The sequence below is a fragment of the Myxocyprinus asiaticus genome, chromosome 14 (genome assembly GCF_019703515.2).
Source record: "Myxocyprinus asiaticus isolate MX2 ecotype Aquarium Trade chromosome 14, UBuf_Myxa_2, whole genome shotgun sequence".
NCBI classification, from domain to species: domain Eukaryota; kingdom Metazoa; phylum Chordata; class Actinopteri; order Cypriniformes; family Catostomidae; genus Myxocyprinus; species Myxocyprinus asiaticus.
In genome coordinates, this window is record NC_059357.1 from 40,297,294 (window position 1) to 40,441,472 (window position 144,179).

Below are 144,179 nucleotides of genomic sequence, written 5' to 3' on the forward strand. Positions count from 1 at the left end.
TAGACTGTAAGGTGCGTGAGAAGTGCCCGACAAGACAGCCATATCTATGGCAAGTGCTACAGGAAGCGTGGGGTGAAATGTCACCTGAGTATCTGGACAAACTGACAGCTAGAATGTCAAGGATCTGCAAAGCTGTCATTGCTGCACGTGGAGGATTTTTTGATGAGAACACTTTGAAGTAGTTAAAGATTAGATATTTGTTTTTTTTTTTCAAATTGTAGTAGTAATTTTTCATGTTATTAATGTCCTGACTATACATTGTGATCAGTTGAATGCCACTTTGGTGAATAAAAGTACCAATTTCTTTCTATAAGAGCATAATCTGTACATTATTCCAAACTTTTGGCAGCCAGTGTATGTATATATATATATATATATATATATATATATATATATATATATATATATATATATATAGACAGACAGACAGATAGAGAGACATACAGTACATGATAAATAGATAGACAGACAGACAGACAGATATATACAGATATATATATATATATATATATATATATATATATATATATATATATATATATATATATATATATATATATATATATATACACAGACAGAAAGGCAGATAGATTTATTTTGTTTAGATTTTTTTACATTTTACATGTTTATATTTTTATGCATTATGCAGATAGATAGATAGATAGACAGACAGGCAGACAGATAGAGACAGATAGAGCATTATGCAGATAGATAGACAAATAGATACACTGCTGTTCAAAAGTTTGGGGTCACTTGACTGAAATGTTTCTCATGATCTTAAAAATCTTTTGATCTGAAGGCGTATGCTTAAATGTTTGAAATTAGTTTTGTAGACAAAAATATAATTGTGCCAATTACAAAACAAAAATTTTATATATATATATATATATATATATATATATATATATATATATATATATATATATAAAATGCAGTCAGCTGAGCTTTCAGAATCAGAATCAGCTTTATTGCTTACACATACAAGGAATTTGTCTTGGTGACAGGAGCTTCCAGTGTACAACAATACAAAAACAATACAAAAACAGCAGCAAGACATAGATGATAATAAAAAATAAAAAATTAAACTTATTATACACATACGTACAGACACACACATACATACACACATACACATGTGTAGTGCAAATCTAATACAATCTGTTATGTACAGTGCAAATACAAATCTGTTATGTACAGTGCAAATGTTTTGTTGTTTTTTTTCACCAGAGGAATGAAATGGCAGAAGAGGTTGAATGTGTTGGATAAATATAAAAAAGACTAAACTGTGTATTGCACATAGTTATTGCTCAATGGGGCAATTTAACTGTTCATGAGATGGATAGCCTGATGGAAAAAACTGTTCCTGTGACTGATGGTTCTGGTGCTCAGAGCTCTGAAGCTCTGACGGTTCTTGAAGGGGGGGCAGGAACAGAACTGTAGTGCCCAGGAACCTGAATGACTCCATTGCTGCCACAGTGCTGTTTAGAATGGTGAGGGGATCAGTGTTGGGGTGTTTCTCCTAAAGTCCGCAATGATCTCCACCGTTTTGAGTGTGTTCAGCTCAAGGTTGTTTTGACTGCACCAGACAGCCAGCTGTTCAACCTCCCTTCTGTATGCAGACTCATCGTCATCTCGGATGAGGTCGATGACAGTGGTATCGTCTGCAAACTTCAGGAGCTTGACAGAGGGGTCCTTGGCGATGCAGTCATTGGTGTAGAGGGAGAAGAGTAGTGGGGAGAGCACACATCCCTGGGGGGCACCAGTGCTGATTGTACAGGTGCTAGAAGCGAGTTCCCTATCTGTCACTCACTCGACGTTGTGTCGATGTAATGACACTAGGACACTAGGGGTCACTCTTGGGAGCCCGAGACACCTCTGGTCTTTGATAAAAGGCCAGTGAAAATTGGCGAGTGGTATTTGCATGCCACTCCCCCGGACATACGGGTATAAAAGGAGCTGGTATGCAACTACTCATTCAGATTTTCTCTTTGGAGCCGAACGGTCATGCTCATTGAGCTGAATTCCCATGACTGTTCATTCACCTCTGCTGGATCTGACGGCGCATTTCAGCGGCTTCACCCTCCTCTGCACTGGTGCACTGCAGAGAATGCCCCTGGGTGCTTCGGCAGAAATAAGAGTATATTTCTCTAAAAGAGCGGCACACACGGAACGTCTTTTTAAAGACAGTTCTTTTTAAAGATGCCTTTCCTTTGTGTGTTATTCCTGGTTGCGCTCGTTATCTCTCGCCTTCTGACGGTCACGATCACTGTCTTTCGTGTCTGGGCACTGCTCACGCGGAGACAATGTTCGTGTATGGGTCATGTACTCATTGCGAGAACATGTCCATGGCAACGATACGGTCATGGCTTACCTTCGTAAGAAAGCAAGCCACCCCAGAGGCTCCCCGCCTCAGTCCTTCTACCCACGGGTATGAGGCCAGCGCGGCTAGCACTGGGGGAGATTTGGGGACCCCAATCGGACCGCCTCCGCCGGGTATCCCCCTGCGGACCTCCCGTTCCCCAGCATGCTCACCTGCCCCGATCGGGCTTCCGGATGAGTCTGCCGGCTCGTCTCACGGCGAGTTCGACCTCTTATTTGGAGGCCGCGAAAGTGATGAGCTCTCGAGCGCAGCATCGGAGAGCGGGCTCATCCAGTCGGACGCGGAAGCCTCAGCTGGGCTTCTCCCTTCGGGTGCGGTCGCCCAGTCACATTACTAAAACTGTCACTTTACTAAAAATGTTGTGTGCACACAGGGACTTGGTGCTCTCGTACCTCAGCCGATTAGGGCTTCGGGTCAACTGGGAAAAGATCAAGATCCTCCCGGTTCAGAGCATCCCTTTTCTCGGTTTGGAATTGGACTCATTGACAGCGCACCTCACGAACGAGCGCGCACATTCGGTACTGACCTGTTTGAAGGCGTTCAAACAGAAAACAGCAGTTACACTGAAACTCTTTCAGAGGCTCCTGGGGCATATGGCATCCTCAGCGGTGGCCACCCCGCTCGGGTTGATGCATATGAGACCGCTTCAGCACTGGCTTCAGACTCGAGTCCCGAGACGGGCATGGCGCCGCGGGACACATCACGTGGCCATCACGCCGGTCTGTCACCGTCTCTTCAGCCCTTGGACCGACCTCTCATTTTTATGGGCAGGTGTTCCCCTAGAGCAGGTCTCCAGGTGTGTTGTGGTCATGACAGACGCCTCCAAAATGGGCTGGGGTGCTGTTTGCAATGGGCACGCAGCCGCCGGCTTAAGGATGGGCCTGCGGCTGCATTGGCACATCAACTGCCTCGAGTTGTTGGCAATTCTGCTCGCCCTGTGGAGGTTCCAGCCGTTGATCCAGGGCAAGCACGTGTTTGTTCGGACAGACAACATGGCAATGGTAGCATATGTCAACCACCAAGGCGGTCTGCACTCTCGTGGTATGTCATAACTCGCCCGCTGTCTCCTCCTCTGGAGTCAGCAGCATTTCAAGTCGCTTCGAGCCACTCACATCCCGGGTGACCTCAACACTGCAGCGGATGCGCTGTCACGGCAGGTTACCCTTAGGTGAGAGTGGAGACTCCACCCTCAGGTGGTCCAGCTGATCTCGGACAGGCACAGGTGCACCTGTTCACCTCCCAAGAATCCTCCCACTGCCCGCTCTGGTATGCCCTGACCGAGGCACCTCTCGGCATAGACGCACTGACACACAGCTTGCCTCCTGTCCTACACAAATATGCATTTCCCCCAGTGAGCCTACTTGCACGGACTCTGTGCAAGGCCAGGGAGGACGAGGAGCAGGTCGTCCTGGTAGCACCCTACTGGCCCACCCAGATATGGTTCTCGGACCTCACGCTCCTCGCGACAGCCCCCGCCGGCGAATTCCCCTGAGGAAGGACCTTCTTCCTCAGGGATGGGGCACCATCTGGCACCCGTGACCAGACCTCTGGAATCTCCATGTCTGGCCCCTGGATGGAATGCGGAAGACCTAAGCGGTCTACCACCCGCAGTGGTAGACATGATCACTCAGGCTAGGGCCTCCTCTACGAGGCGCCTGTATGCCTTTAAGTGGTGTCTGTTTGCTAAGTAGTGTTCTTCCCGACGGGAAGACCCCCAGAGATGTGCAGTCGGTGCTTTCCTTCCTGCAGGAGAGGTTGGAAGGGCGGCTGTCCCCTTCCACCATGAAGGTGTATGTTGCTGCTATAGCAGCACACCACGACACAGTGGACGGTAAGTCCTTAGGGAAGCACAACCTGATCATCAGGTTCCTGAGAGGAGCCAGGAGGCTGAATCCCTCCAGACTGCACCTCGTTTCCTCATGGGACCTCTCTGTAGTTCTTCAGGTTCTAAAGAGAGCCCCCTTTGAGCATTTGCAGTCAGCTGAGCTTAAGGCACTCTCCTTGAAGACTGCCCTCCTGACTGCGCTCACCTCCATCAAGAGGGTAGGAGACGTTCAAGCATTCTCTGTCGGTGAAATATGCCTGGAGTTCGGTCCAGGCTACTCTCACGTGATCCTGAGACCCCGACCGGGCTATGTGCCCAAGGTTCCCATGACCCCTTTTATGGACCAGGTGGTGATCCTGCGAGCGCTGCCCCAGGAGGAGGCAGACCCAGCCCTGTCGTTGCTGTGTCCGGTGCGTGCTTTACGCATATATTTGGATCGCACGCAGAGCTTTAGGATCTCTGAGCAGCTCTTTGTCTGCTTTGGTGCACAGCGGAAAGGAAGCGCTGTCTCCAAGCAGAGGATTGCCCACTGGCTCATTGATGCCATAGCAATGGCATATAACGCCCAGGACGTGCCGCCCCCGGTAGGGCTACGAGCCCATTCTACCAGGGGTGTAGCGGCCTCCTGGGCCCTGGCCAGGGGTGCCTCTCTAACAGACATTTGCAGAGCAGCGGGCTGGGCAACACCCAACATCTTTGCAAGGTTCTACAACCTCCGGGTGGAACCGGTTTCGTCCCAGGTAGTGGCAGGCAATACAAGCGGATAAGCCCAGGATAGCCGGCTGGGTGTATCGCTTGCACATAGTGCCTTTCACCTCCTCTGAGCTGAAGACGTGCGCCATTAATTCCCAGTAGTGTTCACAAACTATGTTCCCTGGTTGACTTCCTCCGAGCCCTGTGGCAGTCGTGTTTTCGGAGAGACTCGCTGCCGGTCCAGTACACGTGCTAACTAAGAGCCCTGTTCTGGGGTAGGTGCTCTGCATGTGGCGGTTCCCTGTAAGGTAACCCCATGCGATGTATATCTTCCGCTAATTTGTTTCCCTGTTGGCAAACTGCGTCTTCCTTGGGCAGAGCCCCCTCTGCCACAGTCTCCATGTTTGTAGTAACTCCTCCCCCGTTGGGTAGGATCTATCATGAGACTTCTCCACATGGTCGGCAAGACCATGTGATGTATTTTCTACTTAAATATCCCCCCCCTCTTTGGGCGAGGTGTGGTCTCTGTGGTGTCCTCTCCTTGAGACCTGGCGGCCCAGTTGGATAATCCACCTTGTTTTTTAGGGTGTGGAAAAAAAGAAGGGGAAAAGAGGCTATGACTGGGTTAGCCCGTCTCTATCTTTTGGGTAGTCGACTTGTCCCCAAAGACACTCATTACTATGTTGGGGGAGGTTACATGTCAGCCTGGTGCGCTGGCTACGAGGCACACAGTTGTCTGCCCATCACACGCCGCCAGTTCACGTAACACAGTTCAGCCAGTTGTGGCGTTTTGTATAGGGTCCCCTAGTGTCACTACATCAACACAACGTCGAGTGAGTGACAGATAGGGAACATCATGGTTACTTGCGTAACCTCCGTTCCCTGATGGAGGGTATGAGATGTTGTGTCCCTCCTGCCACAACGCTGAACTACCTGCTGAAATGGCCGGACCTTGTCTTGGCTCCTCAACATAAAACCTGAATGAGTGGTTGCATACCAGCTCCTTTTATACCTGTATGTCCTGGGGAGTGGCATGCAAATACCACTCGCCAATTTTCCTTGGCCTTTTATCAAAGATCAAAGGTGTCTTTGGCTCCCAAGAGTGACCCCTAGTGTCCTAGTGTCACTACATCGACACAACGTCTCATTCCCTCCATCAGGGAACGGAGGTTACGCAAGTAACCATGACGTTTCCCCTGTCTCACAAGCTGCTGCCTGTCCGTCAGAAAGCTGGTAATCCACTTACAGATAGACATGGGAACAGAGAGTTGGTGTAATTTATTCTGGAGTATAGCTGGGATGATGGTGTTGAAAGCTGAACTGAAGTCCACAAAAAGGATCCTTGCATATGTCCCTGGTCTGTCCAGATGTTGCAGAATATGATGCAATCCTATGTTGACTGCATCATCCACAGACCTGTTTGCTCGATAAGCAAATTGAAGGGGATCTAGAAAGGGTCCAATGATGTTCTTCAGGTGGGCCAACACCAGTCTCTCAAATGATTTCATGACCACAGAGGTCAGAGCGACAGGTCTGTAGTCATTAAGTCCTGTGATTTTTGGTTTCTTTGGGACAGGAATAATGATTGATCGTTTGAAGCAGCATGGGACTTCACACTGCTCCAGTGATCTATTGAAGATCTGTGTGAAGATGGGGGCCAGCTGGTTAGCACAGGATCGAAGACACGCTGGTGAGATGCCATCTGGGCCTGAAGCCTTCCTCATCTTTTGTTTCTGAAAGACGCGGCTCACATCATCTTCACAGATCTTAAGTGCAGGTTGAGTAGCAGGAGGGGGGAGGAGGGAGGTTGCAGGAGGTGTTGGTGTTTATGTGAAGTGAAGGTCAGAGTGGGTGTGGGGTGTGAGATTGGGCCTTTCAAATCTGCAGTAGAACACATTCAGGTTGCCAGCCAGTTGTTGGTTCCCTACAGGGTTGGGGGTAGGAGTCCTGTATTTTGTGAGTTGTTTCATGCCACTCCACACTGATGCAAGGTCATTAGCTGAAAACTTGTTTTTCAGCTTCTCAGAGTATCTCCTTTTAGCCACTCTGATTTCCCTGTTCAGTGTGTTCCTGGCCTGATTATACAAGACTTTATCCCCACCCCTGTAAGCATCCTCTTTGGCCTGATGAAGCTGCCTGAGCTCTGCTGTAAACCATGGTTTGTCATTGTTGAACTTTAAATAAGTCCTAGTAGAAATGAACATATCCTCACAGAAACTGATATATGATGTAAAAGTATCTGTGAGCTCGTCCAGGTCTGTGGCTGCAGCCTCAAAAACACTCCAATCCATGCAATCGAAGCAGGCTTATAGTTCCCGCTCTGCTTCATTGGTCCATCTCTTTACAGTCCTTACTACTGGCTTGGTTGATTTTAATTTCTGCCTGTAGGTTGGAAGAAGATGAACCAGACAGTGATCAGAGAGTCCCAAAGCTGCTCTAGGGACAGAGTGATATGCATCCTTTATTGTTGTGTAGCAGTGATCCAGTATGTTCCTGTCTCTGGTGGGGCATGTGATGTGCTGTTTGTATTTGGGCATTTCACGTGTGAGATTTGCTTTGTTAAAATCCCCAAGAATAATAATAACTGAGTCCGGGTATTGTTGTTCCATGTCTGTGATCTGATCAGCCAGCTGTTGCAGCGCTGTGTTTAAACACGCGTTTGGTGCGATATACACACTCACCAGAATAAACGAGGAAAACTCCCGCGGCGAGTAGAAAGGCTTACAGTTAATAAAGAGCGCTTCCAAATTAGGACAGCACATCCTCTTTAACATTGTTACATCTGTACACCAACATTCATTGATATAAAAGCATGTTCCACCACCTCTTATTTTCCCCATTAACTCCGCAATGCGATCTGCTCTGAACAGCTGGAAGCCTGGCAGATGTAATGCACTGTCCGGAATGGCTTCACTCAGCCAGGTTTCTGTGAAGCACAAGGCAGCAGAGGTTGAAAAGTCCTTGTTTGTGCAGGTGAGGAGATGTAGTTCGTCCGTTTTGTTAAGAAGAGAGCAGAGATTCGCTAAGTGAATACTCGGCAGCGCTGTTCGAAATCCGTGCCAACGGAGTTCGACCAGCGCACCGGCTCGTCTCCCTCGCCTGCGTCTCTTGAACAGCAGAGCTGCGCCTCCAACTTAAATGTCTAGCAAATGTCTGAATATTCAAAAACCGGGAAAAGATTGTCTGGTACATGCTGTCGAATGTTCAGCAGTTTGTCTCTGTTAAAACTGACTGGAAAAAGATTACTAAACACAGGACAAACAAACAAAAACAACAAAAGCACTGAGGAGCTCCACACCGAGGCAGCCATCCGCGGCGCCATCATGATGACTTGGACCGAATAATAAAGAAAAGCAGCCATTAAGTGCCCAACATAGATGGAAACTCATTTAATCCTGTTTTAAAAGCATCCCAGGGTGATACCTCAAGAAGTTGGTTGAGAAAATATCAAGAGTACATGTCTGCAAATTCTAGGTAAAGGGTGACTACTTTGAAGATGCTAAAATATAACACAGTTTTGATTTATTTTGGATTTTGTTTAGTCACAACATAATTCCATTTCTGTTATTTCATAGTTTTGATGACTTCACTATTATTCTAAAATGTGAAGAAAAAATTATAAAGAAGAATGAGTAAGTGACCCCAAACTTTTGAACGGCAGCGTAGATAGACAGACAGACGGATGGACAGACAGACAGACAGAAATATAGACAGACAAACAGACAGACAGACAGACAGACAGATAGATAGATAGACAGACAGATAGATAGATGATAGATAGATAGATGGATGGATGGACAGACTGATGGATGGATAGATAGATAGATAGATAGATAGATAGATAGATAGATAGACAGACAGACAGACAGACAAACAGACAGACAGGCAGGCTGACATACAGATAGACAAGCAGAAAGACAGACAGATAGATAATGTATGGATGGATGGACAGACTGACAGATGGACAGATGATAGATAGATAGATAGATAGATAGATAGACAAACATAAAGAAAGACAGACAGACAAACAGACATATAGAAAGACAGACAGACATATACAGTAGATAGATAGATAGACAGACAGACAGACAGACAGATAGATAGATAGATAGATAGACAGACAGATGGACAGACAGACAGACAGATAGATAGATAGATAGATAGATAGATAGATAGATAGATAGATAGATAGATAGACAGACAGACAGACAGACAGACAGACAGACAGGTAGATAGATAGACAGACAGATAGATAGACAGATAGACGGACAGTTCCCCTCTGGCTAGACAGCATGAATATAATGCCAATATTAGTTATTTATGTGAACTACAAGTCAAGATTTAAAATGAGTAAATTAAGTAAGTGTTAGGGGCCAATGTTTAAACAAAAAGATATTTTATTAACTGTAAGAGTAATGACTAATATCTTAGAATTTACATTCTTAACTGCGGAAGTGCAAACAGATGCATTGTCTATTGTTATTTAGCTGATGGAGGCTGCAATTAATTTATCATCTATGTATTCCATTTTCAGAGTGTAGTCCATCCTTTGACCAAGGTGATGCAGGCAGAGGTCAGTAAGGTGCACTGCAGTTCAACGGTAAGATTGTGGCGGACCATCTTAAGTCCAAGTTTCAGGCACTGTCCAGTGAAGTATCCCATGTGTGATGGTTGGTGCTGGCATCAGTTCATCCTCTGTGAAGTCCATCGTAGTAGACTGAAGTGATATCTGGCTGGCACAGGCTGCAGTTAGTCGTCATCACTCAGCAACACGTAGTAGTGGGAGTCGGACATCAGGCAGGACCGGAGTTGGACATCATGCAGGACCTCATGCTCTGGTAACCTCAGGACAGTAGTGAAGTCTAGGGCATACGCAGGCATACACCGTATGCCCACCTAAAATTAGTTATGATATGTAATGGCCACCAGAACAGCGAGGAGGCTTTTGATCCATAATTTTTAATTATACTGAGGTGATGCCGCAGCACCATTGAGTGAATTGTGATTATTATTATATTATATTATATTATTATGTTTTTAATAAGTGTACAGAGATTCTCTGAGCAGCAGGAGGCGGGACTGCAACTGAAAGCACAGACGTAATAAGACAGTTCGACTTAGCTGAGCTACCAATCAGAATGTGCGTTTTAGACACGAATGGATATTTTCTAACCAATCATATTTTCTGTTTCAGTAAAGGGCGGGAAATTTCTAGCATCTACAGTGAGATGCAGCTGCAGTGCTGGAGTCACCATAATTATTTTGCTCTGTATATTTACCTTGCGGTTAAAAGTGAAAATATTAATGCATTTAAATAAAAACTTATGCTATTCAACTTTGGGAAAATACTGTCACTGCACCCATGCTAGTTTTTTATGCTCTTCGTAGATGACGAGTTGTTCCGTATTTGTATCAAATATCATTTTTTTCTAACTTTTACTGCTGTCAGTGGTGCCTTTTTTTCCTTCTGATATCAAATCATCTTAATTTATATTTCTTAATAGGAAAGCTATTTCACTATAAACAGAAAAGAAAATTTTTGTACACAAATAAAACAAATAGCCTGATCATTAACTCTTATGTACTATATATCGTAAAATAAGATAACGTGTTAACGTGAACATTACTACACTCAGTCATACATATACAACAGTTTATTATGTATAAGGTTATGTATGTATTAGTTTATTAATTAGAGTATGTACAAAGCCCGTTTTACTGTTACTTAAAAGAAAATTTAATCAAACTTATATATTTAAATAGATATTTTATATCAAGCTTTAGTAGTGTACTGTACACCTTGCCAGCAAGAAAATCAAGGGGGGTCCTTGATAAAATCACAATATGCCCACCTCTTCAGTCACTACTACACCACTGCCTCAGAATATGTATCCCGAGGTTAAGACAGGGAAACAAATAGAATAATATTAGCAGAGGTGCTATTCACTTTAAAGCAGGATTATAGAATATGAGAAGTGTTTCCAGTTCAGCAGACCTAACTAATGCAGCATAACTATTAGTTGATAGATAAATTAGGTGTATGTCTGACTGAAAAGATGAGTCTTTAGTATAGACTTAAATTGAGAGAGTGTGTCTGAGTCCTGAACAATCTTCGGAAGACTATTCCATAGATTAGGAGCCAAATAGGAAAAGGATTTACTTCCTTTTGTGGATTTTGAAATTCTAGGTATTATTAACAGGCCCGGATTTTGAGCAGTTAATGGGTGCCTGACACAGAGGAATGCGAAGGAGACAGAGAGCTTTGGGGTCAGATGCTCTCATGAGTATGCCACTCATGATCAGTGGAAAGGAAAGGTGTGTGTATGTTGGGGGGATGTCCCACTGTTACCATAGAGACGAGAGGACAGTGGTCTTGAACATCACCATTGGGCAGGAGGGATGCTCATACGAGCTATGGGAAATGTTATAGAGACTGGTTTACATAAAAGTAAGATTTGAGTTTAAACAAACAAACAAATGAATTTTTGTATTACGTAATTGTGAAATTTAAGTTAAAGCGGACCTGTCACTAGTGCAATAAGTACTGTGAACAAGGTCACTGTTTTTGTTACTAATTTTACTTCAGCAAGATGAAGAGTCAAATTAATATTGTTTTCAGGCATTCTTTAAAGAGAAGGACATGGTTATTCATTCGACACGTGTGGAGGAATAGGCTTCGTTTATATTTACTAGACAGACAGTCAGGCTTCACTGCAGCAATGATCGACAACTCAACTAAACCTCAACTAAACAATACAAGCGCTGCCACCCAGCGGTGAGTCAATAATATAGCTATTCCAATACAATATTGACTGGGAAGAGAACAGCAGCACACTGACCACATATCTGAATAACGTGTTATAACGTAATATTCACCTCGCAAACGATATGATTATATATTATTTAAATATTCATTTTAAACAAATATGTTTTCATTATTGACGAAAGAAGACAGTTGATATTTCATACATATTATTCTGTTCTATTTTATCATGCTGTACAGTTCTGAACCTGTTCAGTTTCATTATTGATTTCTACTGCCATCAAGTGGACATGCAGGACAAGTGACACAGATCACATGAGAACTACTAAGGCTAATTTGGACTTCATTGAGATGCAGGGCTGTAAAAAGTATGGAGAAATTAAAATTGTTCTATATATATATATATATATATATATATATATATATATATATATATATATATATATATATATATACACACACACACACACACACACACACACACTACTAGTCAAAAGTTTTGAAACACTTATTCTTTATTATAATTTTTCTTCACATTTTAGAAAAATAGTGAAGTCATTAAAACTATGGAATAACATAAATGGAACTATGGGAATTATGTTGCGACTAAACAAAATAAATCAAACTGTGTTATATTTTAGCATCTTCAGAGTAGTCACCCTTTGCCTAGAATTTGCAGACATGTACTCTTGACATTTTCTCAACCAACTTCTTGAGGTATCACCCTGGGATGCTTTTAAAACAGTATTGAAGGAGTTCCCATCTATATGCTGGGCACTTATTGGCTGCTTTTCTTTATTATTTGGTCCAAGTCATCAATTTCAAAACCTTTTTTTTTTAATTAAATTTTAGTTTTATAATGAAATAAATTAATATGATGGCACAATTATATTTTTGTCTACAAAACTAATTTCGAACATTTAAGCATACGCCTTCAGATCAAAATATTTTTAAGATCATGAGAAACATTTCAGTCAACTAAATATTTGTATTTTAAAGACCCCATTAAATCAAAATGAAAGTTTTGAGGCCAGTAAAATGTCAGTGTACAAAAGAAACTTTTAACAGACATTTAAAATACAGTCTTTTTCTTTCAGGAAAATAAATATTGATGACTCATCTTGTCTGCATTTTTTTTCCCTCAATAAAATTCTCCCAAGAATGAGAATGTCTCTAATTAGAGACTTATTAGGCATAACCAACTTTCGTTTGTGTTGCAATACTGATGGCAGTCTTCACAAACATGCGCTTATAAGCCGCAATTGATTTCAAATAACAAGGCACTGATTTGATTTCTTCATCTGGTATAATGATTAAATGGTACTTTAATTAGTTAGGATTCTTTTATAAGCATCTGAGTCATGCTGGCGCAATAAGTCTAATAATTTGGCCAGTGTTTTATGCAGTGTGTTGGTGTCCAGCTAAAATACAGCAATAGTGCAGTATATGCATATATTCTTGAATGCTCAGGAATTATGCTGGCATTATAAATCCTCTCAGAATGTTTTATAAAGTCCTGACCCGAAGTGTGAATTTTGCCAAAGCAATAACTACAGCTTTTCAGAGATAAATTAAACCTTAAATAAGTATTTTTTCTACTTTTCACCTTGTACCCTTGGTTGGGGCTGTTGACAAATGTAAATGTTCCTCATGAGTAATATTAATAAAAAACTACACAATCAGGCCACCTGTCTGTCTGATGAATATGCATTGTTTACATGATTTGTATATTAATTTTTCACTGTCACAGTATATCGCCTCCAAATCACATCCCTAAAACTCTTGAAAATGAAATGCCTTGTTTGGTTTCCAAATTTATGCAATATTAGAGTTTCACTTCACTCCACTCGATTTAAAATTACTTTCGATGCAAAAATTAATCTGTACTAGACATGAAAATCCACTCCTCTGCATAGTAATCTAGATCTCATTTTGGAAAATGTAATTAGGTGGAGCACGGCTACATATTGGTAATGACCTTTATGAATGATATGTACAGTAGATAGAGATATTTCAGTTTCATTCCTAAAGGGCTAAATCAGAAGTCTCTTTAGAGTACATGTGAAACTTCAGCTTTCTAGCAACTTTCCAAGGTCAGACATTGCTGAAAGGGCCTTATAATTTTAGAAGAAATATGAAAAGGCTTTTTCCCTTTGAAATGCAACCTGCTGTTAAGCAACAGGAGATGAAAACGACATCAACTCAGTTTTGTTTACATGTGAGCTGTTGCCTGGAGACAGCAGTTGGCCCTTCCGTCATATTGCCTTTTTAATCTGTTTGGTGGGGAGCAGGTTTAGAGAGGTTCATTTCAGCAAATAAATACTTACTGCACTCCTCACTTGAAAGTCTTGTCAAGATTTGGCTCCATCTTCTCAGAACAAGAACAGATCTATTACATACCATTTTCATTTTCTGAGAGTTCAATTGAATTGTCATTGAAATTCTACTCTATATCTATTCTATTCTATTCTATTTTAATTTATTCTGTTCTATTGTTATATATTTTTGTTGTTCTGTTCTGAACCTGTTCAGTTCTATTCTGTTGTATCAGTCTGAACCTATTCTATTCTGTTATTCCATTCTAATTTATTGTGTTGTTCTGAACCTCTTCAGTTCTATTATTTTTGTTCTATTCTGTTGTTTTGTTCTGACCCTGTTCTATTCTAGTCTATTTTATACTATTCTATTATTTTAGTTATATTTTGTTCTATTTTATCATGCTGTTACATTCTGAACCTATTCCATTCTGTTGTTCTATATTTTTATGTTGCTTTGTTCTGAACCTGTTCAATTCTATTCTGTTGTTTTGTTCTGAACCTATTATATTCTATTGTTCCATTCTAATTTGTTATGTTGTTCTGAACCTCTTCATTCTATTATTTGTTTTGTACTATTCTGTTGTTTTGTTCTGATCCTGTCTATTCTATTCTATTCTATTCTTCTGTTAAATCATGCTGTACTGTTCTGAACCTGTTCAGTTCTATTCTGTTGTATCAATCTGAACCTATTCTATTCTGTTATTCCACTCTAATTTACTGTGTTGTTCTGAACCTCTTCAATTCTATTATTTTTGTTATTTCTGTTGTTTTGTTCTGAGCCTGTTCTATTCTATTTAATTCTATTATTTTTAGTTATATAATGTTCTGTTTTATCATGCTGTTCTATTCTGAACCTATTCTATTCTATTTTAATCTATTCTATTCTATTGTCCTATATTTTTATGTTGTTTTTTCCTGAACCTATTATATTCTATTGTTCCATTCTAATTTATGTTGTTCTGAACCTCTTTAATTCTATTATTTTTGTTCTGTTCTGTTGTTTTGTTCTGAGCCTGTTCTTTTCTATTCTATTCTATTCTATTCTATTCTATTGTTCTGTTTAATCATGCTGTACTGTTCTGAACCGGTTCAATTCCATTATTGTTTGTTGTATTCGATTCTTTTTAGTTCTGTTCAGTTCTACATATACATATCAGGCTGTTCTCCTCTGAACCTGTTCAGTTCTATTTTGTTCTGTTCTAATCTGTTGTTTTGTATGGAACATATTCAGTTATATTCTATACTGTTCTGAACCAATTGTTTTCTATTCTATTCTATTCTATTCTATTCTATTCTATTCTATTCTATACTTCTGTGCTATTTCATCATATTGTTCTATTCTGAACCCGTTCTATTCTATCTGATTAAATTGTTTTGTTCTGAAACTGTTCAATTTTGTTTAGTTCTGTTCTATTCTGTTGAATTGTTCAGAAACAAATTCTATTCTATTCTATTCTATTCTAATGTACTGTGTGCATGAAGATCTATCTTTATAATTTGTCGATTTGTCAAGCCATTGTTTTGGAAGATGTTACATTGCTGTTGAAACGCCACCCAATGGTCAAAAAACAGATTGCATGTCCAGCTGTTTATTATACTGGAGACGGTTTCAGGCTGTTCTTTGGAAATGACCAATACTGTATATAAAAAAAATCATGGAGCGAGAAAAATATGTCAGTTTTGCCCCTTTTATAAAAAGGGTGGCGGACACCAGTGTGTGAAGAATAGATGCAATTGCAGATTAGCACTTCATCTCTGGCACCGACAGGAGGGCTTTCTCTCTTTAAGGTCACTGTGACATTCCTGTGGCCTGTAATTGCCTCAGCATGTGAAGGAATATAATGAAATAAATGAAAATATAGAAGGATATGTGTGTGAGAGATAGAGGGTTTAGGGATTAGAGCGGTATTATGTATCACAGCTCTAAATGTATGTCTGTGTATGACCCAACAGTCTCTAAGAGAGCAGCCTCACATATCTTTTTATAAGCACAGAGGTGAAGAATCTGCCTGATTTAAAATGCAGCCAAATAGTTTCTATTTCATAGACTTGACACTTTATTTTGTATATAGATTTGACTTGCATTATACAGTTTATAAGTCATAAAGGAATGTACTAGGTTCAATAAAAGTTAAACCACAGATGCTGTAAGAAAATTATTTTGTTACTCAGTTTGTGAAAACAAACCAAAATCATGTGTAAAAATTACATGTGTTGGCAAAACCACATTTATGCAAAGTAATGTCCAATCTTTCAACTCCTGTCATCATGACTATGTAATCTCATTAACTTTTGCATAATATGCGCATGGTACATAATGTAACTATCCACAAAGTATTGTTTATATGGTGCAAACTCCACCCATAGGAATTTGTTAACACATAATTAAAAGCTTCCTGCATGTTCATGTGAGAACTTGCATTTTTTTTATAGCACTAAACAAATGTGAAATTCAAGCCATTGTGAACATGCTTCTCTCATAACGCTCATGAATGCGCAACAGATATCTAGATATAAAGATTTTTACTGAAAAATTACTTTCAAGTAAAGATTTCCAGTTGTTTGTCACCAAACCTATCGTATGCCTTCAGAAGACTTGGAATATGACGCACGAGTTGCATGGACAACTTTTGTAACACTTTTGGGTCTTTTTTTAAGCTTTAAAATGAGGCTCTGTCTAGTACTAAACAGAGGGAACGTGATATTCATTAAAACATTCCCTTTTTGTGGTTCTTATATGAAAAAAAGTAATTTGGGTTTAAAACCACATGAGGGTGAAAAAAGTGGTGACAGAATTGTAATTTTTACTGTAGATGAACTACTGTATCCCTTTAACTTGGATTGAACCTGAAATATTCTGAAACAAATTGATATTTTCTTTGCATTTCACACATAAACAGTTCTACAACATAGCTTCATTTATTGCACACATGTATCCTTTTGCAAACAGGTCTTCACAGTAACAATGCCTAAGAGAAAAAAGAAAACATTTGTAGTTTTGCTCCAAAAACAGCCTCCAGGATCAACACACCGTATTTATAGATATTTACACAGACACACTGAGAGAATGGGAAAAGTTTTGAATCTGTTTGTCTAATAGAAGCCTTGACGATCCCATAATTCCTTATTGGCCACAGGAAAAAAAAAAAAAAAACCCTGAAGTCCAGGCCATGGGGTATGGAAAGGTCAGTTTGTGAATAATCCCAAAACATTCAAGTTTCTCGAGCATTGCACAGGCACTGGGGTTAAACACAGAACACACATGTGGCCCCTTTCAGAGATTCAGCCATATATTCACACTTTACACAGAGCAGTCAGACTATCAAATCATCTATACGATGTCTGCGAGGAACTGGGACTTCATCTAAAGCTAAAAAAAAAAAAAAAAAAAAAAAAAAAAAAAGTCAATTAAAAAAATTAAGATCTAAAACCCCAAAATATCAAATGAACTCTTTCTTAATAAATAGCAATGTAAGCTTTAAAAACAGACTGATGACTATTTTGAAGATTTTATTTTAATTTAGAAGTTTAATTTAGGACAAAAAACGACTTAAAATATTATAGATGGCTTTGATTGAATGGACGATTAGTGCTTTTAGTGAAAGGTATAAAGGCACTCCATTGCCTTTTTGGCCTTGGTTTACACAATACAGAATAGGTGAGAGTTCAAAACATTTTTATATGGTGCAATGTGACAGTAACTACAGCAGCCGATCTTTCATGTTTAAAGGAACAGTTCATTTAAAAAAAAAAATAATAATTCTGTCATCATGTTGTTCCAAACCAAAACCCATATGGATTTTTTATTTTTTTTTGTCCTCTATAGAATGTTCACCTCAGAAAAAAAGAGTCTATGAATGTAAATGGTGACTAGTTATTGGAACAGTTCAATTAATGATTATTTTATACACTGCTACACTTCATGCTGTATGTTCGCACTGTAGTTTCAAATGAACCCGGCTCAATAGATTCATTCGTTCAGGAATCAGACTAGATTGGTCACTCTGTATGTTTTGCACTGTAGATTTAAATTAACCAGCTCAAAAGAGTCATTTGTTCAGGAATTGGACTACACTGGTCGCGTTGTATGTTTTGCGCTGTAGATTCAAATGAACCAGCTCAAAAGAATCATTCGTTCAGAAATCAGGCTACACTGGTTGCGCTGAATGTTTCGTGCTGTAGATTCAAATGAACCGGTTCATAAGAGTCATTCATTCGGTAACTGGACAACATTGGTCGCGCTGTATGTTTCGCACTGTAGATTTAAATGAAGCGGTTCTTGAAGAGCACCTATTATGGTTTTTCAAATATTACCTTTCATGTAGTGTGTTATATAGCTGTTTGTGAATGTAAAAAAGTCTGCAAAGTTTCAAAAATCAAAGTGCACGACAAATGGAGTTATTGACTCCCAAAAGAAAGAACCGATTCTGAACACCTGAAACGAGTCCTTAGTAATTCCAGACTTACTTCCTGTACTAACCAGTGTAATTTGGTAACAAAAAACCCGCCTCTGGTCTTCATTGGCTGCTCGCGAACAGCTTTGACCCGCCCTCAAACACTACACTAAGCGGTAGACCAATCACAACAGACTGGGACATCTGACCAATCAGAGCAGAGTAGGCTTTCTGAAAGGATGAGTTTAGAATGAATCCTTTAGAACGGATCATTGAACGAGTCGTTTTTTTAAAACACTGGGGAAAAAAAGGTAATGCTGCAATTTAAATTATGAGCAAATTAAAGTGTTTTTTGACCTTGGATGCATGTAAATCTATTGTATGAGACCTTTAAAACAAAATTAGGCACATTTAAAAACCATAACAGGTGCTCTTTAAAAGTCATTTGTTCAAGAATTGGACTACACTGTTTGCGCTGAATGTTTCGTGCTGCAGATTAAAATGAACCAGTTAATAAGAGTCATACGTTCAGGAATTGGACTACACTGGTCGCGCTGTATGTTTTGCGCTGTAGATTCAAATGAGCTCATAAGAGTCATTTGTTTGGGAAAGGGACTACACTGGTCGCGCTATATGTTTCGCACTGTAGATTCAAAAGTACCGGTTCATAAGAGTCATTCATTCAGGAATAGCACTACACTGGTCGCACTGTATGTTTTGTGCTCTAGATTAAAATGAACCGGTTCATAAGAGTCATTTGTTCGTAAATCAGACTACACTGGTCACACTGTATGTTTTGCGCTGTAGATTAAAATGAACCAGCTCATAATATTCATTCGTTTGGGTACCACACTACACTGGTTGCTCTGTGTGTTAGTGCTGTAGATTCAAAAGAACCGTCTCATTAGAGTCACTTGCTTGGGAACCGTAACATACTGGCGCACTGAAGATTAAAAAGAACTGGCTCAAAAGAGTCATTTGTGTGGGAATTGGACTACACTAGTTACGTTGTGTGTTATGCTCTGTAGATTCAAATGAACCGGTTCATAAGAGTCATTCATTCAGGAATTGGACTACAAGAAACCGAAAGTCATGAAAATAATTTGGTTCCGGTATTTTTTTTTAAAACTGGAACCGGTTCTGAATAAGAACCGGTTCTCGGTACCCATCCCTGATAGTGAATGAAGCTAACATTTTATCTACTGTATCATTTATTTTTGTGTTCCACAGAAGAAGGAAGGAAAAGGAAAGTTTGGAACAACATGAGGGTGAGTGATGACAGAATTATGACAGAATTAAAATTATTGGGTGAACTGTTCCTCTAATGCTGCATTCAACTCAGAAATTCAAAATTCCAAACACTTGGGAGAGATTTATTATTTGTTGTTTTGCATAACACCTACTGTTAGTTCCACTAAAAGTCCAATTCATTGTTTAATTCCCTGAAGCCTGTGCTCAATCACAAAATCTCTTTGAATGATGAGACTGAAGACACGTGCATTGTCAAATACCACTAACAACATTATTAACTTGCACTAGCAGTGCATCAGATCATCCTTTAGATTCTTATTAAGAGAGAGCAGGTGTATTCACCATGGGGCCTGAGATGGGAAACCCTGCAGGCACGGTATGCCCGAACAACCAATCAGCTTTATTCTCTCATTCTCCACAGAGTCCATATTACACGGGTGCTTCACTACTGAATAACCTTAAATGAAAGGTGCACCTCTGAATTACCCTAAATAAAACAAATGTGCAGGATCTGACACAATGATTGAAGGATTGATTGCACAATATGCATTTTAGACGATGGCTCTTAAATGTGGTTAGTTTAGATGGTAGGAAGTGCCATTAAACTGCGAATGTGTTTAACTGTCCTCACACATAAGCACAGTACTGCAGTACTGTGATTAAAGCTTATATGTACCTTTATATCAAAGACCTAATTGAGCACAGTAAATAAAAGTTGTGTAGTAAACTGTAGATAAACAGATTATTGACTTTATTCTATTTCTCTGTTCCAATTTCCTTCTAACTTTGGTGCCTCTATAAAGATACTTTCTGTTCACTCGCTGACTCTTAGGGATAAATATGCAAAAATGTAATAAATTATTTCAGCAAACCTGTCAAACAAATCAGGGTGCAACTAAAAAGTATGTACTGCAGCTCAGAGCTCAAACACAAGCTTTGGCAAACACTGCAAAAAATTATTCGGATTTATGCCTTGTTTTCCAGGAAAAAATATCCTTAAGATTTACTTAAGAAGCAAAATTGCATATTAAAAATATATCTTGAAATCTGTTTATTTTTCTTACCCCATTGTCAAATAGGTTCTATGTGTTTTGAGCATAAATCTAACAAAATTGACTATAAAAACAGAAAACAAAAAACAAAAAAAAAACAGACCGATCACACTGAATTTGGCAACAGGAGGTTGAAAGTTCGGTCTGTACTTACCGAAATTTGAAATCACTGCCTCCAGTGGCAGAAGCTGGAAGTGTTGTTGATGTGAAAATCCACAGGGTGGCGCCTAAAGTGAGTTGCATTTTTAGTTGAAAATCTAATACAGTCAACAAAAATGCATATTTTATTAACCACACTCCCACATTCATTATTTCCATGGCACCGGGACTAGAACCTGTGTCTAAGAGATTAATTGTGCGACACGCACCACAGGGCAAGGTGAACATATTTGTACTCATGTGAAAATGTCTGATGGGGGATGTGCTTGTCAGTAATTCTGCAGTATGGGGTTGATTCCAGAGTACATGAACATTCAGAAGCAGCAAAAACTATTTGCAAACGGAGTAAGACTAGTTACAGTTGAACAACAATTTAATTAATTCAAGAGTTATTCTCTAAAAACAGGTCATTTTTATCTTACTTAATTTTGCTTCTCATGTAAATTTAAGGATGTTTAAGGCCTATTTAGCCTTCTTTATCGGTCTTTATTTGCATCTTAATGTTTCATTGATCGGATTGCTATCCATCTCTAATGCATCTTGGAGGGCATTTACACTTGGTCTTTTCATAATCAGATAGCTATCCGATCAGTATAGCTATCTATAATTTAGTGGAAAAGAAAACAAAATATTTGCAGTGCATCAAAAGACAATCAAACAAAAGAAAACAAAATTTTTGCAGTGCATCAAAAGACAATCAAACAAAATAAACAGCTTCATTGTCCCAGCTGTCCTCTGATGTCACACATCAAGATGTGTCTCTACACGTCCATATAGCACATCTACAGGAAGGGAGGCTCCTCAGAGGCATTGGTGGCTAGTCTTGGAATTCACTGAATTCAATGCGTGTCTCAAACACAAGCCTCGGTAGGGTTGGAGGCTCATGGTGAGGGTTTGACCAGCGAGGGCCGAGGTTCAGGCCTCACTACCTCCCTCCGTGTGCCTGGTGGCGGTGTGAGGAGGGCTGTGAATCCAGGTCATTCTCCACTACTGATGAGAAGCCTTCTTTCTCCACACAGTCGGCCAGCACATTGAGCACCAGACGCAGGCGGCGGTCCATGGCCTGTAGGTGGGGCTGGATGAGGATGGGGGTCAGCTGGTCCTGCAGCAGAGATTCCTCCATCAGAGAGCTCAGCTGGTACTCTTCTTTAGCCAACAGCTGCAGCCGCAGGTACGTCGACCTCTTCACTCTGAGACAGAGAGAAAGAAAGTATGGTAATTGGCAAAACACTGACAAACTGGTAGAATCCTAATTCGCAAACTATCTCTACCATATACTATACAAGATTAGCATTAAAGACCCCATGAAATAGTTTTATGAGCGCCGTTTTCTGTCTGGTTGTGATGTATTTCCTATTTAAACACAAAGTTGGGGTGGGACATATTGAAAGGCTCATACCTTTTGTTTAAATAGCCAGTAGCCTGTAGTTACTTTACAGCTGTGAACCTCCTCGCTAGTTGGTTGCAGGTAGTAATCAGGGGAGGGACATTCTAGTACATTACATTTTCATTCTAGTAAGCATTTGATTGGACAAAAATCTGTGTAGTGCATTTTTTTTTTTTTTTTTGTCAGTATTCCCAGAAGAGAACTTTACATTAAAAAACTTTAAATGCGTATATATCTGCTAAAAGTGAATTTTGTAAACTTTTAGGGAGTACACATGCAAAAAAAAAAAAAAAAAAAAAAAAAAAAAAAAAAAAAAAAAAAAAAGACAGACTAAAAGCAACAAACTCTTTTGATGTATCTTGTGAATTTTTTTTTTCCACAAATCTTTAATGTGTACCAAACATTAGTATGTTGAAAAAAAGTTTGGATTAGATGGATTTTTTAAAATGTGCATTTGTGCTTGCTTTTTGAACTAATATGGTACAAATATGGAACATAATTCATGCCACATTGAAATGCAGTCATATAAGAGAAACAATGTTATATGCAATAAAATCATGACATTGATTTTAATAAACAACCTGTAATCACTATCCAATCAAAGCCCTGAACTACGGAAGCCCTGATCCACAAGATGAAGAAAAAAAAAAATCACTAGGTAAAATTTTTTTTTTTTTTTAAGTGTCTTAATGCCTTCCTGAGCCGATGTCCAACAATTAATTTTTTTTTCGCTATTGATATTGTGCTTTTTGTTAATTTTTGGCCTATGTAAACACGCGCTAGATGGACGTCTTTGACTGTTGTGACGCCACTCAGTGTGTTATTATAGTTAAGTGCTATGATGAACTCTTTGATTGATTTGAAGACAAATGTCATATGAAACATATGTAACCAGAGGTTCATTAAAGGGTGGGATTTCATGTATTATAAGACTGTGTAACATTATGTTTTAATTTCTTGATTAAGTTTTGAAAAACTTTCTTGTTATTGTTTTATACAGTACTATAACTATAAATCTATAAATCAACAGATAACGAATCACAGACATTCTGTCACTATGTAAGCATAAGATTTCATACTTACTAATAGTGGCACCTGGTGGCCTAGGTTGGTACCACATGCTAATTGTTAGCTAAAAATGTTTTTTTTTTCTCATGTGTTGCCTCTAGAAGAGAAAAAAAAAATTAAGAGAGACAAAAAATAAATAAATAAATAAATAATAATAAAAAAAAAAAAATCCAGAGAGAGACAAAAAAAATTGCTCGAGAAACAAAAAATACAATTGTAGGACAAATGCTCAGGAAGGCACTAAGACACCTAAAACAAAATATTTTCACCTAGTCATTTTTTTTCACCTTGTGGTTCAGGGCTTCCGTACTGGACAGTGATGTGGGTGTGGCCAAGGAAACAAGCTTTGCACAGAGACTGCTAATCAATCACTGATTACAGTGATGTATATTTAGCTTATTATTTTTGTCTGCTATATAAGTGGCATTATTAAAATGCAGCAACGTGTTTAACATGTAACTTGCCAAGTGTAAAGCATCACACAGTTGAATGCAATATAGCAGTGCAGATTACACTTCAAGGTGTGAATATAAAAATTCACATACATCGTTTTTCAATGGACAGATAAACATCATACAATATAAGTAATGATGGTATTGCTTTTCATTGTGGCACAAATTCCACAAGTTGATCATGAAAAGCAATGTCATGAGTTTATTGTTTTTAACCTTGTTCCTCTGTTTTACTGCAACTGCATTTAATTTAATAATTTCCATTCATAATTCCATGTAACCATTCTCCTTTTTATTTTTGTAGCAAAAATGCTGGACAAAACATTGCTAAAGAAGCTTCACCCCAACAATTCATCATAGTATGCCCTAATACTGGTTTAGTGCTTTATGTTTTTTGGACATGGTACCATTTTAATACCATGTATTTTTGGGCATGTACCATAGTAATACCATAGCGTTCTATGAAATACTTTGGAGAAGTAGGCAAATACTATGGTACATGAATAAGATAATCATTTAGATCCATGGATAAAAAAATCTACATATACAAATAAGTACATGCACAATCAAAGAAACAAAGATTAACTATCACTCTGCATTTGGGTACAGCAGAAAGCAGGATGTGGCTGTGCCAATGCTTTACTGAATTACTGCACTGCGGTGACTCTCTCAGTTGGAAGGTTATTGCCTCGATTCAAGAGACATTTCAGTGTGTGAAGAAACACAGTCTTACCTGCAGCACTGAGTCAAAGGAACCAAGATGGACATTTCATCATGAGAATGTTTTCCAAATCTGAGGGGTTAGAAAGAAACAGAGATTAAATATCTGATTCTCTTAGTTCATATGAGCACGTGATTGTAAGGAAATGAAATGTGGACATGATGTTAAAACCCTCAAATAAGCCATCCATCTGTCTGTCTGTCTGTCTGTCTGTCTATCTATCTATCTATCTATCTATCTATCTATCTATCTATCTATCTGTCTGTCTGTCTGTCTAATCTGTCTGTCTGTCTAATCTGTCTATCTGTCTGTCTGTCTAATCTGTCTGTCTGTCTGTCTAATCTGTCTGTCTGTCTAATCTGTCTGTCTGTCTGTCTAATCTGTCTGTCTGTCTAATCTGTCTATCTGTCTGTCTGTCTAATCTGTCTGTCTGTCTGTCTAATCTGTCTGTCTGTCTGTCTGTCTGTCTGTCTGTCTATCTATCTATCTATCTATCTATCTGTCTGTCTGTCTAATCTGTCTGTCTGTCTGTCTGTCTGATCTATCTATCTATACAGAGTTTTTTTTATGATCAGGGATGAGGGGAATAAAACTCTGGCTACTAAATTATTTTTTAAATCGACTGATACTCATGCTTTATTGGAGAAATCCAATTGCCATCCCAGGCACACTTTTAGAGGTGTAATTAAATCACAATTAATTCCATTTAAAAGAATATGCTCAAAGGAGGAACATATGTTAGAAGCAATTGGAATTTTGTTTTGGGCACTTTGACCGAGAGGTTATAGTAAGAGGTTTTTGAGAACAATAAAATCAGAGGTGATGCATATGGCTCCCTTAGACCTAAATAGGAAAAAAGAAACTAATAAGAATTTAATTCCATTTGTGGCTACTTATTCTTAAAACTTATATAGATTACAAAAAAATATAAAAGACAATTTTACAAGTTACAACAGAAAAATGAAAATTCTAAATAATTTAGAGTAATATCAGCTTTTAGGAGAAATAGAAATCTCAAAGATTTTCTGGTCCATTCGATGTTTAAGAGTATCAATTGAGAAATATTTTAGGACATTTGATTATATTTTTAATCGATATTCTAAAATAGGTTATCCAAATAGACAATATTTTACAGTTGAGAACAGGAATATAGTGTATGTTCTTAAATGTATGGAATGTGGTAGGTTGCATGTGGGCGAAACAGGGAAGCAACTTCAAGATAGGATCAAACAGCATATCTATAATATAAGGAAGAAAAGCCATTCTATGATTCTTTATGAACATTTTATTGAACCAGGGGAACAGGCCTTATACGTTGCAGGTCTTCAATCTAGTTTTAGGTGGACGACGTTACAACGTCTGTTGAGAGGTGGTGGATAGAACACCTTTTAACTAAATTTCCTGAGGGTTTAAATGAAAAATAGGTGGGGGTGTTGGAAAATGGGGGAAGTAGTGAGTTGGAGTTGTTTTAACAATAATTTAAGAGATACATTTTTGACTATAACCTTCAACCCATCACACTTATCATAAACAAGAGTCGTAAAGGGATCCTTTGGAGATTGGTGGAGGTATTGTTATATGGGGTGAGTTTTGATGATGGACTCTAATCCCCTGTCCTACCCTTAGTGTCAATTTTGAGATGGCTGTAGATCCTTGAACAGAGTGTTTTTTTTTCTTGCGCTAAGGGAAAGGGTTAGGAAAATGTAAGAAAATTCATGTTGACAGTGCTAATCCCAATTTAGAAATTGGAGGATTGTTTAACCTATCTATCTATCTATCTATCTATCTATCTATCTATCTATCTATCTATCTGTCTATCTATCTATCTATCTATCTATCAAACATCCTCCTATCCATCTGTCCATCCATCCATCCATCCATCCATCCACACATTTGTCTGTCTGTCCATCCATCCGTCCGTCCGTCCATCCATCCATCCATCCATCCATCCATCCATTTGTCTGTCTGTCCATCCATCCGTCCGTCCGTCCATCCATCCAGTCATCGATAGATCTATCCGTCCATTCATTTGTCTGTCTATCATCCATCCAACCATTAAACCATCCATCCTCCTATCCATCCATTTGTCTGTCCGTCCATTCATCCATCTGTCTGTCCATCCGTCCATCGATACATCTACCCGTCCATCCATTTGTCCATCTATCATCCATCCATCCACTCATCCATCACACCATCCATCCATCCATCGATAGATCTATCCATCCATCCATTTGTCCATCTATCATCCATCCATCCATCCATCCATCCATCAAACCATCCATCTATCCTCCTATATGTCTGTCCATCCAATCTATCCATCCATCCTCCTATCCATCCATTTGTCTGTCCATCCATCCATCCATCCATCCATCTGGACAATATATTTCAAAATTTTGGTTTCAAATTACCATGATTAATTACAATTGTATCATATATTACACAGGTAATGACAGAACAGTAATTGTAACCATATTTCTGAAAAATAAAAAGTAGTCCCTCATTTCTTCATTACAGGATCTATGTAATGTCTTACATCCAAGACTGCAATATAGAGAAGAGTATGCATTGAAACTCCACCGGAAATTCAATTCTATATAAAATCCACAAAAATGTAAGAAAATAATTATAAATTTTAGTCAGGGTTTCAATTAATCTGACTTTGAGAATCTCTGCTCTGAATTTCTACAGGACTACGCAGTAGCCTACTTCAGCAATGACTGAACAGAATTAAATAACTGCCACTTCAGTCAGGAGAATTTCAGTTTAATCAAAATCCTTTATCTGTACAAATTTTACTTCTACCCACCCTGAAACTGCACACATATTAAACTCTGAAACATGAATACTATGAATCTGAACGTCATCTCCCCATCTACATATTCATGCCTGTTAAGATAGAAACATTCAGTTTCCATGGTTTCTGTTTAAAAATGAAGTGCCCGTGGAGTCATATGGAGCTTTGAGGAGCAAGATGTGAAGGGCAGAGAGAAATATTCAGTATGTTAATGACAATGGTTTACCCTCTGCCATTGTCCAAATGAATAATGAAAGTCTCATTTCCAAACTTCTCAAAAGTCTCGTAATGGTGACGATCCATATTTCCTGTTAAAGTAAAAAAAAGAAAGAGATGAAAAGAGTGAATAGAGCTTTTTTACTGCTTATTAAGGTCTTAATATAACGTTAATAAAGTGAATACATTCATAATGTCTTTAAAAGTGCACTAAGTAAGTTTTGTTTTTGTTTTGCAGACCAGGAAGACTGTGGTCTTGGAGTTAGTGCTGAAACCTATCGGCATGGGTGCAAAGCAAACATTTTTAGTTACTGATGTCATTGTAGAAATACCCAAGACACAGCATACTGTACACTGTAAAAATTTCTGTAATTTTGATGGTAAAAGACTGTAAAAATGCTACATTTACAAAACGTAAATTGGTTAACAAATAGTTACCATAAAATATACACGTAATTTTTTTTAAATATATTTAAAAAGGTATTTTTTTTTTACGGTAACGATTTTTTTAGATGTAAAAAGTCTGTTTTTCCCGTATAATTAATGGTTAAAATTTATATTATGTTGAACAAGACAGTACATGTACTTTTTACGGTAAATTATTGTTAAAATTACAGTAAAAAACAGCAATCGGGCGTTCCCAGATTTCCCTGCGAGACCCATCATATTTTATTATATTTTATGGGAATTTATAGGAATGTTTCTTCTTATTTTTAATATCAGTTATGTACTTTGGGGTGTTCTGTTTTAAATTTAATGTAGTTTAGTTAATGTTTACTGCTTTATTTAAATTTCACATGTATTACCCTGATGGTGTTTAGTGTTTGTGTGAGTGACACTGAGCGCTGTCTCTATATGTTTATTGGTCATTGCTCCTAGATGAGCCACTATTGATGAACTTCATGTCATCATGTGCTCTTCTGTAATTACTACAGTGATTAACAATACCTTATAAAGTAAAAAGCAGATTTTTACAGTTTCAGAAGTTCAATATATTAAGTTTATAATTTAATAATATAAATCAGAATCACAATCAGAATGAGCTTTATTGCCAAGTATGCTCACACACACAAGGAATTTGTCATGATGACAGAAGCTTCCAGTGCAAAGAGAATGCAACCATATGTACATACATATATACATTTAGTGACATAAAAATAAAAAATAAGATATAACAGATAAATAAAAAGATACAATAGAGCAATAATGTTGTTCGAATATTTTATATACAGATATACAGTTATGTGCAGGTGATGTATTGAAGAAGAGGTAGGATATGTTAAAGAATATAAATGAAAAATGGATATAAGTTAGAATGGATGGATTGAATATTGTACCTGGTTGTGTTGATAAAAAGGAAAGTATTTGGGGGCAGCTAATATTAGCAGTTTTAGTATTTGGGGGCAGTTTAAACAATGGTACTGCACCATAAAATATACAGTAAAAACAACAGTTTTAAACTGTAATATTTACAGGTTGTTCTGAAAAGTTGTTTACATTTTTACGGTATTTTTTACATAATTATTCTGGCAACCACAGCTGCCAGTTTTCTTTTTTTTTTTTTTAAAACAACAAACTTTTTTTTTTACAGTATATCTGCAATCTAATTAATTTATTTAGCAACCTAAAGTGTCATATAACAATGGATTTGCCAAGATAAAGTGAGTACTTGATTCATGTAATCTCAACATGGCGGCCCCTATGAGGCGTAAACCCGCCAGCATGATCACACAGGAAATTGACACGCTGCTTCCGAATGTTCATGTACCCTGAAATAAACCCCATTCAGCTTAATATCTGACAAGCATCATCCCCCATCAGACATTTTTGCATTAATTCAAAGGTGTTCAACTTTCCAGGTCATGCAACTGATAGTGAGTTTGTGAGCAATCTCTGAGACAATGGTTCTAGTCCCATGGAAACCCGGAAGTAACCGTGTTTAAATAAACAATGGTGAGCACAAATCGAGGGTTGCATTTTCTCTCTGAAATTACAATTTTACGGACAGACGGTTAGGTTTAGGATTGGAGTTTGGGTTAGGCTGTAGGATTAATAAAATATGCATTGACTACACTGTGTTACGTCATTTACAACTAAAAATACAACTCGCTTTTGTTGCCCCCTGTGGACAATTCATTCAGCCACAGACTGATTTCAGCATCAGAGGATTCAACCTCCTGTATCCGAATTCACAGTGTAATCACTCTGGACCTGCCCCATGTAAAATACAAAACCTTTTTCTAGACCACTGATATAATTGACTTCATCTAATGTGAGTGTGCATAATTTTAAACATATTCATCAAAAGTACTATTCATCTCTTTAGGCATAAAACTTTTTAACATTGGAAAAAGTTACTTAATGGTTAACAATACTTCAGGGGACTTCTTTTCAATAATTTTTGTTGTCAGTGTGCAAAGGGTGACTACTTTTAAGAAGCTAAAATATGAAAATGCATGTGTGTTTCGCCAAACATGCGTGGGTGTTTTGACAAAAATATCATTTGTGGAAATGCAAACATGTATTGTAACACTATTTCATACCTCGGAGCACTAATGACCCTATATACTTTGGTAATTAAGCAATTGTTTTTTTTTTTTATTGTTATGCTACAGTACTCATAAGACAAAAGTTGAGGAATCCTAGAAAGGTGAGTGTATAACTCCAACAAATGGATGAGGTAAAGGGGGTGAACTGAGGTTCTGGGTCACCAAAGACCCACGGTATGCTTTTAAAGATTAAATTTTTTTGGTCAATACATAATTCCCATACTTAATACTACTTTATTATTATGGCAGATCATATAATCAAAAGAAAAGTTTTAGAAATGTATTTTAAACTATGTCAACACTTACCCATTAGAAAGTCAAAAATAGTCATGTCCATGATGTCCAGAAGGCGTGTGCCCCGGTCATATGGTGGAGTCTGTTTGACTTCATCACAATAATCTGGATCCACTTCCCACCTTAACACACCAAAGAGAAACACCAAAACACTTGTTTTACCTTTAAATATAGCTGTATTTTGCCCCCTTTTTCTATATAACCCTTCTGGGGACGACTGGAGTACAATTGCCATCTGAAACAGGACGGCACATTGTTTTACTGCACAGATAGGATTTCTTTGGGAGTAAGTGAGAACTGCAGTGGTGTTTTTTTGCTGATAAAGGCAGACTGTAGTTTAATGAAGATATGGGGTGGTGCGTGGAGACCTGAGATAAAGCGGAGAAAAATAGCTTACTCAGCTTTCTTGCGTTTGTGGTAGGAACGGCGCCAGGGGTTCCTCCAGGTCTTGCGCTTTGCTAGTGCCAAGTCAGGGAGAAATGCAGCCAGGGAGCCTTCGATCTGGTCAGGTTTTCCACAAAGGGCATGTTCTGTGGAGCAGTAGTACGAGCACTCACCATAGAAGCAAATGTTGTTGGCTGCAGGGGGAAAATGTGGTATTAACATCCCTTTTGGGTAATCTCAAGTGGTCAGTGCTAAATAAAGGTGTAAAGGGGCTCCAAAAGGGTTTATGATCGAATCACTTAAACCACAATTGGAGGAAGCTGAAAACGCATGTGACCATCACATCTGTAGTGTAAAAACTACAACCGATGTAATGGGTTGTAAACTAATCGATCCTGATGCTTTTCTCACAGCAGACGATTTGAAGTCTTGAAATGTAGCATTAAATGTAGTGAATATGTGAAAAAAAGATGTGGTGCTTTAAAGGGGATGAATTTAGAGACACTACTTATGGGAGAGGAAGCACAACAAGTTAGCTGCATCCGAATTTGTATACTTTCAGAGTTTACTGCATTTGATAACACCAACCCTAACCTAAATTCTCAACTGTTAAAAAAGTATGTTCTTTAAGGTTATGCAGGTGAGTAGTACAGTCCCAGACATACTTCATCTTGAAATATGGGCATTGATTCTTGATCCGGAAGCATGACGTTGGAACAACAACTGCAAAAAATAATCTTCTCTGGTTTTGTTAAACAAGTACAATTTAAGCACAAGGAACAACTTTCTTGGTATATCTAGCACTTACGGCTGTTTCACATATGATGCGTATGCAGTGCGTATGCAGTATGTATTTTTTTCAGTGCCCATGACAACAGGTTAGAGCATTCAGACCGCACACGGGTGCAGTCTATTTTTGCTGTGCTGCACGCGCTGAATTAAAGTGATAGCGCATTGTTCATGGTCAAAATGAACATGGATTGACACGAAAATGTAGCATTACATTTTTACCAGGAGTTGCAATTACCAGGAGTTGCAAAAATAACAAATGCGATCAGAAGTATATCTAAAGACTTTTTTCATGTGAAATACACTACACAGCATTTTATATAGTGTGTGGGGTAGGGGGACACTTGCATCTCAGCAGAAAGCGGCAATCACGTGACAGGCAGGTGGTCGGAGAACTACACCTTACCTCACATTTGGAAAAACAAGGCGACATAATAGATGACACTCGTCTCATCGTGGAGGTGGAAAAACACAAAGTTCTTTATGGCCCGCAGGATTTCTTGTACAAAGATTTGAGTGCAAAAGAAAAGGCATGGGAGGCAGTTTCCTCGGCTGATGGTGTGGATATTAAGTTTTAATTAAAAAAGTAACATGTTTAAATTTATTGCCACTTGCTTGAGCAACTTAATATATAAATCTCTATATAAGTAATGAATGGAATATTACGTTGTTTATATTTATTGTATTTATTACTGTACTGTGTTGCTCTAAACTTCATTCAAAGTCCTGTCACCCTCCACCTTCATATCCTTTTCTGAACAAAATTGTTGTTGGCTGTTGCTACATTAAACAATTTTGATTTTTCAATGTTTTAATTCAATTTTTAAAAAATGTGACAACAAGTGATTCAATATTGGCATTTATATGTTTATTCACTTTGTGAAAAAAAACAAAACAAAAAAACAGTTGTAAAGTTTACAAAGAAGCAAAGCTATTTACTATTTACAAAGTCCTGTAGATTCAACACTGTATTATTAACACAGCCTTTTCAGTAACTTTAACGACGTTTGCAATTAAAATCAAAATAATGACATACTAACCCTTTGTTGTATTTGTGATATACAGAAGCCACAGGTTCAGTTGCACACTGCAAACTCGTCTTGTGTGAAAGCACAATCAAGCGCGTCCTGCTTCCGCTCCGCTTACACACCGCATCTGCACTGCTTACACACTGCTATGCATCTAGTGTAAAACGGCTGTTACACTTGAAACGAGCCGCCCAACTTTTTTAATTCAGCATTTTGAATCTGACGGCTTGAATCTACAATTGATGTACACTTCAGGATTTCATTGGATGCAGCAGGTCATTTTGGTATTACTACTAGTTAACCACAGGGTTTTTAACCATCCAGGATTTCTGTCCTTCAATCCTGGAAAAATTTAGTTCCATTCTGGCATGCAACTAGTCTCGGAAATTTGAACATTTTCCTGACAAGTACACACATGCAAGCACTTGTTTAAATGCATAATTCGAAGCCTGATGCCACATAAGAAGAAGCTGATCAAACATTCTCTCCTAAACTGCTCTCATATGACACATCAGAAAGTTTGATTCATTTTAGTGAATCGTTTCGTTTGGATGATTCATGTATACATTAAACGGTTTGCATATATGAAGCTATATTATTTCATTATTTTAACTAGACAAAAAAGTTTGTGGACAAACTTTAGGTTGGCTTTAAAAAGCCTGGTCTGAAAGCTAGCTAGACAGACAGACATACAGACAGACAGACAGACAGATAGATAGATAGATAGATAGATTAGAGTAAACGGTCATGCAAGTATGTTTTATTGCTTGTATGATGACTAGCAGTACTTTTTTTGGTCATTGATTGCGTGTCCAGGAATTTCAAAGGGCCAAGGTGGTAACCCTAGTTGACCATCCTGACCCATCTGTAATTGGATGACACATTTCTACCATTGCACAGTATATACACTCACACTACCACAATCATTGATGGTAAACACACATGAAAGCAACTTCATGCTAGTATTGACAAATTTTTTATAGTGTTAATACTGTTTGTGAAGCATGTTTTTATATTAAGTGACTTCTCCAGATGTGCCTTTTTGTGATGATGGATGTCAGTGAACGCTGCTGTTTAGCCAATGATGAATCATTGTGTATAACGCATTTTTCAAATGTTTCCTGACACGACTCCCCAGGGGAAGAGGAGCCTTTTCACTCAGAAAAAAACATGTTTGTAATGAAAAGTGGAGGCAGAAGGCTAATGGTAGCCCTGCAGAGAAAGAATATTGCCAATCTGTGTGCTTTATCCCAACACTTACATCATCTAAATGTGGGTAATTTAGTTGCCAAACTTTCTGCACGTGTGTTATTGCATGCTTGCTACTCCCCAGTTAAAGACTCCAATTAACTTAGCAGCTTCCTTGGGTGTTGTGCGTTAGTCAATGGCTGCATTCCAGTTTGCATACTATTTATGCAATCCATCTAAAATAGTATGCAAAATTAGGATTAGTGTGTCCAAAATAAGAGTATTTTCAAAGTGCATCCATGCCTGCTTTTGGCTAATACTGCCCAGCCCACAATTGTTATAGTGTTTGTGATGATTCTCTATATTGTTTTGTTTTTTTCAGTTGTCAAAATTTTTTAAGGAATGCAGAGCGGAAGCTGCCAGAGCAGTTTTTAAATGTATGAATGTAAAAGTTAAAGATAAAGTTTGTAATTTCCACACCACTAGCGTTACCAAAGGGAATTGCAAAAATAATCACACTCTCCAACTTGTTCCATTGTTAAAAAAAAAAAACAAAAACAAAAAAACAGACAGTTACGTCCAAACTCATGCCATTGGTTCAGTGTTGCTATGCCAGGCTGGTCTGTTCTTATAGTGCTAAAGTCTTTACACTTTTCAAATAAACCTAGGAATGGCTTACTTATAGTTGACTCAGTATATTAAGCTGGGATACGAGAAAGTATTTTAATATAAAAAATACACACTTCACTTTTAATAATAAAGAAATTTGTGTTTAAGCTAGATGCTAATGCTGGCACTGCAACGAATTTTGCTAGATGCTAACTTGTAAACATAAATGCAAATAGTATGCAACAATAAATGCAAATAGTATGCAACAAGGGGGTTGCATACTATTTGCATTTATGTTTATGCATTAGCATCTAGCTAAATTCATTGCAGTGCCAGCGTTAGCATCTCCATTATGAAAATCGAGAGTTCATGGCAAATTTGCCACAAACTTGCCGCAAATTCGCCACTGATTATTTTCACATGCAAATGAACTTTGCAGCAAACTTATGGCAAATTGTCCATTGTTGCCAAAGGTTTGCCAGAGGTTTGCTAGAGGTTCACCACTACCGGCGAAGAGCTGCAAACTACTGGCAAACATTTGCATGAATCAAAAGCTCATTTGCTTGTGAAAAAAAATTTGCGACACATTTGTGGCTAGTATAGATTTTTTTGTAAGGGCTAACTTAACCTCCTGAGACCTCTACGTGACTGCCGTGTGCATTTGTACATTGCCAAACATGTTGAGTGGTCCAAACCTAATTGGATTTTAGGAGTTAATGCACTTAGCTGCATAGAAAGCTACAGGATTCACCCTTGCTCCCTTGCTCCCTATTTAGTGAATGACAACCTCCAGTGTGCTGTCTGTCTTCACTGGTCTCAGAACAGTTTGAAATGCACCTTATTTTCATCCTAACTCAATATAAAGCCTCTGAAAGCAACATTTTCCAGTTTTTGGATGCATCCATTGATGATCAATGTGATAATGCACAGTAAATACAGGATATTTTAACGGAAACTGAGCATACAGTCCACGAATGTGGTCATTGTGTTTAACAGTGTGCCGTTTCAAAAAATGGCATATTGAATAAAACTAGAGATTCTAATCTTTTGACTCAAATAGGTTTCAATGTAAAAACTTAATTAGGTTTCTTACCAGATGTAGTTTTGTTGGCATTTCAACCAAACACAAACTCTTCTGCACTCGCCACTATGTTATTTGGTCACACGGCTCCGTACGTCGAAAGTTTAACCCTTTACTGACAGCACAGAGTCTCCTATGAAATGTAATTATGCGCTGCATATAGCGAAGCCAAAATACAATGTCCACGCATGGTGACGTGAGTACGCACAAGTTTAAACCTACATTTTTTTATTACTTAAAGGTGAAGTGTATTTTTATGTATAGAATCAATTTGTGTGTGTGTGTGTGTGGAATTAATGTGGAATATGGAATCACATTTTTGACATATTAGTATGGCACAATTTTGCCACACTGTCATAATTCATGCTCAAATGTAAGCATTTTTCCTTCAGAAGTGAAGTAGCCTACATAGCCAATTGGAATGCAGCCTATACCTGAACTCTATATGCATGAGAAACCGCTAGCTAGCAGGAGGGGGAAGCAAGGCCTGATGGGATAGAAGAAAAGGGCACGCAGAAGGGACTCATACCTGGGGATATGAAGAATGTCCGCCAGAGCTTTTTGTCACGGGTCATGTCCCTGATCTCCCGTGTCATGTTCACCAACCTGCCGGCCACTGGGGGAACTCTCCGGAAATCCAAGATTCTGTGCGCAATAAACAAACAACAGTGTCAATTTTTTATCTGACTGTAATGCATTATCAGACACGATCAGGTGCTATTTGTGTCCCATATACACATGTGTAAAACATTCACAATGAACAGCTGATGCCAAACTCACCTTTTATCACTTTATCACTAGGCTATCACTTTTATCTTGTGCTTTATACGTTTGTCAGTAGAGGACGATCTTAAAATGTGAACCCTGTAACCATGATATAGTAAATAAGTGGATATATTGTATCCACAGTTATCCTGAGCAACCACTGGGCGGTGCCTTGATGATTCTAATTGCTTGTTTTGTATTTCTGGTCTCGAAACACCAAGTAAAAACTGCCAAAATGAGCGATCCAGAGGAGAACAACAACTATTTAAGTGTTACTTGGAGTAAAAATGTATTTCAGGCTCAACCTGTGCAGTTGCTGGCTGTCATAACAGCTCAGAATAATTAATGATATCAACGTAACTCATCATCGCTTTATGTCATCTACACACTCAGGTGAAGCACTGTCTATAAAAAAAACGGTCATCTCGACACTGTGAAGTATCTATATGTTTTTTGACCATTTTTACAAATGTAATACCTTAAACCTTACATTACCAGCTAAGAATATATGCAGATGCGAATGAAAACACTGGAGACCGGAAATTGAATACAGTCGAATTCTTCCACATTCAGGAAAAAGGTGGATAACAGCATTATTCTTTTTTTTCCTAAGAAACATCTTGAGCTCAAGGCTTCTAATGGTAAACTGTAAAACCGTCAACCTAGTTACCATTCTGACATAATTAAGGGGGTCGCACACTAGATACGTCAGGCGGATGACACGGCATATTAAAACACAACCGCCACTCAGCGTCTGTCGGCGGCACCCAGATACGACTCCCGAAGCTGCTCAAAATTTTGTAATGTAACGGAGTGTCACTCACATAGTCTTCCATTAAATTCGGCCTAAATCGTTATCAAGTGACATAGATCATTTACTTTAGCTAAGGCTAGAAGATACATCCATATCTATCTGTCATAAAGCCTGCACAATTTATTTTCAGTTACAAGTATTTTTTAAAGTTGTTTTTATGGTTTGACAGCTTGAATGAAGCCCATTCAAGGCTACTTATAGAGACACTGCATAATAAACACTGTCATTTCTACTCATTCAGGTGCGCAGTTACACCAGTTTCTTACACTATCCTGCAAACTCATCAACATCACTTTGTTCATTCTTGAAGAAGTGCAAAAACCTTCACAATTTCTGTCTGTACGGAGAGGAACGGTTTGGACTGCCACATGCACTGCATTAGCGCATCCTATGTGCGATACCTGTGCCTTGTCCTACCCGCGACGTGAAGCTTCTTGTCTGGTGTGTGACCGGCTTTATAGTCGATAATATAATATGTATTAATTTAGCCTGATATGGCATAATGCAATTGATTAATGTTTAAAATCTTTAAAATATACATTGAAAACTTATATTTTCATTTAATCTATTTATATCAAACAGGAAAAGACAAGTTTAATAGAACAATTCTGATTTTGTCTTCACAGTTCACTGGTTGCTTTATGAGAACAGTGTCACCAAACATTCAATCATCTGCTGCATTCAATAAAGAGGAAGCCAACAATAAAGTGTGCTGGAAATCTATCAAATAAAGCAATTTTTTTTTAAAGCATCCAGATAATGATTTTTTCCTTTGAGGTGCTCCTGCAAAGCACCTGAGCCCACACTTTACTCGTTGGCTTTATGACACCTCCATTATATGGAAGCCCAGGAGTGCCATTTAAAAAAGAATGAAGGAATAAATTGTCAATCTATTAATCTGAAAATAAAAATGTGAATAAACAGATTTATAAATGGACAAATGAATAGACACATTTAAATGTGAATAAATAAACCAATTTATAATGGACAAAAAAATAGACACATTTAAATGTGTTTATTCATGTTTTAAAATGTACTTATATTTAGCAATAAAACAGCACATTACTAAGTCATTTTTAAATGCACCTTTTAAATTGAGTTTTAAAAAGCATTTGGCAATTGCTTTTCTTCATCCATTTGCCAATTGCTTTTCTTTTTACATTTGTCAGTCCATACCTGCTGAAGCCCAGGAGTGGCAATAAAACAATCTATTATCAATCTATTAATTTGAAAATAAAACTTGAATAAGTCAATTTATAAATGGACAAATAAAAAGACACATTTAAATGTGTTTATTTAATTAATATTTAAAAATGTCATTATATTTAACAATAAAATTGTGCATTAATAAATCACATTTATTTCATGTTTAAAATGTCATTAAATATAGCAATAAATGAGTATTATAATGAGTCTTTTAAATGCACTTTTTGGGCTTCCATACCATTAGTGTTCTTTGTTGGCTTTTTAAATACTATTACTGACATTTTATCATCTGGCCACACACCACAGGATATAAATGCCCTCTCCTCCACCCTCACTTTCTTGTGTACTTCCTCTCAGTAATGTTCATGTCTTTGTCTATGTGTGTAGTGTGCTGTCTCGGTGAAAAGCCCACGTCGTGTGGTGCAAGCTCTTTCAACATTAAACCTCCAGAGACGTGTCGGCTCCTCGCCCCTGAGAGACAGAAACCCAAGCCTTTCAGATGAAACCACTCAGGGGCCACAAGCTGCACAGTCACTTTGGACGCAGGTGACAAAGAGTCCAGTGTGGAAACTGTGCATTCTAGGAACATTCTGTCAGCTGCGTGTGGAAATAAGCTATAAAACAGTTACAACATAGTTATAAATTATTTTAATGTTATTTTCAACATTGTTTTTTTTTTACATTTTAGTTTAGTATTAGTTAGTATTAGCAATGGACCTTATTCACAGGAGCTCCATCTTTAATTGTTGACCAGAATGCCAACAAGTACTGTTGTTTAAAATGTCTTTTTCAGTACTTTCAGGAACACAGCAAGGAATTGGGTGGTGGAAGTGGTTTGCAGGTATTGAGCGTAAATGTAGTAGCACAATGTTTCTTGTAAAATTAAATAGTTTCCACATGTTCTCTTACAATACTAATAGAATATCAATGTAATATTTCACTCGCAAACATCCTGTCTTTAACGATATCTCTCAGCCAACAATAATTTCATATCATACTGTACTTTTTCTTGTCCTTAAAATACCTCATGGACATGACAGGTGCCTTGGAGGAAATCTGGTGGGTCTCACAAGCTCAATTAGCACTCTGACTCCACAAAGTGTCTCTCCTTGGGGCTTCTATTTAAAGTCAGCAGGGAGTTTCTCCTGACTTCTGAATGTTCTCACATGCACCTTGTTACTCACTGAGCAACTGTAATCATATCGACTCAATAACACTAAGTGCTTTTCAGGCCGTTGTCCAAAAGTCTTGAGTGACATTTGCAGAGCAGCGAGAATACAATCAGAGTTGCTTTGGCTTTCTGACATCGCAGTGGCGTGAGTGCTCTCGTGCGTAAACGTGTGTGTGGAAGGCTATGATTTCTTTTCCCAATGTCTGGGCTCGACAGGTGTTCTCAGTCAAATAACTGGGAGAAAGCCAAGAAGGTCTCTGTAGGATGAATTTCTTCTCAATGGCTACTGGAGTGGATGAATGGGGTTGGAGTATGCTGTCAGTGAACCTTAAATATGAGCGCAGGCTATTAGATTGTAAATAAAATAGCTAGATATTTTACAGTTTTTAGTGCATTTCTCTGAGCTTGATATGGCATTTTAGATGGTTGCTAGATGGTTGCTTTCTAGCCCAAGTCAAAAGATCTCTATGATATTCTGATCCCTATATGGTTTGGGTCCTTCCTTTATTTTAAGTCTATGAGACGTAATCTATAATCTATTTTCCCCCGTTTTTTCATCCACCAGGTGAAAAATGTTAAGTCAGAATACTCTGAAAAGTCATAGCACACCTCTTTAATGTACAATTTTAAGTATAATTTACAAACAGTATGGGACAAGGTGGTTTCACACCAAAGTTTAGATCTTAGGTTTTGTTCAAATCCCTAACCCCAAGTATGATTAATATCACCACTAGTGAGTCTAATTTTAAGAAAAATGATTTAAAACTACAGTAAAATGGATGTCGATGACATTGCCACATTCAATGGCAAAAATGTGTGTCTCCTTCAAACTTATCTATAATGTATAAAACCTTTAATACAAAATCCAAGATGCATCACCTCTTAAACACCTCCAAACAGTTCTGCCAAACAAAGATAAAGACCAAGAAAATACCAAGTAAACAGCAGGAACCTCAGAATAGAATCCTGGCATAAAGTCATATGATCTTACATATTTATGATTACATATGATCATATTTTTGATTACATATGATCTTAGTTATTCTGGTTAAGTGGGAATCTTTTGAGCAAGTCAGTCATGTAGGTCCACAATAATCAAATGTCTTCTCTAAGTGAGAAAGGACTTACTTAAGCCAGTCAAGGCACTGGTATTGCAAACAGGATGCACTGATTCAGTGCAGGACAGGTGGCAATCCAAAGTTGTGAATCTAGTCACCATACACACAAAAGTTACAAAGATTTTTGTACTTCTTCAACAATAAACAAAGTGATGTTGATGAGTTCACACATTAGTGTATGAAGCCGGTGCATCTACGCAAACTGAACGATTAGAAATGGCAACGTTTAATAAGCAATTTCTGTATTGAATAGGCTTCATTCAAGCTGTCAAACAACAAAAAGACAAACTTGTAACTAAAAACAAATTGTGTAGGCTATATGAAAGATACATGTACACAATGTATCATCCACTGATGGATAGAGTAAACAATCTATGTCCTATAATGATCGGAGTCGATGCTGGGCGCTCGTGTCCACACATTCCTAAAAACAATCGTTTAGAATTTTAGCAGTGTCATCCGCCAGACGTGTCCGGTGTGCGACCCCTCTAGGCTCACTTCATTTTCTGTACAGGTGTGGTAGGCTTACCTATCTAGATGAAATGCAGCAATCTCTGCGTTGTGTCGCTCAAAGTCGGAGAAGTAGAAGAAGTCTGGGGGTGTTTCCTGCTCTCTGGTTTGTCTAGAGGACAGAAAAAGAAACAAGATGGATGTTAGTTTATCTCAATGAACTACTGCCAGTATCACAGGCACAGTTAGCACATAAAGCTCAGCAGAAGAATTTGTGATCCACTTTACAGCTGCTATGGGAGAGTTGAACTGTTTATAATGGAATACAAGTGTACTGGAGGGCCATCATTAGGGGGGAAACCAGGAACATTGTCCCAGACCCTGTGATGAGGAAAGCCCCCATTATGGTACTCTATGATATAGCATACTCATCAGGCTTGGGGAAGAGGACACTCATCTATACAAATTTTGTCCCAGAACTATAAATATGTCTCAACTTTTGGCAGATGGCTTGACAAAGCCAACATACTATTATTCTACAGACTAGGGCCATAATTTCTGACTGCAACTCATCCTAGAGCTTAGTTACATCCACCAAGCTTGGCACTAACCTTCAGACTGTTCTGACTCAGGTTGTTATATCAATCAATCAATCAATCAATCAATCTATAGTGAATAGGAAAAGTATCTATCAAGCTGTAATACTCCATCTCGTTATTTTCTTTCAATTTGATTGTATTATGTTAGTATTTCCAACACACTCTCACGGATTTGGCTACGAGTTTTGAAACTTGATGACTTTCCCTCATCTCCTTTTAAAACACAACAATTTCTTTCTTCCATCATACAAAACAAACTCTTTATGCTTCAAATCATCCTTACAGACTCTACTATATGGTTAGGTTTAGATATGTGCTTAATTCCACATTACACATCCGAGTATTTACACATCTAGAATTCATACGAATTCATACAAACAAACTTGTAAGATTTCATACTATTTAGCCAACTCGTACAAATTTGTACGACTTCTCATGAGATCAGGTTGGTATTTCTTTATATATTTTAATATTTTGCACTGTTTTCTACATTGCATTGCTCTTTATTGTACATAGCTGAGCTGCAATACAAACGTGACATTAATTGCATTATCTGCCATGTCTAAACCACTACAACTGAAACAAAAGGAAAGAACATTTTGCAGTGGTTTCAGGCCTGATGTGGCAAAACTGACTGTGGAACATGTGTAGAGACTATCTGTTGTGTGTAGTAGTACTATACACAGTACTAGGTGAGTAACTTCTTCAGTAAATTGGCTGTAATGTCTGGATTGCCAGCATAAAGTATTCCTGACACTAGTGGTCAGAAACACAGACAACATTCAGCCGAGTGTGCCATGTAGCTGGATCAGCAACTAAAGAGAAGAGTGTGTGCGCACAGAGCAGGTTTTGGCAGGAAACAACCTTCAGGTGCGTGCTCTCTCCACGTACCTGTGCATCCAGACAGAAAGATTACAAGACTGAGACAGACAGGCAATGGAAAAAAAGTGCTAGAATCCAGACAGACAGATCCTAAACCACAGATCTTAACTGTCAACCACCCACAGTGATATGACTCTCTGCAGCTGGATAACTCTTACATTGTGCTGCCCTGAAACATCCGTAAGATCTTTCCTGGAATCATTACGGCTTGATCCCAGAAAATGGGAAGCAAAGCCAACTATGCAAGTATAATCTTAAACCCACAGCACAACAGAAGTGCACATCAGACTAGCAAACCCAGAGGACAATTGTATTGCTCAAAGGTGGCTCAAAATTGAGAATGGAGTTTCAATTAAGTATCAGATTTGTCCCAGTGTGACATTTCTTCTAAAATGTATTCTAAAATGGGGTGTTTGGGTAAAGCTTTTGGAGAATGCGATGAGTCATAGAAGTAACCAAAGTGTCGTGTTCTACCATCTGTATCAGTGTCCATCAGCATGCAAACTACTTAAAGGAATATTCTGGATTCCATACAAGTTCAGTTCAGTCGACAGCATTTGTGGCATAATGTTGATTACCACAAAAAAATTTTTTGTCTCACATCTCCATAAATTTAAGTTACAATGAGGCACTTACAATGGAATTGAATGGGGCCCATTTTTGGAGGGTTTAAAGGCAGAACTGTGAAGGTTTTAATTTTACAAAAGCACTTACATTCATTCTTCAGTTAAAACTTCTGTATTATTTGAGTTGTAAGGTTGTTTAAATAGTCATTTTTATGGTCATTTAAGGGTCATGGCAAGAAGGTTGTAAATCTGGAAATAACTTTACACATTCCTATTTATAGGACAGTTGAGAGAAACAGGAAAGTTGAGGGAAAGAGGGTGAGGGTTCAGGAAACAACCCAGGCCAGACTCAAACCTTGGTTCCTAAGTGTCAACAGCTCTTTTCTGTGACAAGTACATGTGCATCCCACTGCACCACATCTCTAACACACACACAGCTTTAATACTGATTTTGTGATTACATGCATTAATATAGATTTTATATTCTATACAGAATAAATAATATATATTTATATTATTTATGGCATTTTTGCTAATTTTACTGACAGTGATACTCATGAGAATATAGATAGAATATATGTATTTAATAAATATAGAACTGATAAATACATGTATAATAAAATAAAATATACAGTAGATAGAATATATTTAAGAAATAAATATAGAATTTATAATATATTATAATTTTATATATATATATATATATATATATATATATATATATATATATATATATATATATATATATTTACTGTATATATAATAAACACAGAGAATGTGCACTAAAACTTCTTTACCGTGTTTAAGGTGTGTTGTTTAATGGTGGCAATAGCAATATGATGACACCAAGGTTCAATACTGTAAATAAAGGTTAAGAGTGTCATTTCTGTGGCACTAACAGCACCAAACAGAACTGCAAAATAGTGACAAACAGATAGCAATTCCATTTGGTTTCGCTAGTGGTGCAAAATTACACACAACCCCTTTTAATTTATAAGTACTAATAACTGGAATAAACAATTCTTTTGCCAAGTAATGTTAATTAGCCTACATTTAGGCTGTTACAGTAATGTTGCCATGTCACAGATATACAGTCACAGGTGTGTATATCACCTGTTTTATGACAGCTTTGAATTTAAGGCTTCAGAATTTAGAGCAGAAAATATTAATTTTATTATTTAAATTTGTAAATGACTTTATTTTGGCTAACTTTATTAGCAGCTACAATCAAGACAGTACAGGTCAGGAATGGAAGCTGCATTTGAACTTCACAGCATGTGCCGGTGTATATACGCTAGCAACAAGGTCACGGCTTTGACAAAATATAGATGACATTGTAATGTACATTAAGTGTTTATAAGTGCATTGCTAATACGGCAGATGGTAATATAATGAAAAGTGACTTAATTTCATATCTAACATTCAATAAACTGGAAAAAGATGCTTTTTGTTTCTTATTGTTTGTGCTGCAAGGTCCATATATCCACCATAACAATACCAAAGGACAGACGCTTAAATGGTCTTGACATCATATGTCTCTGTCACCTTATGCTGTGGCTAAAAAGCGCTCAGAACACTTTTCGAGATGAGCTGTTTTCTTGTTCTGGGCTGTGATTGGCAGGATGGTTGCCACAGTCACCCTGACCCTGTGTGCAGCCTCCAGTCTGGGAGGAAGTCCTGCCAGTTTGACATGTGACAGCTCATCTCACTGTAGGAGCTGGAGGGTGTTTCACTCAGTGGTTGCACAGTATTAATGTGCTTTTTCCGCGGAGAGAACAGATGGCAGATAAATATTCTTGATATTAATCTAATTGCCAATAAAAGCAGGAGACATTTGTTGATTGCCAAACGGCGAGCGAGAGAGCGATGCCAATATGTTTGTCACTCAAAATGGCTGCACAAGTTCCCATCCACACAGGTAAACAAAGAGAGGTCACCTCAATGTTAAACACTGACCTGCTGAGAGTACTTAAAGGACATTCTGTGACAATTCTGACATTCAAAATATAAACACATGATGTTTTTGCCTAGGCAAGTCAAATTGATATTCCCTCAAAGTAACCAAATCATATTCAGTGAGATGACACAGTGCAGAAAAGTTTATGTTAATTTGTTAAAAACAAATGTGAAGACAACAGGCTTCTTGATCTGACAGACAGCTCTGATAAGCTCATTATGCCAGCCACCTGAATCTGTCGATTTCCCATAGCACGATGAGTACATCATCTACAAAGTAATCATGTTAAGAGTTTACTGGATGTGTGCCAGCTAACACAAATATGTGTCATGTTCCATCAAATTGGTAAAGGAAATGACTGGCATATTTTTTCCAAGTGTATCTAAAACGGTATTACTAATTAATTTGCCTGCTTTTTTTAAACCCTGTTATCTCCGAAGACTCTTGAAGACGTAGTTCACCCAAAAATAATCTGCTTGGAATGTTTGTTTTCAAATGATGTGGGTGAGTAAATTCTGACAATTCAATTGGCTAGTTGCTTAAGACGCCAGGTTTGATTTCCAGTTTAGTGAGTGTGGGCATAGCGACTTCCGGTTTCCCTGGGCGCTCTGCCCACAGTCTAAGTATATATGATATATATAGAGTAAATGATGTGTATAATGAACTAGCAATGAATTTTTTTTTTTTTTACAGCATTAATCTAGGTTAATGTTTCATTTAAATATATTATTGTTCATTTGTAATTACTGCTTGTTCATAATATATTGCCTAGTGTTAATGTATACAACATATACAATGTAAATAATTATTAGTATGCATAGAAACGAACATTAACCTAGATTAACAGATTAATGCGGCGGTTTGTGGTTTTGCGCGAACCGCCGCAACGCAACACACTCTGGAACATTGCAGAGCGACACTTGCGTGATTCACCACATTATAAACAGAACCGATGAGGTAAAGAGAAGACAAAGACCCCATTTCCACCTGGTATTACGATGTGTTTCGGGTGATCCGATCACATGTGTTCAGGTGAGACACATCGCTGTTTACACCTGGTCACTTAAATGTGTCTCCTGTGACCACTTGTGTTCAGATTTGGAGGGGAGGGTCTCTGTTTCATGATGACATACATCAATCACTCAGTCAGTGTGTTACTGCATGATAATAAAAAACAGAAAAGTCAGAAAAGACAAAGAAAGTGCAGATAAACAAAAAACAATGCATTGTTTCTCCCAGATGTGGTAGAAAATTAATCTAAGCACAAACGCAACATGTCAAGCAGAATTATACATTATTTTAGTCGATTACCTCTTTTATTATGTGTTGATATCAGACACACTAAAGAAGATCCATGAAGCTCTCTTGATTGTGTATGTATCCGTTTTGTTTTATTTTCCGATCGGACGATTATTTCCTTTTAAAGCCGCTTGTAACCGGCAAATTTTAAACTCTTAGTGCAGCGGTTGATTGACAGGTAAGGGGCGGTGCTTCACTGCTGCTGGGAGGCATACAGGATGGATTAGCATTTACACCTCAAATCTGAAGTGGTCAAATGCGTTTTTGACCACATTTGTATGTGGTTTTTGTGATCAAATCACAAAACGTTTTAGACCCCGTTTAGATCTGTATTTAGGGCTGACCACATGTGATCGGATCACCCGAAATGCATCTTAATACCAGGTGGAAATGGGGTCAAATACACATAATCACTTTTTAAATTTTATTTTTACTGCTGTAACACTAACTGATAACTTATAGATAACTTATAGATTCATATGAAATCTATTAAAGCAAATCTATTAGACTTATTTTTTATTAAAACTGTGCAAAAAATACTATAGTTTATTTGTTAGAAAAGACTATATTAGTCTACATTAACTTAACAAAAGTAATGTAGAGTCATCAATGGTCTTACCTGTGGTTATGGCCTTATTGCTATGAATGACACTGTTAAACAATGGAATACCAATGGTAAACTTTCATATAGGCAAGAACAATTTAGAATGAAGAGGTTAAAACTTCCATGAATTATGGACAAATTATTGAATTTTTTTCCCTCCTGTTCTCTCCAATTCCTGTTCTAACTGGTCATGTTTGCCTTCAGATATTCAAAGAGATGACTTAAATCATTAGGCCTGTGTCCTGCAAAACTAATATCATTCGCATTCAAGTGGCTTGTGACCTTGGAAAACTACTAGCCACAGTGGCTTATGAGCCAAACCCTGCATACTGTATATAACCATATAGATTGTTTATACAAATATATTTTTGCATTGTCAGTAAAGTTAAAGATAGCCAAGCTGTAAATTAATAAATGTATGAATAATATTTTTGGCTTCCAGACAGTACTGCATGTATTATCTGAATATCACAACATCAGCAAAGAGCAGCCTGATCTCACATAAAAATCACCAAGTGTGTGTGCCGATTTTTCATTAGCCGAAATCGATATACATTGACCGAATTTGAAAACACTGCCTCCAGAGGCTAAAGCGGTAAGTGTTTCAGAGCATATAAACAAGTATGACATCCATTTATATCCAGGAGAGTTCGCCAGAAGCCAGTTATAAAAATAATTGTTTTCAGCTGAACAGGTGTAAAACAGTGAAGAGAAAAGCTTATTTTATTTAATCTACCCCCCAACCAAAACCCAAATCTAACCTTAACAATTAGTAGAGACAAAATACAATGTTAAGGACAAAAATGCAACCTCCTTATCATACTCGTAATTGTTTATACAAACACGATTACTTCCTTGTTTCATTGGGGATTGAACTGTGGTCTCCCATGCAACTGACGCAACACACTACCAGTTGAACCATGAGAGAAAGTAATTGTTGTTGAGCCATTCCAAATATGACCAATGTGAGATAGGGCATGTCAGTGAGTCGGCATACTGTTGCAGATCCTAGGGTAATGGAACTTTCGGAAACACCATGCTGACTTGCAGGGCAGTGGTGGCTCAGCGGTTAAGGCTCTGGGTTACTGATCAGAAGGTCAGGGGTTCAAGCCCCAGCACCACCAAGATGCCACTGTTGGGCCCTTGAGCAAGGCCCTTGACCCTATCTGCTCCAGGGGCACTGTATCATTTCTGACCCCAGCTTAGTTGGGATATGTGGAAAAAAAAGAATTTCACTGTATATGTGCAAATGTATGTGTGATAAATAAATATAATAATTATTATATTATTATTATACTTCCCATGTGATCATGTTGTAAAAAGATGTCAACTTATTCTACATTCAGAGTGAAAATCTCCTCCCCTTCTCCTCGAAAGCTTTCTTTAATTAAACTGATTTATTTTTCAAATCAGTTTTACCACTTTGGAGGAGAAAATATTTTGGCATTAGATATTTGAAGATTATTTATTTACTTTGATCACATTTATTTGGCTTGGCAATAGTCTGTTCCCAAAACCTTGCAAATGGATTGTATTATACAGATTTGTATAATTTGACAAATATTCTCTAAATTAAGTGAATAAACATTTGACTTTGGAAATTATTGAAACTGTTCTTTTGAAGGTATTTACATCAGAGTAGATTAAAATGCAGTTTTTGATTTATCCTAAGGCACCTCAACTGAATGGAACCTCATAAATGGCTTAAAACACTTATCATATGCCTAGTAGTTCTGTGCGCCACACAAATATTGCAATTGTCTGAGCTCACTTTGCACTGTAGACTATGCTGGAGGTGACAGGTTAGCAATGTATGACCAGAGCTCAAGTGAACTGTCTTTCTTTTTTGAGAGAAAGAGGGCTGGAGAGAAACTAGAAGAGAGGTACAAAGAAAAACATATAGTAAACCAAAAGAATGCCAGAAAAAGAGGTCTAGATCATCTCGGTTACTGTCGTAACCTCCGTTCTCCCTGATGGAGGGAACGAGACATTGTGTCGATGAAGTGACACTAGGGGTCGCTCCTGGGAGCCCCAGACATCTCTGATCTTTGAGAAAAGGCCAATGAGAATTGGTGAGTGTAATTTGTATGCCACTCCCCCGGACATATGGGTATAAAAGGAGCTGGAATGCAACCACTCATTCATGTTTTGCACTGAGGAGCCGAGACAAGGTCCCGGCCCATTCAGCGAGTAGTTCGGTGTTGTGGCAGGAGGGACACAACGTCTCGTTCCCTCCATCAAGAAAAGGAAAATAAGGATTCTCCACCCGACCCTCCGTCGGGGGAAGGAGTGGTCTCTTTACCAGCTCCTGAAGAGTGAGTTCCCAACTTCCTGGGCTGCCAGTCTCAGGGGCGCTTCGAAGCCTTCCTTGGGTTTCGAAGCTCTCCACGCCGGGGCCGGCCCACTGGGGCGGGCTGCGGTGGAGCCGGTGTTACCGCCCTTGGCAACGAGCAGACGGGGTGCGGGTCCTCAAGCCGTGCCGGGGCAGGATATGTTGTATGGCCTCCGTCTGCTTCCTTACCATCGAAAACTGCCGGGCAAATTCTCCGACGGCGTCGCCGAATAGGCCAGCATGGGAGATGGGGGCGTCAAGTAATCGAACCTTGTCAGCCTCTCTCAACTCGACCAGGCTGAGCCAAAGGTGGCATTCCTGGACCACCAAGGTGGACATCGCCTGCCCGAGAGAACGCGCCGTGACCTTCATTGCCCGGAGGGCGAGGTCGGTCACAGAGCGCAGCTCCTGCATTAATCCTGGGTCAGAACTACCCGCGTGCAGTTCTTTAAGTGCCTTGGCTTGGTGCACCTGCAGGAGAGCCATGGCATACAGGGCGGAGGCGGCACGTCCAGCAGCTCCGTAGGCTTTAGCCGTCAGTGATGACATGAGCCTACAGGCCCTGGACGGGAGCCTCGGACAATTCCGCCAGGTGCTGGCGCTCTGAGGGCACAAGTGCGCCGCGACCGCCTGATCCACCTGAGGAATCGCCGAGTACCCCCTCGCCGCCCCACCGTTGAGGGTAGTGAGAGCAGAGGAGTTCGCGAATCGGGCGCGGGCAGTAAAAGGTGCCTGCTATGACCGCGTAAGCTGCTCATGCACTTCGGGGAAGAAAGGAACAGGGGTGGAGCGTGGTCGTGAGCAGTGCTCCGGCCCCAGGAACCAAACGTCGAGCAAGCATGGCCGCAAGCTCCGCGTCCGCCTGTGACTGGACCACCGTACCCGAGGGTGGGAGTCCAGCCGAGTCTTCCGCGTCAGACACGGTGAGCCCGCTCTCCGATGCTGCAATGGATATCTCATCCTCTTCGCGTGTTCCGAACGAGGCTGCGAACCCACCCTGAGACGGGCCCGCGGTCTCATCCCAGAACCCAGCCGGGGCATACGAGCGTGCAGGGGAATGGGAGGTCCATGGGGGGTTACCCGGTGGAGAAACTCCCATTGAAGTCCACAAATCGCCCCCAGTGCTAACCGACACAGCCTCATACCCGTAAGTAGAAAGACCGAGACAGGGAGCCGCTGGGGTGGGGTTCTTTTCTGATGAAAGAAAGCCGTGACCGCAACGTAGCCATGGTCATGTTCTCGCAATGAGGACATGAACCATCCACGAATGATGTCTCCACGTAGGAAGCACCCAAACACGAGATACAGCGATCGTGGCCGTCAGAAGCGGAGAGATAGCGACCGCAACCAGGAAGGATACACAAACTAAAAGGCATCTTGAAAAAGACGCTTTCGTGAGTTCCACTCTTTTAGTTGGAAATATTCTCTTTTAAAAATATACTGTTTTTGTTCTCACTGTTGAAGTGCCCAGGGATGTACTCTGCACAACGCTGGTGCAAGAGGGGGAAAACCGCTGTAATGCGCCGTAAGACCAACAGTTCATGAGAGAAAGATCAAAGATCAGAGATGTCTGGGGCTCCCAGAAGCGACCCCACGTGTCCCCATCGACACAGCGTCAAGTGAGTGACAGAAGGGGAACAAGTGCGAGAAAAACACAAGAACACAGAATAAGAGATAAGACTGGCTTTAGGGTTTAGGCAGGGCTGTAATACAAAGATGAAGCCACAAAGTCCACAAGTACTTCATCCATCCTGAGAGAATATCAAACATTTCAGAAACAAAGACAGGAAAACCCCAACAGCTTCCAATTGCAAGAAACCTGAAATTTAAGGAGGAAACATTTGGTGTTTCTAAAGGCTTACAATGATCTTACATAAGCCAGCGCTTAGAATATAACACAGTTTTATCTGCATATCTCAACCTGATTCAGACAAACAAATCTTTCATAGAACTTTGATACGGTGTATAGCATTTTTTCTCCTGTTTTCATGTGCCCATTTCTTTTACACAAAGATAAAATGATTTTGTCATTTAACTGAGCTACAGAAATTAATTAAAGTGATCCACATCTGTAAATAATCTATTATTATTACATTTAACATCTATTATATTATCTGTTAATATTTATATATTACAGAGAAATCATCTATAGTAATCTATAAATATTCTATTAAATATTAGTATATTTCATATATAGTTATATATAAAATTAGATATCGATTTATCGATTATTGATCTGCACTTTTTCTTATCATTAGCATCGATTATCGTTAGCAAACATTATTTTAAGAGTGAAAGCATTATGCGCAACACAATGCCTTAAGTCATAAGGGCATGGCCATGAAGCTTTGGTATTTTCGTACAAGCATGTGCTAAGTCTAGGCACAAGTGGGTTTTGGCGAAATCGCCCACGCAACATGCAAAAGGCGTGACCAAGTGCCATTTAATTCTGAGGTTCTTCTCTGCGTCCTATTATATAGCCCATTTCCTCAAGCACCTACAATTTAAACAAAGACAGCTCATTCATAAGAAGTTGGTAGTGTAAAAGGACTGTATGCAAAGAATTAGAAGAATTTAAAATTACGTTCTTCTGTGCATTAACTGCATCCTTGATGAATGTCAGGCATATTTCTATGACAACGACACGCTCATTTTTTACAAAATGTGATTCTCATCAGAATTTGGATGTATGCGCCGTTAAATTAAGTGATTATTTGCACTGAGTTAAGAGGTGGTATTGAAACATCTTAGAGCAACCACCAAATTCTTAGGAAAATAGCAAATCGCGCTTTGCGGCACTTCATTTACATACAATACACCTACAGTTTGCATGCCTACACCCACAGTAGCGCAGACACACCCACCCACGCCCATTTGCACTTTGGGCTGGCACGAAAATTGCACTCAGAATTAGCGCTCTCACGAAAATTGGATAAGATGTTGCACACGGTCGTAGGTTGCGCAAAGCCACGAAAATAGAACCCCTAATTTGCGTGCTTTCCAATTCACTCCAATTGGTCTTCTGTTAATAGTGTGGCGTAATAGTGTTCGGAGACCACAAGAGGGTGATATAACATTTACTGAAGCCGGGTCGCAGGTAGGAAAATCACCGGTAAGGACAAGCTGATGTGGAGAACCAGAAGGCAGTCCAAAATTAAGAAGGTCTTTGTACTTCAAGACTGAACAAATTGATGCTGATGAGTTTGCAAGTTAGTGTTTGAAACTGCTGTAACTGCGCAGACTGAAGGATTAGAAATGGTGACATTTATTATGCAATTTCTCTGTATGTAGCCTTGAATAGGTCTCTCTTTCAAGCTGTCAAACCACAAAAAGACATACTTGTAACTGAAAATACATTGTGTAGGCTATTTAAAAAGATACTAATAAACAATATATCATCCAGTGATGGCTAGAGTAAATAATCGATGTCCTTTGATAATGATTTGGGTCGAATTTAATGGAAAACGATGCAAGTTGAGCTCCGTGGTAGTGCAAAATTTGGACGATAAGCATCAAAAATCGATAATCAGTGGCATAGATTTGGCTTGAACATTGGTGGGGGGGAAGTTAGGCCAGTAGCGGATTTAGGCATGGTCGACATGTGCCGTTGCCCAGGGCGGCATCTTGCGGTGGGGCGGCACGAGGCACCCACACATACCCCGTCAACAACTTTGGGGGGGTGTTGAAGCGGGTTTCACCTAGGGCGCCATACAAGCTAGAACTGCCACTGTACTAATTACTGTGGAGAGCATTTACATATTGAGCTTAATACATACAGTGGACATTACATATGTAGAAACATTGCTGAAGTCTTTCATGTTCTTTTATGTCCAAATATGTTTGAAAAGACGCCTACCATATGTTTGAATAACTGGACTGGGTAGGTTTGAAAGTCAATGAAACTTGACTCGAAGCTTAATAAGCTTTGTAATTAATGCAGCAATAATTTTAGGATCTAATTTAACTTTGAAATGCAATTAAGTTTTGGAAGCATATACCAGGCAGCTTCCAACCTAAAGTGAGCAATTAATCTTTGATTAATAACAGGTGATGATGATAGAATTGAATGGATCCTGAAATGCCTGGTGTCAGAGATGCAACAACAGGGTGAATGCTTCTCCTGCCATTTTTGTCACAACCACTTTACTTTTTGACTTTCACATACGTTAAGACACGTGAGATAATTAGAACCTGTGCAAATTACTGCAGTAAATATATTCCAGGGTTAAGAGAATTAAGGGTCATTGTGATTTATAATTAGAATTGCCCTAGGGCAGCCTAGGAAGATTACAGTACATCGATTTAATTTGTCTCTCTCTCTTGCCGTGCCAAACCTTTCTCTCACAGAATATAATAGACATTTTCCCCAGGCTGTGACTTCCTGATGGGGTGGAGACTAAAGCATCTGTCTGTGTTTACTGCACGTCACTGTTCCCACCCAGCATGCCGTGAGTTGTTCCCTTCTGTCACCTTCAACATGCTGACCAACAAGTGTGTGCATATGACAAACTGCCCTTTCATAATGACTTCCACTTTCCTGACACATTTCCTGCTACCGTCATATTTGGACCCACCAATGAGTGCATTTACATGCATAATATAACACTGCTTAATATGTTTATGTAAACACCTTTAAAAGTGGTCTTTATTCGGGGAAAGGTCATACACTCTTGATCAACACAGGCAGATTTGTGCCTATTACTCCGATTTCACTCTGCATGTAAACATCTTTACCTGGCGTTCCTACAGCTCTTATCTACTTGAATGGGGAAAGACCGAAATCTCCAGAATGTTGGTCAAGATTACGATCAAAGAACATATTTCAAATCAGCAGTAAAATCTGACAACAATAGTATCATAATCTTTGCTTCTTTAGCTCGGATCATGCTAAAAAAACGCTTCGTCCAGCAGGTCCAGCTAATGCGCATGCACTTTACTGAGCTGACTGACAGGCGATGTTTGTGTCTAAAAGGTGATTGCCTCTTTTACTTGTAAGGCAGGACTTCCTTTTATACATCCGCCATATTGGGCGTTCCAATTTCTCCTGTTCATTTTAATAAGTGCTCCGTCTTGGGCTAAATAGTCTCTGGTTAAGTCTACGTCACGATTATTGTTTTTACGAGATAACATTATAGAAAAGACACATACCCTTATAAAAAATCTAGAGTTCTGGCAAATTAGCCACAAACTTGCCACACATTTGTCGCAAATTTGCCACTCATTATTTTCACATGCAAATGAGCTTGTGAATTGCTGCAAATGTTTGCCAGAAGTTTGCAGCTCTTCACTGGTAGTGGTGAACCTGCAGCAAACCTTTGGCAACAAAGGACAATTAGCCACAAATTTGCCATAGAGCATATGAAGCATGGACATTATTGAATGTTTATTTATATAACCTTTATTGATTGTTGAGTTCATTTGGATTTTGATAGACATGTCCCTAGAGAAAAAAATGAAAAAAGTCTATTCTAATAGAACCAGATGTGACAAGGAGGGCGTGGCCAGGCCATAAGGATGGACGCCTGGCACTGAATTAACCCAACCAGCCGGGAGAGGGATAAAGAGGAGCCGGAGATGCCAGTTAGGGAGAGACAGAGAGAGAGAGAGAGAGAGATATGCATGCAGTCGACGAACGTGTGTACTCTGCATTGGACCCGGAAGGCCAACAGTGTGAGTGACACACGGAGCTGTGTGTGTGTGTGCCGGCGAGTGTGTGCTGAAAAGCAGTTTTATGTTGTGTCCAAGAGAAACTGTGTCTAATTAAAGTCTTCCGTGAACTGTTCACCCGGCTCCCGCTTCCGCATTCGTAAGGAAGGCAGAGATCTGCCACACCAGACCAGTGACAATGTCTGTGACCGTCACAGTAAAGAAAGACTATGAAAATGTTCTTAGAAAGAACACTTATTTGAATAAATCAATTTTAAAAACTATTAATTGTTTATCGGCTTTCCCCACCACCTTAGATATCGATATCGGCAAAATCCAATATCAGCCAACCTCTATTTTTAGATATCATTTCCTTTTTCAGAGTAGTATTTATCTTCCAGAAAAGAGCAGCATTTATCTGCAAGAAAAACTGTGATTCGAAGAATATTTGAATCGATACCCCCATTAAAATCAGTAAACACCATAATTTATTAAACTCAAACACATAGTGATGAACAGTAGCATTTGACTAAATATTATACTTTAAAAAAAATATTATAATATTTTTATAAATATTATTTTGCTATTTGCTACAATCCCAAATCAATGCTTAATCACTGACTCAAATGAACAGGTTAATTTGAAGAAACCGGCCATCGAATTTCCCAATGCTTCATATAAGAAAAAAGGATATTTCAGGAGAGCACAATTGGGTGAAAAGCTGCATGGACAATATAACATTACAAAAAACAGCAATGACACGTTTTATCGCACTACACCACTACTCATTGGAAAATGTAGCTTGTTACTGGACAAGCTATTCTGTTTTGATTACTGTCAAGCTACTGAGACATTTAGTTAGTAGCTGGTAGCATCACTACTAGATCCATGCTAACACTGGATCTCACAGCAGTGGACTCTGTGGGTCAGTGCAAACAAATCATTTGAAGTACCGGATGCCCTGCTGTAAGTTGGAATGACCCCAGACATCCCAGCATTATGACAACTTGACATACTGTATGTCAGTATGCACTTTCTCTGCCTGTGTGCTACTGTGAGAGCACAAATGAGCATGACATGCCTTTCATGTTCTCTTTAATTAACAAGGGTGAGAGTGAATACTAGCTGTGAATCAGCTGGACAAATCCACCAAACTGAATGAGGCGACAGAACCAGACTCCTGCTCAGCACTCGAGACCCCTGAGGCTTACAGAACTAATTACAACTCACAGACAGGCCTTGAAAACCCACAAACAACAGACTGGCCATATTCTACAGTGTAGTAGCATTGTAGTCTAGTTAAAGGAAGAGTTCACCGAAATTCTCTTATATACTGACCTTCATGGCCTTCAAAAACCATATGATGTTTTTCAGTGGAACACAAAGGAGACATTTTTCAAGAATCGTTATTCACCTCATGTTGTACCCTGATTCATAATGACCAGGGGCTATCAAACATAGCATAAAGGTTTGAAATGACATGGAGTTCATTCACTGAAGGATTCGTCAAACTGATTCAAAACGAGAACTCATGAGCTGGTGAATCACTGTTTTAAAAGTACCGGCTCATAAGAGTCATTTAGTCATGAATAGGACTAAACCAGTCACCACGTTTGTTGTTGAGTACAGCTAGCAAATACAACGCAATAGAAAGGCGTGCTGTTTTGGTGTTATTTCACGGTGCATGCTTTTTTATGTCACCACATTCAATTCAGACTGCAATCTCATAACTTGGGTAAAATATAATTTCTTTAGTGACGCTGGTAGTTCAGCGGTGGAGAAAAGGAAAACTGAAAGATGCTATTTTCATAGCTATCACTGGGGTAAAAAGATACAACATTGTTTTGCCAACCAGCCACAGTGGCTGTGAATGCCCAGTTTCACCAGCCACTTTGATTTTATTACGAGCACCTTTGGTTATTCATAAAGGTATATAAAACATCACTTCTGAAGCGGTAGTGAATTATGATGACACACATGACAATCCATTAATGTCACTGCATATAATTTGCTTTATATGGTTATGTATTCAGCCACGAATGTTTGGAATTAAGCAATGTTGACTTCACAATGCGTGTAAATGTGAACTGCTCCATGGAAATCAAGCGAACTAAACTTAGAGCACCTCCTGAGATGGTCTGAGATCATTTGCAGCATTGTCATGGACGACATTGTTCTTGTAGTGGCAAACTACTGTATTTTCAGATGACAGAAACAGCAGAAACAGTGAGCACCCTGCATACGCATGTTCTATGAGAAGCGTTGCGCTTATGGGCGGCAGAGCACCTCTGAATTCACAGCGAATCAACGGCTTTTCTTTCGCCAGTTTTTCAAAATATAATTAAGTGTGTTTCTTCAAATGCACGTCTTTGTGTCTGACAGCATTTCTTGTAACATGTCACTCCAAGATTTTTATAAGTCGCCCGCCACAGAAATAACCCACCACTGCGTATAAAATATCCACATTTAGCGGGTTGGTGGGTGCTAATTTTACTCTGAACAAAAGGAAAAACACATTTACTCATTTCATTAACCAGAGATTACATCACAAATACACACACAATTAGTTGAAGGGAATCCAGCAATAATATTTACAAGAAAAAGAGAGAACCGCTCGCTCTTTTGCTGGAGCTTAAGCCTCAGTAAATCATCTGAAACCGAAAATAAATGCCAAGAAACTGAAACCTGTTTAAAATTAATAGTAGTTCAATGGGATGGAAACACTGCAACAGCTATTACATCTAGCATTTATCCTTGGACCTGTCCATGTTGTCATTATTTCCGTGAGAGAAATTTCACAGTGGGAATGTGTGGCCATGGAACTTGTGTGTGGCGTTCACTGATACGCGTGATTATGTTCCGCATAATTTCAAGAAATTCCACTGATCATGCTATAACATAGCAACATACAACACCACAAATTTAAATGTTTAGCTGTTCTGCTGTTGCTAATAAAATAATATTATGAATACATCTTACTCAAGTTACAGGCTTAATCAACGTGAATTTTTTCAAACATTACTTTTGATCCGCAAATCATCCCACGGGCCGGAGATGACTACTTGGCGGGCCGGGTCCGGCCCGTGGGCTATATGTTTGACACCCCTGCTTTAACATAATGTTAGTTTCTTGCACCAAAAACAGTCAGAATTTAGTTTTACATGAAACATTTCATTCTCTAAATGACCCATAGAATTAAGGGCAAATTGGAACCAATTTTGCTTACTTAACTCTGCCTCTGAAATGACCTTTTTGGATGATGTCACCAAGCCTGCTTAACTTTCAACTAATGCTGGGAGCAAAAATTTAATTATAAGTGAAAAAACAAACAAAACAAAAAGGCCCCTTTAGTGGCCCTATCCATTCTAACATTTGAAATATTTCATAATATTCTTTTCTAGGCCTATCAAGTTCTGACTTTAGAGACAGCGGTTACCATTTCAATTGAAATATTTGACATAAAACAATGAAACACAAATATGCCATCATAAAGTAAAAAAAAAAAAATGCCCTTGAAAATGTAGGAATGTAAGCAAAATGTTTATTTCTCACATTGGTTTGAACCAATGTGTACCATCAGTGTTTAATAGTCCTCCACAATTGACAGCAAACACAAATTCAGGTCTGACTCCATTCTGGTATGAAACACCCACTTTTCACAATTTAGTCAGTTGTGATGAATAAAATCAAGTCCTTTATAATTTATTTTTCTTGTTAAATATTCTGTTTTACTCTAAAATGGGGTATGGATGCCATTTCATGTTGACTTTAAACAGACTGTTTTTGCTGCTTTTCCTTCAAGACTTCAATAAAAATGACTGGCTAAACTCCACCTTCAAAAGGGCAAAGAAAATCCAGTTTTCCATGATATACCCTTTAACATTGTATACCTTAATAACTAACTTGTATGTTGTGAAAATGGTCAACATTTCTACGGTAAATATTATAAATGGTGCACTTGTTAACATGAAACCCATTTTACTTCAGTAATGTGACATACAGCAATTGCGAATGAAACAAAAAATGCAATGGCAAAAGATGTAGGGTGGAACTTAATTGCATTTTTAAAAAATGGTTCTCTATATCACATGTGGTTAAATTGGGTGGATTTGAAAAATAAGATGGCTTGATGTCAGGCAAAAAGAAAAGTCATTTCAGAGGCAGAGCAACAATTTTTCTTTTGGAAAAACGTGCACAGATTAATCATGCACAATCAGACCAGGAACACATTTTAAGAATGTACTGTAAATAATGTCCATTTTGTTTTCATGCTGACATTATTCACGTCCAAACCATCTAACATGATGCAGAAGCCTTAATATTTCACAATATGACATTTGAACATTTTACTTTGAAACTGAGTAAGAGAAATAATTCAGCTAGCTCTATCCTGTGAGACCTATGATGAATAGTTATGTCAACTTCACAACGTTAAAATCTACAGTAGAACTTTTACATACTCTGCTCACAAGTTTTTACTAGAGAATAACACATTTTATCAAGGTTCCTTTGTGCTGTAAAGAGGTTCCTCTCTGCTACCCTAGACCCTCTTCGATTTCCGTGGAAATACTGCATGCCATATCTTCTGCACTGACTTTTTTATAATTCATAATCCTCACCTTGAAATGGATTTCTGCAAAGACAATGGTGACAGATTCTTTCTTCATTTTGCTGGAAGCGCATAGAGCAAAGAGAGGAAGCCAAGGTTGGAATGAGCTACCAATTGTTTTGACAAATAAATGGAAATATGAGTATTACAAACATAAACAATTTCATTGCAACCAATCGGAGAGGGGGCAAATTAAAGTTGTTTAAATTCTTTGTTTCGTCACATTTTATGAATGCCAAGGTTAGCGCCAACCTTGAGCTATGCTGACGAACACAGTGTTGTACTTGCAATACATGCTTAACGAGACTTATGGGTCTGTTGGGCTGAGATAATCCAGTTTTACCTACTACTTACTGGCAGCGGAGCAGCTGCCATTGATATAAATGGGAAAGGTAATGCAGAGTTTTCTCCAGATATTATACTCCTCCTTGATCTAAAATAGCAAAACAATGAGAGAACTCAGTAAGAACCAGATTTTAAAAATATAAATAATCTGAAATATCAGCCCAAACATCCCCTCACTATACTGTAAAACATCATGGTTACTTTCGTAACCTCCATTCCCTGATGGAGGGAACGAGACGTTGTGTCGATGTAGTGACACTAGGGGTCACTCTTGGGAGCCCCAAACACCTCTGCTTTTTTGAAAAAAGGCCAATGAGAATTGGCGAGTGGAATTTGCATGCCACTCCCCCGGACATACAGATATAAAAGGAGCTGGTATGCAAGCACTCATTCAGGTTTTGTGCTGAGGAGCCGAGACCAGGTCCCGGCCATTTCAGCGGGTAGTTCAGCATTGTGGCAAGAGGGACACAACGTCTCGTTCTCTCCATCAGGGAATGGAGGTTATTAAAGTAACCATGACGTTCCCTATCTGTCACTCACTCGACGTTGTGTCGATGTAGTGACATTAGGGGTCCCTATACAAAACGCCACAACTATCTGAACTGTGTTACCTGAACTGGCGGTGTGTGATGGGCAGACCGCTGTGTGCCTCATAGCCAGTGCACCAGGTTGTCACGTAACTTCCCCCAACGCTCTTATGAGTGTCGAATGGTCCATCAGGAACAAGTCGACTGCCCAACTATAGGGCAGGCTAGCCCAGCCGAGGCCTCTTTCCCTCTCTTTTCTCCCCAAAAAGAGTGGAATTTGTTAACTGACTGGGAGCCATAAGTGTCTGCGTCGGGGGGTGTCCTGCCCAAGGGGAAGACACCGTGGAGACCACACCCCATCCAAAAGGGGGGGGAGGGCGGATTTTGAGTGGAATACATCACATGGTCTTACCGAGTCTTGTAGTATGTCATGTGGAGAGGTCCCATGGTAGGTCCTACTCGAAGGGGGAGGAGTTTCTACAGAGCATGGCGACCGGGGGCAGAGGGTCCTCTGCCCAAGGAAGACGCAGTTTGCCGACAGGGAAACGATTTTGCGGAAGATATCACATGGGGTCGCCTTCGCAGAACCAGCATATGTGGAGCACCTACCTCAGTACAGGGGCTCATTAGTGCACGTACTGGGCCGGTCAGCGAGTTTCTCCACAAACTCAACTGCCAGAGGGCTAAGGAGGAAAGTCATCCAGGGATCATAGTCTGTGAACACGACTGGGAGTCAAGAGCACACGTCTTCACCTCAAGGGAGGAGAAAGGTGCTATGCGCAAGCGGTACACCTGGCCAGCTGTCCCGGAACTTACCTGCTCGTGCCTGCCAATACACGGGACGAGACCGGCTCAACCCGGAGATTGTAGAACCTCGCAAAGGTGTTGGGTGTTGCCCAGCCTGCTGCTCTGCAGATGTCTGCCAAAAAGGCACCACTGGCCAGGGTCCAAGAGGCTGCCACACTCCTGGTAGAGTGGGCTCGTAACCCCGCAGGGGGTGGCACGTCCTGAGCCTGATATGCCATCGCGATGGCGTCAATGACCCAGTGGGCGATCCTCTGTTTGGAGACAGCGCTTCCTTTCCGCTGTCCACCAAAGCAGACAAAGAGCTGCTCGGAGCTTCTAAGGCTCTGTGTGCAATCCAAATAGATGCATAAAGCTCGCACTGGACACAGCAACGCCAAGGCTGGGTCTGCCTCCTCCTGGGGCAGTGCTTGCAGGTTCACCACCTGATCCCTAAAAGGGGTCGTGGGAACCTTGGGCACATAGCCTGGTCGGGGTCTCAGGATCACGTGAGAGTAACCCGGACTGAACTCCAGGCATGGTCCCCTACCCTTTTGATGAAAGTGAGCGCAGTCAGGAGGGCAGTCTTCAAAGAGAGTGCCTTAAGCTCAGCTGACTCCAAGGGCTCAAAGGGAACTCCCTGTAGACCCCAAAGAACTACAGAGAGGTCCCACGAGGGGACGAGGCGTGGTCTGGAGGGATTCAACCTCCTAGCGCCTCTCAGGAACCTGATGATCAAGTCGTGCTTCCCCAAGTACTTACCATCTACTGCATTGTGATGAGCCGAAATAGCAGCTACATACACCTTCAAGGTGGAGGGGGACAGCCACCCCTCTAGCCTCTCCTGCAGGAAGGAAAGCACCAATCCGACTGCACATCTCTGGGGGTCCTCGCGTTGGGAAGAACACCACTTAGCGAACAGACGCCACTTCAAGGCATCAAGGCACTTTGTAGAGGGAGCCCTAGCCTGAGTGATCATGTCTACCACCACGGGTGTTAGGCCACTTAGGTCTTCAGTGTCCCGTCCAGGGGCCAGACATGAAGATTCCAGAGGTCTGGTCGCGGGTGCCAGATGGTGCCCCATCCCTGAGAAAGAAGGTCCTTCCTCAGGGGAATTTGTCAGGGGGGGCTTTCACGAGGAGTGTGAGATCCGAGAACTACATCTGGGTGGGCCAGTAGGTTGCTACTAGGATGACCTGCTCCTCGTCCTCCCTGACCTTGCACAGGGTCTTGCACAGGGTCTGTGCAAGTAGGCTCACTGGGGGAAATGCATATTTGCATAGTCCAGGGGGCCAGCTGTGTGCCAGAGCATCTATACCTAGGGGTGCCTCGGTCAAGGCATACCAAAGCGGGCAGTGGGAGGATTCCCAGGAAGCAAACAGGTCTACCTGTGCTCGACTGAATCGACTCCAAATCAGCTGGACCACCTGAGGGTGGAGTCTTCATTCTCCCCTGAGGGTAACCTGATGTGACAGTGCGTCCGCTGTGGTCGCCCGGGATGTGAATGGCTCGTAGCGACTTGAGGTGCTGCTGACTCCATAGGAGGAGACGGCGGGCGAGTTGTGACATGCAACAGGAGCATAGACCACCTTGACGGTTGATGTACGCTACCGTCGCTGTGTTGTCCGTCTGGACCAACACATGCTTGCCCAGGATCAATGGCCGGAACCTCCGCATGGCGAGCAGTACTGCCAACAACTCTAGGCAGTTGATGTGCCAATGCAGCCGTGGGCCAGCCCGTCTTGGAGGCGTCTTTTGTAACCACGACGCGCCTGGAGACCTGCTCTAGGGGAACCCCTGCCCGTAGAAATGCAAGGTCAGTCCAAGGGCTGAAGAGGCGGCAACAGATCGGCGTGATGTGTCCCTTGGTGCCATGCCCATCTCGGGACTTGAGTCTGAAGCCAGTGCTGAAGTGGTCTCATATGCATCAACCTGAGTGGTGTGGCCGCCGCTGAGGATGCCATATGCCCCATAAGCCTCTGAAGAAGTTTCAGTGGAACCGCTGTCCTCCGTCTGAACGCCTTCAGACAGTTCAGCACAGACTGCGTGCTCTCGTTCATGAGTCGCGCCTTCATGGAGACTGAGACCAACTCCAAACCGAGAAAAGAGATGCTCTGAACCGGGGAGAGCTTGCACTTTTCCCAGTTGACCTGAAGCTCCAGTTGGCTGAGGTGCCAGAGCATGAGGTCCCTGTGTGCACACAGCAACTCTCGAGAGTGAGCTAGGATTAGCCAGTCGTCGAGATAGTTGAGGATGTGGACGCCCACTTCCCTTATCGGGGTAAGGGCTGCCTCTGCGACCTTCGTGAAGATGCGAGGGGACGAGGACAGGCCGAAGGGGAGGACCTTGTACTGGTACGCCTGGCCTGGCCTTCGAAGGCAAACTGCAGGAAGGGTCTGTTTCGAGGTAAGACCAAGACGTGGCAGTACGCGTCCTTCAGGTCTACAGCTGCAAACCAATCTTGATGCCGGACGCTTGGACGGCAGTCTGTGCAAAGCCCGGTTCAGTATTCGCAGGTCCAGGATTGGTTGCAACCCACCGTCTTCTTTGGTACGATGAAGTTAGGGCTGTAGAACCCTTTCTTCATCTCGGCTGGAGGCTCTATTACGCCCTTGAGTAGAAGGGTAGCGATCTCCGCATGCAAGGTAGCAGCGTTCTCGCCCCTTCACCGAGGTGAAGCGGACGGCGCTGAACCTGGGTGGGCACCTGCCGAACTGAATCACGTAGCCGAGTCGGACGGTCCGGGTCAGCCATCGCGACGGGTTGGAAAGCGTGAGCCATGCGCCCAAACTCCGGGCGAGGGGGACCAAGGGAATGATCATGTTGGACGTACCGGCGGGTGGGGTCTCGCGGCGGGCCGGAGCTCGAGGTGCCACATCGAGGGGACTCGAGCCCCGTGGCCGTGCTGAGTCCAGGGACATCGAAGCACTCACCTGGCTCCTGCCACCCACCATAATATTGGCTGAGGAGGGGGAGGAGGAATCTCGTCCCCGTAGTCCACTGGAACCAATCCCATGTGGGCGTGTTTGTGCCACAGCTGGGCACACATGGGCGGGGGGTCTGCCACTGGAGCGCCATACCTACCAAAATGGGACGGTGGACGGTGGTCGTGATGACGGGCGTGCGCACTGGATATGTGACCCAGGAGATGAGGGAACCATTCTTTTGTCAGGATTTTGGGTGCCGCAACCTCCTGGGCATGCGGCAACAAAAGATTCTCCCCCCGGCCCTCCACCGGGGGATGGAGTGGTCTGTCGACCAGCCCTAGAGAAGTGGGTCTCCTTGCCCCTGGGTCGCCGTCTCGAGGGCGCTTCGAGCCCATGGGGGCGGGCTGCGGCGGAGCCAGTGTTGTTGCTGCAAGAGGACGCCCTTGGCGACGAGCAGACAGGGTGTGTAGTCTTAAGCTGCGCTAGGGAAGGATATGTTGTAAGGCCTCCGTCTGCTTCTTCACCGCTGATAACTGCTGGGCAAAGTCCTCGATGGCATCGCCAAACAGGCCATCCTGGGAAATGGGGGCGTCAAGGAACTGTGCCTTGTCCGCCTCTCCCAACTCGACCAAGTTGATCCAAAGATGGCGCTCCTGGACCACCAGGGTGGACATCGCCTGCCCGAGAGACCACGGCGTGACTTTCATCGCCCGGAGAGTGAGGTCGGTTGCCGAGCGCATTTCCTGCATCAATCCCGGGTCAGAACTACCCTCGTGCAGTTCTTTTAGTGCCTTGGCTTGGTGTACTTGCAGAAGGGCCTCAGCCGAAGCCTCTGCGTCAGACTGGATGAGCCCGCTTTCCTGTGCTGCACTCGATAAATCAACGTCTTCCCGAGCTCCAAACGAGAAGTCGAACTCGCGCTGAGATGAGCCGGTGGTCTTGTGCGAGAGCCCGTTTGGGGCAAGGGAGCATGCTGGGGAATGGGAGGTCCTTAGGGGGATACCCAGTGGAGGTGGTCCCATTAATGTCCCCAAATCGCCCCCAGTGCTAACTGACACGGCCTTAAACCCGTAGGTAGAAGGACAAGCCGCGACTGCAACATTGCCATGGTCATATTCTCGCAATGAGGACATGACTCATCCACAAACGATGTCTCCGCGTGGGCAGTGCCCAGACACGTAAGACAGCGATCGTGGCCGTCAGAAGCGAAGAGATAATGACCGCAACCAGGAATAACACACAAACGGAAAGGCATCTTTAAAAAGACGTTCTGTGTGTGCCACTTTTTTTGTGAATGAAAATATACTCTTTTAGAAAATACTCTCTTATTTTCACTCTGCCGAAGCACCCAGGGGCGTTCTCTGCACTCCACGGGTGCAGCGGGGGAGAAGCCACTGAAATGCGCCGTAAATCAAGTGCACTGAATACAACTGCTCAGCTCCAAAGAGAAAATCTGAATGAGTGGTTGCATACCAGCTCCTTTTATACCTGTATGTCCGGGGGAGTGGCATGAAAATTCCACTCGCCAATTCTCACTGGCCTTTTTTCAAAAAAGCAGAGGTGTTTGGGGCTACCAAGAGTGACCCCTAGTGTCACTACATCGACACAACGTTGAGTGAGTGACAGATAGGGAACATTTGCAATACAGCCAACAATGCAACCCTAAATCCAGGTGCTTACACAATAACTACATCTTTTTAATGCCGTATGTCCGTTATCGCTTTACACTCCAAAAATAATGCCGCGCACTCAACTGAGCGGCACAGCAAAGTAATAACAAAAGCTTCCGGAAAGTTAATGGATGTGTAATTTCAGCTGTGGAGGGAACCATTGAAGGGACACAGAAGTGGCCCATTACAGCTGGACCAGATAATGAAACCATAATCAAGGATTTAGAGTACCACAGGCTGGTCATTCCTCCTCGTTTTCTAAGCTCTGCTCTTTTTGAACAAAGCCCAGATTTATGGGAATAATGGGCAACTGAGATCTAGAAGAATTGCTTTTCTGAGAGCCACAGTCAAAGGCCACAATCCTTTACAGCTTCAGAGACAACACAAGGATGGATGTGGTGTTAGATAATGAGGGGGGATGATGATTTAGTGATGCTTCCTGGCAGCATTTGGAGTAACTGATGAAAAGTAGAGATGCTACTACAAGACCTAACTAAAACTATAAGCAACGGGAAATCAACAATTTGTTACCGAATTTTCCAGTACTCTGAAATCGATCCCATTCTGCCGAATGATTGACAGGCACCATATCAAATCAGACATTTTTTCATCAATTCAAATATGTTTACCTTTTCCGACTGATTGCGTGTGCAGCTTCAGACACGTTTGGTCCCATGAAAACCAGGAAGTAATCATAAACAATACAACACTTTCAGCTTCGGCCACTAGGGGCAGTAATTTCGGTAAATACAGACTAATTTCAGCTGAAGAAAAAGCTGGCTACTTTTTTGTTAGATTTTCTGCTGAATATAAAAATAAATAAATAGCTAAACAAACAACTTAAATGCAGCCTATGGCTTGCTGATATTAGCTGGTTTAGCTTGTCAGCCAGCTGGTCTCCAGGCCTGACCAGCTGACAAGTGTGCAAAACCTTCTAAAAACCATAAAACAAAAACTAGCTTGGTCATGTTAATTATCAATTAGGTTTAAGCTTCCTTTTTTGCAGGGTTGTATTGTAGGCTAACTCTACGTCAGAAGAATGCATTGACTGTAGCTGAACTACATTAAATTATGGGTAGCTTGTTATTTCAGTAGCATCCCCATTGCTTCCTGGGCTAACAGCCAGCTTTGGTATTAAAATATAAGTGTGTCTTCCTGCCCAACAAAAGCAGAGAACGGCAGAGAACAGTGATCAGGAGCATTAATGATGACTAGCCCAGCCATTTCAGCTTCTTAAATCTGATAAGCACTTTTCCTGTGTCTTTCCCAGCACACAAAATCAATGGGTGTTTATCAAGCTCCTATCTGTCCGTGTATATCGAGCTGTGGTCTTTTAGCATGCACCATGCACAGGTTCAGGGACTGATGGCAAACCGAATTGCAGAGCCTTGTGAAATTGCAAGATCTGCAAGAGGCTCATCTGAGAGTTTGACAGCTGCTGAGAATGAGTACAAAATACACCCTGTTCTACCACCTGAGGGCTGACTTTACATCAGATCTCCCACTCATTTTTTGTTAAATGAGAAAACACCACAGACAAAAAAGAGCTACACTTCCAATTTAAAGGTGTATGTTGCAGAGAGCATGCAATTCTCAGTGGCTGATGGAACAAATAAAAAATACATGCCTCAATCTGTCTTGCTGAACCTGCTGCTGTGTATATTATGACTGTTCTAATTGCAAGTACACATACAATATACTGTAGAAATGACTGCCAGGTTCATTGGGATAGATTGAAATTGTTATGAACAGAGAAACAGAAAAGAGAGCTGAAAATGACCATGACAATGATTAAAGACAACATGAAATCAAAAATGACTCTATTTACTTTATTACATTTCCCTGGTCTTAAAGGGATAGTTCACCCAAAAATGAAAATTCCCTCAACGACTCACTCAACGATTCTTTTTAGAAGAATATCTCAGCTCTGTAGGTCCATACAATGCAAGTGAATGGTGTCCAGAAATTTGAAGGTCCAAAAAGCACATAAAGGCAGCATAAAAATAATCCATAAAACTCCAGTGGTTTAATCTGTGTCTTCTGAAGTGATCCAATTGGTTTTGGGTGAGAACAGACAAAATGTAACTAATTTTCACAAAAACTTTGCATTATACTTCCAAGCGTTATCTAGCGCTGAACACATGCATTAAGCACTAGGAAGTGTAATCGAGATTAAAATCACGATCATGCCTAGAGACTGTATCGTTTTATCGCAAAATTTATGTTACCCACCTATCGAGAAGAAAAAGAGCAACTTATGCATCTGTCTTCAAGCCTTTACCTCTCGGAGGTCTCTCCACCGCTGAAAACCTCGCCGATGTTGACGCGGCTCCTAGCCCTCGACTTATCATAATCATTCTTTTTTAGTTTATATTCATCTGACCTTTTTCTGCATCAGCCAGATTTGCCGTTGTTCTTCTCCTCTTGCTCTGAAAATCTCACATGCATATTTCAGGTTTAGGGTTGGGGTTTCGGTTAGGGGGTTGGATTAATCAAATATGCATTCCTGTTGACTGTATTCAGTTTATTGTCATTTACAACTAAAAATTTAACTCGTTGTTGGTGCCACCCTGTGGACAGTTCACCTCAACCACACTTCCAGCTTCTGCCACTGGGGGCAGTGGTTCAGATTTCAGTACAAACTGATTGCAGCGGAAGAAATTTCCACTTATTGTCAGGGCCACGTTAACCCAATGGGCAACATGGGCTGCAGCCCCGGGCCCCGCCACTAGGGGGGCCCCCAGGTACACAAGATCAAATATAAATTTTTATATGAATTGTGTAATTTTGCCACCACAGGCCACCAAACTCTGTAATTTGTTGTTTTTTATTATTTCTAAATAGTTTTTCCGAACACTCTTGCCACTCTTAGTCTGCTATTGTTTGCAAAAATGATTTAATTTACAGCTGAACAGCGTATTACAGGTACTCCCACACCAAAGTCACACAACTGGTTGAGCCAGAAGTTGAAATGTCACACAAACTAAGGGAATACATTTTGAAAGCGCAACAGAGCCAGTGTTTACATTCTTCGGGGGAAATCAACCTACAAATGGCTTACTTACTGTAGGCTATAATTGTCTCTGCAATAAGAGACATTATTTTAACATCAGAAAAAATCACAAAAGGATGTTGGTTCACATTATAAAAATATGTATGTATATGCATTACCGGTCTGAACTGGCTCCATACTCTTAGCGCTTATAATTGAATTCACCCTTAAACCAGAGAGTGTTTGTTTTCGGAGATCAGCCTAATCAAAATCAGCTGAGGATGTCAGTGAATTGTAACAGACTGAACTGTACGATGACAATGTAAACAGAGCACGACGATCCCCTGCACCTTTTGGGTTTCAAAGACTTATTTCAGGGCTTGCTTTCAAGAACACCATGAAGAGGGCACTTTAGGTGGTTTGATGATAGTGGTGAGTGTCATTTAATTTTATAAAGATCTCTGCTTGACAGTTTTAGTAGTTTTAACATGATTGCATGGTAAATGTATCCATCCTCACTGGTGTGGGCTATATGTATTCTGCAGTCTAAACAAATTTTTTTTCTATCTGTGTTACATTCATACTAATGGCCATTCAAGGGCTGATGTGATTATTATTTGTTCTTTATTGGACAAGCTTCGACATGTGTGTCATTGGCAAGTCTTCTATGATCAAATAGACTTACTGTATGTTGGTGGTTTGCGACTCTATGGGTCTTAAGCGAATGTTTAGGGGCGTGGCTCATGAATATTAATTAGTTTAATATGACGTTGGTTAACCTGTGTAGAGCTGTAGATCACATGACTCAATTAATATTCATGAGCTATCTCAGGGCCCTGGGGAGGCTTAACCCGGCCCTGCCTATTGTCGCCAAATTCACAGTGTGATCAGTCTGGAAACTACATGCTTGTTGAGTTTTGTTTTTGTTTTGTTTTTTTCATTGTCGTGATGATGAGAATATGAATTCACAAATGTTTAGCTCAGTGGTTTTATTGACTAGTGTCTGAAGTTTCTCTCTCAAACTCCAGTTAACATCTGACTAATGACACTCATCAGAATTGTTCTCTCCCTTCATGCAGAGTGCAGAAGGCTTTTGGAGACCTTGCTGTTTTCCTGCCACAGAAGAGTGAATAGACTTAAGATGAAGTGGAAAACAAGGCTGAGTTTCTAGCAGTGGGATTCTGGCAGCTGCTGAGCTCTGATCAACAAATCTAGCCAGAAACAGAGTGAGACACAGAGAGACAAAGAAAGACACAGTAAAAAGGAAGAGAGAGTGAGAGAAAGAGATATGGAGAGTGCATATTCTGTCAACTTTCTATCTGCATTTACTTAAACTGGATGAGCAGCAGAAATATCCACAATAACAGTGTGGCTTTTCACAGCCTTCAATTTTGGGCTCAAAAACAACAACAACAAAAACCTAAGGGGATGTTTACACGACAACGATGTACTAAAAACGGAAAAGTTTTTGAAAAGTTTCGCGTACAGACGACAACGTTGTCAAAATGACCCCCGTTCACATGGATCCGCGAAATCGGCTACAAACGCTGTATTATGCATGTCATAATAACACTACACACCTGAGAAAACAACTACAAACGCTGTATTATGCGTGCCTGTGCACATAAGCATTCTTCCACAGAGCGGTGAATACAAACAATGAAGATGGCGAAAGCTTCGAGCAATTTTGTCTGGACGGATGATGAGGTTGCTTTATTACTACAATTACTTTGCTGGAGAAGCGTCAATAAACTCAAATCTTGAGCAGCACAAACACAGTCCTGTAGTCTGCCATTGTAGTTTTGAATGTCTCGTGCGTTGTTTTGAAGTGCTCGCGCGCATGCCTATAGACTGAACACGTAATACGCGTGCGCATGACGTCATTGTTTTCACAAATTCGTGTTTTTTGTATGTTCACATGGAGACGATAATGGCATCATTTTCAAAAACTTGCACTTTGAAACTCGTTTTCAAAAGTTTGCGTTTTCAATCAGCAAAATGCCATTGTCGTGTAAACGAACAGCCAAAATGCATAAAAAGTTTTCCGTTTTTAGTTGAAAAAGTTGTCGTTTAAACGGCCCCTAAATTAAAACAGCCTGATGCTCATTAAAATGTAATTTACTGCTGGTACATGATTCATAACAGAATTGCAGTTGATTTAGTATTGCTGTCTTTTATTAAGCTGTCTAATGAATATGTTTACAATGTTTATCAGAAATAAATACTTTTTTTTTGTGAAAATGTTTGTATCCTAAACTTCAAAAGCTATGTGCTCAGTTTCTGCTTTTCCAAATGTGCCTGTCAATTACATCTACTAGATCAGTGGTTCTCAACTGATGGATCTTGATACAAAAATGGGCCGCAAGTCTGTTCTGATACGGTTGCGGACAGGTGGTAAAAACAATGCTTGAATAATAAAATGCAACTAACCATAGAATCATACATAGGATATATATATATATCCTATGTATGATTCTATGGTTAGTTGCATTTTATTATTCAAGCATTGTTTTTATGTATATATATATATATGGCTCACGGCCCAAGCGAACGCTCCACTCAAGTACCGCTCATGCTCACCGGTACAAAATGTTCGCTCAAACATGAAATTTCACTGTAGTAGGCTATAATTGTTTTTAGACACACACCAGCAACTGTCCCTTTGCCCACATGGACTGAGGTGCCCATCTGGGTGAAATATAGGCTATATGCCAACATTTATTCAATTACGAAATGCTTTGCAACATACACATCTGAAATTTTGTGATTGTATTGTTGTGTTTTTGTATATAAAATCTCGCTGTTTATTTTATTCTGGTTTACAATGGCTGTTAGATAATCGGGTCTACCAGACCTTCGTTATAATTTTTAATCATGCAAATATTTCTCTGTTAGCACATATGTCATTGAACATCTTCAAATAATGCCTTAAAAATTTTCAGTTCTAAATTACCTTTATTGACTTTAAGCAAGTCATCAAACATGCCTCTGCAAGTGATAAAACGTGCAGTTGCATGGAAACTCGCATCCGGGCAAATTTGCGCTTTTCAGTTTAAACTGGATCTGAGTGACACAACTGACCCACAAAAACACAGGGTGGGTTGCACCAACAAGGTTTAATCTTAAATTAAGATTAAATCAAGGTTTATCTGATAATATTGTCATACCAAACTTTAAGACTTGTTTAAAAATAATCAGGGTTACATTTTAACCATCGATTTGATCCTGATTTAAATTTGACAGTAAATCTGAATTAACTTTAATCCTGTTGCTCCAATACTTTAAACTCTTATTTAAATCTCAGTTAGGGATTAACTTTAAACTTGCAGCTGAGGTGGTTTAAATAAACAACGGACCTACAATTAAACATAAAAGACTAGGTAAACTAACAGTGGATGTGCTGTCAGCCCTCTGAGAGACATGTATCATATTATTTATGTTTATTATGGTCCGTTGGCCACAATGTGTGCTTTCAAATTTGGTGTGCGAGTGCGGCGGCTCGTCCCGGTGGTGGCTCGATTACCTGTTTCCCCATCTTTACATGCAGAGACACCGGACAGAGACAGTTCTCGCGAGGAGAAGCGAGAGTAGACCGTAATTTCGGCATTTAATGAGAGCGGTTACAGGGGGACAGATGATCTTTATTGCTCCCCTCCTCTCTTATACTCGTTTCAGTCGGCAGCATGGGCTGTTAATTTCTGACCACAATAGTGGCGCTGATGAGGGAAGGCGGTCGATCTGAGACCCTTGTGGTCCTTTTTTCTTAAATGATGATGCCATATTTTAAAGCTTGTGACATTGTACACGCTGCTGCGACATTTTCTTAACCTCCCTGTGTACTAATGATCTACAGCTAAATTCAGAATCCATCATGGGAGACAAAATTAACCGCAAGTAACCGTTTTAATCACAGATTAAAAATGTAATCTCTGATTTGTTAAACCATATTTAAAATTAAGTGGTGCAACACAACTCAAATTAAACTAAAACTTGGATCAACAAACCCTGGATTAGCTCTAAACTATGCTTAATTTAATCCTTATTGGTGCAATCCACCTACAGTCTTTTCAACTTTAACGTTTTTTTTTCCGCGTCGTTTATGGCAATAATGAAAACATTGACTGGTACCAGGAAAATATTAGGCTACAGGTAAAAGTGAACTTTTTTGAGTTTGTTATTTTGTTTATTAAGTGAAGTTTTTCAGTTGTCTCCATGGAATGATTATACTGTAGATTTGATACATTAATAGGTTTCTGATTTAATGCTATCAGACTTTGGGTCTGTAAATTAAAATGAGCAATTTCTCATCCTAATTTTGTGTTCAGTTTTAAAGGGTGTATTAATTAGCTAGAAAAGAGCAGTGAATGTTTTTCTCTTTTTCAGTGTTGTTGCTTCATTGATATGCCCTACAATTTTATATGCACGAATCATATGCAATCTAAAGGACTGTGGTTATTTATCTAATAATTATTATATTAGTAAATACCATGTGCCCCGTTTGTTTTTCCTTGATATTTTTAAAGCAGCATAAAGTGAATCTGGACTTTATATGCATCAAACGATCATGTGTTGTGCATGCGCTCTTTATATGTACAGCAGGGTTTAACCATGGATTTACCAAATAAAAAATATTCGTCCTGCATAAAGTGAGATTTTCTGCAATACATTATATCATGTTTAATGATCCTAAAACAAATGAAACAAATTTAACACACGAATTACACTGCATTCATTTAATAAAAGGTTTTTTTTTCTAATGTAGGATATAAACATTTATAGCTTTTTTCTCTGTGCATGAATGCAGCAAGCGATGATGTTATCTATAAACACTAATCTAGCATCAGTGTTTTTAAGGTGTGGATTTGGCTTTGGGATACTGACCAGCAGTAAATGTGCCACTTTATCCCGGAGGAGAAATCTAAATCAACAGGCGGTCGATTAAGTGAGATAATTCCGCTATGAAATTCTCTATGCGAGAGCGGAAATCTTTACTAATCTAATGCTCAATTGTACAATGGAGGCATGAAAGCAGAATGCTGCGCCTGCAAATTAGGACACACTGATCTGCAAGATCATACATGTTTATTAGTTTTGATGCAGGAATTTTGTATGTGATTCGCCAGGATTCAGGGAAATATGCTTTGCCAATGTACAGTATTATTAAGCTTACATATTCAATTGAGGGCGCTCTAACATTCGCAACCCCGCTGAACCGGACCTGCATCTAGCTGGCAGCTGCACTGACATGATTGCAAAACAAAAAGATACCTTACTTATCAATTAATTTATTATCAAATGGTAGTGCAGCCTTCTAGCTCACCTTTTTCTGCACTACCATGTTCACGTAAAACATCCTCGTGCTCTCTGGCAATGTGACGCTTAAGATTCCAAAGGGAATCTTTGCTAACTCTCACAGTCTCTCCATTCCCTTTCGATTTCTTCTCCTTCCTCATTCTTAGCTTTGATTTTAACTTTGCATTTATGTATAAGGTTTGAAACTTCACTAAAAAAATGTTTGAACTCCATAACCTCAGACGTGGAGGCAACTGGGATTCGTCCTCCCCCACCCGGACTGAGGCGAATCACTACATGACCACGAGGACTTAAAAAGCACGTTGGGATTTGGCCATTCCAAAACGAAAAAAAAAAAAAAAAAAAAAAAAAAAAAAAGGGTGCTCTTCGCTCGGGTGAAATTTTCCCCACTCCGCTCTCGCTCCACTCACATGCTCTGATATACATAGGTTTATCATTGTATAAAGCCTATTTAAAGAGGACTAAATGCTTCCCATATCTATTGCTTTTGACGTCAAAAGCCGCATATCCAGTCAAACTTCATGGTATTTTGGTGCAAATTAATCTTTCTTTGCAAAGTAATATTTTGTCCCAGTGTTTGTTCCATATATTACGATGGCACATCCAACTTGGTCTCATAGAGTCACGTTACTATACCTACACTTTCACAAAATGATTTTTACTTGGCTCACTAAATGTATTGCGACAGTTTTCTGGTTAAATGAATACTAGAAGCGCTGAAACAACATTGATTTTTATTCCCATTTTTCACAAATAACAAGTAAAAGCACATTATCAGTTAAAATTTCTCCCTGTTCCTCAAAAAACTCTATCTTATCAATATCTAACACTTTTACTAGTGCATGGATTGTGAGGCGATGCATTTTCACATGTGCATTACATAAGCGTGATCAAGTTGCGTAGTAGCTCAACTGGTAAAGCATTGTAAAGGACCGGGATATGAGTCCTGAAGAACAAACAAGACACAGAAGTGTCATAGAAGCGCCACAAAATAATGTTGCTTACCAATATGACACTGTTGGTAAGGTTTAGAGTATGGAGGTTGGTTTTGTTGAGGCCACACCCACACTAATAAATTTTCATTTGAAAACGCATCTTATTCTCAATGTTTTGGCCTTCCGTCCACACTGTGATAGTGTTTTTGTCCAGCAAAAACTGCTTTTCGAAAATACTCTCACAAGTGGATAAATTTGAGAACGTTGTGTTCGCGCTGTAATGTGGACAGGGAAAATGGAGATATCTGAAATAGATGACATATTTGTGGTCATGTGATGCAGTTATGTGATCCATTCAACCCAAAACAATCAAGATGGCAGCCCATGTTGTAGCGGTGTTGTTGTGCCTGCTATCCATTTTGATAGCGTTGTTAAAGATGTTACTTTGTACAACCTTCACAATGAATTCTTTCAAAGGTGACGGGAAGTTTACTCGGAATTGCGAGGACAGTTGTATTTCATACCGCACATGGAACGACAATTTTTCACATGAGCAAAAAGGGGATTTAAGCGGTTTCGTACAATTTAGTATGGACGAGCAACTTGTGGAAAACACTTGAAAACGGCAGTGTGGACAGAGAGTGTTTTGAAAATGAAAATGCCATTTTTAAATGTATCAGGATTAATGTGGACGTAGCTTAAAAAACCCAGCCTGTTTGGGAGAACATTTAACTAGCTTTTAGTGTCACACAGTGGACATTTCATCTTGAAGCTGCCGCATTGCATATAATGAACCACGTAATATAATTTAGCAAAATGTTCACCACAGTCACGTAATTTTCGCTGTAAATCACAATTCTGCTATCGTTTATGGATTTACAAAAGTATCGATTTTCATGGTACAAATGATATTGTTGGGTCTATGCAGTTCTTGATGTGTTTAAATTTAAGGACATTTTAATTGACTTTTGCACAATACATTTTACTGTGTTGGCTTGTCAGCAATGTAAAATCTGGGTCCTGAAGCAAAACCAGTTAAGAACCACTGCTTTAAGGCATAAACAGGAAGGTACAATTCTGCCCTCACGTCAACAGCCTGAGATATTGGAAAACATTTTATGATTTGAAACTCTTGAGCTGGTCTGTTCTTTTTCTTTCCTCTGGTTCGATCGAACCTGTAATCATCTCTGTAACCACCTTCTAAAATCGCATTAACTTCATAAATAGAACAAATGCATAAACAGCACTTAGTCGATTGTGGTCTTGCAGACTGCTTGCTGGAATGCGAGCGGATGGTGGCTGTCCAGGATTAAAGGCATTAAAAAAAAAGACAACTTGTTTTTCCCTTTCGTAAAATGAGAACTGTTCCCTGCTAGAAGTGAATCTGGAGCAAGAGGGATCTTTCAGGCAGGTCCGAAGGGGTCATGGTTTGGTTGGTTTGCATGGGCAGTTTTTCCTTGCTGCTGTATGCCGTAACTACACCATTCAACAAAAGTAGCCATGTATTCTAATTTTTGAAAGCAACATGATGAGATAGAAAGCTTGACATGAAGTCCCAGTGGCACTCTCAAAGCTCTCAGTGGTGTTTGCTTGATGATGGCAAGATTTCTCCTTCAGTTCATGAAAAAAGGCACCTCGTCCTTAAAGACATACCTGTCTGCAGTTGTGTGCGAGTACTGAAACACTCAGTAAAAATTGCGGAGGGCCTTTAGCACCATTATAACACATCACTGTGTTCCACTTCAAACTGTGAGCTCAGTTAGAAAGTGTATCCTTGTCCATGTCTGTTCAGCTGTGTCATGCAGCTCATGACAATGACAATAGCTACCTGTAGAGAAAAAGTTGCAGCTAAAAGCTTCCTCTGTTTAAAATGCTGCAGAAGCCAATGAAAGCAGGGTTAAAGGGCCAAATTGTGAGATCACATTGCTGCAGCCCTGATACATGACCTAATAATCAGAGATCCACCTACATCCTGGTTAATTGGAGCTAAAAGAAAGGGTTTTGTGTAGAGATAATGACTGCTACACTCCTTCATGCTTGAAGAAATCACATAATTAGGACGTAGTTGTGGCATAATCCAGTGTTGGATAACTTTGAGAAGTCTTGCCCTCTCTTTACTTCTCTACATCTTTCATTATGACATTGCTGGGTCATTCCTGTTATGCATGACCTTTTCAACTCTTTAAATAAAAAAATAAATAAAAAAAAAACACAATTACAACACAATCATATATATATATATATATATATATATATAAAGATTGTGCTGTAATTTAAGGAAGTTTTCCTATAAAAATATATAATAGACTCTGAAATATGCTCTGGTCAAGCTTAGGCATTTAAAACTTGTATTATTAAATTATTTATTAAAGTTTTTCAATCTAACTTCTATCATTTTATTCAAACAGGATGGAAGGTTTTAGAATAAGACATCTTAAATTGCCAGATATTCATTTTAGAAGTGCAACATCCACTCAAACCAAAGTAGTGAAATTATTTAAAAGTGTACTCAGCATTTGTTTTTTGTTTTTTTGCTAATTGCTAAAACTTTAAACAGAAAGAAATAGTAAAATAGTAATTTTTGAATTTTTTTCTGAATGAACCTTTAAAATTCACTCATTGTTCACTTGTTTGTGAAATTGTGATGAAACAAATTAATGTGATTTCTATCTTTATAAATTGTGTTTGATATTTTTCTACTATATAAGTGGGAAATATGGTAACAAAATATACTGCATAGTACGAATGATCCATGCATACCTGCGAGACTGTATTCCTTCATTTATTAAAGCTGTACTTGATCATTTTGAAGATATGGATTTAACCAATGGAATCATATGGATTACTTTTATGCTGCCTTTATGTGCTTTTTGGAGCTTCAAAGTTCTGGCCACCATTCACTTGCATTGTATGGACCTACAGAGCTGAAATATTCTTCTAAAAATCTTCATTTGTGTTCAGCAGAAGAAAGAACGTCATACACATCTGGGATGGCATGAGGGTGAGTAAATGAGAGAACTTTCATTTTTGGGTGAACTATTCCTTTAAAACAGGATTTAAACAAAATTCAAATGCTTATTCTTCTTGTAAATGGTGATTAGAAATTAAAATTAACTTAATGGCATTGATTTAATGATCACAAAGTGCAGGAATGAATCTCTTCTTTGCTCATTGCGCTGAAATGTTCTTTGTCTAATTTAAACGTATTCATCCATAACAGTTAGCATAATTAGAAAGCCACATGTCTAAAAGGACATACCATTAGGGCAAGCTGAAATGCCTTTGTAAATTGTTTTGCACCTATGCACAACTAATTGCAAAAACACGGTGGTGCATTCATAGACATTAAATCTGCCTGAATGATTAGGCGACAGTGTTCGAAATGTTCTTTTCATAAAAGCATGTACAGCACAATGTGAAATGCCTTAATTTGACTGGGTTTTAAGGGAATAGTTCACTAAAAATGAAAGTTCTGTCTTTGTTTACTCACCCTACAAACCTAAATGACTTTCTCTCAACCATGGAACACATACTATAAGGTGTTCCATGGTAACTTAAATTTCGATCCTTTCATCACACAAAGCAGTATCGTATGGCATCGGAAGACTTGGAATATTAAGCATTAGTTGCGTACTTTTATAATAAATTTATAGTGATTTTTGTCATTATGGAGCTTGACAGCCTCAGTCCCCATTCACTTTCAATATATGGCAAATAGTTTTTATTTAAAATGATCATCTTCTGTGTTCCATATGGGTTTGGAGTAAATGATGACAGACTTTTCATTTTTAGGTGATCTATCCCTTTAAATATGTTCTGTCTCTTCTGAGAGTCTTAATTGGCAACACATTGTTGCACTTTGTAAATTTTTTTCTTCAGGGTTTCACTCCTGAAGCTGAACATATAGGTTATCGCACATTTCTGCAAATCCCAGATTACCGGGACCTGAAGTGCTGTCGTGGCAGCAGTGGAGGGAAGTTGCATCTGCTCTCTCCATTAACATGAGAGGATTAATGAGCTTGTCATGAGATAATCTTACACTCAAAGCCAAGAGATCACAGATTTTTCATGTGGGCCATTAAAATACAATCCATTCTTTTCTCATTCAGTTTCCATTTAAAATACCTCAAGTATTTCAACTTAAGTTCAATTCAATATGATTTCAGAAAAATACATTAATTTTGAAGCATTTCAACCCACAGTCCAATTCATGAAGAAGCAGCTTGCCAGACACTTACAGTAAATGAATATTCCAAGGTAAATACAAGTTCAATTGATAATCAACCCAAAAATAAAAATTCTGTTATCATTTACTTGCCCTCATATTGCTCCAAACCCGTATGACGTTCTGTCTTCCTTGGAATACAAAACGAGAAATTTGAAGAATGTTTACAGTATGCTGCTCTTTTCCATACAAGTATGATGGGATACAGTTACTCTGGGATGTCAAGCACTATAAAAGTACAATAGTCTATCAGATACGACCAAAATGTTTATTAGTATTTTTATCCACTGATCATCCTCCCATCCACAATAGCTTTTAAACCTTATTTGCATTTCTGCATAATCAAACTTGCCATGAACCAGTTGGTGAGAAACATAAGTTTGTTTGAACTTTTCTTTTAAACTTGCCCCATAGACTTCCACTGTAAGTGCATTTCTGTCAACACTTAAAAAAAAAAAAAAAAAAAGAATAATATTTAATGGAAGGAGTCCAAATTTTCTAGGTATCATCAGAATCAGAATCAGAATCAGCTTTATTGCCAAGTATGCTTACACATACAAGGAATTTGTCTTGGTGACAGGAGCTTCCAGTGTACAACAATACAAAAACAATACAAAAACAGCAGCAAGACATAGATAATAATAAAAAATAAAATTAATTATACACATACGTACAGACACACACATACATACATACACACATACACATGGGTAGTGCAAATCTAATACAATCTGTTATGTACAGTGCAAATGTTTTTCTTTTGTTTTTTTCTCAGAGGAATGAAATGGCAGAAGTGGTTGGATGTGTTGGATAAATATAAGAAAGACTAAACTGTGTATTGCACATAGTTATAGCTCAATGGGGCAATTTAACTGTTCATGAGATGCATAGCCTGAGGTAAAAAAAAATTCTTGTGCCTGTCGGTTCTGGTGCTCAGAGCTTTGAAGCACCGGCCAGAAGGCAACAGTTCAAAAAGGTAGTGGGCAGGGTGAGTTGGGTCCAGAGTGATTTTTCCAGCCTTTTTCCTCACTCTGGAAGTGTATAGTTCTTGAAGGGGGGGCAGGGGGCAACAATAATCCTCTCAGCAGTCCGAACTGTCCTTTGTAGTCTTCTGATGTCTGATTTCATAGCTGAACCAAACCAGACAGTTATTGAAGTGCAGAGGACAGACTCAATGACTGCTGAGTAAAACTGTATCAGCAGTGCCTGTGGCAGGTTGAATTTCCTCAGCTGGCGAAGGAAGTACAACCTCTGGGATGATGGTGTTGGGATGATGGTGTTGAAAGCTGAACTGAAGTCCACAAAAAGGATCCTTGCATATGTCCCTGGTCTGTCCAGATGTTGCAGGATATGATGCAATCCTTTGTTGACTGCATTATCCACTGACCTGTTTGCTCGATAAGCAAATTGAAGGGGATCTAGAAAGGGTCCAGTGATGTTCTTCAGGTGGGCCAACACCAGTCTCTCAAATGATTTCATGACCACAGACGTCAGGGCGACAGGTCTGTAGTCATTAAGTCCTGTGATTTTTGGTTTCTTTGGGACAGGAATAATGATTGAGCGTTTGAAGCAGCATGGGACTTCACACTGCTCCAGTGATCTATTGAAGATCTGTGTGAAGATGGGGGCCAGCTGGTTAGCACAGGATTGACGACACGCTGGTGAGACGCCATCTGGGCCTGAAGCTTTCCTCGTCTTATGTTTCCGAAAGATGCAGCTCACATCATCTTCACAGATCTTAAGTGCAGTTTGAGTAGCAGGAGGGGGGAGGAGGGGGGTTTCAGGAGGTGTTGGTGTTTGTGTGAAGTGAAGGTCAGAGTGGGTGTGGGGTGTTAGTTTAGGCCTTTCAAATCTGCAGTAGAACACATTCAGGTCGTCAGCCAGTTGTTGGCTCCCTACAGGGTTGGGGGTAGGAGTCCTGTAATTTGTGAGTTGTTTCATGCCACTCCACACTGATGCAGGGTCACTAGCTGAAAACTTGTTTTTCAGCTTCTCAGAGTATCTTCTTTTAGCCACTCTGATTTCCCTGTTCAGTGTGTTCCTGGCCTGATTGTACAAGACTTTATCCCCACCCCTGTAAGCATCCTCTTTGGTCTGACGAAGCTGCCTGAGCTCTGCTGTAAACCAAGGTTTGTCGTTGTTGAACTTTAAATAAGTCCTTGTAGGAATGCACATATCCTCACAGAAACTGATATATGATGTAACAGTATCTGTAAGCTCATCCAGTTCTGTGGCTGCAGCTTCAAAAACACTCCTATCCGTGCAATCGAAGCAGTCTTGTTGTTCCCGCTCTGCTTTATTGGTCCATCTCTTTACAGTCCTGGCTTGGTTGATTTTAATTTCTGCCTGTAGGTTGGAAGAAGATGAACCAGACAGTGATCAGAGAGTCCCAAATCTGCTCTAGGGACAAAGCGATATGCATCCTTTATTGTTGTGTAGCAGTGATCCAGTATGTTCCTGTCTCTGGTGGGGCATGTGATGTGCTGTTTGTATTTCGGCAGTTCACATGTGAGATTTGCTTTGTTAAAATCCCCAAGAATAATAATTACTGAGTCTGGGTATTGTTGTTCCATATCTATGATTTGATCAGCCAGCTGTTGCAGCGCTGTTCAAACACGCGTTTGGTGCGATATACACACTCACCAGAATAAACGAGGAAAACTCCTGCGGCGAGTAGAAAGGCTTACAGTTAATAAAGAGTGCTTCCAAATTAGGACAGCACATCCTCTTTAACATTGTTACATCTGTACACCAATTTTCATTGATATAAAAGCATGCTCCACCGCCTCTCGTTTTCCCCATTAACTCCGCGATGCGATCCGCTCTGAACAGCTGGAAGCCCGGCAGATGTAACGCGCTGTTCGGAATGGCTTCACTCAGCCAGGTTTCTGTGAAGCACAAGGCAGCAGAGGTTGAAAAGTCCTTGTTTGTGCAGGTGAGGAGATGTAGTTCGTCCGTTTTGTTTGGAAGAGAGTGGAGATTCGCTAAGTGAATACTCGGCAGCGCTGTTCAAAATCCGTGCTGACGGAGTTTGACCAGCTCACCGGCTCGTCTCCCTCGCCTGCGTCTCTTGAACAGCAGCGCTGCGCCTCCAAATAAAATGTCTAGCAAAATGTCTGAATATTCGAAAACCGGGAAAAGACTGTCTGGTATAAGCTGTCGAATGTTCAGCAGTTCGTCTCTGTTAAAACTGACTGGAAAAAGATTACTAAACACAGGACAAACAAACAAAAACAACAAAAGCACTGAGGAGCTCCACACCGAGGCAGCCATCCACGACACCATCATGATGAACAATGCCAGAGATGATACTGGTAGACCTTTACAATTATTTGCAATTAACCCAGAATATACTCTGAAAGGGCCCGCAGAGGCCACAGTGGCTTAAACACTAGTAAATAAAGGCATCACATGTAAGTGGCAGTGGTGAAAGATATATGACATTAGTTTTCATAAACTGAACTATGGAAGAAAGTAAAGGAAGTCTTGAAATCTTTGAAATACAAACAATGAATCTATTTAGAAGGTGATAAGGGTGTTGTACATATGTAGATGGAAACACTAGACAAGGTGACAACAGACTTTTTGTTTTTGATGGTATGAACTGAAAAAGAAGAATATGGAGTGGAATTTCAATTAAGAAAAGTTTTGGTAGCACAAGATGATTAGAACTGCACATTTGACTGGACACTGTTGTGATGAGAGAAGATGGACAGATCAGTCTTAATACAGGCGTAATTTACAATGGACCATCTGCTTTCTCAGGCATCATTTATGATGGGATACAGATGGCTCTAGTGTCTGCTTTAGTGATATGATAAATATGCTCTTAAACTCTTCAAAACCCTCTTTATTACAGTATGCTTTGTAAACGTTGTAAAAATATTTAAGACTGAGGACACAGTTCTTAACATGCCCTTCAAACTCCACTGTGCTGTTTTAATGCTTCAGTAGTTACACTCACCTTATTGTCGGCAGGGGTGAGATTGCTGAGGCTTATATTGTTCAAGTCAACTGATTAATTCTGACACACATTTCCCTTTGTCACATAAAATTCAGCATTTCTGAAAGCAGAGAAGTGGGGCAGTAAGTGAAGAGATGAGAGACAGAAAATAGAGCAGGAGAGAAAGAGGAGAGAGAGACAGGGAAAGAAATAGAAAGAGAGGGAAATATGGAGACAAGAATTTAAAGATGAAGAGAGAGAGACAGGTAGAGAAAAAATGGGTCAAGAACGAGGGAGAGAGACAGGTATGTAAAGATGGATAGAGAGATGGTTAGAGAGGGAGATAGGTCAAGAATGAGGGAGAGAGCAGCAGGTATGTAGAGATTGGAGTGAGAGACAGGTAGAGAGGGAGACAGGTCAAGGAAGAGGGAGCGAGAGAGACGGGTATGTAAAGATGGAGCAAGAGACAGAGAAGGAGACAGGTCAAGAAGGAGGGAGAGAGCAGCAAGTATATAGAGATTGGAGAGAGAAACAGGTAGAGAGGGAGACAGGTCAGCAAAGAGAGAGAGATGGATATGTAAAGATGGAGTGAGAGACAGAGAGGGAGACAGGTCAAGAATGAGAGAGTACAGCAAGTATGTAGAGATTGGAGTGAGAGACAGGTAGAGAGGGAGACAGGTCAAGAATGAGGGAGTGAGCAGCAGTTATGTAGAGACTGGAGTGAGAGTCAGGGAAAGCGAGTCAGGTCAAGAAGGAGGGAGAGAGCAGCAGGTATGTAGAGATTGGAGAGAGAAGGAGGTGGGAGACAGATTAAGGAGGAGGGAGAGGGAGACAGATATGTAAGAATGGATAGAGAGACAGGTAGAGAGCAAGAGACAGAGAAATAGACAGAGAAGGAGACAGCAAGAAGGAGGGAGAGAGAGACAGGTATGTAAAGATGGATAGAGAGGTGGTTAGAGAGGGAGACAGGTCAAGAAGGAGGGAGAGAGAGACAGGTATATAAATATGGACAGAGAAAAAAGTAGAGAGGGAGACAGGTCAAGAATGAGGGAGAGAACAGCAGGTATGTAGAGATTGGAGTGAGAGACAGGGAAACCGAGTCAGGTCAAGAAGGAGGGAGAGACAGGTATGTAAAGATGAAGCAAGAGACAAAGAGGGAGACAGGTCAAGAATGATAGAGAGAGCAGCAGGTATGTAGAGATTGGAGAGAGAGTCAGGTAGAGAGGGAGACAGGTCAAGAATGAGAGAGAGTATAGCAGGTATGTAGAGATTGGAGAGAGAGACAGGTAGAGAGGGAGACAGGTCAAGAAGGAGGGAGAGAGCAGCAGGTATGTAGAGAATGGAGAGAGAGACAGGTAGAGAGGGAGACAGGTCAAGATGGAGGGAGAGACAGGTATGTAAAGATGGAGCAAGCGACAAAGAGGGAGACAGGTCAAGAATGATAGAGACAGCAGCAGGTATGTAGAGATTGGAGAGAGAGATGTGTAGAGAGGGAGACAGGTCAAGAATGAGAGAGAGGCGGGTATGTAAAGATGGAGTGAGAGACAGAGAGGGAGACAGGTCAAGAAGGAGGGAGAGTGAGACAGGTATGTAAAGATGGATAGAGTGACAGTTAGAGAGGGAGACAGATCAAGAAGGAGGGAGAGAGCAGCTGGTATGCAGAGATTTGAGAGAGAGACAGGTAGAGCGAGAGAGAGACAGGTCAGGAAGGAGGGAGAGAGATAAGTATGTAAAGACGGAGAAAGAGACATTTAGAGAAGGAGACAGGTCAAGAAGGAGGGATAGTAGGACATATACTGTGTGTATAAATAGAGAGAGAGAGAGAGAGAGAGAGGGAGACAGGTCAAGAAGGACAGAGACAGGTATTTAAAGATGGAGAGGCACATTTAAAGAGGAAATGAGATCAAGAAGGGAGAGAGAGAAAGGTTTGTAGAGATGAGAGAGAGACAGGTAAGGTAGGGAGGGAGACAGGTAGAGAGAGATAGGTAGGAGGAGGAGTAAGAATGCGACAAATGGGCAGAAAAAAGGAGAGCAACTGGTAGAGAGGGAAAGGGACAAGTGGAGAGGTAGGGAAAGAGAGAGAGACAGGTAAGGAGGGGCAGTGACAGGTCGAGAGAAAGGGAGTGAGAGAGACAGACAGAGAGAGGATAGGAGATAAAGACAGGTTGGCAGGGACAGAGACAGGTAGAGGGAGAATGAGAAAGAGAGGGAGAGAGAGAGAGGAAAGAGAAAGTGGAATGGAGAGAGGGGTGAGAGGGTAACAGGAACTGAAGGGACAGTCATGCATAGTCAGGAAGCATATGATTACTGGAGAGAAAGAAAGAGAGGCTGTTATCTGAGCATGTTTTGACTTGCTGCCATCTTACAGATGGAATCACAAAAAAGGGAATGAGAGATGATAGGGACTGTGGGTCACGTTAACTGAGCAGTCCAAAACTGAAACCAAAACACAATGAGAACGGCTGAGATTGTAAAGGAAGAACTAATCATGCATTAACTCTTTGACCAAATGTTTACTGCATCTCAGGCCCCATTTACACCTTTCATTAACATGCATTTTCGGTGATCGGATCGCTATCAGATAGCATTTGACTGCATTTAATGCCAGGTGTAAATGCACCCATGACGCATTGTGATTGGATCGTGATTGGATAACTGAATCCACATTCTGTGGTGGTCAGGGACGGATTCTGACCACATTCTAAGAAGGTGTAAGTGTAAATGCATTTTCATTATCCGGATACAACTACATAAGTAATTAATTATGCAATGAGGTTATACGCTACAGTCATCCGGTGTTAAAAGAAAACAACAGACCCTGCTTAAAATTTTGTCATTTGAATAATGAACAATATCCCATGAGTTATTCTATTGGAATACATTTGGAATATCTCGTCTCTCTCCTCAAATCTCCACTCGATAGTGTCTCTCTCCTGTTTTATTTATATGAAACCAGGCTTCACTCGGCTGTTTCAGATGAGAATCATATTTAGAACTTACAAAGTGTCAAACACGAGATGAATATCATTAAATATGCTTTAGTGACCCGAAATGTAGTTTTGGCATCGGCAAAACATTTTCAATGAAAGAAAAATTTGGATTGTCAAAATGATGGAATACATTTGAATTATCCATTAATATTTTTAAAATTCGCTAAAAGACAGAGAGTTTTCAGTTACCACATCTTCTGATGTAATATGTAAGTACCATTTTCCATTTTGCATGGATAAATTTGATCGGATCTCTATTTGATCACAGTGGAGACTCTCATTTGACTCTAAGGCCCCACTTCCACCTGGTATTACGATGCGTTTTGGGTGATTTGATCACATGTGTTCAGGTGAGACACATTGCTGTTTACACCTGGTCACTTAAATGCATCTCCTGTGACCACTTGTGTTCAGATTTGGAGGGGAGGGTATCTGTTTCATGACGACATACATCAATCACTGTGTCAGTGTGTTACTGCATGATAATAAAGTGCAACAAATTCAGAAAAGACAAAGAAAGAGCGAAAAAACAAGTTTCTCCCAGATGCAGTTATTATTTAATCCAAGCACAAACACAACATGTCAAGCAAAATTACCCATTATTTTAGTGTATTACTGTATTAAAGGAGCTTCAGGTGTTCATGCTTCTTGTCTGATTTGATATCAAACACACTAAAGGCGATCTGTGAATTTCTCTTTATTGTTTATGTATCGGCTTTTTTAAATGTTCCGATCGGACAGTTATTTCCATTTAAAGCTGCTTGTAAGCGGAAAAGTTTAAACTACTGGTTTATCACAGGACGGATTAGCGTTTACACCTCAAATGCGATGCGGTCACATTCGTATGTGGTTTTTGTGATCTGATCACAAACCGTTTTAGACCCCATTTAGACCTGTATTTAGGGCTGACCACATGTGATCGGATCACCCGAAATGCATCTTAATACCAGGTGGATACGGGGCCTACAGTGTAAATGCAATCAAGCTAAAGAATATCCAGATACTATCCACATATGAAATGTATGTTAATTCAAAATGTAAATGGGGCCATAGTGAGTGTGTTATGAGACGTTATGAGCAGTTCTGTTCACGTAAACTAATGTTTTTAGGTGTGTAATCGGCATCCTAGGTGTGTAAAACCCTGTTCACACCACCAGCATCACACAGCGACAACGTGACAGAATGCCATTCCTTTTCAATGAGAGCACGGTGACTTCCGGCGATACTAATGACAGAGACCGTTGACGACAAGATGTGGGCATAGCGAGCTACACGACAAAGTTGGGAAAAGTTTAACTTTATGAACATGACAAGCAACATTCGGGAGCGACTACCAATGAGTGTGAAAACGGCAGGGCACACGTCATCTGACCGGTGTTGAGTGAAGTCAAAACATAAAAGTTATAATGTTGTTATGTACTCTTCAGTATAATTTGTCTGTAACCACATAGGTAGCTATAATAAAACAATGATGCGTGGAAAACCGTGTCCGAAACAGCATTCTGAGTGAGTTTGATTTATATATTGATAGATTGTTCGTCTTGTCAATGATATGATGCATTGAGCAATGCTACAGGTTATGTAAAAACACTCTCCCCTGCAAAATGTTATTTTTTGGAGCCAAGAGAACTGATTTCTTGTCAACTTAGAATGATTTCTTAGTTTTACCGGCGGTACATCTCATCTGTGATCAGATTGTCTAAAGATATGGATAGTTTTGCAGTCCACCAATAATGTTAATGCGACAGAAGTAGGAACACCCACTAGCGACTTCACAGAACAGAGACTAGCAACACCCAAAGTCGCAGCGGTGTGAACGGGGCTTTACTGACAACAGAGAGCTCAAGATAAGAACGCATTCTTGTATTAAAACACATCTGGATGGAGCGCAACCTCAAATGCAGGAGTCTCGAAGTGTGTTTTTCTAAGTTTCAAACTACATTTAACTTAATTTGACATATCATCATATCATCTGTCTCAGCAAATATTGATATGTATATGTGTGGTTAATGATGTAATTAATTTGATTACAATTTTTAATTGATTGACAGCCCTAGTTTCAAAATAATACATTGTGCAATAAGGGAATGACGCATTGTATTATATTATAAAAACTTTTCGCATTACCATTCAAGTTTGGATTTTTTTTTTTTTTTTTTTTTTTAAGAAACTGATGCTTCTCTTCACCTCGAATGCTTTAAATTGATCAAAATGGATCACCTTAAAAATAATGCTGCAAATTATTATTACAGTAGGAAATAACTGTTTTATATTTTTATTTATTTTAAAATTATTTTTTAACTGTTATGTCAAACCCCCATTTTCAGCAGACGTTACTCCAGTCTACTAACAAAATAATCTAATAAATTATTCTAATGTGCTAATTTGGTACCCAAGAAACATAAAAAAATAAAATGTTCAAATAAAAATGATTGTGCTGCTTAATGAAGTATGTACTTCACAATACAGTGTCTGTTTTCAGTTGCTGAAGTACTGAGTATACTTGCATTTCATGCAAGTCACTTTACCCTTGCAAGTCACATTTTGGTTTAAAAAATGGCCAAAAGAAACAAATCTCTCTAGAAATTAATCAGTCAGTTGTTCTTTTGAGAGATGACAGTTATTCCATGCACTACTCTCTTGAATGAAGAAATCAAACTGAATCTAAACAGGATAGAGAGGGAAGTGGATGGCCCCAATGCACAACAACAAGAAGACGAGTATATCAGAGTCTCGAGTTTGAGAAACAGACCTCTCACAGGACCTATACTGGCAGTTTTAATGACCAGTATGCCAAACACCTTTTTACCTGCAAAGTGAAGAGAAGGCACTGCGATGTTGAGACTGAAAAAACGGAGCGGTAAATTAATAGAAATGAGTATTACAGATGCATGAATCGAAGTTTGAGGTCTGTTGTTAGAAAAGCTTGGATGGAAATTTTTGAGAAGTGCCCTACAAGCCCATTACATCTTTGGGAAGTGCTGCAAAAAGCATGACGGAAACTTCTTGCATCTAGAAAGATCTAGAATAAGCTGAATGGCTGGAAATTTCTTACTGAATGTCTTTTGTGTTGTCTTAAAAAAATGGTGTGGGAGGGGGTGGGGGAATCTGCCAAAAATAAAAGACAACATGTTATCAAAATGCTTCAAAAATCCAAACCAACCAGTTTGAAGAAAATCATAACACCTCATCTGAACACACCACAGCAAGAGCTGGTTTCACAAACAGATGGAGAAGACATGCTCTCCACATGATACTTTCCCAGTAAAAGTCAGTATTATGAATTAACACTGTCACACAACAGCCAGGAGGTGGAATTCAGAAAGTAATCTGCCACCTCCCCTCCCCTCGTGTTCTCTGCCAGACACTTGGCTCCAAGCAAGAAGATGAATTCAATTCCAGCTGATTCTCAAGCAGTATTTCAATAAGTTTTTGTGCCTCTCAGATCAGCACCAAAACCATAAGAACAAACAAATTGATATCTGATCATAGCATGATCATACCCCTACATAGCATGATAAAGGTACCAAGAAAGTTGTTCCTCATGGTTAAATTGTGCTTCTTGTTTTAGCATGGTATGGCTGTCCAGGAATGTATTCATACTACAAACCTGCACAACCTTGGAACCTGCTTCATCGAATTCAGTACATACTCAGAAAGTACGGAAAATCAGATGCCGCCAGGGTGAGCAGGCTAGTTTCCTGGCAGTAAGACGATGCTGTGTCTACAACTGTCTAACAAGAGAATCGTCTGTGAAATCTGACTCTATGCTGTTTGATAGCAGAGCTCCAGTTGGCTGGCTCCCTGGTGCATAACAACACACTATCAGAGGAATTGTCCTGTGCTTGTTCTCAGGATAGGTGAGGTGGAACTGAGAGAACAGAGGCTTACAAAGTGTCTCAGAATTCTGATCAAAGATCAGATTTCCCTTTGTCATTGCCAATCTGACTCACCACACTATACAGTGTGACAGTGGCCATCCAAAGGCCTTGGTTCCGGAAACATTTTCCCCATTAATTTTCTTCATAGGGATTTAAAAAAATTCTAAAATTAGGCCTTGAACCAAACCAACCAGCTCTGAAATGAACGACAACATTATAATATGAAAATGAGAAGACAAAGATAATAGACAAGTGTGATTGTGGGTAATGTAGTTCCAGGGTTGGGGAGTAATGGAATACATGTTAAGGGATTACGTATTTAAAATACAAAATATAAGTAACTGTATTCCACTACGTTGGTAATCAGAATACAGTTACATTCAAAAGTATTTTTTATTACTGAAGAGATTACTTTGTATTTTATTTTCCTTTGTTTCATTTAATTTTTATTCTGCTTAGTTGAAAAACATCCATATAAATGACACGATCCGAAGAGTGTTTAAAAAGCCGTGAAACACTTTTTTATGAAACGATACTTACATTCATACGTGCAGAAAAAGGATGCTTTCACACTGTTATGAATGAAAAGATGGATATGTTGTTATACAATCAGAAGACGATGTCGCTGTGTACACTCTGTGGGGTTTTGAAGTAAGTTTGGAGCAGCAGAACTAGTTAACCTTGTGTATATTGACATGTGAACACTTAGCTTTATGCTAAGCTAAAATGCTATTTCTTGCCATTTTACATGCACCTGTTATCAGGCATGATTATATTTTTCTATCAAGAACATCCACATTAGATGATTTATTTATTTTTCTCTAGTAAGATATTTAAAATTAGGGCAAAACAATTTTTGTATTTTTTTTTCTGTAAAACTATCTAAAAATCCTTAAAACAAGATACATTTACTTTAACTTGCTTTATAAGCAACACTGCATAAGATGATTTTTTCAGATAATTTATTTTTAATATAAGTGTATTTTGTTTTATTGTACTGGCCGATTTGTTTTTGGCAGAAACTATTAGCACTAAGTGTAAAAAGCAACAAAAAACATCTTCTTTGCACTAAGTGCAAACAGAGTTAGATGATATTTGCACTCTAGTGCAAATAGTGGCAGATACTCTTACACCCCAGTTTAAATACTAACATACACTATAGTGGCATCACTGCAGTTTTTTATTGTGTTTATTTAGAGTCCCACAGATACCCTACACCAACCCCTAACCCTACCTTACAAAAATTAACCATGGTTTTACTACAGTAACCATAGTATCACCATGGTATTTTAAATTATAGTAACCACAAAATTAAACATGGTTACTATTAACTAATATTTTTATTTATTTTATTTTTGGGATTTTCTCCCCTTTTCTCCCCAATTTGGCATGCCCAATTTCCAATGCACTCCAAGTCCCCGTGGTGACGGAGTGACTCAATCCGGGTGGTGGAGGACAAATCTCAGTTGCCTCCGCGTCTGAGACAGTCAATCCGTGCATCTTATCACATGGCTTGTTGAGCGCATTATTATGGAGACCTAGCGCGTATGGAGGCTCGCGCTATTCTCCGTGGCATCCACGCACAACTCACCACATGCACCACCAAGAGAGAGAACCACATTATAGTGACCACGAGGAGGTTAACCCAACGTGACTCTACCCACCCTAGCAACTGGGCCAATTGGTTGCTTAGGAAGCCTGACTGGAGTCACTCAGCATACCCTGGATTCAAACTTGTGACTCCAGGTGTGGTAGTCAGCGTCTTTACTTGCTGAGCTACCCAGGACCCCCCACTATTAACTAAAAGTGTGAAGCATTTACATATTTCCATTGATCATGGTAATAATGGGGGGGGGGGGGGGTACTTGCTTGTATGTACTTGCTTGTTTTCATTATTGGGGGGTTACCTCCCCCCATCCCCCCTGGAATCTATGCCCCTGGTTGTACTTAAGGACACCTAATATAAAGTGGGTCCAAATATATTGTGCAATATTAGTTCACGATACCTAATGCATTAACTAATTCTAACGAATGGAACCTTACTGTAAAGTGTTATTGTTTGGTTCAATGTTTTAAAGTCCTTTTCGTTCCCTGTTCTTTATATAGTGTATTGTGTGGCAGTCGCTGTATAGGGAATAGTGAACAAGTGAGCGCTTTCACATTTAGGCTGAGTTTTAATCGTGGTTAAACTATTTTATGGAGAAATAACACACTCACGGAGAAATACAAACCATTTTATTTAGTTAATTTTCTTAGTTTTATAGCTATCACTGAACATGTAATACAATATTTACAGTAATTGCCTCATTCAGAGATAGGCTACATGTTTTCATTCTCTATTGAGCTGAAGCAGTTTTAGGCATCATTGAGTGTGTGCTGGTGCCTTTTGCACCACCTATCATTTTGTGTATGGAAAATGCATGCACAAAAGAGGTGGCAGGATCACAAAAAAGTGACAAAAAAATGTCTGAAGATGTCAGATGTAACCAAAGCATTCTTTACTGATACATATATATTGAAAAACAGCTGCAAATGTAATTTTTATTAAAAAAAGTGAGTGCGATACTGTTTTTGTGTGGGAGAGGGGGTTGACCTTGGTGCCCCCTTCTATAAAAAAAAAAAAAAAAAAAAAATAGAAGCACAACGCCCCTGGTTGTATCGATTTCTTTTACTGTGGTTATATAGTGTCATATGGGTTTGTAGCGACAATATAGGGTGAGTAAATAAACACAGAAGGTGTGGGGGGTGGGTTAACAATTCCCTTCAGATCTCAGTTCTCACAATTTAAAACACACACAAACGCAAACACACTTCAAGTACTCATTCATCAGAGTACAAACAACAGGCTTCTCTCTGTGCACAGACTCTGGATCAGTGCAGAAAGCCGTGCAGCTGTGCAAGACAGCTGTCAGGAATAAAGCAGACAATGCGCTTTGACGTGTTGATTCACTGCTCGCTGGCTACGAGCAAGCTGCATGGCTTGAGAAATGCATGCATTAATGGAGGTTTTCTTCCATCCTCCTCGGGGAATCCAACATAAATTATTTCTGCTTGGAATACTCAGAAAACAGACATAAACACTGTAAAAACAGAAGAAGGAAGAAGCTAAACCACAATCAATTTGTCATCTTTAAACAGATAATATAAAGGTAACATGTCTTGTGGCCAGCAAAAATCCATTATATTCACAACAAAAATGTAGTTTGGAAAGTGTTGAAAATGGATCCTGTTCTCTATAAACATATATATATATATATATATATATATATATATATATATATATATATATATATATATATACATATTTTTTTTTAGTTTTCAAAGATCAGGGTAAATCATGCAACCTGTCCATGTTGGCATCTGCCTAATTTGTCTACTTTCTACTAAGTGCTGAATACATTTGTGCCAAAACACAATAGAGCTTGATTGGATGCACAATGTTTAACATAAAAAAACAAACAAACAAACAAAAGATATGTCAGAATAATCTCCTCCCTTGTAAAGTTGATTATACGATTTATTTTGCTATTCTAACTACTGTGTATGGATAATTATATGGTTAGTTAGATTTATTATTTGCATTTATCATTGTTTTACTCTGCTGTCCATGACCCTATCAGAATAGATGTGTGACCCATATAGTATGCATTATGTGAAGATTTTGCACTTTCCCCCTCAGGATTTACCAGCATTTGTATGTTATCTCGATTTGGTTGCATCATAAACAATCTCTTGTAGTCAGATTTGTCATCCTGAACATTGCATTTTTCAGTCAGGCCCCAGTTCACTGTCTGCCACTTTTGAACACTCCAACCCTTCCTCATACACAATGCATAAATGCATTCAGTTCAGCTCAACCTCCTGTCACGGCTTTGAGCTCAGACAGCTTTGACATGTGAACTACCATTACAGGATTTGAACCTACCATATTCTAAGCCTCTTTCATTTTATCAGAAGCTTTCAATATGAGATCCATTATAGTGCGGCAATTACTGTTTGTAATTTCTTTTTAAATGTGCTTATTTGTTGAACATACAGCATTTTTATAATGCATATTTTTTTCATTCATACTCACACTTTTATGCAGCAAATTCTCTTATGTTTTTTTTTTTAGAGCCGTCAAAAGTAACCTATTTAATTAAAAATATTTAGCATGTACATTTTTCTTAATCGTGATTAACGCATTTACCAATTTTCACCTTCAATTCTGACATTTATTTAACTCCATATAAGTCCTAGTGTGTACGGGGTCATTATTACGTTGACGTACACACCACAAACAAACACACAATTGCGATTCCATGTTAATGATCAAGTGATGAAGAAAGGGCTTCTTACAAAACAAACCCATATGGGACTTGTGGCAAAAATCAAGTACTTTGCAGCCTCAGCGGCACATCAAGTTTTAACTGTCACCTAAAAGGAAATGCTGTGGTAGGCTAGCTTGTTGGAGTTCTCCCAGTTCAAATAATTTCAACTTTGAATTTTAAGCGTTTGCTAAAAATGACCGGACAATTCGAATGAAATATCATTATGTGGGGAGTGCCAGTGCTAAAAGCAGAACAAGACGTTGGTAGTTTTTGATATGGCATACTACCATACTACTCTTAGAATTTCTGTTATAAATAGATATGACAGAAGCAGTAAAGATAGTATGGATAGTATGCCTTCCAGATACAGCCACCGTCTTCAGCGCTTTTCAAATTAGGTTTAAAAGTGGTGCTTGATGCCCTGATGCGAAATATTTGCATTCCGTATCCAAAGTGGAAAGCCACAGCCTGCCGGCAGATTATTATTGTGGAGGATGAGGGTTTAAGAGATTTAATGGGCATTACAATGAATACACAACATATGGGGACTAGTTCTTTTATTTAGTCAACCTCCCACTAAGATTTGGAAAACGTTTAATGTTATTTGAATTGGTACTATTTTAGTGCATTTCTATCTTTATACTGTGGAAGGCTTAAGGAAGATTACTAAAGCATTGTTGTTACATATTGTTTTGTTTTCTTTCCTAGAAAGGAAATAAGTGCATTTTGGCAGGAAAATAAGTATATATACAGTAAAATTTCAGCACTTTCAAAATCTGCGATTAATCACGATTATCTATGAAAACATCATTCAAATTTTAATTGACTGACAGCACTAGTTTTTTTACATGACAAAACAGATCTGAAACTAGTAATAAACCTGGATTTTCCAAATGCATTTTCCATTTCCTAGATTTTGAATTCCAAAACAACACTGAAAAGCCCTGCTTATTCTGAAAGCCCCCAGTGCAGGTTTTGACGCATTGTACCTTAACAAAATGATTCCCCATTTTGTAAATCTACCTGACGTGCATTAATAACAACACACACATTCTGTTTTCTGTATAAGCCTGATATGTACCAAGACATTAGTATACACATACTGTAGCCTTAGTACAAAATTACAACCCGCCAAGCACCAAATGCAAGTAAAAATTGGCTTTGGCAAGTAAATGTTTTTTTTTATTTTCATTTTTTCTCCCCAATTTGGAATGCCCAATAATGCACCATTACTCACCTCAATCCGGGTGGTGGAGGACAAGTCTCAGTTGCCTCAGCTTCTGATACAGTCAATCCACACATCTTATCATGTGGCTCGTTGTGCTTGACACCGCGATCCACACACAACTTACCACGTGCCCCATTGAGAGCGAGAACCACTAATCGTGACCATGAGGAGGTTACCCCATGTGACTCTACCCTCCCAGGCAATCGGGCCAATTTGGTTGCTTAGAAGACCTGGCTGGAGTCACTCAGCATGCCCTGGATTTGAACTCGTGACTCCAGGGGAGGTAGTCAGCGACAATGCTCGCTGAGCTACCCAGGCCCCGGCTTTGGCAAGTAAATTGAGTTACTTGCCAGATGGCCGGTAACTTTATGAACTCTTACATTACATGATTTAAATTTAATTGTAAGAACACTTGCTGTGACATATGTGATTCAAATCAAAGACATACAGAACATCTAAATAAAACATTTGTCGTAACTTGCAACAACTTTTACGTTTTTAGTAGGAAATGTACTATATGTTTAGTTTTATAATTAAGGATGTCTCACATATTTTTTCTTCAGAACTCCATATGTGGTATATTCATTATATTAAGCCACCAAAATGAGAATGTGTGGAACAAAGTCTTTTGAAATTTTTGTAACAGGTGCAGTTTCTCCAAGAAATACATTGACCGGTGCTGTTTATCACAAATATACAAGGAAAAAAAAAAACTACAGAATAATTCAGTCATATATATCAAATATATCAAAAATATATTTTTAAAGAAAATTAAGTGAAATGCCGGAAATGCTGCCTGGTGTGTAGTGATCGTGCTTCAACTTTGTTCATAGCACTTGTTTGCAAGTGACCCTAATTTGAATCTGGCTGTGGTCATTTCCCAATCCCTAAAACCCCCAGTTCCCTTTCCCCATTTCACTTCTGTGTCAATAAAAATGATAATAAAATAATAAAAAATATACATATGAATAATAATAATGCCAATACAGTTTCTGGCTGCTAATAACTATTTATAGCCAAGACATATTTTCTCAATTCACCCGTCATTGGCAGGTGTGGCAAAAAGTTACATTTGGACACTACATGTACTGTAGCTCACAACAGAACACACACTGGATTCCATCTGTACCACAGAGAAAAAATGGCATTCAGAGAGAGAGAGAGAGAGAGAGAGAGAGAGAGAGAGAGAGAGAGAGAGAGAGACAGAGAGAGAGAGAGAGGGGTAAAGAGATAGTATGGGGGTGATGGCATCTTACTGGGTGAGCTGCATGTAATATTCTACATTACAGGAACATATTTTACATCATAGCGATGAATGCACGACAGCTGTAGCTGAAAAAACGTCCTCTATTGCTGCTGAGAGGCATATCAAATCAATATTAAAGCGCTGCAGCAATTTAGAAACAATAACTAGAGAAAAAACTAATTAACATCAAAGGAGTAGAAAAGTCAAACTTGGCTCTGCTCAGCTTAAAGATCCACAAGCTGTTTCTGCTGTGTGAGAGATTTTGTTATTTCCTTTCACAACTGAGACACATCTAGCCTGACATACACCATAAAGAGCTACTGTCCAAACCTACAGCATGTAAGTAAAGTAAAGGAGAGCTGAGAGGGTCCATATAACAGTGTCAAACACACACACACACACACACACACACACACACACACACACACACACACACACACACACACTGCATAGGTAAAACAGACATCCTAGGTACCCATTTATCCACAATTTATCCAAAATCCCAGGGCAGACAAGGGAAAATGTTTGGTCGGCAACAAATAAATAGTAGTTTACATGATCTTTTTTTTTTTTTTTTTTACATTTCTAATCACAATTATATTTTGACTTGGAAATGAGCAACTACTCTACTACGGACAGAGAAAAAATATACAGACTACTTATTTATGCATAACCGGATTAATATTCATGATCTGTCATGGCATCACAAACAGCACGTCTGTTTATTCTGGTTCAGGAATGTTTCCTGTAGAGGACCCCTTGTCCTTCATATTCTCCATCTCTTCATCCTTTCATTCATAACATTCGTATCAACCAATCATTGCCTTCTGATTTTCAACATGATCACATGGGAAATAAACATGCTGCTCCTGAATGTTCATGCACCCTGAAATCAATACCATACTGCAGCATTACTGACAAGCGCAATAACTCATTTTTGCTTCAATTCAAATGTTTGTACCTTTCCATATGGTGCTTAACTGATAGCATGTAGTAGTGGCATGCACAGATCTCAGCATGGACGGGGCGAAAGGATAAAAAAGGTCACCGATTTTTTATTTATTGATTGATTTTTTAATTTTTAATTTTTTAAGAATAGCACTTATATATACTTAACTAATTATTTGCTATTTGAGTATTTAAGCATTTTTCTTGTATTATAAACCTAATTGTTTCAATTTTTTACACTTTTTTTTATAGACATGGACTTTGATAATCCAGTGTTTTTGACATCTGTTATAGTAAAACCATGGTATTTTTTTTAAGTATCTTTGAGTGCTATGATAGTATCATTAAATATAAATATAATCATTCAGTCAATAATACCATGGTATTTATCTGAAAGTGATTAGTTTATTAGTTTATACAAAAACCAAACTGGCTTTGTCTGAATCAGACAGCTCCTTCAGTTAATGGCAGTATTCTATAAAAGACGTATTACATTTCTATCACAGAAAACGATGCGACCGCTCCCATTATAATAAGCTCTCTACACTGCAGGTGTGCCATGTGATGTCGGAAATGTGGTAGCAATCGAGTATTAATCTGTTGATGAACTTACAAAATACATAGAGTGGACATTTCATCTGACCTGTGTTGGTTTGCATTTATAGTTCTGCATCGATGTGTCTGCGTCATTCTTTGAGTACACTGCCAAAATTCTATATATGTTTCAGAAATAAACAAAAGCAATGCAAGCAATGTAATGTCTGTATTCTAAAATATTTATTAAATTATTGTAGCATAATGTAAAAATGGGTTCAAATTATGTAAACATGTTTAGTTATATATATTATTTATTATACATGTTGCCTGCAATGAACAATAAATGAGGAAATTACTGTATGCTTGTTACATGTTTTGGCATACTTTTGATGTTCAGTGCTGATAAAGAAATCATCAAAATAATGAATAACTACTCACCTCAATAACACAAAATTGGTGTCGTTTTAAAGACTTTACAATGCATACAGGAAATATAACCAACTCTAACCAGGTGCATTTTAATTTGCTGACAAATTAGAAGTGTTCTGTTTCCATAACTTATGAAATATTATTATTTACACAAACTCTCAAACATATGGTCAAATCATCGTGCCAATTGGAAAGTTCGCGAATAGAAAACAACACATTATTTCACTCACATATTAAATTAATATAAAGTCTGGAGAAAAAAGATTTTAGAGTGCATATGCAGTAAACAGATATCTTCTGTCGCGTTTCGCTTGTAACTTCATGAAACACAAACAGAATAAAAAAAAAACAGCTGATGCTCCGTGATGTGACTTCGATGCTCCAGGGTGAATTCAAAATGACATTTTTACTCCCTCAAAGGGCACTGCTGTTGGAGGGGATGCCACTCAAAAGCTCGTTCCAAACGAAAATGAGAAAATGAATGGGCCCTTCCACAAGATGAAGGGCACATTCATACAGTAATACTGTATTCCCTTCAGAGTACCCATTTCAAGGCCTCTGCACTTTGGAGTGAGTAGGGCTTGAGCCCCTGCTGCCCCCGTTCTGCGCACGTCACAGGCATGTAGAGCAATCTCTGAGTCATGGGTTCTGGTCCTGTGCAAACCAGGATGTAATAGCATTCACATAAAAAATGATGAGCACAACTAGGTTGCATTTTCACTTTAAAATTACATTTTGACTCAGGGCTGGGGTTGGGTTTGGGTTAGGGAGTACACTTAATAAAATATGCATTTCTGTTGACAGTATTACTTCATGTATAACTAAAAATACAACTAGCTTTTTTGCCACCCTGTGGACATTTCACCTCCTCAACACTTGCAGCTTTGTCCACTGTAGTTAGAATTTCAGTAAGCACAGACCGATTTCAGCAGAGGAACTTTTGAACTCCTGTCGCCAAATTCACAATGTAATCAGTCTGTGATTTTAGGGGTAGAGTTAGGTTTAGAGTTTGGTGTCATGCAGGAACAACATTCCTAAAAACCAATAACTACCCTCTAATTTAGGATTAGGGTTAGCTATTATAGTAAGGACTGATATAAATGTTGTTACAAGAATAAAAATTGTATGTTTATCCAGGAGGAACATGTCCTACTTCTACTTCTCATTATGCACACACACACATATTTTGAACATTTAAATCATTGTGTCTCGCTGCAATGTGCTGGCAGGTCACTGGAAAGAATCTTGGTTGTCAAACCTGCTCCAAACAATCATTTTTCACCCTCCCTCATTCTTTGTCTCTTATTCTATCTTTCTCTCCTTCCTCATTCCTTGCCTGATTAGCAGCGTTCAGTGCTGTGTTGTGGAATAATTAAACCGGTCAGTGAGCAGGGCTTTCCTGCATACTACAGCCACTCCTTCCTTATTCTGATGGCATTAGTGCTTTCTGCCTGCGTCTGTCTAACCGGAAGGCTTTTGAATGAATGTGAAGAAGGAAGAGTGAAAGGTTGCACAATGACTTATTGCTGCCTCTACACCCAGATCCCAGTCAGATAACTTATGCTCAATAAACTCCTCACAAGCACCTTTACCACCAACAGAGTGCTGGTGCTGGAGTCAGTGCCCGTTTCTTGAACCATTCTGAACGTTTCCACAGCAGAAAAGGCCTAAAACCCATTGGTCTCGAACCAGGAACCGCTAACATCAGAGACTAGGGTGGGGGTTGGGTTTGATTTGAGATCTGGGGTGGTGGGGGCGGGTTAATGTCCACAGTCTCCACTCAGAGCTTTCAGAACAACAACAACTAATGCAAAACAAAATAAGACCACTTCATAATCTAAAATGCAACTGTGCTAACCCTGCAAACGCCTGATGCGGCAAGGCGACACACAGTTCAGTTATCCCATTCTTATGTACAGTATGTCAGATTGAAAATAGGCTCCAGTCACATTATCTTCCCTGTCCATCTGAAATTAAATATTAGGGGAGACTGGGGCTATTTGTCACACAGGGAAGTTGTCACCAAGAATATATCACAGTATAAAGATTATATCAATGCAGGTTGTCAAATGTGTTTTAAATGTCAAAATGTATACAATTTATTCAACCTAGTCTCATAGAATGAACGTTACAACAACTACATTTCTGCAAACTGACTTTTACGGACCATGTTCTATGTTTCGCTGCAGTTTCCTGGTGAAATTAACACCAGAGGTGCTACAACAACTGTGCGTTTTATTCACTTTCACACAAATCATGACTACAACGGCTGATTATGGCTTTATAAACACTCATTTTTCACACTATTACACTCAAACTGCTATGTTATGATATCAAAACACTTTTACTATAACGCATCATTTGAAAAACAATCACCTACATTTACACACTTATTCCAATGTGATTAGCTTGTGCGGTAGCTCACCTGATAGTGTGTTGGACTTTGGACTTGGAAGACTATGGTTCAAGCCCAGCCAAGCATGCAAGCTGACACACAAGCCAATAGTGTCATAGAAGTGACGTGACATGGTTGTTTCAGAAAATGTGCTTTTCATGTCTCTTTTTCCACACGATCGGTTAGGTTTAGGTGTTGGTTTAAGGTAAGGATGTCTGCTTTATGTCTACCTAACTCTTATTTGCTTTTACAACACTATCGGTTAGGTTTAGGTTAAAGTTTTAGGTTAGGGAGGAATGTTTAACTCATTAAAACCTCCATCTAATATTCACCTTATTAACCTCGTCTGATTATGACACAATTACACTCGCTTTTAGCGCCCCTCACTGGACATTTCACTGGGAAACTGCAGCGAACCATGTAAATAAAACACAACTGAACTGAACAGAATTAAGCAAGTAATTTCATTTTGCAAAATGTTAGCCACAGTCAAATAAATTCATGAGATCAGGCTGAATTTATTAGTTATAATATTTGCTGGCCAATATGTTTTCATATTTTAGTATGATACCTTTTCCAATTTAGTTGTTTAATGAATCTTTATGAGTCTCTTAATTGTTTTACTTTATTAATTTAGCTGAAAAATCTATAATAGTCTGTTTAATGCAAGCGTAGATTTAAAGAGAGGTGAAGATTTATGTATTGGTGGTGGTGATGGTGGGGATCTACACCAACCTACGTATACCCAATGAAGCATGTTGTGACCCGAACAGTGAAAAAGTTCAATAGTTTTTTTTTTTAGCCAAGGCTTTAAGGTATGTGGCTATATTGAAATACAAACCTACGCTGAAAAATATTTATTGTAAACAAAAGTGTAGCCCTAGTCTTTACAGTAGCCCCGGTCTCCCCTATTAACAAACATTTTACAATTGTTTACAATACTACGAATTGTAATTTAATTATACATTTAAATAACTTTGTACCATCACATCAATGGCAATATTGTGATGCCATAAATACACTGAATTAGATTAAGTATGTTCTCAAAACTAGTAAGACTTATAAACTCCTGCCATTTTATACACTGATTTAAAAGACTCAGGAAGTTAGAATATGTTTGTTATACTCGGAATTAAAGGCTATGATGCAGCATATTTTTTTTTTTTTTTAGCCAGGTTATATAGTAACATAACAGTCAGTTACATCATTGTTCGACTCTCAAGTCAGTAGAAAATCGGGCCGGTTCTGAGAGCGGCTCATACATAGACCTTTTCCACTGGCATGGTTCGGGGGGCGGGTTCCTGGGCCGGTGCAAATTCTTGAACTGTTCCGCGCATTTCCACAGCAGAAAACCTGGTTCCACATCGGCTCCAAAAGTTTGCTGGTCTCTATGTATGAACCGATTATGTCAGGGGCGGAGGGCGGGATAATATTTAGTCACCAGGTAAAGTTTTCCCAAACAACAACAGCATCTACCGTCTGCAGCAAGGAGTACTTCTTCGCTCTATAACAACAATAAAAAACCCACAAAACTATCAGACATCAAAAGCGTTCAGGTAATGCGGACGAAACGAGCACCCTATTTGCGATATTGTATTTACGGAGATCCGAGAGAGATCGCAAAGGAAAAAATTGTCTACGAGAATGAAGATACAGCACAAAATGATGCACGCTGGCTTCAATCGAACAACTGACCAAATCATCAACAAATTGAAAAACACTTAAGGGGCCCAGGGACCATAAGAAGGACCTAAGCAAAAGTGACAGTGGACAGAGCAACAATGTTTTGGACCAGCCTGCTAACTAACTGGGGCATTGAATTCAGCCAGTAACGCTCGTGATAAACACTAAATTGCTCGTGTCCTCTGCAGCTGATCTCAGTATGTTATTGCATTTGCCAACTTTGTTAGCTTTCCTTACACTCTTGTCATCTTCTTTTGTGCATTGTTATGTTCTGTAAGTGGATCAGCTACTCACTAAGTTTAGAAGATCGTGGCTATCTGTTAAGTAAACCAGTGGGATTCTCAATCAAGTCATTGGAAATGCGCGGACGGTTTACGATAGGCTCCATATTGCCCCAGCTGTGAACCAGCCGACCATAGGCTCGGCACGAGAACCATCGTCATTGCGGTGGAAAAAGTCTAACAGTAGACCCCCCGGCAAGCACCATTTCATGGAAAGAAGGTTACACGTATACACATGCTAGCCCGCTTGGCTCTCTAGGCCAGCAGGAACCTGGAGCAGTTACCCCTCCATGTGCCTGCAGACAGATTAGCATCCAGCTCAAAGCAGCAGCACATCAAAAGAAGCTCTGATGCGCAGTATGGCTGCACAGAGGGGCAGGTGAGGAAAAAGGTGTCCCACATGATCAATGAGGATTCAGGATAAAACTTTGAGCTTTTAGAGCTGGAGAAATCTACAGCTATGCATGTCAAGCCACAATATGATGAATAGACGATATGAAGCCATCTTTGGGCTAAGCACATGTTATTTGCTTTTTTAACTGTGATAATTCAGAGCACAAATCAAGAAAAGAATGCCAGGTTGTCCGCTTGCACAATATGTTGTTTACATTACACCTCCAAGGTGTAATTACTCAAAATTGTGAAATGTAGCTAAATAAAGCAGTCTGCTTGTTAGTCAGTCTAGTCTCTGTCTAGTCAGAGATTATTATGTTTAATTACTGCTTTTATTACATGCACTGCCAAACACTGCAGTGAAATATTGTTCCCTTTTATGATCTCTTTTGGGAATAAGATGAAAGCTGGGATTTCACCTTGTCAGGCAACCTGTGATAAACAATGCACCTTTTCTGTGTCGTTCGCTCAGGGATTCTTTGCTGGCATGTGTATCAGGTAACCTTAAACCTTAAAAAAAAGATTTCCTCAGGTAAATCATAAACCGAAGGTGATAACCTTTTCAGGCTTTGTCATGAACTTAATGTTTAAGAAATGTCAGGCTATAGCTCAGATGTGTTACTGTACTGTATGTGACATTATCAAATGAAATCTCTGAAATAACCTTTCAACTTCGTAAAAATGTATGAAAAGTCAGCAAACCATTGCCACTGTAATATAACCTGCATTGGCTCCCTTGTCAAAGCCTCTATTGTTGTTGAAACACAGAGTTAAACCAGTTTGAGCCAGCTAAGACCAGCAAACCATGCTTTTTTTTTCAGGGATGATCCAAAAATTGCACAAGCCACCTCTTCTAGTCTGTAAACTGTACACCAACTAAAGACACTGGTGTTGTGTAATAACAGTCTGTGTTTTTATGTTTCTGTACCCACCCAGAATGACTAAGACATTGCAGATGGCAATGACATATGAAAGCGTAATTAAAGAAAAACAGCGAGGAAGCAATCAAGCATCCCCTAGCAATTATTTGATCACAAATGCATCAGGTAGCACTGGCAGTGTTGTTTCAACAGAGGGAATATGACAGACACACTCAGCTGATCCGCCCTGTTTTATGTGCGGCACTTAAAGCTTCTGCTGGCAAATATTCCCATAAGTGTGTGATAGTGGTTCAAAGTTTTTAATTAACAATTAAGCCTGGAAATGTTCATTAAAACCAGACTGATCATTACCACCAGGAAAGATCATACAGATGCTCCTGTTGATAGCACTACAGAGGCAACTACAGAGGAAAAGTCTCAAGACCAAAACGTCACCATACCGACTTTTGCCTGCATCATCAAAATGTCATTGTCATGTTGTTCTCATGACTTCCGTCACAGGTTCCGCAATCTTCGGATTTATTGCACATGTTTAATATAAGTTTAGTTACATTATACAATCATAGTGATATTTTAGATTCCCTAACCCAACCCCATCCCTAAACCTAACCACTAATATACCAATAATAATGTAGCTGCAAGCAGCCATTCCAGGGCCAAGCCCCCTAAATTGCCTATATGGCCAACAGGACCCTCAGAGTGGCTATGGTGTATTTTGCAAATGCACACTGGTAAACAAGTCATCCCAAGCAGGGTTTGAATCTGTACTTTTCCATATTACAGCTCTGTGCACAATCCACTGAACCATGCTGCCTCATGGTTGACAGCCACCAGAGTGTCATACCATGCTGACAGTAAGCACAGCCAAACACAGCAGTTACCATGATCAACTTCATATTGAAGTAACTTTACAACAAAGATGAAAATCAAAATTCAATTAGCCCTGCAATCATTCAATAAGCACAGAATTTTTGACATGGTGGTGGCACTATAGAGTATGTCCTAGAGACCTCAAATTTGGTATGGGGGCTATTCATGACCACCCCTATTAGTGTGTCAGATTTCATCATTTTCCTATGTTCAGTTCTATGGGCTGCCATAGACTCCCAGACAGAATAATAATAATACAGAAAACTAACGGATGCAATAGGGGTTACAGCCTCTTCGAGGCATGGCCCTAAACTCTCAAAAATCCATGTACTCATAACAGCACATCATGTTTATATTATGTTATGTTTATCATAGTAATATCATGTTTATTCATAAAAAACAATGAGTAATGTTTCTGTTTATTTTTTGTAAAAATCAAAAGTCTTACAATCTTAAAAGTCTGTTTACTACTAAACTAAAAGCTAAATTCTCACCATCTTAGAGGCCAGTTTTCTATTGAAATAAAAGTTGCAAAAACCCAAAAGTCCCAACATCTTAGATGCCAGTTTCTAGTAAAGTAAAAGATGCAAAAAGCAAAAGTCTCAGCATCTTAAAAATATTTTTTTTACTCAAATAAATGAGGCAAAAAGCCAAAGTCTCTATCTCTTAAAAGTCAGTTTTCTACTAAGATTTATTCTAGAATAGATGATGTTGTTTTGAAGTATATCTTTTTTTAAAGTTTTATTTATTTATTTATTTATTATTATTATTATTATTATTATTATTATTTATGTTCTAATTGTTGGTGACCAATAAAAATGGCAAAAGCAAAAGTCTCAAAATTATAGTGGCCAGTCTAAAAAAAAAAAAAAAAGAAAAGAAAAAATAAAAGACAAAAACCACGAAGTCCCAACATCTTAGAGGCCAGTTTCTAGTAAAATAAAAGAGGCAAAAAGCAAAAGACTCAACATCTTAAGAGGCCAGTTTCCTACTCAAATATAAGTGTCAAAAAGCAAACAACTCAACGTCTTGAAGGCCAGGTTCCTAATAAATTAAAAGTGGCAAAAAAGACTCCAAAGGCTCATTATCTTGAGAGGCCAGTTTTCTACTAAAATAAAAGAGGCAAAAAAAACAAAAAAAAACAAGGAGTGTAATTGGGACATTTGCATTCTACTTTTTTACTGTGACAATTTACTGTGATTGTCAGCTCAACACTTTAGACCAACAAATGAGATTGTACAGTATAACATGTTCACCCAGCTGGAAAAGTTGATAATGATAGATTGCTTGTGATGGAACAAGATTACCCAATGTCCCAGATTACCCTAATATACACTACTTTATGTGTACTAGAATCTCACTTGCTACCACATGTGAAGACTATATACAGTCTACTGTATAAGTGCACTATGCAACTAGATGTATACACCACAAATCTTCCAACAGCTGTTACACATGTTTCTTTTGTCGAAACACAGAAGACTTAGTCCACACCTTTAAAGTAAACTTGCATGAAAGTATACAGGGGACATTCTAAAAACTTGTTACCCATCAGACACATATTGTATTCATGACAAATGAAAGCAGAAGGTATCACTTACTTCATAGGCTTGAACAGGGCTTGTCCGTAGTTCTGGAATGTCATGATAAGCTTCAGCTGAGTGCCACCTGACTTCATAGCTGTGAAAGGGAACAGAATTATTGCAATGCTTATTATTGACACAAACCAACCAACTTTATAAAAACAAGTAAGAAGGGATAATATCGCAATGGCAATGAAAATATCGTAACGATTGTAATGCACTTTATATTTGGCCATTACATTTACTAAAGATTATTATTTGATTAGTTTTGCAATCTTTTTTTTTTTTTTTTTTTTTTTTTTTTTTTTGTATTTTACTTGTTTTAAACGTTTTTAATTTACTTGGCAACAATGGCTGCTTGGGTAAAATGATGGTTCCTCTGAAATAAAATCACCTAGTCATTTCAGAGCAAATACATAAATATTGAATATCGTCAAAAAGATATTTACTTTTTTGAAAATCGCTTTTTTGTGGTAAATACCTTTGTTAACAGCAGTGGTATTTTCGTATTGGATTTCGTCAGACAGTAATCAAGTCCCAACTAACAAATAAGTGCAGAATTTGATGACTAGATAAACAATGTGCTGTTTATGAGAGTCACAGTGTCAAGGCTGAAACATCACAGATGGGTTTACAGTGTACATCAGTGGAGAGACTGTAGTATAAAGATCTCAGGCTATTATGAAGGAATACTTTATTCACAGAGTAATTCAAATGAAATGTTTCTTAGGAAAGTCTGGTCTTTATATAAATGGAAAACATTATCAATATCAAACTGAAAAGCTTAAGTTTGGTTATGAGTTACCGTAGACTTTGTCAGTTCGAACTAATTTGGCCATTCTCTGTTGAACTCTCTCAACAACAAGGTGTTTCCATCCACAGAACTGCCGCTCACTGGATGTTTTTTGTTTTTGGCACCATTCTGAGTAAATTCTAGAGAGTGTTGTGCGTGAAAATCCCAGAATATCAGCAGTTACAGAAATACTCAAACCAGCCCATCTGGCACCAACAATCATGCCATGGTCCAAATTACTAAAATCAAATTTTTTCCCCATTCTGATGGTTGATGTGAACATTAACTGAAGCTCCTGACCCGTATGTACATGATTTTATGCACTGCACTACTGCCACCCAATTGGCTGATTATATAATCGCATGGATGATTGTTGGTGTCAGACGGGCTGGTTTGAGTATTTCTGTAACTGCTGATCTCTTACAACAGTCTCTAGAATTTACTCTGAATGGTGCCAAAAAACAACAAACATCCAGTGAGCAGCAGTTCTGCATATGGAAACGCCTTGTTGATGAGAGAGTTCAACAGAGAATGGCCAGACTTGTTCGAACTCTCAAAGTCTACTGTAACTCAGATAACCACTCTGTACAATTGTGGTTGAAGAAATTGTTGAGAAGAATATTATCTCAGAATGCTGTTCTGAGATGTGGGTTGGCGCTGTTTTGGTGGCACGAGGGGGACCTACACAATATTAGGCAGGTGGTTTTAATGTTATGGCTGATCGGTGTATATAAAATAAAACGTTGTTTTCACAATACCAGATTTGGTAACACTTTATTTTACAGTGTCCTTGTTATACATATTACCTGTATTGACTATAGTAATAACAGTCAATTATGAATAATTATATGTAACTAACCCTAAACCAAACCCTTACCCTAAACCTATAGTAAGTACATGTTGTTAATTAATATTAATCAGTACATACATGTGTAACAAGGACACTGTAAAATAAAGTGTAACCACAGATTTTAACATTCAGATGCCCTGACAGAGTCATTCAGTGTAGGTCAAGAAAGTGAACATTTAGATTTTACACTTCTGTGAAAATAATTTCAAAATGACCAGAAATTAACTCTGTGCCAACCAACCCCGGTCTCCCTTATTCCTTTAGCAGCATTACTTAGCCACAACAAAACATTAAATTACTGTATGTTTACAACAAATAGAAGAAACTTCCAAAATCACTACTGTCGACTGTTAGAGCCTGTTTTTCAGGGCTTTTACAGTGAACTGTGTTAGTGCATGCCTAACATTTTCATTTTCTTCATGTGTCAAACCCAGACAGACAAGTTCTGGAGCTTCTAAAACTATGAACTCACATAACTGACCTTAGATCAGCAGAAAAGGTTTTCATATTTTGACAGGCTGATTAATGAGATTGGATGGGATAGAAGGCTGATACAGCTTTACGTTGAGTAATCCAAAAATTCTGTATCACATTTCCCTTGAGGGCACCTGTGCAATTCTGCAGCCGTAAAGTATTTTTGAACTCATTTTTTAAGCAGAGACGTGTCAATTGGAGCGGAGCCATTACGCCACACAGCTCTTCAATTTATTATCTAGCATCTCTAGGTCTACAAAAGTACAAAATGAGTACTGTTTAACAGCACATCTTATGATTTGCTACTGTCGCCAGAGGACCTTTCTGTTTATTTCATTAAAATCATCCTTTTTCTTTTAAATGTTTCCAGAAAAACACTTAATTATTCCTAATGTGGCTAAAACCTCCTACAAGGTGCTTTTTGTTTCAGAGACTCTATTGAACAACAAAGTAAAAACTGAATGTGTGCAACTGTTGCCATTAGTAGTGACCCTTAAAAAAACACTTTAGTTGGTATAGCCCAATGTACTCAAGTTAAATAAGTCATATTAAATAACACTTTTGACTTAAAAGCTGCAGTTTTTGGAGTCAGAAGCTTTTGGGGGAATTCACTAATACTTTTGGGACTTTTGTAAACACACAATCTTTAATAAGCCTAATTTGCATAGAAAAAAAGATGTGTTTGCACTGGAAATAATAACAATTACTTATTTTACATACTCATGAGACGGCTATTCCATTTATCAATTGGTTTATTGTGGGTACTTGGTGAATCTGAAGCAGGTTTTTGGGCTGAAATACAGCATACTGAAGTGGCGCAACTGTTTAGTGCATTTGAATCTGTGTTTTATACAGTTGTGTCTGTCTAATGTGCTCAAGGCTGGAAGAAATAAGTCACGTAAGATGTTCAGGTGGACTTTCAGACACAAATGGAGGAAGAGTAGTTGTCAATCACATACTCTTCAGAGAATGAAAGCGTGTATAATGTGCGCAACTTCTGCTTTCATTTTTCCTACAGAACTAGGTTTCATGTTCGCTCACGAACTAAAGTGCTAGAGTGTGCATGCAACTACAGACATAAACACATAAACATGTCTATGTGGACCATTCTGTACATCACACAATTCAATTCCAACCAGATATTTTCATTTTCTGAATAAAACGTGAGTGGTGTTTGTCTGTGCAAAAGCAAGCATCACTAAATATTCTTCCAAACATTTCCCCACTTCAATAAATAATTCAGGTTTCTGTAGTCCTCATGTACACTCTTACAAACACAAACACACAGACATGGGCAGTGCATTGCATATGCATCCACTAAAGCCCCTTCAGCTTTAAAAAATCATTGTTATTCAACTGCAATTACACTTTGCACACCGTTGACCTAGTTGGCTCATGCCATTCCCATAATGGCTTTAAACCACTTGGCAATAATTGCTTTTGGGATGACAGCTCAGGCCTAGAGCAGTGGTGATTCTCAGATTTCAACTTTAGGGGGCTAAGCCAATTGAGTTGTTGTGGCTTAGAGGAATATTTAATGCTTTAAGAGTGAGAGGTTGTTAGTTTGAATCTTGCTTGACTGACAATATTTTAAATAGACCGATCAAAATTCCATCTGTTCATCAGTAGATGTTTATCAGTAACGGTGGTGCATTTAGTTGCACTTTATTTTGTGATTTCACTGGAACGGAGAGTGTTTGGTTGAAAGTAGGGATGTGCAGAACTACATATTTTCAAGCTTGACTAGTCAGATGGTTGTCTGAACGACCAGTCAACTAATCAGACAGTACATTTACACACTGAAAAAAATGATTTTGTGGCAAAGTAAATATAGCAGAAAAGATTAAGTACTTTCTACACTGAATACGTTAAAGCGTGAACTTGAAAATATTAAGTAAATTCTACATTTGTACTCAATTCAAACATGTAAAAATGAATGCTCTAGCTAATAAGTAAATATTATTTATTACTGTTTGTTATTTTACAATGCGACATCATGTATCAATCCTAAAGTAGAAAATGTGTCATATGTATTTGCTAATTTGAGTACATTTTACAGGTAAATAAAATAGACTTAACTTTTCAAATCTGGTTTCCCCAGCATGTGTTCCTGGGCTTGAATAATTAATGAGCTTGCATGATTTCAATGTTTGCAAGTTTATTTACACCAGGGTTATTATTATTTTTTTTTTTTTGTAGTCTAATTGTCTATATGGAATGCATGAAACTTTCCTGTGGAAGGCATTGTATGTTAAGTAGAACATAATTAAACTTTAGTTTACAAGGAAAGTGAAAAATGTGAAACGTTCTATTAAAATGTTCACTTGACTTACTAAGTGTATTTAAGTGCCATGTACATCAGATTTGTTAGTGAAAGTTACGGTATTAACTGATATGTTTATGTTAAATTTACTCACTTTAATGAATATTGTCATGAATTAAAGTAGGTTTTACTAAAAGGTGCTGTAAGCGATTTTAGCCATTCTAGAATTTCCACGAGACTGAGCCGTTGGAAGAGCCAAGCCCCCTTTTTCCAAAACGCCACACTCCAAAGATACCAAATGAGCTTTATTAAGACCGTCACGAGCAGAAACGGTTGTCAAAAACAACAGCAGCAAAATAGCATCCTCAAGTGACAACTGTTATGAGCAACATGGCATAAAAATGGCATTAAGCCTCAATAATTTGATGTAACTACAATACTATGAGAACGTGCAAAATGACTGACAGGCAGAAAGCGTCAGGGACCACGGCCCACGGACACATTTTTGTTTGATGTTTACATAGTCTAGAGCTGTCACAGAGACTGGTGAGATTTCTCAAAACACTTATTTCATTCATATCTTTCAGGTAAAATTTTTTGTATACCTTTCCATGAATTTATTTTAAATTTTGTATCATTCAAATTTACTTAGAAAAACTGTGCAAAATAATTGCGAAATAAAAATGAAGCAAATCTTACTAGTAATTTTTTTCAGTGCATGCAAACATAAACATAAAATCGAGCTGCAGGGGGTTTTGGCGACGTTGAGCAACAGTCTTCAGCTGGGTTTCCTGATAATGTTGCAACTTTTACGATCATCTTAACTAACGCTGCTTGTTATTTTACGATGGCGAAACGCTTGATCCCCTAATCAGCACGTAAATCGCTCATTATAAAGTAGAACTTAAGTGCTTCGTTATGGGAGCAGGCTGGACCAAAGGTGCTGAAACGTTGGCCAATATATCCAGGATTTTGTGTTCTCAACATGAAAATAATGCAGAAATAATGACAAACATGGAACCTTGTATGTAAACTTGTTGAGTATTAACTATTACTGAATTTAGTTACAGAAATGATGCCTTTGGTAAAACAGGGTTTCAGATGTATTGACTTCATAGAGATTAATTAAAGTGATGCAAGAAATGCATGTGATGTGAATCATAAGGGGTTATGTAGCTTAAAGTTTTGTTTCTTTGTTTGGAAACTAAACAGATGCACACAGAACAGGATTAAAATTACAGACATCAGTACTGAACTTCAGTACTGAACTTCTCATAGACCTATCTAAATATTAATCATCTGGTCAAAGTTGGTCAGAGATAAGTAAATCGGACAAGAATGACAAACAATTTCTATAATATCGGAGATTTATTTTAATATCTGTGGAAAGCACCCTCACACTCCCTCTGTCTCTCTTTCGCTCTCACTCACACTCACACACATACATAAGAAGTAAGAAAGTAATTCTACTTAAAAGAGTGTTTTAGGAATGAAAACCTGAAAATCTTGAGATAAAACCCTAAAACCCTGTGTAGAGGTGTGGTAACCATGGTATAAGTGGATTAATTGACTCGTTGGCCTATTGAATTATTGAAAAAGAATGTGCTGCTTACTCCGTTTCGTGCCATGGCCGCATTACCACCTTGGTGTGTGCATTATTTTGTAATAATTCAACACTTCGTCATCACTTATTCCTTACTTATACAACAGTTAGTTCTGGTCCTCAATCTTTTTGGAAGAGAGGCCAGTAGTGGTTCCAGCTTGTATGGCGCCCTGGGCAAAACCCGCTTCAGCATGCCCCCAAAGGGTATTGATTGTAAATGAGATAGCTGGTGAAGTTCAGGGCGTACACTTGTCTGTGTGGGCACCTTGTGCCGCCACCAGCAAGATGCTGCTTCTGGGCGGCTGCCCATGTTGCCCATGCATAAATCCGCCACTGAGAGAGGCATTCCAGAAGTGCTAATAGAGGATCTTTAGAATTACTGCTGATCACAGCTGACAGTCGCGATGGACGGAGTAATCACACACGCACAAGGTCCTCATACCCAGTTTCTGAGGTAGGAGGAGATGTAAACTTTCAACATGGCAGAGGAGAGTACAGTTCCCCAAGAAATATACAAGAATAAAACTTGCATCCTCCATGTTTTTGCTCCGGCATCAAAACACTTGAACATGAGTGAAACACTCGTAGGATACAGTATTTCTGATAGCACATCCGATGGGCAGCATCACTCCATGCTCAGAGGGGATTACTACCACACTACAGGAATAGAGTTAAACTAACAGCTTTAGCATTACTGTTAATCACTGACTAATAATTTAGTTTGAAACTTGTAAAATAACAATCTTAGAAATGGAAAATTAAAACAATCAATGCATTAAAAGTGTAATAGCAGTTTAATTGTATTGGACACCATTGTAAAACAAACAGTATATATGCATTCTAAAAAAATAGTTTTTGGTTTAGGAACACTAATGACCTAAAGCCTTCCCAGTTCAGCTGGACTATGACATTAAACAGCAGCAGTCCTTTTCCACCCTCACTGTGGCATGAGTCAAACTCACCTACGCTTGTGATCCTCTGAGAGACCAGGTCCTTCAGCAGGGCCTCTATGACGAGATTGTGTCTGGAGTAGAGCTCATACCGGTTAATCCCGATGTGGAAACGGAGCCAGTTGGGGTATGACTCAGTAGTGGCCTCCCCTGTCGGACTGTACTCCTCCTCATTCCCCTCGTTATGCCTGTCGGTAAGGATGGTGGAGGACATTACTCACAGAGTTCAGGTGGAACTGTTTATCGGGTCAATTTTAATACCTTAACAATATTTGAACTAATGGAATTGAATACGGTATGATAAAGTAAGAATTAGCAACACACTTCAAAATAAAAACAACCCCCAATAAATTTTGAACAAACGGGCCAAAATACCCAACAAACAAACATGCAAATAGTGAATAGAACTTTGTGAATGATGAGTGTTCCAGTTCTGCGGAAATGTATGCAGCTTTCTGAAGAGTTCTGCATGTGCAGATTCTGTGTTACTCTGTTATGGTCTTGATTCAAAATAGATTTGGATGCTATCTTTAAATATAAATGATCAGCAAAAATAAGCTTCATTGGGGTTAAAGTAGTCTAGAGAGAGCTGCTTTTTTATTACTATTTCATTGATCTATTTATGAAATGACTGGCTGCAAAGAATCCCGTAACTGATCCTTTTGAATTCCATCATTTGTTTGATGACTGTGAAAGAGATGTAGCTATTTCCGAACATTAATATGAATGTGAACATGTATGAATGCTACACTAATGCCAAGAAAATATTTTGATGGCAGTGGAATGACTGAATGCATCACTTCAGCTGTACTTCCTTTCATTTCCCTGAGGCCCCTGATCTCACAACAACACAACTGCATGGTAGACATGAGTTCAGTCTATTGCAACTTTTAGTGTTCTTTCAAAATATGAAACCTATAATGTGACATCAACTGGCTGACAAGTTTGTCACGTGAATTCTAAGTTTTTAAGAAAACAATGTTAAAAGTGACAACATTATACTCAAAGTATTCATGTTTAGTTAAATCTGTCAATGTCTGGGTCACTCAGGCATGGTTAAAAGGCTTGTTTAGTTAATTCAGGCATGGTCTAAAGGCTGCTCTTGTGATATCTCTGGAGGACACAAAGCTCGCTGGGTAAAGCCCATATAGATGGGATAGAGGAACAAACAAAAGGCAAGGCATGGCTCCTCAGTTTAATGCATCTGACAGCTCTGTGAAAAGCAACACATCACACTAGAGGAACATCGATGAGTCCAAACAGCAAAGCTTTTAACACTTAAAATGAGTCAGTATGAGCTGAAATGTGAGAAGTGAAATTAAGGGATGTACCCAAGCTACAGTCCTTATAGTATGTCTTTTCCCAACATGTGCCCTCTTATTTGACCGCTACATTCAAAAATGTATGTATTTGTTTTAATTTAGTACTTGCCATTCTTATTTTCCATTATTTGTCTATATTGTGGTTATTAAACACTTAAAACAAGTGGATGAAAAATTACATCTCAGAATTTAATACAAACCCTCGGGTGATGTGAGAAAATTTAACATTTTGAACATGCAATCCAAACAATTGGGTTCAAAAACGTATTTTTGGCCTTGTATTAAGGTAATTGTGATGAGGAGGAGGGCGTGGCTGGGCCGTGATGTTTACTGTTATAACAGTAAACTTTATGTTTACTGTTCAGCCGGTTCCCACCTCCTCCTTGCCCATCCCTTACCCCATTACAGTAATACTTGCCATTTTTGGTTTCCTACTACTTTGAGATCAAATCTAAGCAATCATCTTCAATCTTTTCTATATATTATCTCTACATAATATTGTAATCATGCAAACAATTGGGGTTTAAAACTAAAAGCTTATTTTTTTACATTGGGATAAAAAAGCTTATTTTACATTTATATTCAACTGCATGTACAGTAGCCTACTTTGCCAACTTAAAGTAGTACTTGCCTTTATTAAGATTATCACTTACTCAAAACAAGTAGATGACAAATCTTAGTTAAATCGTAACACAGATCACTGGGAGGGTAGTGTGAAAACTAACATTTTAAACATGCAATGCAAACCCTTTTTACATCTACATGTAACTTCATGAATTAGCTTTTTTTTGTTTTTTTTTTTTTGTTTTTTTAAAGTTGCATACTTTAGCCATTTTATCCTTTCCAATTGGGATGAAATCTGAACAATCATGCTTTCCTTTATATAATTTATCTATATTGTAATAAATTATCCAAATAATTGGGACTTAAAAGCTTATATACACCTCTATATTAAACAATATGTATTGGTCATATTTTAAATGTACTTGCCATTCTTGGTTTCCTGCAGCTTTGGGATAAAATCTGGGCAATCAGTGCTTTTCTGTATGAAATATCTATACAATATTGTAATAATGCAAACAACAACAACAACAACAACAAAAAGGTTAAAAAGCTTATTTTTACATCTATTTGTAGCCAAATGTATTCAACCTTCTTCTTATAATTTCTATATAATATTTAGAAAACCATGCATATAATTGGGATTTAAAAGCATATTTTTACATCTACATGTAACCGCATGTACATAGCACAGGGGCGTAGAAGTCATTTAAAAAGTTGGGGGGGGGGGGTCACAGCTGTCAGTAAGTGGCTTGCACAGACCCACACTTACAGTGCAGAATTAATATATTACAGTATATAGTAATATATAAGTATGATATAATTATTCTATTAATGTATATGCATTATTTACTTTTAATATTTGTAGTATTTTAAAGATTCAAGTATTGCAAAATAATGGCAAAATTAGCTGCAAAAATAAAGGGCATCTTGTGGAGCAATTGCTTCTGTTTCACATATGACAATTAAAATACTGAGCACAAGCTGGTCCTGAATAAATTATTTAATCAGTTACAATAATGACAATTGTGCATGTGCATAATTTAATGTTTTACTTTGTGCATGTGCATTGTGGGATTTAAATGTATCCTAGTGGCTCGAGTGTTTTGACTACGTTCACCATAATTCGTTTAGATCCATTTAATGATTCAGTGACCATTTCTGGTGATGCCAGAAGGTGATGACAAATGAGTGTCTTGTGTGAAATTAGTTAGTCACTGAATCAAAGATCAAAAGAAAATTTTAATCCATTAAAATTTGTATGTCTGTTGACCTAAAATGGCTAAGTGTTCTAAGAACACAGCAGATCTATCTTTTTTTCCTACAGTTTGTCGACTGCACACCAATAAAGAGGTAAAAAAACAGGAGCTGATTTTAAAAATAGCTTTACATCTTTAACACAGATCTAGTAATCTGCTTAAATTGGCAAAAACAACCGATCAAACTATTACCACACAAACATAATATAAAAAGAATAACTTAATAAAGACTTAATAAAGAGATATAAACTCCACTTACAATGTGTGCTTAAAAGAAGGATTGTCCTATGTTTTTGTTTTCTGCAGTGCATTTCACGTAATGCTGCCAATCAAGAACAATATGCCAATAAATAACTCTAATTTGTGTTCCTCATCTCTAGATTAATAATTTAGATCAACATCAGTGCCGATAAAAAACATGGATAAATGAGCATTGTTGAAAGCAACTTTGTAGAAATGAATGGAGCACCGTTGATGAGACTGTCTGACTGACAACCTATTACGTAAGGGTTGTTTCGGCTCATGAAACTCACCTGTGATTGGCTGGATGGTCTCTCAATTAGCTCAAAGCAACAAAACGCAAAGAATACTTGATATAAATCCACCATTTGGACTCATTATGGGTTTAGCTTGGAAAAGTGTGAAGGACAAATATCACCTTTTTAAACAGTGCGGGGAATGTGTCGCCCACGTCCCCTGCGGCTGCTATGCCCTTGACTTAGCACTTACTCAAAATAAGAGGATGAACAATCACAGTTAAATTGTAACAGATTTCTGGGGATGAAGTTTGAAAAAGTCATATTTTAAAAATGCAATGCCAACAGCTGGGGCTTTAAAGATTAATGCACATGTACCCACATGCTTTTAATCCTGTTTTAAAGTGCCACTTGGCATACTTGCTTTCCTGTTGGGATGAAATCAGAGCAATCATTCTTTTCTTTATTTAATCTCTCTAATAAATAATGATAAAACAAATAAATGGGACTTAAAAGCCTACTATGTAACACTATTTTAATTGTAGGACTTGCCATTCTTGGTTTCCAGCAGCTTTGGGGTCCAATCTGATATCAGTGTTGAGGTTGAATAAGGTGTCATCATCAGAGAGATGCGGCAAGTCAGTCTTATAGAGCGGATGCTCATAGAGCGCCTTCAGTCTGGAGGAACCCTGGACAGCTCTTCTCTGTCCGCTCAGTGCATCCTTCATCAAACCGCGTTTCTCAGAACCCAATTTTAGCTGCTTCACTTTCTTCAGAGACTCAGCTTTCACTGTCACCTTCTCCCTTGAATGCGAGCTGAGATTGGAGTTGGGCTCATTGCTGAAATCCTGCAGTAATCTCAACGAGTGTTTATTAGGCCAGCCCGGTTCCGCGGCGGCGGCTCTGGCGCGCTGTTTGGCCCAGGATCGCGACTCCTCGCCCGGGTTATGAGCGCACGAGCAGCCGCCTCCTGCTCCCGCCGCGCCGGAGCTCTGACCGGCTGCGCGCTTCTCCAGTTTGGGTAACAGGTCTATCATGATGTGCATGGTGCAGGCGACGAGAAACACCATTAAAATCAACACGCGAAATTTACGGAAGAGGATCATCTTTATTATGATGGACAATACCTAAAGCACATTAAAAAGTGGCTCTTATGGTTTTTGGAGAGCCACAATATGACAGACTATAATAAAGGATATTCAAGGGTGCATGTAGTGTTCCTTTTAAGACTATCTACTGTCATTTCCAGTGTAATCCTCCTTTTGATGGGAGATCCATGCTCAGATAGGTGCAAAATCTGCCCGGTGTTTCCTAGAGGGATCTTGAAAAAAATCTTTTCATGGTAAAGATAGTAACAAGGATGATTTTGGTGAAAATCACATCTCTTGTCGCATCTTCACAGGTTCAGTACATAAAGCGTATTTGTCCCGTCCACCGCTCCACACGCTTTTTGCGCAAAACGCACGCCAATCTATAAAGAATGTCCCGGTAATTGTGTCAAAACGAAGAAATCGCCGTTTGACTTCAGAAGAACAGCAGGAATCTCGGATCAGCAGTCCTGTGCCACGTCTGAATAGCTTCTGCATTTGAGGAGTGAGATAAAGTGCATTAGTAATTGTTCTTCATGAGGAGCAGTCAGTGACAGGTGTAGATGTATCAGTGCAATGTGTGTTAAATATTTGGATCCTGCCTCTCCTCGTCACAGGATTCAGATTGGCTGAGTCCACATACAGGCAGAGCCAGACACTCAGGGAAGAGCGGCTCAATGATATTCGGATTGAAACGCCAGTGCAATTCCCTCCCGAGATGACAGAGGGCGCTGATGTGCATTAGGCGGACTATGCTGGTGATAGGCCACACTACGGGTGCGTCTCAATCAGCTGCCTAGCTCTCAAGTCGTGAATCTAAAGATTGTTTCCCTTTCATGAACATTATGGATTAAACATAATTCTCTTTTAAAGAGAAAGTAGGCCTAGAAGGCACATCATATATTTTCACTTGCACTCGTCCTCTATGACTAAGAGACTTAAGAAGACATGAAGACATTTCCGTTAAAGGAACATAGTAAGCAAAGATGCTCCCTGGTTTTAACGGTGCATTCTGGGGATTTTTTGGGAGCGAACATTTTAGTGCACTGGAACGATTTTGCGATTGAGACAACCCTAGAAATGGCCGACTCCCTGACCAGTGCCCTGACTACTAAACTAGGGAGCGGATTGAAACTCACCCTAAAATAACTTTTATTAATAAGTGATGAACACTTTATTTATCCATTTAACAACTGATTTTATCCAGAGCAATTTACAAAAGAGGAAAATACAAGCAAATTTTTTTACTTTTTTTTTATTTATAAAAGAGTCAATATGAGCAGTGCAGCAATACCAAATGTCAAGAATAACATAAGTTGTTTAGCTAAGCCCCAAAATTCAAATTTTCAGTAGAGTTCTGAAATGCACTGAGATTAAGAAAATCAACATCAAAACTATTTTAACATAAAAAAACAAAAAATATATATATTTTTTTATCGCCAGCTCAGTACAATACACAGCTGTTATATACTACTGCTTGATTAACAATAATATTAAGACTTTACATTCATTTTTATAAAGTTTATAAAAGGGTTAATTAATGACTAGGGGTGTAACGGTTCACTCATCTCACGATATGATTCGGCTCACGATACTGAACTCACAGTTCGGTTCATGATTCTTTAAACTAAGCCTAAATCAAGAACATTAAAGATTGAAAGATTTTTTTTTTAAATATTACTTTTAAAGACATATAAACAACAGTTCCTTTCCTTTAAACTTTAGCTAAAAGTAGACTACTACTCTTAAAAGTGCTAAATGATCCATCAGAGATGTACTGCAACTACAAATCAGCCTAGAACAGGGCAATGGTGACACCAAATGGAAATATTAGATAATAATTTTACCTTCTGAAAATATAGAAATATATACTTTAAAATATTTTAAATTAAAATAGTATTTTTCTAAAATAATATTGTCTCTGATTACATCTTTTCAAAAATCATATTTAATGGAAGTGCATGCTTATCCAGTTAAATAATAATAATTTACTGATGAAATCAAATCAGACATGACATTTAGCATTAGGATTATATTCCCCCATAGCATTGTTATTACATACATAATATTCAGCATTATTCACAGTAGATTAATATGATTAATAATAATTAGTATGATTATTAAACCTCTGTGAACTTTAAGTTTCTTTCATGCGGTCAGAGCAGATTAGTCTCACACTTCAAACAGATATTCGATCCCTAGCGCTGAAAAGTTGTGTCTCTCTCCCGCTGTTGGTTTCACTTTCATTTTTTGCAGTTTCAGCCATAAACTCATTTTACAAATCCTGTGGCTACTAGTCTGCAATCATATTTTAGAGCTCCTTGTGTCCTATTAAGCGATTTCCATTTGTATACCCGCGTTGGCATGGCTCAGGGTGTCGTGCGTATTAAACAGAACAGTACTTATGTCACATTTTTGAACCATGATGTATCGTGTCACGATAAACCGTTACACCCCTATTAATGACTAATAAGTCATTTAGAAACAGGGTTGGTGAGTAACGGAATACATTTCACGGGACTACATATTTAAAATGCAAAATATTAGTAACTATATTCCACTACAGTTACATTTTAAATTGTTGGCAATCAGAATACAGTACATTAAGTAACAAGTATTTTGATAACTGAAGAGATTACTTTGCAATTTATTGTCATTTATTTAATTTAATATTTAGTGTATTCCATTTGAAAACATTTATCCATATAAATTATGTGATCTGAGGAGAGATTGAACAGCAGTGAAACACTGTCTTATAATGTGTTACATTCACACAAGCACACACAGGGCGCTCTCATACTGTTATGAGTATAATGGTGGATATGACGTCAGTGAGGATCTTTTCTTTTAGGAGATCAATAAAGATAGAAAAAAAATATCAATAGATAGAATCCACATGCGATCAAAAACAGATGTTGTTGTGTACACTCTGTGAGGTTTTGAAGCAAGGATGGAGCAGCAGAAATAGTTAACCTTGCGTAAATTGCAATGTGAACATTTAGCTTTATGCTAAGCTAAAACGCTATTTCTAGCGCTTTTACATTCACCTATAACCAGGCACATTTAGATTTTTCTATCAAGAATATCCCCTATATATCATTTTATTCCCTCTTGTAATCCCATTGATATTAGGGCAAAGATGTACAGCAAAAATCTTATTCTTGTAGAGAACTTTTGTATTGTTTTTCTGTAAAAATATCTAAAAATCCTTAAAATAAGAGACATTTACTTTATCTTGTTTTAGAAGCAACACTGCATTAGATATGTATTTTGTCTTATTTTACTGGCAGATTTTTTCACACTTGTTATTAACCTGTTTATAGTCAAAACAAGTGAAAAATCTGTGCTGAAGAAGTAATCCAAAGTATTTAGATTACACTACTGACCTTGAGTAATCTAATAGAATAGGTTACAAATTACATTTTACTGCATGTATTCTGTAATCAGTAGTGAAATACATTTCAAAAGTAACCCTCCCAACCCTGATTAGAAATGCATTATAAATCATTGATATGCAGTTATAACATGAATAAAAGGGCAACTTACATGCAATACTTGCCAAATAGTTAGCATTTTATGTTATAATTGCTTAATAAATACACTTATCCATACTTATATTAATCAAAAACATAAAATGCCCTAATTTATGATTTATGTCACAATGTGGGAAAAATAGACTATTATTTTGAGATTAAAAGGAGGGAATATGTCATTTTATTGCAGTCTGCTTTGTGTTTATATATTCATTACTGTAATGTCTTGACTCACTTGTGTTGTCACTTTCCTTGTCATGTTCATGTCAAAAGAATGGTGCTACACCAAGTGCTGTCCCAACTTTCACAGCATATATCATAAAATAAAGCTTGATGACCATTAAACCACACTGAATTTTTAATTCACAGCTTTCCAATGTTGGCAACTCCTTCATACTGTAAATGCTTAATATATGTACAATAATGTACATTTTCATAGGTCACTGACGTTGAATAAGTGTTATTAAGTGTTAATAACATGTTAGGAAAACTGGATTTGGCAGGTATTACATGAATATCACACTTTTTTTTCATGTTTTTATAAATGGATATCAATGTATTTGTAAATAAATTATCATTAATGAATCCCTTTATAAACCCTAAACAAAGAGAACATTATTGTAGTGTTACCACAATAATGAATTTTATATTGCAGTTTTGCGTAGTTTATGTCAGGGGGATATGTTTTTTGATGAGAAAACATTTATTTTCTTAATTTGTCTTTTATTACTAACTCAAAACATGTAGATGAAAAATAATGTCTCAAAGTTAATTAAAGTTTAATACAGAGCACTGGGTGATATGTGAAAATTTTATATTTTAAGCATGCAAATAATTTAGATTTAAAAGATTACTTATGTAAAACGTATGAAAAAATAAATATGCAATTATGTCAGATATGATAGGTAATTGTTGAAATGAGACATTCTGAACTCAAGGAACTTTTTGCAAACATGTGAGAGGAGTGGAAAGTAACTTTACACCACTAGACCATGTTATGGAATTTTCTGTGTGGAGGGTTCAGGATCTACAGTACATCTGCATTCTTTTGTAAGATCATGACAAAGCTGGTGTGACCGATCATAGAACTATGAGATCTATAATCAATATATTGATAAATGTTTTCTTATTACTTTGCTGTCATTCCATGAATTGACCTCTTCATGACATTCTCTGTGTGTGTTTGCCTGAGATAAGTGAGGTGTGGACAATTGTGTTTCTGCAAGAAGTGCTGATATATGACAAATCGCCGACCTTTGAGTAGTGTGTGTACGTGCAAACAGTGTGGTCACACCCGTGACCCATTTAGAGGGTATATAATACAAGTACAGCTGTTGTTTTGCAAATCTCTCTTCATTTGTATATCACTTGCTTGCTTGAGATCTAATAAAAGCCACTATTTGGAGCCCTTCATTCTCAGCCTCTTGTGTCTTCCTTTGGTTTAAGAGAAACATCAATCTGCTCTAACATTCTTGGCATTGTCGGCAGGATAGAAGATAGTGAACTGAGCGAATCTGGGAAGAATTCACACCGAAAGACTACAAAGGTTCTGGAAGCTACAAAGGTGCTGAGGAACTGGAGTCACTGAATGGTTTATGATGTCTGTGTGTGAGTTGTGAGTTGCTGACAGTTTTACTTAGTTTTATCTCTCTCTATCTAAATGAGAAAAAAGGGGACAGAGAAGCTTGAGGCATCAGGTCCGGGGATGAAGTGACCTGGTCTCTCCTTAGAGGAATATACAAACATTATGTGTAGAACATGTAAAAAAAAAAAAAAAAAAAAAGCCATGAGTTTAAAAGAAATTGAGCAAAAGATGTTAGTTAATATAACATCTTGCAAAATATAAGCAAAAGGTGGACATCTCCAGAAATTAAACAAGCATACAAGAAAAGGCCAAAAGGGGTTTTTAATAAGACAACTCAATTGCAGTGGGATTTGGTCATTCTGATTAAGGTTTGAATGCATGCAGAGGAAAAAAAGAAGGAAAGTGACAGTAGGGATAAAAAAAATTATGCAGACTAAACATAATTATGCAGACAGAAACATAAATTAAATGCGGCTATGGCTGATTTCTTAGCAGATCCCACCACCTCTGATAATGAGAGGGATGGATGGACAGCTCTTAGTCTTTATTTTAAAGGTTTGAGAAAAAGTAAGTTGTGTTGGATCAGAGTGATGTTTCTCTCTTAAGCCAAAAAGAAGACAACAGGAGGCAGAGGATGAAGGGCTTAAAAAGAGTGGCTTTTATTAGAGCTCAAGCAAGCACCGAGTACACCGAATTATTTAGGGAGACTCTGATAGCTCACAGTGGCATGGTGGCTGATGACAAGGAAGCCCAAACTGCTTGTAGAACAGCAGGAAATGTGGGCCCATATCTGGGGAAATGCAGGTATTTTGGTTTGCCTGGCCATTGGGAAAGGGAATGTAGGGAATGTAGGAAAAAGAAAAGAGACGAAGAGCAAGGTAAAGGGAACCCCAGTAAAGTAACAGACAATCCAAATAGTACGCACAATGCAGCTAGACATAGTGATGACTAAAATCGACAATTTGCTGATCTATCAGAAGAACAAAAAAGGATCATGTTAGCCGCCATCACTCAAAGAGTCAAACTAGAGCCTCCACTCCTCCATACTCTGGGGGGAGAGGCTGAATATAGGGCTGATGGCTTTAATGTAAAAGCAAGGGTAACTGACACATATGATGTTGAATTTTTGATAGACACAGTAGCACAATTAACAGAAATACCTCGAAAATTAGTACCAGATTTGCCACTGACTAGAGAGGTTTTGAATGCAGGTGGAGCTACAGAAGGCATTATAACACTACATAAGACGAGGCTCGTTAATATTGTGCTGGGCCCATACGAAATACTGTACATACTAATATGTGGGTAAGGGATGTATTACAACTGCTGCTGGGTATAGATGTGTTATGTGAATTGCAGGGAAAACTAGTGCTGGCAGATTATCATATGTGGTGGCAATGGCCATTGATGCTGTGCTCGACGGGTAGTCCAGGTGAGTAAGCGACCAGGGTGAAAGATCACCCTATTTGGGCAAAATCAAAAAATGACTGTGGTCACCTGAACATGCCACCTGTTACATTCACGTGCACACAACCACCCTGCACGCGGCAATATCCAATTGGCAAACTGGCAGAAGATCAGATTATCCAGGTGATAGAGGACCTTACTAAATGAGGTATTCTAAAAGAAACCACCTCTCCCTGTAATTCCCTTTTCTGGCCAGTCAGAAAACCAGATGGTTCCTGGCACCTCACAGTGGATTACCAGGAGCTAAATAAATATGTAGATAAAATGACCCCATTAGTCGCTGACCCCAGTACTATATTTTCAGCAGTCCCACAGCATGTGAAAATATTTTCAGTAATTGATATGTCTAACGGATTTTGGTCTGTCCCGCTCCATCCTGATATTCAACACTGGTTTGCCTTCACTGTCAGAGGTAATCAATACATGTGGACTAGGCTCCCACAGGGTTTCCATAATAGACCTACTGTCAATCATAAAGCATTGAAAATGCATTTGTCTGACCTACATCTCAAATCCACAGTAATTCAATATGTGGATGACATTTTAACATGCAGCACGGATTAAGATCAACATAGTGAAGATGCTGAGTCACTGCTAAACTTTCTGTATGAGAAAGGACACATAGCAAGCTTCAAGAAAGCTCAACTAGGACAAAAAGCTGTAGTTTATCTAGGACAGCAATTGACTGAGGGCGCTTGAGCAATCTTACCAGATAGAACGGCTGTGATCAAAGAAATGTCACCCCCATCGACTGTTAAAGAACTTAGATCTTTCATGAGCAGGTGTAATTACTGTAGAAATTGGATCCTAGACTATGCACATCATACTGCACCACTCAATGAACTGTTAAAAGGAGATCCTAACAGCAAAACACCCATTTACACAAAACACAGAGTTACATGTATACTGCCCGCATGCCGTGGTAGCGTTACTATCTATAGGACAGGCGGCCCGTGTTACAGCACCACAATAGGTGCGGTGGTCCATAGTACTATAGGGGTCAAATATAAATCAAATATACACTGATGGGTCCTCATTCATGTATGAAGGAAAGAGACACACGGGCTGGGTGGTGGTAGATGATTCTGCAGTAGTGAGGCCAATAAATTGGGCCCGGCTCCACGGGGTGCCAGGGTGGGCCTGGCCCACCCAGTCAGGAGCTTGGCCCACCGTGGCCCCACCCCCCATAACAACCAATCACAAAATTGGTGCGATGATCAATTCAGCTCCAGATTTTCTTTCTATTTCTTTCTTTCTTTTTTTTTTAAGTGTAGGCTGTCGAAACAATAGCCTTAGCCTCATTCACCTCGCTACCTTTGCCATTAACAAACATGCTGAATGACAAAGAAATATTAATAATGATACTGTCATTTTAACAGTCAGTGAACACATTATTAAACACTTGTACATTAAACAAAGCATTACATGCACAGATTTCTTATTCCAAAAGGACAAAAGAAAAGCACTTTTGCTCACCAGGATGCAGCTACCACCTCTTCCATTTGCGGCAACGAGATCGGAGAAATAGTTGGGTCAAGTTCAACGGCATCTTTGGATGTTGTCAAAAACACAATTACACCTACACAAAAATGCAGCAATTCTGTCCCAAATTATTTATACAAGGCAAATCCTCATCAGCTGGCTCTGAAATCATACCCCTGAACTCTTTTCGGAGTGAGGGAGAGATGTTTTTCGGCCACTTGGCATCAGTCACGACCGTGGCTTGAATATTCTGTAGAGCGCGATGCATGCTTTTGTTTTCCATGTCGAGTATCTGGTGTTGCTTTCTCCGAGAAGGATACTTTCATGTTGATGGGTTTTAGAAACTGGAAAGCAGCATTAGAACGTGATCGTGGTCTCAAAAACATGCTTGTAGCCAGGCTCCTTTACAAGCCTCAACTGCTGTGGGCAGAATTTTGCCACTGACTGGTGTCAGGGGAGACCGTAGCATGTTTACTCGGCCCCCTACAGATAGAAAAGAATCGATATTACATAATAAGCGTGGCAGGTGTTGTGAAATTTTTAGCAGTCAATGAGCTTCCACTACGTGGAGATCAGGAAACATTTGACAATGAGGAGGATTGCATAGCTGAGGGGCTTTTTTCCAAGCTGTTTAAATACATGTTGGAAAAAGATAAATACCTTGCTGACATTACGTCAAGTATCCCTGAAAATGCAAAGTACACTTCCAAAACCATCCAGAATGAAGTGATTGAAATTTTAGCATCCATGGTTCTGAAAAAAATAAAACATAATATGACACCGCTGATTCAGCTGCATTCTGTTTAAAAAGTGATGGCACAAGGGATCGGTGCAACATCGAAAATTTGTCTGTTGTAATCCGCTTTGTGTGCAATGGTGTGCCAGAGGAACATCTCATTGGCTTGTTAGAATTACAGCAGCTTGATGCAGATTACATCACCACTGAAATATTAAGACGCTTGTCTCATACAGGATTCAGTTCTGACAATATACTGAGCCAGTGTTATAATGGAGCATCAGTGATGAGTGGGGTGAAAGGCGGTGTTCAAGCTTTATTGCAAAAAAGGTTGGGCAGGTATATCCCCTACATCCACTGCTATAACCACCAGCGTCACCTCTCCATCATACATGCAATTCAAAGTGAACCTTGTGCCAAAAGATTCTTTGACTTGTCAGGATCCCTGTACTCCTGGTACAGTTGCCCATATCTCAAAAGGTTGTTAGAAATCCGCTGGACAAGTCATTTTGAAGTTACCATATGTATTGTGGAGAATGAGGAAGTCATTCTTGACATTTTTTCCAAGGTTTCCTATGATGACAATGCCTCAGTTGACCTTGCAAAAGAAGCTTATGGGCTTCTCTCTCAGCTAAAGCGATGCCATTTTTTATAAGTTGGCAAATTTCTGATTCATCTTCTTGCCATTTTGAAACCAGCCAATGCCATCCTTCAGTCTCACCATGTTGATTTGTGCAGTGCAGCTGAAGTACTGCAGGTATCTCTTAGTGCACTGAGAAATCTCAGAGAAAATGACAGTCAATTGCAGCAGTACTGCACTAGCATGTCTACTGATGAGCCCTCACCAAAACATCTAAGGACTATTAATCCCATCTATGCTGACTCTGTCATTTTATCACCTATAGGGCAAGAAGGGCAGTCAGGCTCTGAATGTTCCACTGAAGCTCTAAGGTGACAGATGTTAAACATTGTTGATACAGCTGTATCAGAGATGGAAAACAGGTTTTCCACAAAGAATTTAGAGCTGATGCAAGCCCTCTCATGTTTGATGCCAAAATCCAACAAATTTCTTGACATTCAGCTGCTTGAGCCTACCTGTAGTCTTGCAGGGGTTGCAAAAAGTGAGCTGCATAGTGAAATTCTTGTTGCCAGACCAATGCTGACCAAAAAGCTTCCAACTGATGCTGACTGTTCGGCTGTTTGCAAACTCTTGCAGGAATACAAAGATGCATTTCCAGGTCTTCATAAACTGTATGTGTCTGCCCTGGTCATGGGTGTTTCTACTGCTTCATGTGAGAGCTCATTCTCCACTCTGGCAAGAATTTTTACACCGTTTCTTTTACACTAAAATCTTTTACTTTAAGCTCATGAAAAATCAATAATGAACTGGACATGGATGAGTTTGTGACCGAAATTTCTAAAACAAACAGAAAGCTAATGTTGTAAATATTATAGTAGTGATATCAATAGTTCGATGCACATTCTCGGACCTGCACTTGTTGTGATAAAATCTACAGTAACTAAATTGTTACAAAATCTGTTATAGAGGACAATAAAATTGTATATATATATATATATATATATATATATATATATATATATATATATATATAAACTAGATAAAAAAGTTTGTCAAGACAAACATTATGTTGGCTTGAGAAAGCCTGGCCAATATTTTTAAAAGCTTAAAGTTGAAAGATAAGTTTAAGGATGTATGTAGATAGATAGATAGATAGATAGATAGATAGATAGATAGAAGTTGGAGCAGCTGGAGTGTATAGGGTGTAAAGAAGGAGGAGAAAGAGAAATAGTCGATATTTACACAGATAGTCGATATGCTTTTAAAGTAGTGCATGATTTTGGCAAACAATGGAAAGAAAAAGGGTTTCTAACAGCTGCAGGGATGTCCATATTGAATAGGGAAGAAATTTCAAGCTCTTAGCTGCGCTCACAAAACCACGAGAAATGGCAGTTCTAAAAATAAAAGCTCACACAAAAGGGGATGCCTGAGCCGATTTAGCAGCAAGATTAGCTGCCATGAACAACCCACAAACCACTGAAGCCTTGCTATGACCAACTCAGAAGTTTCATTTCAATACAACAGCAGATATTCAAAGAATGCAGGAGGAGGTTAATGGAGAGGAAATGTGGTCCTGGATGGAAAATGGGGGGCATTTAGGTGATGACAATATTTGGAGGAAAGACAGTAAACCGGTCTGTCCAAAGGTATTAATGCCCTACGTCTTAAAACAAATACACAATGTAGGTCACAGGGGGGTGGATCAGATGGTACATCATTTCAGGCAAACCTGGTGGGCACCTGGTGTAAAAGCTAAGGCGGCAGATATTTGTAATAGATGCATGATTTGTCAAAAACACGACACCTGTGATCAAGAAAATTCTACCCGGACCACCAGGCCTTTTTCCACACCTACAAGTAGACTACATCATTCTGCCACCATGCCAGTGTAAGTGAGAAGTGTTAGTGATTGTAGACACATTCTTCCGGTGGGTTGAGGCCTTTCCGGTAAATAGAAGTACCACCACTCAGACTGCAAAAATATTGGTACAAGACTACATACCACAATGGGGTTTACCGAAGCAAATTGACTCAGACCAGGGTACAAATTTTACAGGAACTGTGTGTCAGGAAGCAGCACGAATGCTAAAGCTTGTCTGGGATTTGCATTGCCCTGGTCACCCTCTATTGAGTGGTAAGGTAAAGAGAGTAAATCGAACTATCAAAAATAGATTGTACAAATCGCACAGTGATAGAATACCATGGCTGGAAGCTCTCCCTATGGTTCTATACTCTATTAGGGGGGCACATAACAATTCAAAAGTGTTTAGCCCATTTGAGGTGGTCACAGGAAGGCCCATATATGTGCCTGGACAGATTGATCTGAGAGAAGCTGATGTCCACCTCACTTAATCGACTATTGTATGCGACTAACAGAAGCAATGAAGTGAGTTGAGGGGCAAGTTAAGGCAGCACAAAAACCAAACGATGGGAGTGCGGCTCATGGGTTTTACCCAGGACAACAATTTTTTGTTAAAATACTTAAAAGAGATGCGATGGGGCCAGGACCATATACTATTCTGCTAATCACTTCTACCGTGGTAAAGGTTCAGGGAAAGAGACATTGGGTACATGGCTCTTATTGCCGGCCATTCCGAGGTGGGGATAGAGACTAGAGGCATGAGAGAGCTGTCAGGAAGAACTCACCTATTTAGAGGGTGAGGGGCCACCCTGCAAGGTGAAGATGTTCAGCCACTCCAAGGCAGGGAGGAGTGAATACACTGGTCAACCCTCTGTAAAACAAATTACTGCATATGTTTGTGTGCTTATGATCATGGGTAAACCATCAAAATTTAAATAATTACAGGGATTCGGCCAAGGGGAAGGACGACTCAAAATATGCCCCGGAATTGGATGTGCAGGCTGTTTGGACACAGGCCTCACTGCCAGACCCTGGAGGACTGACTTGTCCACTGGCGCCAAATGAGCAAAGACTGGATCTCTTGGCTGACCACCCAAAATCAACTCACAACAGTTCCTAAAAGAAAGATAAAACCAAGCTGAGGGGAAACACATGAGTTAGATATCTTGTATTTTTTCACCCATGGTCTTTGAATGAGCCTCGACGATATAGACTAGAATTGCGAAATTTACCAGAAGTTGTTTTGATGTAACTGTCTGGCCGTTCTTCAACACAGAAGCATATTTGTAGATACTCCAGGGACCTGGGTACTTTAGGGGGAAATGTGAGATCTATAATCAATATATTGATAAATGTTTTCTTATTACATTGCTGTCATTCCATGCATTGACCTTTTCATGACATTCTCTGTGCATGTTTTCCTGAGATAAGTGTGGAAACCTTTGAGTGTGTGTGTTTGTACATGCAAACAGACATCTCATGACTTTAGGGTATAAAATACAAGTACAGCTGTTGTTTTGCAGATCTCCCTTCATTTGTCTATCAACCGGTACTTTCTTGATCTCAAATAAAAGCCACTCTTTGGAGCCCTTCATCCTCTGCCTCTTGTGTCTTCTTCTGGTTTAAGAGAAACATCACTCTGCTCCAACAGAACACAGTGTCTTATGTCAGATAATCCTGCTCTATGTGTTGCCTTACAAAATCTGTAACCCCTATATTTCCCTGTCTGCTCTGCAGATTTAGCAGCTGTTGCTAAAATTACACCAAATATTTTCTAGATCTGTAGTTGAGGTGTCTGAAGGTATATGTTTTTGAGGAGAAACCTGTATTTTTGTGGATAAACATATGTGAAACATATCCACACATATCCAGATTTAACAGTAATTTATTACAATAAAATACTGTTTTCAGAATTCAGCTAAATTCAGGCTATATGTAATTTTCTGTCACAACACAACAAATTACTGTAAAAAAAAAGAAATTAGAATATCACAGTGCATTATGGGAAAATTGTGTTTTGTTTGAAGTCACCATTATTTTGTATTGTGTTCCCTTTGGATGGGACTTTATCTTATTTGTTTCTAATTAAATTTCTCCCAGTTGGTGCAATTGTGTTTAAGAACACAATTTATTGTACTGTGATGTATGGAGAAAATTAGTCAATTTAGTGGTTGACTTTATTTCAGACCATGATGTATAGTCTGCACTAATTTATGCATTTTACAGTAAAGAAATAATATCATTTTAAATGAACAATGAGGAAGGGATGATTGCATCAACCATCAGAATGGGGAAAAAATGTGATCTCAGTGATTTCAACTGTGGAATGATTTTTGGTGCCAGATGGGCTGGTTTGAGTATTTCTGTAACTGCGATCTCCTGGTATTTTCACGCACAACAATCTCTAGAGTTTACTCAGAATGGTGCCAGAAACATCCAATGTGCGGCATTCTGTGGACAAAAACGCCTTGTTGATGAAAGAGGTCAGCGGAGAATGGCCAGACTGGTTTCAGCTGACAGAAAGTCTATGGTAACTCAGATAACCGCTCTGTACAATTGTAGCGAGAAGAATAGCATCTCAGAATACACAACATGTCGATCCTTGAGGAAGATGGGCTACAACAGCAGAAGACCATGATGGTTCCACTTCTGTCTGCCAAGAACTGTCAGCTGAGGCCTCAGCTTTCTGTCTTTGCTTAGTCTTGTGTTCTCTCACAATTATTTTCGATCCCCTCTGTCAGGGGTTCCCTGGCGACCACCAGGGGCCGCCATATATGTTTAATGTTCTCTTTGTGTGTTTGGTTGCATTTTGGGTTTTGTAGTTCTTTTCCTTGTCTTTGTTCATTGGTTCTTGTGTTTATTACTCCCAGGTGTGTCTTGTTAAGCCTATTAGTCCTTGTGTATTAGTCCTGTTCTCCCTGTTTTTGTCAATTCTTATCTTTGATGGCTGTAATGGTTTGTTTAGTTTTCTAGTTTTCTTGAGTTTCTTGTGTTTATTTTCTGTCTTTATTAAAAGGCCTGCATTTAGATCCAGTATCACTCGTCTCATCTCTCAGCAAACATTACAGAAGAACTGACCACAACTATGGATCTACTGTAGCAGCTGCTTTTTGGGAACTATGCCGGGCAGGAATTTCTCTTTTGGAATATTTTGCTCGCTTTATTGTTTTAGCGAGTCAGTTGAACTGGGAGGACTCACTTTTAAGCTCCATATACTAGATTGGCTTAAATTATTATGTCAATGTGGACTTGCCAGAGGTGGGAGATCTCACATGGAGGGAATATATTAACATAGTTCTGGAGAGTGTTTTTCCTTCATGAGAGGATGAGCTTAGTGCTCCCTCGCCCTCTGCATCTCCGGCTGCTTTGACCTCACTGCCCAAGTCCCTGGCTGCTTTGACCTCACTGCCTGAGTCCCTGGCCGCATTGACCTCACTGCCTGAGTCCCTGGCCACTTTGATCTCACTGCCTGAGTCCCTGGCAAGGTTATAATTGTTTAATTTTTTTATTTAGTTTTTATTTCTATTTAGTTTTCATTTTGTTTGTTAGTTCTTTGTTAGTTTTAGTTTAGTTTTGAAATATTTTATAGTTTAGTTTTAGTTTTCATTACATTTAGTTTTTATTTTAGTTTTTATATCAAGTGATACAAATAGAATGGGGAAACAGGCATTTGTGCAATGTGGTTCGTATAGCTTGACACCCAAAAGTACAGTTTGTAAATAATACTTATAATATTAAAAATCTTCATTTTAATAAGACCAACTGAATTTCATTACTGATATTACAGTAGAAGAAAACACATACCGTAATTCCGATTTAAGAATGCTTCTTTTTTAATGAACTTTAGCCAAAGTCCTTTTTAGTGCATTTGACATGAGAAAGCAACTCTGAAAACTGAACATCAAACAAAACTGTATACCAATTCCAAATGGTGACCAGATTTTGAAAGTCTCAAACTGGGACACCTGGTGGGTTCGGCGATACATGCATACATGCATAGACTATTTACATTAACTCTGCCCACCACTGCTCAGACCAAATTCAAGACAGCCACAACAGATTTATTTGGGGTCAACTGCTGATCAAATGAAGATGGGCATATTAGAATTTTTCACGATAGGGCAGAGACATTAAAATGGTTAACGTGTTAGACATTTAGTGGATTAAGAGACTGGATAACTAATTGACTGTTTATGCTCCAATAGTCTGGTGGAAACACAGGATTTTACGACAAACTGAGCCCCCTTGTGCAGCTGTAGTAGCTCTGGGTGTAACAACGGTATGTGTATGTGTTGTCACGCTGGAGATCCGTGTTCGAATTCCAGCCCTTGAGATACTTTTTCCCCATGTCTCTACTCTTAATATTTCCTATAATACTACTTATAGTATTAAATAAAAGAGATTCTTCAGTGATTTGGTCACAGTGAAGGTTGGGGGTTTAGAGAAAGATTTGATCCGGATAAAATTAACCATGGTTTTACTGTAGTAATATTGTAGTAACCATGTTTTTTGGTGGAAACTATATAGTTCTGATGTACTAACCATGGTGTTACTACAGTAACATGTTGTTAATAGTAGTTAATAGTAACCATGTTTAATTTTGTGGTTTCTATGATTATACTAGAAAAATACCATGGTGATACTATGGTTACTGTAGTAAAACCATGGATAATTTTTGAAAGGTAGGGTTAGGGATAGGGGTTGGTGTAGGGTGTCTGTGTAAATCCAAATAAACACAATAAAAATGCTGCAGCGATACTACTATACTGTATGTTAGTATATAAACAGGGGTGTAACAGTATCTGTGTCATGGTGCAGCAGAGAGGAGATGACAGAGGCTCAGGACCCAAGTGCAGAGTTGAAAAAACAAAAACAAACTACCCCGTAGGGGGAAAAGTAATCCAGGCTGGGGCAGAGGGTAACGGGGAACCAAGACTGACCGGACTGAACAGGAACAGGGCTGATTAACAGGACTGACATAAACTAGACCAAACACACAAGACCGACTGGAACACACAAGATGAATTGGCCCTGGATAGCACACACGAGGATACTAAAATAGGGAGACAAATCAACAGGTTAACAAACAGGGCAGGTGAAACAGATTAACTAATAATGGGCAAACAAGGAGGCGGGGTATGATGCCAGACAGAGAGACACGTGGTGATACAGGAACAAAACAAAGCCATGTGTTCTCACAAGACAACAAAACACCCAAATGGCATGAGCGCACGTCACCAAGATAATAAGGCAATATACGCTCATGCCAACCAACAGAACAGACGAGAGAATGCGTAGCAACGGCAAACAAACGCCACACATTCCCACACTAAACAAAGCCTTAGCGTACATCGCGAGGCAAACACCAAATGATGCACGCAACAAGCGACAAAACGAGACAGGACACCTGTGCGAGAGTTTGGCCATGCACACACCTGACACCTCAGACCAAAGTGACCGAACCTCAGCATGACGTGAAGATAGCTCGCGACTCGAGCGCGCAGCGCAAAGCGAGCACAACGCGCAACCGCGAGAGACAGACACAGATTATTGACGTGAGTGCATCCCTTCAAGGTGACATAAGCGCAATGCACTCACACCAATACAAGACAAGACATGGAACGTGAGTGTCTGGATCCTGACACCAAAACCAAACCAGACAGGAAGTCAGGATCCAGACACCATGCTCCAGACATGAAACAAGACAGACCGAAGAGCGCACGGTAGGGAAATCAATGGAAACCGTGTGCTCACACAAAGATAGACATAACAATGATGCCACGGTCCTGTCACAAAAAAACCCAGAATGACAGAGTGACGGGTTGACCATGACAATCTGCCACTATTTGCACTATAGATCAAATAGCATCTAACGCTATTTGCACTTAGTGCAAAGAAGATGCGTTTTGTTGGTTTTTTACACTTAGTGAATATAGTATCTGTCGCTATTTGCACTTAGTGTAAATAGCATCTATCGCTATTTGTAATTAGTGCAAATAGCCTCTGCCTTTCTAATTTGCATTGAATGATGACAGACAGCAGCAGAGTGTGGCAAGCATGTGAGTCGTTGTCATGGTAGCTAGACTGATTCTGAGTGGATTGCTGTGGATTGTAGGAATAAAAGTATCATCAAATCATCATGCATTGCAATAAAATATCTTTCTTTCCCTGCAATCATTACCTGACATGATACCAATAAGGACACTGAGAATATTTAATTTAATATTGAAAAAAATTCACTGAGCCTAACAGCTGATACCGGGACATTATTCCATTTTTTAGATAAATGACGGGACACCGGGACACACCTCGTAAACCCGGGACCGACTGTTGGTCACCCTAGTTTTCTACCTGCTTTGCTTCTCTCCATGATGTACTGTAGTGATTTCCTCCCACTCTGTCTTTGCTAATGTAATGAGGGCATAGTGCTATCACCGCCTAGTGGCATCTTCATGTTAAGGTCATAGCGGGTTTAAAGGTTTAAAAACCTATCGCAAAAAAATTAAAACTAAATATTTTTAAAGATTATTTTTATTTTTGTTTTTTCAGAGCCATGAAAATTTATTTTTAGTTTAGTTTCAGTTTTTCTAATTGTGTTGATTTTATTTTTATTTCAGTTTAAGAAAATTATTTTTTACATTTAGTTTTCATTTTAATTTACGATAATTTATAGATTACGCTTTTACATCACTGCCTGAGTCCCCGGGCGCTTTGACCTCACTGTCAGTACTCTCGGCCATGGATGCCGTTCCCCTGCCACTGCCAGTGCCCTTGGCCACAGAGGCTATTTCCTCACCGCTGCCAGCACTCCCAGCCATGGAGGCAGTTCCCCCACCGCTGTCAGCACTCTCGGCCACAGAGGCTGTTCCCCCTCCGCTGCAGCGCTCTTGGCAAGGGAGGCCGTTTCCCCGTCGCTGCCAGTGCTCTCGGCCACGGATGCTGTTTCCCTGCTGCTGCCAGTGCCCTTGGCCACAGAGGCCGTTTCCCCACCACTGCCAGTGCTCTTGGCCACGGAGGCCATTTCCCCATCACTGCCAGCGCTCTCAGCCACAGATGCAGTTCCCCTGCCACTGCTAGTGCCCTTGGCCACAGAGGCTGTTTCCCCACTGCTACCAATGCTCCTGGCCATGGAGACCATTCCCCTGCTGCTGCCAGCACTCTCTGCCATGGAGGCTGTTCCCCCGCCACTGCCAGTGCTCTCAGCCACGGAGGCCTTTTCCCCGCCGTTGTCAGTGCTCTCAGCCACGGAGGCCGTTTTCCCGCCGTTGCCAGTGCTCTCAGCCACGGAGGCCATTTCCCCGTCGCTACCAGTCTCCACATTTGCCACGGAACACATGCCAGCATCTACGCCTGCCACGGACCACGAGCCAGCATCCACGCCTGCAATGGACCACGAGCGAGCGTACAGCGTAAACGCATACCTTGTGTCTTAAGAGACCCGGGACCTCATTCCACCCCATGTACCTCATCCATTTTTTGGAGTTGTGCTCAAACCTCTTTAGTCTTCCTCAATCTATCTCTTATAAATAGTGTAACACAAAAAATTTCAAAATTACAACAAAGGTTTAAGTACCAAAAGTGTATAGGGTCTCTAGAGACCCGAGGTAGGTAAGAGTGTCTGTTTTTTTTTTCCTGCACTTCAATAAATTATATTTTTTATGATTGTTTTATGTCTACTTAAGTCTACGATCACAGGATATCTATTTCTTTTTGTATTACAAGAGAAATGAGTTCTATATTCATACAAATAAATACTATATCACACTGATTTTCTGTGCAACAATGAATGATCAAAAATGGTGAATTATCAGTATCCCATATGCGTGTACACATACATATTATACTTGTTATTTCTTACTCAAGGTGGCGCTGATGTTTCAGTGATTGATTTGATTTACATTTGACATTGCTAGCTGACATAGAAACAACATTTAAGTAAACTATAGTGTAACACATGAACAGTATGATATGACTGTTTTCATTTGGGTGTACTACAGAAATAATGTAAGTTGCTCAATAAGTGCCTGAGAAAATACATATGTGTAACGTATATGCAACTTAGGTGTAGCTGATGTGTATCTTATGTGTTGATTATGTGTTATGTGTAACTCAATATGTGTTTGAAAGCCAGTTGCATCTCATGAAATTTCAGTGTGAAAATAATGAATCCTGTTCAAGATGTGTCCTGATTTATTGCATTATCTCTTTAATTACGAAAAATAAAATACCAGAATTTATCAAAATATATGTTATTTTATTATTTTCTAATTGTCTTGAAAATATTTTGAAAATTTGCCACTATCTGGTCATATTGTACATCCATTTTTGATAGATATAAGTGCCAGGTCTCTAAAGACCCAAATATGTAAGAGTGTTTGGGAAAATTACCATGCATTTAATGGTCAACATAGTTTTCATTTTCTTGTATTATCACTATGGTTTTACTACAAATATCAAGGTTAAAATATGGTTACTGTAGTAAAACCATGGTAAATTTACTGGGAGGGCATGCAAACCTTATTGTGAGGGAACGCAAAACTATTGTGAGGAAACGCAAAACTTTTTTAGAAAAAAAAATTCCCGCCCTGTCCTCTACTGTAGTAACCATGTTTTTTTTTGTTGTTTTTTTTTTGCCACAAACCATTGTTTAACTTTAGTAATATTGTAGACTGTAGTAATAACTGTAGTAATTATGTTTTTTTTTCCACTTTTCTTTTTGCAGAAACCATAGTTTGGATACAATGAACCATAGTTTTATTACAGTCACACATAGTGTCCATATAGTAATCATGGTTTTATTTTAGTAATATTGTAGTAACCATGACTGTAGTAATTATGGCTAATTTTGTGGTTACTTTGGTTTTATTACAAATACCATCATTAAACTATGGTTACTATAGTGAAACCATGGTTAATGTGGTGTTTGTGTGTTCAAATATTTTTGGCAATGTAGTAATGCACTAAAAATTGTACCCTATGCATGATTACTTTGCATTCATCGTAGATGACATAACCTTTCAGTTCAATACCACATAAAAAGTCCTATTTATAGATTAATTATAGGGTACATTTATGATCAGCACAAGAGTTAAATAAATCTGGATTATATGTAGGCAAGGATCCTCTTTGTTAAACTGTTAAATAGCTTTAATGAACCTTTTTGTATTTTGCACTGCCCTCTTTAATGTAAGCCAATTTTCAGCTCACTTTCAAAGAAATAACAAAGGATGTGCAGCAGTTGAGATGTTATCCTTTTTGCTTCTACCTCTGTAAATGCTCATCTGACGTATTTCTGCGAAATCTGAGAGCTTTTAAGATTACGCCATTGTGTTTATTATGGACTGAAAAAATAGAGCACTTCATTAATAGCTTACCAAAAGGAGTGTCACAAAAGGAGGACACATTTTCTCTCTCATCTTTTGATCTTACAACCTCATCATTCGCCTTTTTATTAATATGTTTACTGTGTGACTTGCGATACTGTCCATGTCATGTGTAAACGCACAAAGGTGTTGCCCTCTTTGCAGTAGAGCCAGGAAAAAATTTACAAAACAAATTCCAGTGTCTCGAAACAGTTTGATGGTAAACAAAGTGTCAGCATTTCACAACTCTGCCTTGATTAACATTTCTGTTTTATTAAGATTATTCATGGCAGCGCTAGATAGATATTTCATTGCATGCAAGAATACAGTGTTGAGGGGGTGAACCGGCCTAAAATAAAGCATTGTAATCACCCGAGCTGTTGCTACAAGATTTCATTACTTCCCCATCAGGCCTATGAAAATCGCAAACACATGCATTTCCTTGAAGCCTCCGACAAGGAACAGGGCTGTTTTTGTCACGTTAGAATGTTGATGAGCTTGTTGGCAGAATATAGAATTTTAATTTTATACAAGTTCAATTTTCAGAATTCAGATATGTTTTATATTCAGGGTTTGGATAGCAGGATCTTGCCCAAAGAGAAATGTACAATTATCGCTCACCATATTCATAAGATTAAGCAGTATTATCATTCATATACACTACCAGTCAAAAGTTTGGACGCACCTGAATGAATGTATGTTTCTCATGACCTAAAAATCTTTTGATCTCAAGGTTTATGCTTAAATGCTTTAAATACGTTTTGTAGGTCCTTTACATTAATGTCCCCTTTGTTAAAGGTTTATAAATGGGTTCATTAATTACTAATAAGTAATTTATAAATGCATTATAAATCACTGATATGCGATTATAACACCATGAATAAAAAGAGGGATTTTCATGCAATAAATGACAAATATGCTACTCTGAGCATATATCATATAATAAAGCCTGATGACCTTTTAACCATACTGAACATTATGTATAGGTTTCTAACTCCTAAATAAATTCTTCATATCTGTCCACTTTACAATAAGTTAACAATGTTAAATACGTGTTATTAAGCATCTATGACACGAGGTAAAATGGCTTAATGTTTGACAATTATTGCATGAAATTCTCCATTTTTATTCATGTTGTTATAGCCACATATCAATGATTTATAATGAGTTTGTAAATGGCTTATTAGTCAATAATTAACCTTGTTATAAACCCTTAACAAAGATGACATTCATGTAAAGTGTTACCATACATACATTTTGTGTACATACTTATTATTAATAACATCATATTTTCATATTTAATTTACCTACTTCCATGTGCGTTATTTCATTGTTTTGATGACTTTCCAAGAATGAATGTGTCCAATGTGTGTGTCAACATATTTAAATGGTACTGCATATTCATATACCAGTTTAAATGGGAGGAAAAGTGATTTGTATGACTAAACATTTTGCAAGGGAAATTAAACAGGTTTGGCTGCTGAAAAGTCAAGATAACAAGATTTTTACATTTTCTTCAGAAAATGCAAGTGTTGCTTGTCAGTGTGTGCAAACAATTCACTGCCACGATGCTAGATTGTTGTGGGTATTTGCCATGAGATTGCTAAGATTTTTTGACTGCTTTTTAAAGATTTGCTATGCAGTTGCTTGGGTCTTCTGGGTGGTTGCTCCCAAGACTCTATGAAATTGTGGTTTTGTGAAATGATTCAGGTCCATGGGCAGAATGGGAAGAAAATTCGGCCCAGGATTTTACATAGAAATTGGCCCAAAAGTTGTTGGGCGGGGGGGTTGCTGTCCTTTTCTGCATATCGCTGTCCCCTTACACATATCGCAGTGCCGTTTTGTGGCGCGTTCTGCATAACGCGGTGGCCCTTGCGGCCCCATTTCACAGGTCCCTGTTCTCCCAAAGGCCAGTCCGCCACTGTTCAGGTCCCTCCTTTCAGTGTAAGTATTTCGTATATACATATATATATATATATGTGTGTGTGTGTGTGTGTGTGTGTGTGTCAGTTTCATCGTCCATTAGGTGAAAAAAAATCATAATTCTGATTGCTTAGAAAAGTAATAGCACACAATTTCAGATATCATTCATGATACATGGTGCTTGTTTCCTTTTTTAGGAAGGACAAATGGATGTTGGAATGAATGATTGTACAGTGGATCTGTTTAATGATGGTGAATCCAGCTTTTAGGATCATGGTAAACAACAAAATGCAGGATACATAATGCCCACTTTTGTAACAAGTTCTCATTAATGCACAGCAGAAAGCTTTTTACTGTATATACTGTTCGTATACAAAAGGTAAGCAAGGTAAATTTTAGCATTTTTTCTCCATTCATTTTATGCCTCTTCAGCTATAGCCGTTCCCTGGACAATGTTGGCGTGTCAAATTTATAAGTTGCTCTCACTAAAGGTTGATGACCTTTGGTCTGCAAGAATGAAAGTGAGTGCAGACGAGGTGTGTTTGACCCAGAGGCGAGGTAGATCATTCTTGGCATTGATCCGAGGTGGACTCGTAGGCTTTGCCAAGTCAAGGGAGATATTTCAGAAATGGATTGTTCCCTCCCTGAGAGCAGATGATTGGAATGTGGGAATAAAATGTTGAGAAGGTTTAGTATCACTGGATCACCTAGGTACAGTTGGTACTGTATCTGACTGTGCATGTGCATGTATTTGTGTGTAAAACATGTGTGAAAATGTTTCATGCAGAAATCATGATTTATCAATACGTTCACACGTAAATGTGTCCAAATGTAGGATAAAATTAGAATCAGCTGAAACCCAGGAACCCTAAAAACATAGAACACATTAAGAATGTTACTGTTTTTATATATATTATCTTTAAAAATTGAATAACTAAGTGACTGTACAATAAGTCTTTTTTTTATTTCAGGGTCACAAAAATTATGTTCATTATAGATCGATCTGGAATATGTTCTTAATAAAATGCAGCTGATCTTGTGCAGTATTAGTCCTATTTAAAATGTGTTTCTAGTGGTCATGAGAATGACAGATTGGCAGATTCATCAGTCAGTCAGATTGGTTTATTTGAACTTGGTGGGTGTAGTCTGTTAGATATGTAACTGCAGAGGCCTTATAGCAGGCCTTGACATACACAGTCACTCTAACTGTAACTGATGTATTTATTTACACTACCGTTCAAAAGTTTAGGGTCACTTACTCATTCTTTTTTTTTTTTTTTTACATTTTAGAATAAAAGTAAAGTCATCACAACTATGGAATAACAGAAATGGAAATATGGGAATTATGTTGTGATTTAAAAAATCCAAAATAAATCCAAACTATGTTATATTTTAGCATCTTTAAAGTGGCCACCCTTTGCCTAGATTTTGCAGAAATGTACTCTTGACATTTTCTCAACCAACTTCTTGAGGTATCACCCTGGGATACTTTTTAAACAGTATTGAAAGAGTTCCCATCTATGTTGGGCACTTATTGGCAGCTTTTCTTTATTATTTGGTCCAAGTCATCCATTTCAAAAATTATTATTTATTTATTTTTTTTAAATAAAATTTTAGCTTTGTAATTAAATACATTAATATGTTGCCACAATTATATCGTTGTCTACAAAACTAATTTCAAACATTTAAGCATATGCCTTCAGATCAAAATATTTTTAAGATTATTAGAAACATTTCAGGCAAGTGACCCCAGACTTTTGAGTGGTGGTGTATTTGTTTCAATTTGAGAGTGGAGAGCTCAACAGATATTCTGAGTGACATTGTAATTAGATTTATTAAACAGGAAAGAAGGGCTGATTTTTACTTAAAATTTGTGCGAGTTTTGAGTATTCACATTGTTTTATATTTGCTGATTACTTACAATGGGTTTATGGAAGTTTACACTAGGCTGGATCAAGTATTCATTGTCAGGTCATGCTTTTGTTGGTGGCTTTCATGTCTGTTTGTGAGCGTTTTTTAAATGTCAATAGCCACTTTGGTACTATCAGTTACAGTAGCTGTGAAGCAATGCACTGGAAACCTTCTTGCTGTAATCTATGATAGAATAGAGAATAGAATATACTTTATTGTCCCCTTCTTGGAAATTTGTCTTGGACTCCAGTGACACAAGCAGCCTCAACATTGGACAATGACTACAGTACCACACAATACATTACAACACTCATAAAACATTAAATAATACCTATAATGTACACCAGGTTACCACTCCTCAATAAATAAATACCTAAAATATACACCATGGTTACCACACCTCCACTGGCCTTCAGTATATGCAATCTTGTTTAATAATCTAATAGAACTCAGGATAAATGAGTTCTTGTACCTATTAGATTTACATAATGGAATTCTAAATCTTCTTCCCGAAGGTAAAGTTTTAAATTCATTGTGTAAAATATGAGTATCATCAGCCACAATTTTCTTGGCATGCCTTAGTATGGATGAAACGTACAGTTTTAATATAGATTGAATCTCCTTTCCACCAGTAATTTTAAAGCTACATGGATTAGTCGGGCAATTTTAGATTTGGACTGTAAAGACAAGTTACATATGTCAATCCACAATATTCTCAGCGAGTCCACTGTATTTCGCAAGGTGGGCGGAATTTCTGGTTGGCTAGCGGAAGTGCGATTGGTCGGTGTTTTGTGTGTAGCCGGTCACTGCTTGCTTGCGTGTCATGTGGTTAGATTCTTGCTTTATAAATGTTGTAAGATGTCTCAAAAATTTCAAGGACAATGTGTGCAGTTAATGGTTATCCTAATAATCAAGCAAAACTAAAGTTTTATCCAAACTAGCAATGTTATGATCAGAAACCACTCGCAAAGCAAAGCGCTCCAGTCCCAGATGCTGCTTCTTCCATCGGCTGTCTACAGAAGGATTGACTTAGGTACATCTGTTTGAAAAAGCTTGGAATAATTTGTTTGTGTGCTCTTTTCACTTTATTGGCAAGAAGTCAACAGCAGGGATTCATTATATTATCCACCGTTACTGTCACGAACGCCGGTGAAGATTCCTCAATCGACCACCGGAAGTCTCACTCACCTGATTATTAATATTGAACTACATTTCCCAAGTGCCCACATGCCTGGACTGATTACTCCACACCTGCCTCATGTCACTCAGACTATTTAAGTGTGTGTTCCTTCATTGCGAAGTCTACATTTCTGAGCATTATTATTTACTGTGTTGATCTGCTCATGTTTGACTCTGTTTTGGATTACCCTTT

General features: G+C 39.0%; 1 protein-coding gene across 1 annotated transcript; it reads right to left on the reverse strand.

Moving 5' to 3' along the window:
* Positions 1-16,041: 16,041 nt before the first annotated feature.
* LOC127451157 (extracellular serine/threonine protein kinase FAM20C-like) lies at positions 16,042-118,912 on the reverse strand. Its single transcript, XM_051715629.1, has 10 exons — positions 117,832-118,912; positions 113,674-113,849; positions 106,747-106,825; positions 40,999-41,091; positions 35,925-36,040; positions 30,714-30,894; positions 30,329-30,438; positions 27,484-27,565; positions 24,476-24,535; positions 16,042-22,025 (listed from the first exon to the last, which is right to left on the reverse strand). The coding sequence occupies exons 1-10, from the start codon at positions 118,383-118,385 to the stop codon at positions 21,761-21,763; spliced, it is 1,716 nt and encodes a 571-aa protein (XP_051571589.1). The 5' UTR covers positions 118,386-118,912; the 3' UTR covers positions 16,042-21,760.
* Positions 118,913-144,179: the final 25,267 nt, after the last annotated feature.

Excerpts from the sequence above, each read along its gene's own strand:
- LOC127451157 (XM_051715629.1), bottom strand. The coding sequence starts at position 118,385 with ATGATCCTCTTCCGTAAATTTCGCGTGTTGATTTTAATGGTGTTTCTC. Across the intron at positions 41,092-106,746 it reads GCCCTGTTCAAGCCTATGAA|ACAAACCAGAGAGCAGGAAA; the intron begins GTAAGTGATACC and ends TCTGTCCTCTAG. Across the intron at positions 36,041-40,998 it reads GCTGCATTTCATCTAGATAG|AATCTTGGATTTCCGGAGAG; the intron begins GTAAGCCTACCA and ends TATTGCGCACAG.